Source organism: Salminus brasiliensis, chromosome 5 (assembly GCF_030463535.1).
Source record: "Salminus brasiliensis chromosome 5, fSalBra1.hap2, whole genome shotgun sequence".
Taxonomy (NCBI): domain Eukaryota; kingdom Metazoa; phylum Chordata; class Actinopteri; order Characiformes; family Bryconidae; genus Salminus; species Salminus brasiliensis.
Window position 1 is genome coordinate 8414173 of NC_132882.1, and position 144179 is coordinate 8558351.

At 42.0% G+C, this 144179-nt stretch overlaps 3 protein-coding genes across 4 annotated transcripts; 2 read left to right on the forward strand and 1 right to left on the reverse strand.

Annotated features, from left to right (window-relative positions):
- The first annotated feature begins 11484 nt into the window (after positions 1-11484).
- Positions 11485-97356, forward strand: ccny (cyclin Y). 2 transcript variants are annotated; one of them, XM_072679345.1, is made up of 11 exons: positions 11485-12099; positions 61721-61795; positions 62475-62495; positions 66489-66523; positions 68434-68537; positions 70419-70454; positions 71574-71631; positions 72488-72607; positions 82439-82605; positions 86494-86656; positions 91068-97356. In XM_072679345.1, the coding sequence occupies exons 1-11, from the start codon at positions 11946-11948 to the stop codon at positions 91182-91184; spliced, it is 1050 nt and encodes a 349-aa protein (XP_072535446.1). In that variant the 5' UTR covers positions 11485-11945; the 3' UTR covers positions 91185-97356. The 2 variants fall into 2 exon arrangements, with proteins under 2 accessions (XP_072535446.1, XP_072535447.1); XM_072679346.1 differs by lacking the exon at positions 62475-62495.
- Positions 97357-103157: 5801 nt separating this feature from the next.
- gjd4 (gap junction protein delta 4) lies at positions 103158-104844 on the forward strand. Its single transcript, XM_072678695.1, has 2 exons — positions 103158-103221; positions 103652-104844. Exons 1-2 carry the CDS (start codon positions 103158-103160, stop codon positions 104842-104844), a joined length of 1257 nt encoding a protein of 418 aa, XP_072534796.1.
- A 13056-nt stretch (positions 104845-117900) lies between these two features.
- Positions 117901-120727, reverse strand: fzd8a (frizzled class receptor 8a). The gene has a single exon (XM_072678696.1). The coding sequence runs from the start codon at positions 120146-120148 to the stop codon at positions 118394-118396; it is 1755 nt and encodes a 584-aa protein (XP_072534797.1). The 5' UTR covers positions 120149-120727; the 3' UTR covers positions 117901-118393.
- Positions 120728-144179: the final 23452 nt, after the last annotated feature.

Here is a 144179-nt window from a genome sequence, read left to right on the forward strand (position 1 = left end):
AACGCACATCTGAAATGTTCACTACATGTGCTGATAAGAATTCAGCATAAATAAATGGATATGTGGACGGAACAAGAACCAAACCTATCTATAAAAACTCTCAGGATTTGACCTGAGCAGTGTGGTAAACATCCAAGGTGCTTTACAAATACAAAGGACTTTGGGGACCTCATTGGGAATCTGCAAACGAGGACCACAACAATGTAAGTGCCCCCACTGGGACAGAGCTGTGGTTGAGATTTTAGAGCCTCGATGAGCTATGATTACCCATACACCCCTTCTCTGCATCTCTACACAGATACATTTAGGTGCATCTTCACAGAAATAGAAATCAGCCCTGAAATGCAGAGTGCCACTTCACACCTGTCCCACCCAGCAGCTTCCAGCGCAGGCTGGGGGAATGGCATTTACCTGTATACCCAGCCATGTTCAGGCTATTAAGAGGAAAAGCAAACAGCAGCTTGATAAGGAAGTGGGATTTATAAGCGAAGCTGAGCAGAAAGGCACATAGACCTGAACATGCATGAATTATCCAAAGCCGCTCAGATGCAACGGGTCAATAATCGCCGATTGTTCAGCAGACCGGCCACCACTCCAAGACCACACGTGCTGCTGGTGGAATAGAAAAAACAGAAAGGTAGAAATGAACATCCTGGGTTCAGTCGGAGAGAGAAACTGGGCCATGCGTTGAGAGAAGCCAATATAATCTCCACTCTGGAGGTCAGATGTTAATGAAATTCCCCAGTTTGGTTAAATACTCATTTATGTAATATACTGAAGCCCACACCTCCGCCCATAAATCACAGTGATTTAATAAAGGTAAGAATAATGATGAGACATCCGCCGAGGGCATTTACTCACACAGCTCATCATAGTTTAATAGTTAGAGTGTAAAACAGGAAAATGCCAGCCCTCGTTTGGATGGAAATGCATCAGAGATAATTAGGCTAAGCAGTGTGGCCAGGCTCCATCAGACTTCCAACCCCCCCTCCAGCTTATTATTTTCCTCCTTTGATTTTCAGGGGTTTCTGAGTTTCTGTCATCTGACTTGAACTGAAAGCTGTATGTAAGGAAATTGACATATAGCAGGTAATCTTAGAAGCAAACGGGAAAAGAACAACAGCCTGATAATACTTTCACGGAAATGTACGATGCCAGTCACAATATGTCCAAATGTTTGTGGACATCCCATCTAATGGACGCATTCAGCTACTTTAAGCTGCACCCGTTGCTGACTCAGATGTGCAAATACAGACACACAGCTTATCTAGTCTCTGTGGATAAGCACTGCCAATAGAATACAATAGACTTTCAATTGGCATCATGCCTAATGCCAGGCGTGGGCTGGAGGGGTATAAGACCCCACAGCATTGAGGTGTAGAGCAGTGGAACTACAGAATGATAGTTAGATGCTGTTCAATACCTTTGGGATGAGTTGGAGAGTTTGGGATGAGGTGGAGTGGTGATCATCCAACATCCTCATCTCACTAATGGTCTTGTCTCTGAAAGTCCCTTTATAAAAAAACAATAAATGGCAGGTGTCCCAATACTTGTGTCCAAATAGTGTACCTTAAATTAGCATTGTTTAAAAGGGCCTGCTCATTATTTTTCTCAAGAAATGACCAATGAGACAATGAGAATCAAGTGATGGAGTGGGCTGAGGAGCGAAGGACGTCAAGTGATCTCATGGACCATGCAGTCTCCAGATTTAAACCACTTTGAGAGACTGTGGGACTGTTTTGGGAAAGGGCAAGAGAAATACATCTGTCCAAATAAAACATCTGTTCAGTACACGTTCCTCATTTTTCAGGAGATGTTTCTGAGAAGGTTAGATGCATGATAATAAGAGATAAGTCAAAAGAAAATAAGAATAAAACTGGAGCTCAAAAATGGCTTAAAGATACAGAGAAAAATGAGACACTGAAGAACCGAAGTGAAAGGACCAACACTTTCGTTTCTCTGAGAGACGCACTTCAGATCTAAGAACATCTACAGCTGTCTGTGCAAATCCTTCCACTGTGAGAGGACGACTTGGGGACACTGTGGGTCTGAAGGGATGTGGAGTTGATCATATTGAACCAAGAATCAGCATCTGTTCTCAGAACAATGGACTAACCACTGCAGAGTCCAGACCTCAACATCACTGAATGTGTTGAAATGACTGAGATGGTGAGAACGCTCAAACTTTGGAGATGTGGAAACATCTCCCTGCAGGTTTCACAGACGTGAGTGAGAAGTGTTCTAAGAAGACTGGAAGCTGTAATGAAGGTAAAGATGGAGTCACTCTGAAACGTCTGATTTAGTTGTCGAGTTATCGAGAGAGAGATAAAGGATGGGTGGTGTTTGACTTTTGCACAATGCTGAACATCACTCAGAATAACGGTTCATCTTACCTACTGGGTGCCTCTTCAATTAGGTGCTAAGATTTAATTAGGGTGGCACGGTGGCACCGCAGGTAGTTCATGTGTAGCACAGCTTGAGGGGCCTGAGATTTTGGGTTTGCTTCTTGCTCCAGTCACTCCTCTCTGTGAGGAGTCTGGTATGTTCAGTAAAATTTCACTTAGAGATTAGGGTAAGGTTAGGGTTAGGATTTAGGGTTAATATAAGGGTAAGGTTAGGGATATAATTTAGCGTTAATATAAGGGTAAGGTTAGGGTTAGGATTTAGGGTTAATATAAGGGTAAGGTTAGGGATAGGATTTAGGGTTAATATAAGGGTAAGGTTAGGATTAGGATTTAGGGTTAATATAAGGGTAAGGTTAGGGTTAGGATTTAGGGTTAATATAAGGGTAAAGTTTGGGTTAGGATTTAGGGTTAATATAAGGGTAAAGTTAGGGATAGGATTTAGGGTTAATATAAGGGTAAGGTTAGGGATAGGATTTAGGGTTAATATAAGGGTAAGGTTAGGGATAGGATTTAGCGTTAATATAAGGGTAAGGTTAGGGTTAGGATTTAGGGTTAATATAAGGGTAAGGTTATTATATATAATATTTTAAATATTTATTTATATTTATTTTCCATAAAATATTACAGTAAGGATATAAACAGTAATGATGCTGAATAAATTGACTAAAATTTTCTAGATTTCATAAAATCTCACTGTCATGTCTTCTGTCATGGCTGCTACATGCTCCCCTGTCTTCCCCGTCTACGTTTTGTCAGTAAATAATAAATGTAATACCTAAGCTATTTATGCTATAATAATGTATAAACTTTATGTATATACAATGTATAACCCCCCCCCCCCTTATTATAGAGTAATAACCTCTAAAGGTGTGTAGGCTGTTGCAGCTGTTACTGTTTAGGAGGCTGAATAAAGAGAAGCACACCTGCTCACTGGACAAGCAGACACCGGTCAGATTTTACTGCAGTCACGTCCAAAAATCAAATATACAGTGATTGTATCTCCAATGAGCAACATACAAAAGATGCCCTCCTCTCTCTGCACCTAGATGCAGTCACTGGAAAGCACAGAGCACAACAGACCTAGGACTTGTGCGGCCTTTAAAAGGCAAGAATTCCTTACTTCATACTGCCCCCAACAGGCCGACAATGAGCACTACAAGCTTAAGGGCACCTCAGCATCCTTGACTACTTCTCTGAAGTCTATTCTGTTTTTTAGGGCAGTGAACACGGCTGTCTGTGAACGGTGTGGTCAGGACAGAGCAGATTTTATTGTGTTTGGCTTCTGAGTTCGTGACCTCTCTTCTAAGACGTGACAAAGTAAAATCATCGGGCAGGAGCGGCAAAGAATGAAGCAAGCCATCACTCCGTCCCAACAAGGCACTGCAGCCAGCGAACCAAATCATACGTCAGCTGCAAATGCCACGGCAGCAGTTGCCATGACCTGCCATAATGTTTAATTCTTCATGACATTTTCCAGCTATTCACTGCAATTCACTTAGATATGCAAATGCAAGGCCGCTAATCTGATTTCCACAAATGTCATTCAAGATTTGAATGGGGACCGAAAAGATGTGTTCTGTCCTTTCCACTACAGAAGAAAGAAAGAAAAAAACTCAACAAGAAAGGAGAAGAAACCTGTATTGGTTAGATAAGGGTGAAGAGTGTTTGGGACACCGGAGGCTTATCTAACGCGAAACTGAAATGTTGCGATGCTATACGCTCTACACTATAGCACTGCCACCCCCATGCTGCCTTAACTTTTGTAACCCTTGGACATACCCGTGTCCTTCAACTCACTTTGATCGAACTTAAGGAATCTAATAAACGAAGTCCTGATCTGTGTCTAATGTCTTATACGGGTTACATCTTAATTAAATTCCTTATCAGCATCTACTTCTTCAACCAACCAGGTAATGAAGCCGATCACTATCAGCATATTATTATTGATGATGACCCTGTAATGACCTGGTTATCGTGAGTAAATAAGATCTTGCTTCAATTACAGTTAATTGAAGTTAAAGATTATTATTCATAATGAATTAAAATGCAGTCACTTCATTTGACTGACAAACCATAATATAACCACGTCGGCACTGCACAGTATTGTCAACTAAAGCAGCAGCAACAACGAGAAAAGCACGGTTTCTGAAGGAAATACAGAACGCTCCCACTTCCCACCTCCACTAGGATGAAACTAGGTTTTTGCTAGGTGGTTGCTATGGTGTTGCAAGGTGGTTGCTAAGACAGTACAACCATATTCACCATTTGTGTCGGACAGATGGAATTTAACCTATCCCTGCACCCAAAACACACACACACACTCACACACACTAGTGATCTAACACACACAGTGACAGCAAGCACATGTGCCCGGGGCTCTGCCATTGCTGCAGAGAGGGTGAAGGGCCTTGCTTAAGGGCCCAGCAGTGGCAGCTTGCCAAGCACGGGTATCGAACCCACTACCCTGTGAAGCACTTTTGTAAGTCGCTCTGGAGAAGAGCGTCTGCTAACTGCTGTAAATGTAATTGTAATGTAAATGCCTTTTTGATGCTCAGGCAGCTGCATTGTATACAGGTGAGGGGACATGAGGTGAAGTGTGTCACAATTCAACACAGTCTAAACTTTTCTATGCCCTGAATGCTCATGCCTTAGGGCTTAAAGCGAGAACTGGGACAGAGCCATTAAGGAGCCAGACAGCAGTGGTTTCTAAGCAGCGGCTGGGGGAGGGCTTTGGAGCGGGACATGAATGCTTGTTTGGAAATGACAGAAATGTCTATTCATATATAGAAACAGCATGTGTAACTTAATTTAAACTAAATGTAAATGAGTTAGTTCTGATTAATTACATGAATTTAATTATTTCGATTTAAATTAAACAAGCTCTGACAGGCATGGGTGTTTGGGGGTGGGGGGGGCTGCATCCACCAATCCATTTTAATTTCTTTTCAATCCCTTTGCTCTGTAAATGCTCAGCTGCACTGAAAATGAGGGTCACCCTCAATGTATTTCCAAGTGAAAATAAAGGTTGATTGATTGGTTGGTTAAAACCTGTCGTAGTATAATCAGACAGTCCGTCTAGGTCACTGTGCAGCGTAAAAGGTGATATTGCCATCAGACCAGAGAATAAAACAATCACACAGAGTCACCAATCATTTCTTTTAATTGTCTGACGTCAGACGCTTAAACTAACACTTGTGCTTGTCAATCAATTATTCAACCATCACTGCCAAAAACGACCTTCCTGCCCTTTCTTGGCCATCTGATGGGCCCTGGGCTTCCTACACACTTGGATACCCTACAGCTCCATTGTACAGGGTGTCTAATCAGTACCCTCATATCTCCTACATAGTGAGCTTTACATTCCCTTCCGACTGACCGCTCTCAGACCCTGTGGCGTTGAACCACCCTTTAACCTGCTGAAAACCCGGCAGGGTCCACTTCACAGGGAAGAGCATTACCTTCCTGATTATCAACTTGGACTGAACAGAAGATGAATCAAATGTCAGAATTAGAATCTGGTGGATGACCAATGGCATTTAACATACACTATACGGACAAAAGTATTGGGACACCTGCTCATTCACTGTTTCTTCTGAAATCAAAGGTATTAAAAAGCTTCTCCTGCTTTCGTTGGAGTAACTGTCTCTGCTGTCCAGGGAAGAAGGCACTGCTTTTTGGAGCACTGCTGTGAGGATTTGGGCGCCAAGTAAGTTAGTGAGGTCAGGATGTTGGATGTTCAACTCCTCAACTCATCCCAAAAGTACTGGATGAAGCATTAACTATCAGTCCAGCTCCACAGCTCATTGCTGGGGAGCTTTATACCCCTCTAATCCACGCCTGGCATTGGGTATGGTTGTCTATTCTAGTAGAGATGATGTGTTTGTGCATTTGCACATCTTTGTCAGCAATGGGTGCAATTTAAAGTAGCTGAATGTATGCATTAGAAGGGAGAATATGAGGAGTTTCATTAAAAACACATTATTATATAACACATACAGTGGAGTTGGACTGCGGGTAATGGTGTGGACCTGACTATCTGGGGCCCTTCTTAAATGGGAGACCTCTAATAGGCTCAGAAATGAAACTAATACTTTCCAATGTTCATACTTGTTATGAATGTTATCAAAATATTAGATAAGTGTCTTCCATGACACTTCTGCTTCTCTGCCTGTGTTGTTCCTCAACATCGAGGTTGTTATCTGGTTAGTTGTGAGATATGGTGACCAAACCCAACCCAATGTTGTTGGAGTTAAGTAAAGTTGGTGTTAAGTAAGCAAAATTCACTGTCTGTCTAAAGTTGCAGCTTAATGTTAACCCAATACTGTTGATTTTAGGTAAAGTTTGTGTAAAGTAGCCAAAGGTCACTGTCTGTCCAATGATGTTGACCTAATGATGTTGGTTTTTGACAGGTACCCCAAGTTATTTTGGGGGTATCCTCAACCCCAGTTTTTATTGTCAACTAAAATTCTACGCCTGTCCCATGTTAGAGTCTAAGTCCCAGAACGATACTACACAAACGTGCTTCTCTCTCTCTCTCTCTCTCTCTCTCTCTCTCTCTCTCTCTCTCTCTCACGCCCCCACCCTGAGTACTGAGTGTTTAACCACCACAGTAACGTGAGAATGCATGCTGAGTTTGTACAGCAGGGCCGTGCATTTGCAAACTGACACACTTACCTTATTGATTATCAACAGTGTAACCCTTAAATGCACACCAACCAACCATATTTCATAAAGAAATCAAACATCAAATACCTTATATTAGGTAGTGGCACGGTGGTGCTGCAGGAAGTGCGTGTGTTGCACAGCTCCAGGGGCCTGGGATTTCCGCTTAAGCCCCACTCTGCTCGCCGTCTGTGAGACGTGTGGTATGTTCTCTCTCATGCGGGTTTCCTCCGGTACTCTGGTTTCCTCCTGCCTCCCAAAAATGCACACAGCTGGTGAACTGGCCTTGCTAAATTGCCCCTAGGTCTGAAAGTGTTAGTGAATGGGTGTGTATGGTACCTTGTGATGGACTTATGCTCAGCCCAGGGGGTATTTCTGCCTTGCATCCAATGATTTTGGGTAGGCTATGGAACTGCCGTGACCCTTACCAGGAAGACGTGGATAAGAAGATGGATGGATGGTTATATGGGCAAATCTGACTACAATGTCCTTTGTCTTCTCTTCTCTGCCTATTGCTGGCAAATTGTAAAGTATAATTATGCAACTTTCCTCTTGAAAATGAAGTAACATTAGGTGTCAGCTGGTCCATTAAGTATTAAGGCCTTGGAGAAGCAGTGGACGGCTGAGACCAATAACATTTTATGTTCTTGCTGTTAAAGCCTCTGGGCTCAATGAGGTGAAAATAACTACTAGTGAAGATGATTCAGACCTGGCACAGGTACAACTGCCCTTTTATGTCACCAGAGTGCACTGTTTCTTGTTCACCACCAGAGGGCAGTCCTGTGTTGGCTGTGGATGTGGATGGACCATGGCCAAAGTGATGGGATCACCTCTTAGTACATGATCTAAAATAAAAGCTCAAGCTTTGTTTACATGGAGAAATCTCTAATCTCAGATTATCTCAGATTATGCAGTGCAGGCAGTCTCTTCACTGACTGGCTAGGATTTCAATACCAGGTTAAGCAGTAGGGTAAACCCAGCTGTCAATCATTTGTGACAGTTGTAATCACTTGTTGAGGGAGCATGATACAGTATTTTAGCTGAGAGAGGGATGTACCGACCTAAAGACCATACCTAGACTGCAGAGGAAAACGTCTAGGAATGCACTGTGGGTTTCGGCCAAACCCTGTGTATGGTTCTTGACTGCAGGCGTTCTTTAACAAATGCCAATAACCAGGCTAGAAGGAGTCACCCCAGCCATGCGACAGCACTGGCAATCTGTGCTAGCAAAGCATGGACCTATTTGTAGGTATTTATTCCAATTGAAGCAAATTTGTGACCACTGGCCATGTTGATGCCCTTGTAGAGAAAGGTCAGATGTCTTAATGGAGCTCACCTCTTCCACTGAAGCTCACGTCGAGATGGATCTGATCGGCTCTCTATAAAAAAACCCTTCTATCTAGCACTGAAATGGATTATGTCGATAGGACCATTGCGTTTACTAAAGTGGTGGTCCCCAACCCTGGTCTTTGAGGCCTACTATCTGGCACAAACCCTCTTCAACTTAGTACAAACTGAACTCAGTAAGAGTTGTTCTGATATCTGCTGTTGACCAGGAGAGGATCAGTCTTGGTTCCTCTCAGTGATTTCTTCTCATGCTCTTTGGATGCTTCTACCTTTTGTTTCTACCTGATTGCTCTCCAAAGTCTTCCTCCTGAATTTCTGGTGCTTCTCCTTTTGAGTCTTAGTTGCTCTCAAAAGTGACTTTCCCATGCTCTTTTTAGTGTTTCTACTTTCAAGGTTGGGTTGCTCTCAGACTACCTTCCTCATACTCTTTGAGTGTTTCTTCTTTTGAGGCTTGGTTGCTCTCAGAGTGTCTTCCTCATGTCTTCCTCAAAGAACTGTGGTTCTTTGCTTTGCTTGGATCGAGTAAAAGTGTAAAAGTATTGGACCTGGCTTGGACCCAGAATTCTGTAAAGCTGCCTTATTACAATACCCACTGTAAAAGTACCACACAAACACTGGATAACTCCTCACTTGTGTGTGAACGCTGCTGCAGCACCTGGCATGTAGCTCTGGAGACCCTTGGAGCGTTTGGAGGACTAATAATGCCTCATGACAAAGCAGATGCTCATTAGATGGCACACTACAGAGCGGTCTCACCATCCTTCTCTGCCACTGCAGATACGCCTCCAGCCAACAGTGTCATCAGGGACCCCCCTGGCCTTCAGCTCAGCATGAGACTCTGTTATGATTAGCAGCTGTAAGGAACGCAAGTCATACTCTGTGAGTTTAGAGCCATCTCAGTTAGAAAAGCTTCATAATAAATGATACTTTTAAAGATGAATCCTGTTAAATGCCTTAGTGCAGGGGTTCCAATCCCAGTCCTGGGGACTCCCACACTATGCACATATTTGTGTGCTTTGTCTACAACACCTGAACCAACTAATTAACAACCCCCTTGTGTGCTGAGTGTGTAGAGGAACTAAAAGAATGTGCAGAGCATTAGGAATGACTTTGGGATACCCCTGCCCTTGAGGTTTAAAAACACTCTCTTGCCAGAAAATAGGACTTTTATGCTGCAAAGTTTCACTTCTAAACTATTGTTCACATGAACATGCTGAGATACTATCATTTTGGTCATGGGTTGACCAGAGATAGTTTAGATATGTAGAGCAGCTCTGGTTTTAAGAGTTCCCACTACACTACCACACTGTAACCCCATGCTGAATGGCGTTTTGCTGATGCTCTAATCCAGAGTGACTTACATTTGAATCATGTTACACAGGTAGGAGAATGTAGGGTTAGGAGTCTTGCCCAAGGACCCTAATTGGTGTGGTGTCTCAGCCAGGGAATCTAACCCTAGGTGGGCAGTGTTGTGACCCACCAGCTCGCAACACACTACATTACATGTATGGCATTCAGCTGATCCTAGCTTGGTGACTTGGCTTTCCCAGGGACCTTTATTGTTTATTGGTGTAGGGTGATCTACTTGACTATCTCTGAAATCTGAGACCTACTCTGCCAATGGGGTGGTAGTGTTGTTACCCACTACGCTACAACCGTTTCATTTGTTTCTACAGCAGTTTTAGTGTGTTGGTCTGAGCACATTCACAGCTTTGGGTAAAGATTACATGGCGGCCCTTTCTTACTCACTGTGCTATCTTAAGTATCGAGGGCCTGAAAATAAAACAGTGCAGACAAACACCAAAGACATGATGCCGATGTCGGTGGCCACTTTACAAGAGGAAGAAAAAAACTTCTTAACTTTAATTGGAAATCAATAAAAAATCATGTCTATCCGGTCATTTTGGAGCTTTTATATTTCTATGTCAAAAAGTGAAATGCAGCTAAAATAGAGAAGGTAGCAAGGGTTTGGCCTAGTAGTGACAATACGCAATGCATCCTGTGGATGTCGTCAGTAATTTAAGAACATTAAATGAGTGCAGGGCTCATTATACAGTACAGTAAGTCTTGTTTCCTTACGTTTTCTGCAGTGTGGCAAGCTTTAATAATAAAAACAACCATCATAAATCATTTCTACTCAGTTTTGATAGTGGAGGTAGTGCAACATTGGCAGGCCAAGCTTACAGCAGTATGTATAGAAGGAATTACCCTTTTTTATATTTTAATAAAATATATCAGAATCAGAATCAGAATCTCTTTATTTCACCAAGTATGTTACCCATACAAGGAATTTGTCTTGGTGAGAGCAACACGTATGACAAGTAACAAAGAAACACAGAACACAGTCTTAAACTAAAGGAAAATGACACTAAACAATAAATAGGGTAGGGGATAAATTAAAAAAAGTAGAAAGTACTAAAGGTAATAAAGGTAATAAAGAGCTGAAAAATATATTTACAGAAAAGAAAAGAACATCTGTACAGGTGTGCAAATAGTCATAGTGCATAGTCATAGTCATATAAACCTTCATGTCTCAATACTAAAACTACTATTAGTAAATCAATATTATTTTTATTAATAATATTTAATTTACTGAATGTGCTTTTTAATACATACCCCATGTACTGTAATAGCATGCAACATGGACTGTGCAGTTCCCAAGCTTAGAGTAAACCTGAAAATGGAGATCAGCTCTCATCTGACATCTTTTATGAGATTTACCCATCTTAAATCAACTAGAATGAGCATAAGAGGTAGTTTTATTAGAGTAAATCAAACAAAAGGTGGATTGCCTACACACCATTAACATAGATGTATGGATATCTAGCTCTAAACCTCATGCACACAGATTAAAAAAAAAAAAAAAGCTAGTAAAAGTAATTTATTAGTTCAGATAAGGGTCAGATCAAATATAACATGGGCAGGATATAAAAGGGGATTGTAAAATCCACAAACATGAAAAGTAAAGCAGGAATCTGTGTAGCCAAGATCGTCCCCACCCACCAAACCCACCCACCCACTCGCAGCGGAACCTTTCTTCCTCTAGCCGTTGCTGTGTTGCAGGCATCGAGGCTCGGCTATGTAGTGACAGCTGCAGCAGCGGCAGCGGTACGATGTCGCCCTGGTGGTCCTAAATGTCCCATTTTTTGTAATTAAAGCTCTTTAAAATGCGTTTTTAGCCCGCCTTTAGTGGGCATTGGCTTTCGGTGGGGTTAGGAAGGCGCGGTTAACTGTGTTTTGTCGGTGTGTGTAGCTCCGGAGGCTCCGGGTGTTTCCTTCACCTTTTATTTATTTTTATTTTTATAACATTTTGAAAACATGGCCCTCCGTGACGCCGAACCTCGAAACACGAGCGGCTGAGGGTGTGTAGACGACCGGGTAGTGTCTTTGCCTGTCCTCGCCCCGTCCGTAGATAGCTAGAGATACCTCACTTGGGTGGGTGGCTACAGCCAGAGAGAGAGAGAGAGAGAGGGAGGGAGAGAGAGGTTAGGTTTGTACTGCTGGCCTCCGCGCAGTGCCCCCAAACACACCATGGGCAACACGACCTCCTGCTGCGTGTCCTCCAGCCCGAAGCTCCGGAGAAATGCTCACTCCAGGCTGGAGCCGTACCGCCCAGAGCCCGAGCTCAGCCGCGAGGACACGGGCTGCAACCTCCAGCACATCAGCGACCGGGAGAACATCGACGGTAGGTGCTTCGTGGTGGGGCCTTGGTGGGGTTGTGACCCCATAGTGTGCCGTACGTTGCTTAGATGGCGCATCAGAGGAGGGCTCGGTTGGTTGGTGGTGCTCTGCCCCCAGCTTGAGTAGATTGTATAGTGTATAGTGTATAGTGTGTGTGTGTGTGTGTGTGTGTGGTTGTAGTATATCTAGCATGTCTCCGGCAACAACAACAACAGGCACAGTACCAAGGGTAGGTGGTTGTGGGGTCGTGACCCCATACTGTGCCATACGTTGCTTAGATGGCGCATCAGAGGAGAGCTCGGTTGGTTGGTGGTGCTCTGCCCCCAGCTTGAGTAGATTGTATACTGTATAGTGAGTGTGTGTGTGTGTGTGTGTGTGTGTGTGTGTGTGTGGTTGTAGTATATCTAGCATGTCTCCGGCAACAACAACAACAGGCACAGTACCAAGGGTAGGTGGTTGTGGGGTCGTGACCCCATACTGTGCCATACGTTGCTTAGATGGCGCATCAGAGGAGGGCTCGGTTGGTTGGTGGTGCTCTGCCCCCAGCTTGAGTAGATTGTATAGTGTGTGTGTGTGTGTGTGTGTGTGTGGTTGTAGTGTATCTAGCATGTCTCCGGCAACAACAGGCACAGTACCAAGGGTAGGTGGTTGTGGGATCGTGACCCCATACTGTGCCATACGTTGCTTAGATGGCGCATCAGAGGAGGGCTTGGTTGGTTGGTGGTGCTCTGCCCCCAGCTTGAGTAGATTGTACACTGTATAGTGTGTGTGTGTGTGTGTGTGTGTGTGTGTGTGTGTGTGTGTGGTTGTAGTATATCTAGCATGTCTCCGGCAACAACAACAACAGGCACAGTACCAAGGGTAGGTGGTTGTGGGGTTGTGACCCCATACTGTGCCGTACGTTGCTTAGATGGTGCATCAGAGGAGAGCTCGGTTGGTTGGTGGTGCTCTGCCCCCAGCTTGAGTAGATTGTATACTGTATAGCGTGTGTGTGTGTGTGTGTGTGTGTGTGTGTGTAGTTGTAGTATATCTAGCATGTCTCCGGCAACAACAACAACAGGCACAGTACCAAGGGTAGGTGGTTGTGGGGTTTTGACCCTGTACTATGTTGCTGCAATGGGTAGTTTGTGATGGTGAGTTGGCCTTGATGCCACATTTGAAACATGGAAAATATTATGACCGGTAGTTATGCCCTACGAGATGGTTAGTTGGCCTTGGTGGGGTTGTGACCCCAGACTTTGATGCATGTAGTTTAAAAGGCACACCACAAGTGGGTTGGTTTGTGGTGCTGTGACTGCAGGTAAGCTGTGCTTGATGCAGCCTAAATTGCCTTCAAGACACAGCAGCAGTGATGGGATGTTCATTGTGCCTGACCCCAGCACAAGTATGTGGCAAGGGAGAGATATATGCAGTGTTGTGGGGTTGTGACCCCAGAGTGTGTTGCATGTTGTGTCGATGGCCCATCAGAGTGTGGAGGCTTGAATAGCCTGCGAACTGTGTCAAAATATATATATATATATATATATATATATAGTTAACATATAGATGTTAAACACCAAGCGACCTGCAGTCTAGATGGTACATTAGCAAAAGGCACTGTATCAAGGGTAGGTGGTTGTGGGGTTGTGACCCCAGGCTGTGGTGCTATGACCAAAGCTTAAGTTGCTTAAATACTCTAAATGTTGTTTGCGTATAGTTATCATATAGCAATTGTCAGTGTCGATGGTACATTAACAGGATTGCGAAGGTAGGTGGTTGTGGGGTTGTGACCCCAGATTAAGTCTGTTTGATGTAGCCTAAATATTCTAAATGGGTGATGAGCAGTGACTGGTGGTTCATGGTACCATGGCCACAGCAGAAGTATCTTGCATAGCAAGAAATGTATATATGGCTCAAGCAGACTAGCTGGCATATTAGCAACATGGGAATATCACGGGTTGTTATGGGGTTGTGACCACATAGACTGTATTGAATGTAGCTTAGATGTTGTCATCATCAGGAGAGGGGTGATTCGTGGTGCTATGATTCTAGCTTGAGTAGCAACAGGGAAATTGAGGATTGTGGGGTTGTGACCCCAGATATAATGTGTTGGATGCAGCCTGCACTTTTAAAAATATAAGATCCTTGAGGGCCTTTTGGAGGTTTGCAGATTGAAAAAGCTGTGGAGGAAGGTTCCTCGAAGGTTCCTTAACAGTATAGAAGGCACATCAACAGAGATGAGTGGATTGCGGTGTTAAAATAGCCTCAAAGGCACATTAGAGACTGGAAAAAAATATATACTGACAGCAGATAGTTCTCATGCCCTAAATAACCTAGATGGCATATATACAAGGATTAAATCAATGGTGGTGACCTTGGTGGTGTTGTGACCCCAGACTGTGCTGCATGTAGTTGATATGGCACATCAGGGATGAGGTGGTTTGAGGTGCTGTTACTCCAGTCTGAATAGCCAAACGTTACCGTGTCCCAAGCCATCAGCAAACTCGATGGTGTATTTTTCAAGGTGGTAGGTGGTTATGGGGTTGTGACCTCAGAATTACTGTGATCGATGCAGCCTAAGTAGCCTAGAAGGCACATCAATGGTGATGGGTGGTTCATGGTGTTACGACTCGTGATCGAGCAGATAAGTGGTTTGTGATGCCATTGCCCCAGCCTGAGTGGCCTTGATGGCATATCAGCAATATGGAGAAATTCAGGAGTTGTGTTGTAATATACTCTATGTCCAAAAGTTTGTGGACACCCTTTCTAATAAATGCATTCATTGCATTCACCAATTTAAGCTGCAGCAAGTGCAGACACAGATGTAAGATCGTCCAACATCCTGACATCACTAATGCTCTTGCTGCTGAATGCAATCAAATCCTCACAGCATTGTTTAAAATCTAGTAGAAACCCTTCTTCCCTGGACAGTAGAGAGACAGTTACTCCAGCATTAACAGGATAAACTCTTTTTAAAACCTTTTGATTTCAGAGCAAACTATGAATGAGCAGGTGTCCCAATACTTTTGTCCATATACTGTAACAGAGTAATTATGTTGGATGCATAGGCCTAAACGATCTTGGCAGCACATCAGAAACGGGGAGCATGTTGATGATGGGTAGTTCTTGGTGCTGTAATTCCAATTTTGATAATCAGATACATCTAGAATATCGACTGTTGGTGGTTTATGCTGCCATGTCCCTAGCCTAGGTTGCCTCGACATTAGTGGCAGGAATATTCTCAGTTTTGGAGGCCATGTAGTTTAAGCTGCTTTTTAAGCACAAGCTTACATTTGAGAGAACATTCTTACAGCCTAGCCTAGAGTGTCTGAAAGCCCGTGAGACGAGGGCAGGAGCAGTTGCCGTGGCTGTTCTGCTGAAATCAGACTGGTGTTATCAGATATTAGACACTGAGATTGTAAGCATATTAATTCAGTTCACGTCTGTGAGTATATTTGAGCTGGAGTTAATCATTGACAGCATGCAACATTGCTTCCTTTATTTGCATACCTTTTATACTCTGGACAAAAGTATTGGGACACCTGCACATTCACCGTTCCTTACTAAACCTTAGGGTATTAAAAATTAAAAATTGTCCTGCTTTTGTTGGAGTAACTGTCTCTACTGTCCAGAGAAGAAGGCTTGCTACTAGATTTTGGAGAAGTATTGCTTTGTGTCTTTGATTTCATTCACCTCCCCAACTCATCCCAGAAGTATTGAACACCAACCATCACTCCAGAGAGCACAGTTTCACTCCTCCACAGCTCAATGCTTGAGAGAGGGGGGGGGTTATTCTTCATAGTGGCAACAGGTTCATGTTGATCTGCTCTATTGGCAGGACCTCTTTACAGGGACTAGACAAGACCTCTGTATGAGCAATGGGTGCATCTTCAAATAGCTGAATGCATTCATTAAAAGGGGTGTCCACAAACATTTGGAGCATAATTAGGCCCGTGCATCTTCACAAAGGCATATTCTTTCTTTTTGGGTGAGGAACCTGCTTGAGTGTAATTAGTGTCACCAGCTTTCATCTCTGATCTTCTGCTAGTCTGAGGTGGCTTGACATGTATACATGTTTATTCATGATCTACATCATCTTAACAGATAATGAAGAAGTACACAGTTGTTTATTTGAACCCCTCCACTATGTGTGTGTGTGTGTGTGTGTGTGTGTGTGTGTGTTTTCCCCTTCTCTGAAGTCTCTGAAGATTTGTGGGTGGCAGCACTAATCTGCAGTGCAGGCTTAATACGGTTAGCAGGCCAGGCATCTGTTGAGAGTGTTTCAGCAGCTCTGGGTTCAGCCGTGCCCTTCCGCAGCAGTTTAGCATGTGAGGGGGTCGTGTGAGAGCAGACAGGGATGAGCTGCGCTGATCCCGAAAAGAGGAAGTTGAGCCCAGCCCATCCTGCTGCTCCTCACTGACACCTTTTTTTGTATAAGCCTAGGCTGTGCTCACTATGGAGGAGTATAAATGTATTTTTTAATAATTCTTTTTGTTTATATGCAGGATATATCATTTTTTTGAGTGGATTTCTGTGCTGTAATCTGTTCTACAGTGAGGGTTGATGTTATGTACTCAAAACATGCTTTATATGTAATAGAATTGAGTAGAGTAGATATGTGTGGAGTATTGCAAGCTGTTTGATGTACACCGATCAGCCATAACATTAGTACCACTGACGGATGAAGTGAAAAATTTGATTATCTTCATCCGCAGTGGCTTCATCTGTCAAGGGCCAGTAAGTAAGCAGTCAGTTCTTGAAGGTGATGTGTCAGAGCCAACCAGTGATGGGTCAGAACATCTCCAAAACTTCTGCCGGATATTGTGGGGTTTTATTCTGGTATGGTCAGTACCTGCCAAAAATGCTTCTAGAAAGGATAACCGGTCAACCAGCTCCTGTGGTCCCTGGACGGCCAGTCTCACAACTTACGGGACTTAAAGGATCTGCTGCTAATGTCTTGGTGCCAGATACCACAGGACACCTTGGCTGATCCCTTGTAAAGTCCATGTTGTGAATGATCAGATTTATGCCGTGATGTAGTTGAACAAGTCCATGTCAGGTCAAGTCATGTGTATGGCCTAAACGGTCTTGGCAGCACATCAGAATAATAGATAATCGACTACATCTAGAATATCGATTGTTGGTGGTTGACGGTGCCATGTTCCTAGCCTAGGTAGCCTCGACGTGAGTGACAGGAATATTCTTAGTGAGACGTGGGCAGGAGCAGTTGCTGTGATCCATAGTAATATGTTGATGTAGTTTAACAAGTCCATTTACAACCCTGTTATTTTGCCTGAATGAAACATGTTTATTGGGGGATGATTGGTGGGGATCTCTCTCTTGATTGGCTGGTTTAAGCCCCTGCAACAACTCACAGGCATAGCAAAGCTTTATTTGAGCACTTTCTAAGTCAGTGTTGCAGGATGCATGTTGTTGTGCGGTTAGCTGGCTGAAGAGATGGTAGATAGGTTATCTTTCTAGTTAGCTTTAATCTGAGCTTCGACTAGCAAGATTATGCTTCCCTACCTGCACATGTTTCTGCATTGTGGCAATTTACATTTTTTCATTGCTCTGAAACTTTTTAAATGTGCAGCTACTCAAGCAATAAATCCTGCTCTTTCAAGCTTGTTAGATCTTATTTGGGATAATATTGAGAAATACAACCTATAAAAAATGTAACACTATAAATATTAGGATTTCTAGCCGTCTATCGAGTATGTATTGGTATCAGTACTCTGTATCGGCAGATACTTGAAAATCTGGTATTGGCGTCGGAAAGGTAAAAGTGGTATCGGTGCATCCCTAGCAGCAGTAGTTGTTGTAATAGTAGTAATAATGCCATTAATAATAATAATATCAATACAATACATTGCCAATCTTGTCTTCACATATCCCAGCTCATAAAGCCAGGGTCAGTCATGCTACAGCTTGATTGGTGGGGATCTCTCTTTTTTTGATTGGCTGGTTTAAGTCCATGCAACAGTTTACAGGAACGCATAGCATAGCTTTACTTAAACACTTTCTAATTCAGTGTTGCAGGATACATGTTGTTGTGCAGTTAGATGGCTGAAGAGATGGTAGCTAGGTTATCTTTTAGCCTAGCACGGATACTTGCTCGCTTTTTAGTTCCCCTTCTGATGTGTGGTTAGCCCAAATCTGAGGTAGTCCAGTTTCTTTCCCATTGGGTGGAAATTGGGTAAAAGCCTGTCTGCTGGGGATTTAGCCTAGCACGTATACGGAGTTTGAGCTCCCCTTACGCAGACACAGGAGAAGCTGAAGTCCTGAGGCCTAGTTCACGTAGCATCCCTTATTCCCATAACCAGCAGAGTCTGGAGGTGGTGAGCTGCTCTCCAGTATCGACAACACCACATTCTCCTGAAGTTGCACTCACGTTTTACCATTTCGCCAGCTTCGACTAGGGCTGGTGGTCCTGGGGCAGCTCAAAATTGACTCTGTGTCTGCCCAGCTTTATGACTTCATGACTTGTCATGTTGTCCTGAGGCCCCTGTAATAGACACGTTTGCTATATACACGTTTTTGGATGACCCTGGCTGATGTGGTCTATAATATACATCAGAATACTGATCTACTGTTTATAGTGAAGGACCTGTATATGAATATGACCCAGCAAATTATATTGCACATTATAACCCTGCATGTATTCTCAAAATGATCATTTTTTAGGAGAGAAAACCATTTGAATTTGGCAGTTTGTCGTAATCAGCTTGAGAAAAGGTGCTTAGTGTTTATTTTTAGCTGATGCAGGAAAGTACAAACCCAGAAGGACCTAAAAACTGGGTCAGTGTGGCAGTTTATCAGGCAGAAGTGTAACTACATTTCTGTCTAATCACAGTATTTTGACATTCTGATTAATTTCATATCAACGTGAAATGCTTATTACAGCCAGTCTGCTGGCTCTCATTCTCGGTCTGTTCACTGAGATGTCCGCTGCCTGTCTAGCTCTATTTTATGTTATCTTGGCCTTAACTTAACTAAAGGCGTACTCCAGTGCAGCTCCTGTACTGTACAAAGCTGCAGTGTTGGCTCAGTCAGAGAGTGTGTACATTTCCAGTTTCTCCTTCAGCTTCTGGGAGGTACAGCTAATCATTGCCATTTACAGAAGTGCGTTCAAATACATGTTATATGCTTTATGCTCAAACAGACATCAGAGTCTGTATAATATTTTCTAAATATCATCAGGTAATATTTGGTGTTAATAAAGTTAATAAGGGCTTCTTACATATCTGACACAGCTTGTCTTGATTGGACAGTTTTGCGTTGATTGGACAGTAAATGCATTACTGGACTGTTTACTGTAGTAGTTAATGTTGCACTTATACGGTAATGGCGTTGATACTGGCACGTACACACAGTATCGTATAGGCAATAGAGAGCGCCGATACCATGAAGCTTACTGATGGCCTACATTTTATTATTATTATTTATTTTATTTTTTTTTTATATATTTTTGGCATAATTTGTTATGAAACCAAACGTTTCAACAACCAGTAAAAGCCAGTAATAATTAGTTACTACCATTAAACAGATATTTACAGACATTTTATTTTTACAGACAGGAATTTTTACATTTTAGCACTTGTTTCCAAGTTAAGTTTAAAAAGTTGGTATCTTTTTTTTTTCATTGCTCTGAAATGTGAATTTTAAACACCAGTTAAAAGCTGTTTGGTTGAATTACATTTTTTTCATTGCTACAATATTGAGAAATACAATCTATAAAAAGTTGAACATTATAAATATCAGGATTTCTAGCCGTCTATAGGGTATGTTTTGGTATCAGTACTCTGTATCAGCAAAAAATCTGGTATTGGTATCGGAAAGGTAAAAGTGGTATTGGTGCACCCCTAGCATTAGTTGTTGTAATAGTAGTAATAATGCCATTAATAATAATAATAATAATAACAATAATAATACAATACAATGACATTCTTGTCTTCACATATCCCAGCTTATAAAGCCAGGGTCAGTCAATTTAAGGGCCTTGCTAAAGTGCCCAACAGCATGAACCGTTTAGACCCTTTTAACGTCCGGTCACTTCAGTTGGCTAGTATCTGCATTGCATCCTGGTAAGATTTTAGTCACGTGCGTTTACGGTAATCGAAGGCGAAGTTAGCCGGTATAGTCAGACTGAAATCCGAGGGGCAGAGTATGCAAATTCACACGCTGCTCTGCAGCTAGTTCTGGTGTTTTGGTTGTACTGGGAGAAGCTTTCCAAGCCACCTTGTGATCAACAGCCCAGCACTGTAACCACTGAGCCACCAAATAACCATGAAAACCACTTAATAAACACATCACTATTTTAACTACTGTTATTGTCTTCACTCTTTGCAATACAAGTAAATGACCTCTGCTCTCATTGGCTGTCTTGTGTTGAGCCTCATTCATAAAGCAGTCTGGGCTGAAACACTCCTTATAACTTCAGTGTGACTGGGCTCAGTATATGTGCTGTAGGCTGCATACGCAGATATATGGAAACTGTTTGGCCTGAAAAGTATTTGGACTGTTTATAGCAAGTGCTGCCTTAAAGTCCTGACAGGAATCTTGGGTTTACAGTATGACCACTGCAAAATAGGCCCACGCTGCAGACCCCAAACCTTCAGAGACGCTCCCCATTGTGGAGCTTACTGTTTACGTTTGTACTTGCACAATGTACTTTACACATGCACCTCTACTCACACAACTTGCAAATGCGTCATCAAATAAATATGTATTTATTTATTTAATTAATAATATTATTATTATACCTGTTCTGCACATGAAAAACTTGTCAGAACTGTTAAAAAGCCGATCCATTAAAAAAGCCAGATCCTGATCCACTGGAAAACATTTCCCATATTAATTCTAAAGTATAAAGAGAATCATAAGGTTTGATTGTTGTGATTAATAAATGGCAGATGATGTAGTTGTTAAGTCTGAAGCTTCTCATCATGGGACATCTGAACCTTTTCAGGATGCTCAGTACACACACTCTGATTGAGCAGTGCATTGGAAGAGTCATTTTAGACTCCATAAAGAACCATGCTTGCAAAAAAAGAGAACCGTGAGGAACCTTTACTGAGTTTGTAAAGAACCTTTGCATATTTTTCTTAAACCGTTAGAAGGTTCTTCTCACACATCTTACAAACGCGGTTCTTTTATGGTGTCGCTCAAAGAACCCTTTGTAGCACATTTTATTTTTAAGAGCACAATGAATTTGCATATTAATAGCTTCATTTGCATATTGTAGCCTTTTGAGGTCAGTATTGTGATATTGATTGATAAATGATATATTGTGCAGCCCTGGTGTGAAGAGGGGAGAGCGAGTATGTTTGTTTAAGAAAGAGAGTGAATGAGTTAGATATGTAGGGCAGGGCTAATTCAGTAAGTGTGTGTGTGTGTGTGTGTGTGTGTGTGTATGTGTGTGTGTGTGTGTGTGTGTGTGTGTGTGTGTTTGTGTTCAGGGCCAGTCCGTACCAGGCTGTTGCGAAGGAAGCAGCCCAGTGCTCTGAACCAGGCCTGATTAACACCAGGCAGTGTTCGCCACCCCTCAGCCGCAGCTGTGGAAAGCCCACTTAGAGGACAGAGAGTCTCCCTAATGAAGGCTCTCTTCTGCTTATTACTCCGAGCTCTTCACTCACAAATGTAATGACCATGCTTCTTGCTTTTGCTTTTCAGCATCACTTTGTTGAATAACTGGATTCCATTAGCATTGTCTGTAATGTACTGCTGTTCTAAATTACAGCTACAGACACTTCAGATATTGCTCAGTGCTGTCTTTCACTTTTCACTTCATTGAGTTTTTCTTTCTCCAAATGGACCTGCAAATTACTTAAAGGCAGGCACTTAAAGTAATACTCCCTGTCCCTATCCTTCAGTCGTATGGTTCATTAAGCATCTGCCCACTGGATTCTGTCTTGTGGGTTTAAGGCAACAGTTCTTCTATTCTTTTTCTTTTTTTTTTTTTTTAAGCAGAAGGAAATACACCACAGGGATCACACGGATGCCTGTCTTGCAATCCTATGGTCAGTTCCCTTCAAAAGTGAAAGTCTTAGTCTTGCAGACCTCCACTTGTCTTCCAGCGTTCCGGTTGGGGAACTGTGGAAATGGCTACCTGAAAACGCTCCTCTTTTTCAAAGCACCACAATTACTGCTTATGCTAACTAGCTGTGTTACAGGCCAGAGTGATCCTTTAAGTTACTGGGCCGGAGTCTCGGGCCGGAGTCTCGGGCCGGAGTCTCGGGCCGGAGTCTTGGCCTCTAAATCTACTACATTGCTGAAATTTGTGGTGAGAATGCAGCAATGGTTTTGTTCTGATGGCTTTTTAATGAAGGTCGTAGCTATATGTGCAGGTATGGCTGCACAGTAGAACAGTGCACCACCATTCCAGAGTCTGATAAACCTTCCTGACTTCCAAACTTTTGCAGCCAAACCCGGGTTTTGGTTTGACTTTCTACAATCTTACGGTCGGTTCTGAAGTTCTTTTGCTGTCAAACTTGGGTTTTGGTTTGATGAGGAACTGAGGAAACCTTAATTATTGCTCATGCTAACTCACTAACTGTATTACAAGTTCTTGACTGGAAGGTTTTTGTTGATTGGCTTCATATTGAAGAACTGAATTTTGTGGTGAGGACGCAGGAGACTTTTTGTCCTGATGACTCTTCCATTAAGGTCCTATGTGTGCAGGTATTGCTGCACAGTAGAACAGTGCACCACCACTCCAGGGTCTGATAAACCTTTTGCAGCCAAACCTGGGTTTTGGTTCGACTTTCTACAATCTTACTGTCGGTTCTCTTGGTGTTCTAAAGCGCAACATGTCCTCCACCATTCCTTGAAATGAACCACATTTGTATTTGTATTGCTCATGCAAACTGACTGTATGTTGCAGATGCATCAGGAGAGAGGAATTCGTCTAAAAGATTAATGCTAAATCTAAATGTCTGTGGACAGTAGGACCAGAGTAGGAGCCGATGATGAGCTCTGTTCCTGGTCAGACGGTGCCAGATAATAGAGCTCTATGTTGTAGTGTAGCCTGCAGGATGTGATCTCCACGGTCATGAGACACAGCTCTCCTGATCTTAACACATCATCCTTCTTCTCGTCTCTCTCTTTTGGAGCGTTAGTGGGAGAAACTGAGCATATACAGTGCCATGCAAAAGTTTGGACTCCACTCGATATAAAATATCTGTTGCTGTGAACTGTGAGTGAGTAGAGGATGACCAGTGAGCCAGATGATTTCCACAGTAGTAGAGAGTGCACCACCACCATGCTTGACATGCTGCCACAGTAGTGCTACAGTGCAGTGGCCGCTGCAGTCCTGATTGTGTAGTTTACATGTTGCATGTAGGTCCAAAAGTATTTGGACACCCTGTACGATTAGTGATTTCAAGCAGTGCCCACTGTAGTGCTCAAACCGCTAGTATAAGTCCTTCCAGAAGGGGAACATTTTCTATGAATACCCTTTTTTCTATGATTTCAGTAGAAATGCTGGATGTAGTGTGCAGATAATGGCCACAGGTGTTGAGGGCTAATGGTGACCCATCATGTTAAATGGGAGGGGAAGAAATCTGCAGTGTGGAGATTCAGTTATGGTGTAAATGGGAACGTTATTAGGGCTGTTAAAACACTGCTCTCACAACTCGGAGACTCTAATGGACACTTAGGTGGTGTGGTGAGTGTGTGATAAGGGGAAAATATGCTTAACCGATTAAAAAAAAATTGTCTCAGACAGGCTCGTGTGTATGTGTGGATGTATTTTCCGTCGAGCAGTAATAGACCAGCCGATCATTTCCCCAACCTTCAGCCTGCTGAGTAAACTCCAGCAACCTGGCTATTCGTCACACATGGATTCCAGTGTGACTGCGGCATGATTCTGGGGTGTGTGTGCGCCTTGAGGCTGCGTATGACTGTGTGTGGTCTAAACGTGTGACCAGTAGGAAGTCAACCATGAGGCCGCTGACTGGTGACCGGGGAACGACCGATATGTCAGCTGAACGATATTCATGTCTCTCAGATTTATCAGCATCAGTGAAAGGGCGCTTTTCCACTGCATGGTACCTTCACCACTCTGCTCTACGCTACTCTCCATTAGGCAGAATTGGTGCAAACTAAAAAATATCATCATAATATCTGCATTGACCAAATATTTCCATATTAGTGCATCCTTATTTAAAATAAAGAAGAAAAATAAGACCTAAAAGTGTAACAGGAGTCTGATTCATGATTAGACCGTATTAAAAATATGTAAAAATACTAGATCACGATTTTTAAAGACTTTTATCACGATACACAATATTTATCACAGACTAAAACCATCAGAGGTGACAGATTCATATTAACTACTATTCAGAGACTCTCCTGTACTGAATACAGTGATTTATACTCAACATCTGCTGCTCTTCATCTAATTAAACCAGTCTAATCACACTGTTAGTAATGAGACCTGCAGCTGATCTGTGTTTATTAAGCTCTAACGGTCTCCTCCATGTGCTTAGAAAAGCATATTGTTATCATGATAACCAAAAAAATCACGAGACTATAAAATATCGTCATACTGCCCAGCTCTAGGTTGGGCCCGATCAGTCTGTCCTTTTATCCAGCTGTTTATCCATCCAGGTAGTCAGGCAGTCCGCTAACCCCCCACATTAGCCTTATTTCAAGCCCTCTTGCTCCTGCAAATCCTCCTGAGTGTTTTTCTCCTCTCCCCAGGCTCTTCTCCTCCCCTCCTGAAAAAAAGAAGAGAATGTGTGTAGCAAGGATGGAGATAAATAGACCAAAGCACCGCTTCAGCATCCACTTCCCCCTGCTATCAGCTTGTAACACTGGCTGGTGTCGGCTTCAGACCAAGGCTAAATTTAGCGGACAGTATGGTCCAGAAAATACTGTTACGGAAAGCTTCTCCTGGTGTCTTGATGTGACGATGGCTACGGTGGTGCCTGTGTGTGTTTTGTGTGTAGGTGTATGTCTCACACGGTGCAGGGGTGTGAGCAGGCCTGGAGAGTAATGGTGGTGTTAAAGCTTGGGGAATTAGCTGAAATGTAGATTCAGGCTGTTAACCACACGTGGAGCGAGTTAGTGGGTGAGAGAAGACAGTGAGCTGGTAGCGGAGGATCGTAGTCCGTACAGTTAGAGGACGTTATTTAGAGGATTAACCAGACTGGTGGTGTAGAAGTATGGGTTTATGTAGGGCATGGATAAATGTGTGTGTATAGGTCTGGTTAGTAGGGTAATTGGTGTAGAACTATTTGATTGATTAGGGGATTGATAAAGCTGGGTTTGGGTCTGGTTAACAGGACAGGTGGTGTAGAAGTATGGGTTTATTTAGGGGATTGATAAAGCTGGGTTTAGGTCTGGTTAACAGGACAGGTGGTGTAGAAGTATGGGTTTATTTAGGGGATTGATAAAGCTGGGTTTAGGTCTGGTTAACAGGACAGGTGGTGTAGAAGTATGGGTTTATTTAGGGGATTGATAAAGCTGGGTTTAGGTCTGGTTAACAGGACAGGTGGTGTAGAAGTATGGGTTTATTTAGGGGATTGATAAAGCCGGGTTTAGGTCTGGTTAACAGGACAGGTGGTATTGAACTAAGGGTTTTTTAGGGGATTGATGAAGCTGGGTTTAGGCTTAATTAGCAGGGCAGGTGGTATTAGGCAAAGGGTTAATTAGGGGATTGATAAAGCCGGGTTTAGGTCTGGTTAACAGGACAGGTGGTATTGAACTAAGGGTTTTTTAGGGGATTGATGAAGCTGGGTTTAGGCTTAATTAGCAGGGCAGGTGGTATTAAACTGTAGGATGTTTTAGTGGATTTATAAAACTTTTCAAGTCTAGTTAGTAGCACAGTTAGTATGAAACATATTATTTAAAAGATTAGCAAAGCTGGGCATTTGGTATTAACTGCTGGATGATTTGGGGTTAATAAAGTTTTGTTTAGGCTGGTTAGCAGCACACTTGATCCAGAGCTGTGTGATATTTAGGGGATTAGCAAAGCAGTGTTTAAGACCAGTTAGCAATACAGTGTTTGGAGGAATATGGGGTTATTTAGGGGATTGATAAAGATGGGTTCAGTCCTGGTTAGCAAGACATTTGGTATAGAACTGTGGGATGGTGTTAATAAAGGGTTAATAAGGGGATGGATCAAGAGGGTTTAGACTGGGTTAGCAGGACAGTTGGAATTGAACTGTGATACTTTAGGGGATTAATAAATCAGTTAGCAAGGAATATGTGGGAACATGGGATTATTGGGGCATTGATAAAGCTGGGATTAGACCTGGTTAGCAGTATGGTTTGTATTGAACTGTGGGATGATTTAGGGGGTTAATAAAGATGGGTTTAGCTCTGTTTAAGAGTTAAGACTTTTTATATATGTCAGTCTTGAATGAAATCACTTTTCCCCCTTTCAGAGCCTGTACACAACAGGTGTACACGAGCAGAATGCTGCTGACAAAGTGAAGTGGTTTAGCTCTTATTATGGGCTGGTTGTAGAATAAAGCCCAGGGCGCTCTGACCTAACCTATTGTTTGCGTTTAGCTTTGGAGTGCTCGGAAAACACTGTGATTTGTTTCTTCTTCTTTTTGGCCTTCAAATTTCAGGTCAAATGAACTATTGTGAATAGGGAAGGACATTGTAAAGACTTTCCAGCAGTCACAGGACATCACAGGAGTGGCACTCAGATTCATTGAAAAGTTCCTGGTGCCTTTACCATCTTGCATGTAGTCTCAAACTCTAACTCAAGACCTACAGATTCAGCAGTGCTGAACAAATACTAGCGCTGGGTTGATACGAGCATCTGGCTTAAGAGGTTGTTGTCGTCATGTTCTTTAAACTCAGCAACACCCTAAAGTAACAAAAGCCCAAGCCGAGGTCAAAGACTATAATAGAGCCGTGTGTGAGAGAGTAACACGGAAGGCCGCTGACCCATGCAGCTGGCTCCTTTAGCTGTAGACAAAGCTCAGCAGAAAGCAGGGTGTATCACTGAAAACATGCCCACGCTTGATATTTGATAAGGATATAGAGGCTGTAGGAAATGTCTTGCAGGATGTTCGTTGTTCCCCTAGTTCTGTGTGTGTGTGTGTGTGTGTGTGTGTGTGTGTGTGTGTGTGTGTGTGTGTGTTAGAGAAAATAGGCAGCTTAAGTCTGAATTAAAATTTTTTGTCTGATTTGACGACAAAAAGCCACATGAGTGGCCCCGGGTGGTCCAGCGGACCATGATCAGAGGATCGCTGGTTCGAATCCCGGTCATCCCGAGGCCCAAAGTGAGCACAATTGGCCTTGCTCTCCCTCACATCGCGTCTGCAGGCTGGTGCGTTGGGGCTGGGTATGCAGTGCTTTCCTCGAGGCGCGTTGGTTGGCCTGCAACGTTGGTTCTGTGGCATTTTGGAGACATGAGTGGCTTGACTGCGCATGCGTCTGAGGGGGCTTGTGTTGGTGACTGGGGGCATCGCATGCCATGGGTAGGAAGATAAGGTACGGGTAATTGGCAGTCCAAATTGGGGAGTGTGTGTGTGTATGTATATATATATATATATATATATATATATGTGTATATATATATATATATATATATGTATATATATATGTATATATATATATATATATATATATATATATATATATAAATTAATAAAAAGCCACATGAAATCTAACTTTTGTAAACTAAGTAGCCCATGTCCGATATCAAGCACTATTTTGCCTGCCCATCCCAAGAGCGGGCACTCACCGGTGTCATTACTGAGGCATCCAATGTGGACCTGCAGTCCAACAGGACAAATCAGACTTGACCTGTGAGTTCGAAATGTGAACCCTGCCCCTCTTCATTTACAGAGGACTCCAGTGTTCATGCTGCGTGTAGGCTTAAGAATCCAGTGCCAGTGGCTCTCTTTCCTTTTCTATATTTACGACGCTCTCAGGCTTTGATGTTTATCCTTCCTTTCTTTGTGCTTATTTTAGAAGCTCAATGCTTCCCTTCTGATATTCACACACACACACACACACACACACAAAGACTTGTCTGGGTTCTTTTGGAGTGTCGTGTAAGTAGGTCTGCAGAGAGTCTGAGTGAAATGTAGTTTTATAAATACGCTGGATCAGTATATTCAGCACTGATGCTGACCCCCCTCTGATGTGGCTGATTTCTTAGTCATAGCAGTTATGAAATTGTTACATGAAACATATTAATATTAATAAAACCTCACAAACAGCATAGCTGCACTAAAAAAGAACATGTTTCACTGTTTCCATTTTTGTTCTGCAACTATAAAGCGTGAATGGCTTAAAGCAGTTTTATGCGAGAATTAGTATTTCTTGCTCCTGGGCTCCCCCTACAGTTGAAAAGTGGTATTCGTGCTTTTAGCCACCACTCTGAAAGGAGGCAATTAAAGGTAAATTAATTGTCATGTAATTGATATAAATATTTATATAATTTTAAAAACTGATGAAACAACACTAGCATATTGTAAATCGTTGTAGTGGGGAGAATAGCATCTCTATCATGCAGAGTAATATTCTGTAATATCACTCTATGGCTTCTTTACCTTTCTGTGACGGTTCTGTATTTCTCAGCTTGCCCTGAAATGCGGGAAACTGCTTCCTTGAGTGGTGTCTCAAATCACAAACTCTATAACTCAACTGTAAGGAGAGCCCAGGAGCTCTGTCTGTCTGTCTGTCTGTTTGTCTGTCTGGCTAGCTAGCTAATATTTCATGTGTGTATATATATATATATATATATATATATATATACACACACATATATACATACAGATGTACACACATACATATATACACATATATACATATATATGTGTGTGTGTGTGTGTGTGTGTGTGTGTATATATATATATATATATATATATATATATATATATATATATAAAACACAGGTTTACATTTCTTGTGTTGAAGTTTTTTTCACATGCGTTTGCTGCCTAGCATTACTTCAAAAAGGTACCTTAAGAAGAACGTCCAACTCCCAAGACAAAACTTCAGCTCCGTTACACATATGGCGCGTTGTGATGTTTCCACATTGTTGAGTCGGGAAACTGTATTTAACTACTTTCATGCTAACGTTTATTTACTATTCATTCATTTGTAATGTTATTAGTATTTCTTTTAAGCAATGGACAGTTTTTTATGGACAGTTGGCTTTTCTTGCTGCTGGGCTCCCCCTACAGAAAGGAAGTGTAACCCGCTCGTTGAGCCATCGCAAAAGGATCCCATTTTCTGGACGAGGCGGTAGAGTAATATTACAGGACATTACAGTAATATGACTCTGGTTATAAAGCATTACGTAGTTCTTGCAAGCATAAGCCTGCCCGATTCACCAGCGTAGCAGCATAGTGCGGTTAGCAGTGTACCGAGCCCGGAGTAGCAACAACAGTTCTCCCTGTTGCAGTCAGTGCAGCATCAGCATGATTTATTTAAAGGAGGGAAATACCGCATACTGCTGCTTTAAAGAGGTTGAAAGATGGGCAGGCTCGGGGAAGGTCAGAGGAGTGCACCATAAAAATGTCAGGGAGGGGAAATGGGTTGTAAAACGACAGGAGGGAACCCCAGACTGGATAGAGCTGGTGTTGCGGACGTTGGGAGTTTTACACTGATTTAAGGTCAGTTTATGATGATTGTAGTTCGGCTGTAGGCAGGAGAGGAAAACTTGGCACTGAACCAGACAAAAGCACAAACCTCCGAGAACCTCAGTTATTCATCATGGCCCAGCAGTTTTCCTTAGGGTGATCTTTCACTTTACAGTGTTTCAGTTCCTCCTGTGAGAGTTTAGCTGTACACCCTTAATGAGCCATTTTTAGTGTCTCTGGGCCTAATCAGTTGACCAGCACGCCTTAACTCTCGGGGGTTAATCTAGGGCGTAAGAATGTGCAACAAAAGCCTGAAAGAGTATACATTATATGGACAAAAGTATTGGGACACCTGCTCATTTATTGTTTCTTCTGAAATCAATGGATTACAAATGCACTGTCTCTTCTGTTCAGGGAAGAAGGCTTTTTACTAGATTTTGGAGGAGGGTTTCTAAGAGGATTTGATTGCATTCAGCAGCGAGAGCGTTAGTGAGGTCAGGATGTTGAATGATCATCAACCCACCTCATCCCCAACTCCATAACTCATCCCAAAAGTATTGGATGTAGCACCAACCAACCATCATTCCAGAGAACACAGTTCTTCCACTGCACCACAGCTCAATGCTGGAGGGCTTTATACCCCTCTAGCCCACGCCTGGCATTAGGCAGCATGGTGCCAGTAGGTTCATGTTTATCTCATCTGCTCCAGAGAGTCCTATTCTATTGACAGTACTTCTCTATAGACACTAGACAAGCTGTGTGTGTGCATTTGCACATCTCGGTCAGCAATGGATGCAACTTAAGTAGCTGAATGCATTCGTAAGAAGAGGTGTCCACAAACATTTGGCATTTGACACATGCATATATCAAACACATCCTACATACAAGGCAGAATTCAAGTGGATCTTGAAAGCATGCAGCCAGGCCCCTCGGGCTAACCCCTCTAACATGTATAGCTGCTGGGTTTTGTGAAGAGCTTAACACTGTGGCCTATAACTCAATCAGATCTTTGAACTCTGAAGGGCCTGGAGAATCCGATCTTTTATGTCCAGCCCTAAGGTAAGCAACTGATATGAAGCCGGTATCAGATGTCTGGCTGTTCTCACAGTTCCTCCTCTGGTGTTTGCCCATGTGAGGATGTCCTGAAGGCACGCACACATGACCTGTTAAGCGAATACCTAATTTCTCACCACGTATCTCCTCATTTTTAGCATACTCATCCTCAGGAGATGTGTCCGATTCGCTCCGCTGGACAGAGAGCTCTGAAAACCGAGCGAGTGAGCGAGCAAATCACTGCCGACTCATTAGCGATTATCTGAAAGGCCTTTGTGTTGGCGGAGTTCACCCCTCCTGTAGCTACATTAAAGCCCTACTAAAAGCTCTCGCTCACTTTAGCTGCAGCAGAGGGGCAAACGCAGCGTAGCGCAGGGCAGGGCGGGGATAGGAGGCGTCTAAATGGACAAAGACACAGCTGTGTGTACTCCTGGCCCTCGGACAGGCCATTGTAAACATTGGCCATGTGAGCTGAGCTGATTCAACACTGGCTTTGCTGCCTGCTCTAAGGGTCTTATTCTTATTTAAGGGTCTTATGAAACACTAGGGCCCGACCAGTATGAGAATTTCCTCACTGAGACATGCCTGCTAAAAATGTTGTAAACACTGGGTTCATTTGCAACATGTTAGCCTTATCTGTTGACCATTCCAGCCGCGTGCATCTGTGAACTGAAATGTCAGCTGGGCTTTAACGGACCCCTCGGCCCACGTTTCAGAGTCTGTGGTTTAGAGGGCAGGTTTGAAAGGAACATATTGTTCTAGGTCCGAAGATATAGTTCAGATTAGAGCTGTGCTTTAATTCATTCTGAGGCTATTAATCAAATTTAGGCTCACGTAATTTGATGTCATGGTGGTGAATCCAGTGAATCATGGGTGTGTTGTGAATGTGAACTGATTGGATTAACCACTGTTCAGGGTAGTGCTGCAAATAAACCCAGGTTTACTTTGGGTTGTAATTGAGCAGCTCTGTCGTTCAGATTGATGCGCTGTGTTTCATTGATTTTGATCTGAGAGTGTGGGCCATCATTACACAAGTGGATAGGCTTTAACTATATAACTAGGGATGCACCGATACCACTTTTTCCTTACCGATACCAGCCAATACTTGATAGATTGGTATAAATCCTGATGCTCTTAAAAAAGAACAGCATGTACTGGTTGAGGAACTGCACAAGTTTCAGAGCTATGAAACGATGGAAATCACAAAGTCACAATGAAGTTAGCAACTGGTGTTTAAAATTCACATTTTACTTGAACCAAAAACACCACATGAAAGAAAAAGTGCCAAAAGTTCCATTAAATGTCTGTTTAATGGTAATAACTATTAATGACTGGCTGTTTACTGGCTGTTTAAATGTTTGGATTCATAAGGATGCAAACCAAAATACAGTATCGGGATCTGTGCAACACTGTTTATTACACATCAGCATGGGGGTATTAAGGTGTTAAAGGCTGTGATGTGGCAATGCAGACTGCTTAAGCGTTGGATGATTGTTTAACTGTGGAGAAAGCCATGCAGGTCTGAGTTCTCTATGGCGTAGAACTGCACACTAGACATACGGTATAATAGACTACCAAGTAGGTGTAGAGTAGAGCTCGGCAGTATGACTGCTCAGTATGAGGAGGAGACTGTTAGTGCTTAATAAACACTCCTTTAATGCACATTTTATTACGAACAGTGTAATTAGACTGGTTTAATTAGATGAAGAGCAGTAGATGTTGAGTATAAATCACTGTATTCAGTAAAGGAGAGGATCTGAATAGTATTTTATAAGAATCTGTCGCTACTGATGTTTTTAGTCTTTATTTATGTATCTTGATAAATATCGTGAATCGCAAAAAAATGTCTTTCAGTATCGCAATGTAGTGTTTTTACCATGTCGCCCAGCCCTAGTGTAGAGGTGATAAATATGGTACACCATAATACGTGAAGAAATATTCACAATATGCATCATGATATTTTGTACATACCGCTGAAATGTGCCAGTGGTGCCAGATTTCAAGACCTGCTGTCAAAACTCTGTGATTTTTGCTGCACTAGTTAATCCAGTTAAATCCGATTAATTACCCTCTTTATAATAAACATTACATAACATGCAGTTGTTCAGTTTTTTTTTTTAACCTCTTAAACCCTAGCTTTACTTGTCAGTTATTAATTTCATCGCAGAAAACATTGTGAATTATTTGATAGCTGTTTAGTGTGGCATATTTAGTGGAGTCCCACAGGGTTCTATTTTAGGGTCTGTGAAGTTGTTGTTAATTCTGACAGTTGTGCAGTTTTGAGAGAGAATAAATGAAGAGTGGGCCTAGCTACAAAATGTAAAGCATTAAGGACTGGTTACTTTAATACTGTGTTTTGTTTCTACAGGAATGTTGAAGTGCATGCTGTTTTTTTACTGAGGAAGGGAGTGGAGTGTTTAGCAGGAGGATGTGTGTACATATTTTTCAAAATCCTTATCTTATTAAGCTGAAGTGTATCGTCTGGTTTGGCTGGTACGTACAACTGTGAGTCATCTATGTGTCCTCTGTGTATTTCAGAATAAAAGTCCTGAGACCAGATACTACTAATAAATCCATAACAATACGTGCACCTTTACCTTTACAAATAAATAAGGAAGGTAGATATTTTTAGTGTGCTACTGTAAAGTTATCATAAAAAAATATATACCTAAATCATTGTCTAATTAATCTAATTAATACAAATAATCATCAAAATGATAGCATTTTCATCCTAAAAACTGTCAAAAGTATCAAATTTAAGATGTGAATAGAAGTCTATAGAAGGTGAAGGGGTGTGAAGGGGTGTGAAATAAATGTTTGATCAAAACATGGTGAAATGAATGCAAATATCTAAATTCTGTTAAAATGAGCATGTTTGAGTAGCCTAGGATCTCCCGAAAAGAACATCTGGCATGTGTGACTGTCTCCTATAAATACTTCCTAATTTTTAGATGATAAAGATATGTCCAGCCATCAAAACTCCTCGCAAAATTGCCAAATAACAAAAGAGTCAAATAACAGAAGATAAGACTGTAGTAGCTAAAGGATTTAGCTGACGTTAGCTCGCTCCTATTACAGAGGCGGGACGATGCAGTGTTTGGAGTCTTGCCCAAGGTCTCTTATTGGTGTTGGCGGCACAGTCAGACCAGGAATCGAACACCAGTCTCCCACATGGGTCTCCCTCATTGGTTTTATTTTTTCATTTTTTTTTATGGTATCGCAATTTGTGTCGAGAATGGAAGAATGTTTCGTGGTATTGGTACACGCCATCAAATTTATGGAATGGTGACATGACGTAAATATTAGTGTTAGTTTTACTCGTACATCAACGCCCTGACCACGAGAAATACTGATGCAGTCAAGACCCAGAGCTCATTCACAGCATATTTCCCTATTGCTGTTTAGAACACGGCCCTCACAGGGGGGCTGCTATTCTTTTTATTTGTGTGTGTGTGTGTGTGTGTGTGTGTGTGTGTGTGTGTGTGTGTGTGTGTGTGTGTGTGTGTGTGTGTGAGGATGAAAAGCAGGCGGCTGCATTAAAGGCCCCTCAGGCCGTTCTGCAGGCTCCATTGTTGACAGGGTGTGGGAGTCAGAACCTCCTTCTTTACAGAGGAGCATAAATATCAGAGTCTGTTCATTACAGCACGACAAAAAAGAGAACGAGAGGGAATGAGAGACCAGCCCAGACAGCAACCAGCTGACAAAATCCCCCCCGAGCCTCCCGCTCGCCCTTTTTATCTGCTCATTTCTCAGTGTTGCTCGTTCTCCTGCTCTCAGATGCACTTTCACTTTTTCACATTTCACGTTTCGCTCTTTTTTGCCCTCAGTTTTACTTTTCTTTTTTTGTTCGCTCTCTCTCTCTCTCTCTCTCTCTCTCTCTCTCTCTCTCTCTCTCTCTCTCTCTCTCTCTTCCTTTCTTGAAATGTCCTGCTCTTCTTCTTCTTCTTCTTCTTCTTTTTTTTTTTTTGGTCACACCACCATTCCCCCTTGTCTACCACCACTATGGAAACCCACCCTGGCTCTGCGTTTTTCTACTTAGTCAATCAGTCTAATCTTCAGGACCCTCGGAGAAGGATCGCCCTCCTGACAGTGGCTCTACGCTGCCCCACCAGTTCCTGCCCCACCTCGCAGGCCCACCTCGCAGCCCCAGGTCTTAATCTAATATTGTAATTAACTTAATAACTTTCTGGTGCACGTCATCCATCTACCCACACACACAGCTCTGAGAGTATGGGAGTAATGGAATAAGCCCTGATCTATAAAAAGAGCTTTTCCTGCAGCCGTCCTTTCTGTGGAAATTACATTAGCCTGAATTCACTCCTCTCCAAGCAGAGAGGCGAGCCGAAGAGCTGGGCACTCCCGCAGGAAGCCATTCCCATGACATCACCTCAGCCGAGATATATAAAACACTGAGCTGAGGGGTTTCCTAGACTGCCTCACTGATAACAGCTCAGCGCAGTCCTCAGGAAACCGCACTCTGCACACTGTTGTGTTTTCACTACTTTGCACTCTTTAAAATTAAGGTGTGAAACGGAAAACTTGCAGGCTAACTTTGGCCTGTTTAGCAGGATATTTAATTATTTTAGGAACCATTTTTAAAATGAGGTTTAGGAACTTCCACATAAAGATAGGTAATGGAAAGGTTCTACACCACTGAAATGGTATTTGCCGAACCACACATTTGAGCCAAGACCTATTAGAAACATGTAGACTTGCACCAGTTATCCTACAGTGTTGCCTACTGTTGATGGCCAGTTATGGAAGAAATCCATATTGATGTAAGTTTTACGTATTTACATTTACATTTATGGCATCTTACCCAGAGCGACATACAAGGTTATTCATATTACAGAGAAGGGCCAATGTAGTGTTAGGAGTCTGGCCCAAGGACTCTTATTGGTGTAGCGCAGCATAATCACCCAGACCGGGAATCAAACCCCAGTCTCCCACATGGTGTTGTAGCTAAGTAACAGGTAGTGGTGTTATCTGTTGCGCCACACCAACCACACATTAATAGTATTAATAGAATGAGTCAATCTGAGTTTTCCAAAAAAACATTTTCTCATCTCGGGCATAAAATCCTTATTAATATGATCCATTTTATTCAGACAGGGGGGCCATATTTCCAGTTGGGGGGTGGAAATGTTCATCTTAAAATGGCCACAGTGTGGTCCAGTTAAAGTTGCTGACCTAAAACACATGTAGGGCTGGGCGATTATGGTAAAAATACTATATCACGTTATTAAAAGACTTATGATGATACACAATACAACACTACATATCACAGTATATGGAATCAAGGAGTCTGATCCTTAAAAACTACTAGATGCTTAAAAACTTCAGATCCTCTCCCGTACTGAGTACAGTGATTATTATTCAACTCGCCTGCTGCTCTTCTTCTATTTAAACCAGTCTAATGACACTGTTGGTGATGAAGGCTTCATCTGATCAGTGTTTATTAAGCATTAAGAATACCCTTGATAAGTTTAGAAAAGCATATTATCACGATAACAGAATTTATCACAATACGATAAAATAGCATCATATTGCCCAGCTCTTCACACATGTCTATTTAAAATATTAATGCATTAATTTTACATTAGTATTTTGCACTAATGGTGTATATAAAAAGTGTTATAAAATGAAATAAATGTATTTAGTGTGACGGGGTGGTTGGGTGAAGCTTGGCGGCCCTGTTTAACATGAAAAGGCAAAAAAATAAGCAAAGTAAAAGAACATCAGAACTGGCTTTTGTTTTTACCTGACTGCTCCAAAGGCTTATATGTAGGTAAAGGTGCATGTATTTGTCACTGTACAGCGAAATGTGTCCTCCGCATTTAACCCATCTGTGGCAGTAAACACACACACACACACTAGTGAACTAGGGGCAGTGAGTACACACACACCCAGAGCGGTGGGCAGCCAACTCCAGCGCCCGGGGAATACATTTCAGGACAGGGCTCGTCTGGGATTTGAACCCGGGACCTCTCGCACCCTAAGCAAGAATCATACCCCTAGACTAACGAGTTAAAGCAACATACATTATTTATAAACAAAACAAGCTAGTGTGATGGGGTGGTAGGATAGAGTTAGGGATATATATATATATAAAATATTTATATATACTTTTTTTATCCAAAAAATAAGGTTTTTATTTTGAATAAATATCAAACTATTATATAAAAACTGGCACGTATATAATCCTGAAAATAATAAAGGTTTCTCAAAACAATAGCATTTATTTATTTATTAGTTTTTTTATTATTATTTGAGTGAATGAATGAATGAATGAATGAAAAAACTTGTATAGCACCTTGATGCCAGTGTCATGTTGATCAATACAGACTTGTCAAATGATTAAAAATAGTATGTTACTCTTTAAGAAATAGTATTTTCTAAGATACTCTCTCATGCCTTCAAGTACACCTGCATTAATAGGTCTAAGCTTGGGAACAACACTTATTGCTTTATTGAATTAGCAGCAGTTTTAAAAATGTGCCTCCGAGGAAGCAAAGCTAGCCCTCATCCCCCCCAGCGCAGGTAGCGTGTTTTGTCTGGGGGAATGGGCCCCCAGCTACTGGGTGGAATGGGCCACAGCCTTGTAGCTTCAACGCAGACCTCAGGAAACGAACACCAGGCATGCCTTAGCTGATAAACCAACATTACGGTTTCCACTACACTCCCTCTCTAATGTCAGAGAGCGCTTGTATTGACGGTGTATCCTCCTCAGTATATTGTGGGCTGTTGCCTGCGGCTCTGTGTAATCATAGCTGTGTTTCCAGAAGACTGGCTTGAGCTCTGTTCTGTTCTCCTTCGTGCAGGAACCCTTACAGGTGTCAGGGTAATTACTGCAGTCTCCAGCAGTGCTGGCTGTTCTCCGAGGAGCCTGTGGGCAGAGCTCGACAGCCTCCAGCAGTCTCCTAGTCAGCATTTACTATATGGCTGGTCAGGCGTGAGTAGTAGTGCTCAGGGTGAAGATGTTTAAAGGGTCATTTCTCCTCTACATTTCTGCAGAAGTAAACGGTTATGGTGTAAATAAAGTCATTCAGAGTCATTTCATGTGAAAATGAAAAACCTGGACCTGAGGCCTGTTCACCAAACGTATCCATTTTGGTGCTGTTTCCAACCAAAACCAGAAAAGTGGGCTATGAAAGTGCATTTCCTGAAAGAAGTGTACCCCCGCCCCCTTTTCCAGGCAGTTGCCACACAGTTAAGGTTAAGGTTCTTCTTAAAAGCACCGTAAGAGATTCCTCCACAGTCTCTAATTAAAGAACACCCAAAGGTTCCTCAAGGATCTTGTATTTCTAACAGTTCAGGCTATATGGTCAGTATGGTGAAGCCAAGTGGTTGCTGTGGTGTTTAGTGCTTAGTGCTTGCTAAGGCATCGCTAGGCAATTATACTATACCATACTGTTACTAAAGCATTGCTAACTGGGTCCTATGATGTTGGAAGGTGGTAGCTATGGTATTGCTATAGTGTAGTGGTGCTCAATAGTTGCTTGGGCATTTACTATGGACTTACAGCTGGTAGCTCGGGTGTTGCCAAGTAGTTGCTGTTCTGGGTGTTACTATTGTATTTGCATTATCATAAGATAAGAACTTTGGTGCACAGATTGTTGCACACCTTTTATTCCTGGAGTTGAAACGGTGTCTACCTCATGAACTGTGGGACGAGTTGCTTTCCTGTGTGTGAGAAATCAGGCAGGTGGTGCAGTGCTTGGCACAGATGGCCTCTCAGTGAGCCACTCCTCTTTCGGGCCTCCTGCAGCTCCTCTAACGTACAGTAGTGGTGGAGCTGTTTATTGGGAAAATGAAATAAAGAAAATGAAATTAATTGATATAATTTGTATTTTTTAAACTAAATGTAATGAAGAAACTAGTATAAAAATAATACTAATAAAAAATAATAATATAATATGTAATAATATGTATAATATGTATAAAATCTGATTTAAAAAAGTTTGCTTTTATTCCAGTCAGAACAGCGCTGCCATCTAGTGTTCAGGGTTTGAACACAACACAAAATGAACCACTGACACCAATCATCACATGCAAACTATTAATTAAAAATCAATAGTATCAACCAGTATCATAAAACTTAATATGATATTTTGAGATATCCATAATTTCTTACACAGGGAAGTGCTGTGTTAGAGCTCCCAATCTTATACTGATGCACTCACAAACGTCCTCTTCATATTATTATTATTATTATTATTATTTGTTATTGTTATTATTATTTTGGTAGTATGGGGTGGTATAAATCCACCCCAGCATTGAGCTGTACATCAGTGGAGCTGTCTTCTCAGGAATCCTGGTGGAGTCGGGGGAGATCCCTAAACTTCGGCAGACTGCATGGTTGGGAGGGGAGGGGTTGTACACCTGTGGCAAGTAGTGAAGTACTTGAATTAAATGATTTAGAGGTGTGTCCTAATACTTTTGTCGATTATAGTGTGTCTGCCGTTACTAACGTGACTCCGATGTTGTTGTTTTGTATCCGTAGTTACAAGGTTTGCTATGGCAGTAGTGAGGTGGTACCACTTATAGGTGCAGTATGTTTAACACTGTGTACTCAATGCTTTTCTCTCCTCATAGACATCATCGCTCAGTCTGATCTTGTCAGAAGTTCTGCAGTTGTACTTTCCCACTTGCAGGGCTGCACGTTCTCTTGTTTGGAGAGCAAAGTGTGATGAATTGAATGGTGTAGTTGTGTAGACTGTGGTACCAGACGACTGCTCTAGGCTCGTGTTCTCTTAATACGACATTATTGCATTTAGCATGTACTACCATCCCGTGCTCTGTTTCTGCTTGTGCGGTGATCGTAAAAGGCTGGTGTGTGTGTGTGTGTGTGTGTGTGTGTGTGTGTGTGTGTGTGTGTGTGTGTGTGCGCGCGCTCACGCCTTGCTTTGAAGCCTCTGCTCAAGCCAGCTGAACCTTTTCATGCCTGCGTTGCCTAGCTACAGTGAGTGGCATGGGAGCAGAATGCTGGAGTTCAGGGAAACCTCCTCTGTTCTCTATGCTGCTCTGGAGCATACACACATGGGCACAGACACACACACACACACACACACACACACACACACACACACACACACACACACAAGGTGCTTGACCTTTGACCCCTAGCCACCATGATACACCATCCCCACTAGAATGATGATACGCTACTGTCCAGGTGCACCTTTTGTGCACACACACACACACACACACACACACACACACACACACACACATAGGCCAGTGATAGACCCATTTATTACTGTTCTGCCAATCACCACAAATATACACCCCTAAAATTATGCTTTTTGAATTGGATGCTATAGAAGAGCCATTTTAGTTCCATAACGAACGATTCTTCACCAATTCTTCACTCTTCAAGGGCATCTAGGGCTGGATTAAACTCTACATATTATTTACAGACAGTACACACAATATACACAGAGCAGTAGTATACACCGTATACATGGACTTTACAAGTATTCCTATACAGTGTGCTTTACAGTGTATTCACAGAATAGCAGTTTGCACCGCAGCACAGCAGTGTACACGTTTAAATTAAAGCCATGTTGAGACCACAGAAAGCCGCAGTAGATCACATCTGACTAGGGTGGAGGATTTCAGATACATTTCCAGTAAATTACTGGTATCTTCCCATGTTCCAGGTTTTGCTCGGGAACTTTGGAAATAATCCAAAATGTAAACTTTCCATAGAAATTTTGGGAACTTTGGGAATTTATGGGACTTTATTGGAATTAATAGGGAATATTGGGTTGACAATTATATAATATAATATTGGATATTGACAGTTATTTGCAAGCAGAACTTAATAAATAATTATTTCTTAATTGAACAATCAAAAGTTCAATCAAAAAACAATCAAAAGAACGCAGCTCCTAGCCTTTGATAACTAGTCTCAAATGAAATTGCTCATTAAGCTTGTCTGATCTACCAGATAGAAGCCGTGGGATTCCACTTTGATTTAATAGCTGCTTAAATGTTTCAGTGCTATTACCGTCAATAAAAATATGAACCTCGATCAAAATATTACCAGACTTCAGGCAGTCATTTGGTCCGAATGTGTGCTTTCAGTAGTGGTGAGTGTCTGGTTTCTAGAAATCATCTGGACATGTGTTGTACATGTGATGGATGAATGAACAGTGAATGCAGGGGGTGTGGTCTCAGTAGCCCTAGTGTGTAATGTGCCATGTGCCTGGGCTTGAGGAGCAGCTTTGCTATTCTGCTATTCTAACTGTTTTGATATCATATCAGATTTTGTTAGCCATGCTTTTATGCTTCAGAATATTTTTACCAACTATATGTAAGTTTCTCACCTTTAGCTTTGAATATTCCTGTTTTATTCCCATTAATTTCCGTTAATTCCCATGGGAAATTTCCCAACTTTGAAAATTCCTTGAATTTTGCAACCTTACATGTGGAACCATGTGATTTACACATTTTAATAATCTTGTGCTTGCATGCTGACAGTGTGGGTAGATCGTCCCACTGTTGTCTTAGTAGTAGTGTTGGACATTTGTATCCATTGATATGCTGGATAAGTTATGGCATAATGCCAAAACAGGACTAAAATTAATCATAATTGCAATGAATTTGGGTTACAGTTAATGTATTGTGATTCTTTTTATTTATTTTTATTTTTTTATTTTTTTTTAATCCTCAAATTTTAGGACTACCCTGTACACTATATGGACAAAAGTATTGGGACACCTGCTCATTCATTGTTTCTTCAGAAATCAAGAGTGTTATTTAAATAAGAGATCCTGCTTTTGTTGGAGTAACCGTCTCTACTGTGCAGCGAAGAAGGATTTCTACTAGATTTTGGAGGAGTATTAGTGTGACGATTTGATTGCATTCAGTGGCAAGCGTGTTCGTGATGTCAGAATGTTTAATGATCACCCCACCTCATCCCCAACTCCCCAGTTCGTCCCAAAAGTACTGGATGGAGCACCAATCATCATTACAGAGAACACAGTTTTCCACTGCTCCACAGCTCAATGCTGGAGGGCTTTATAACCCTTTAGCCCCCTTGCCTGGCATTAGGCATGGTGGCAATAGGTTGACGTCCGTTTGCAGCAACGTCCTTTTGTAATGTATGATTTTGGGCCTAACATGACCATGTTATGTATGGAGTATGTATACAGTGAAGCATCAGTCCGAGCCACCTGTGTCAGCACTGGGCGCAACTTACAGTACACTGTATGGACAAAAGTATTGGGACACTTGCTCATTCCTTATTCCTTTAAAAATCAATATTAAAAAGAGTTTTGTAGAAGCAACTGTAGAAGAAGGAAGATCTTCTACTAGATGTTGAAGGAGCATTGCTGTGAGCATCTGGTTGCATTCCATGACTAGAGCGTTAGTGAGGTCAGGAGGTTGGATGATCACCACCCCACCTCATCATGCCCAACTCCTCAACTCATCCCAAAAGTACTGGATGGAACACAGATCCACTGCTCCACAGCTCCTCAATGTGGAGCAGGGGGTCCTATTCTACTGGCAATAATTCTCTATATGGACTAGATGAGCTGTGTGTGAGCATTTGCCCATCTGTGTCAGCAATGGGTGCAAACTAAAGTAGCTGAATGCATTCATTAGGAGAGGTGTCCACAAACATTTGGACACATAGTGTATATCAGTCTATACACTGGTCTTGATGATGGATTCTAGTGTCCCAGGGCACCTCCCAGGTGGGAGAATGTAGTTAGGGGTGTAATGTGGTGTGTTTGCCCTGCTGGGGAATCGAAGGTGTTACCAAGGCGGTGTTACCCACTGCGCTACACCAACCACCTAAGAAGCATCTAAGTACAAAGAGGAGTGTTCTGTGGTAGAGCGAGCATCACACTGAACACTCTCTCTCTACCAGTTCAGATGATTCCAGCTCTAAGGTGCTTTTAGGAAACCGGACCTACGCCCTGTCTGCGCCCCTTATCAGGGCCTAATTGCCTGTTTAACATGCAGACCTGTTACTCATTACTGCGGTGCCCCTCGGCTCCGTGCAGAAGCTGCAGAGCTGAAACTCGCTCAGATGAAGCTCTGCAGTGGGTTTGGGCTTTCATCATCTCACACAGAGAGAGAGAGCGAGCGAGAGAGCGGGGTGGTTATGAGGGACTGAGACTCGGCCTGGTGCTTCTCTGCTTTATCAGCCGTTGCCATGGTGCTGCTGCCGTGGCGATGGGAAGAACCGGGCGACACAGTGACGGAGCAGAGCAGAGGCCTGACGGGCTAATTACTGCTATCCATCCTGTACAAAGTAGCTGTGACTCTCTCCCTCCCTCTCTCTCTCTCTCTCTCTCTCTCTCTCTCTCTCTGTCTCTCTCTCTCCCCTTTCTCCTTTACTGTTTGTTAACTTTACTATTTCTATTATTTATTATACACCTCTCTCTTTCTCTCTTACTCTCTCTCTCTCATGCCCTCGCTTTATCTTTCTCACTTGTGCTATTTAACTCTCTCTCTCTCTCTCTCTCTCTCTCTCTCTCTCTCTCACTCACTCTCTCTCATGCTCTCACTTTATCTCTCTCTTCCTCTTTCTTCTTTTGTGCTCCCTCTCACCATCTCTCTCTCTCCTGTGCTCTCTCCATCTCTCTCTTTTTCTCTCTCGCGCTCTATCTGTCTTTCTTTTGTGCGCTCTCTCTCTCTCTCTCTCTCTCTCTCTCTCTCTCGTACGCTCTCTCGCGCGCTGTCTCTTTTTCTACCTATTCCTCTCTTAGGCTCATTTTCTCTGTCTCGCCGTTGAAGCTCTCGCTGTCTCGCATTCTCTTTCACACTGTCTCACACTCACACTTTTTTTCTTCCTCTTGTGATGTCGTTTAACTATTTTTCTATATCGCACTGTCTCTCTTGTGCTGTTTCACCCTCTCTCTCTCTCTCTCTCTCTCACTGTTCAGAGGAATGTTTAATGCTAAGTTCTGCTAGTGATAAAACTACAGAAGGAAAAAATTGAGCTCTCAAACTTCAAAAAATGAGATACTCATATGACCCCACCCCCCACCGTCTCTCTCTCTCTCTCTCTCTCTCTCTCTCTCTCTCTCTCTCTCTCTCTCTCTGCGTGTTCCTGTGTGATGGAGTCAATGGCATTAAGCTCTGGCGCTCTCCTCCATCAGGCTGTGTTGGTATTTGAAACACAATGGACTTTCCTTCCCCTCTCTGGCTGTGCGTCAGCGCCGCTCACAATGCACCCCTGTGATTTATTTACTCTTGTGTAAGACTACAGGAGGTGAGCAGGGGAGGCGGCCGCTACACAGGAAAGCTGAGAAAACAGATGACCACAGACTCGCCTACTTCTCTCTCTCTCTCTCTCTGTGTGTGTGTGTGTGTGTGTGTGTGTGTGTGTGTGTGTGTGTGTGTGTGTGTGTGTGTACACTCGTGAGAGAATGAGGGGGACACTAGCATGACTTACATTCTCAAATACAGCTATTGGACACATTTCTTCGGTTCATGCCGATGTTTGCGTCACACAATCCCTGCAGATTTTCCAGGAGCACATCCATGCTGTGTATCTCCCGTTCCACCGCATTCCAGAGGCGCTCGGTTGGATTCAGATCTGGTGATTGGGAAGAACCCGCACTGAAGAACACTGAACTCATTGTCATGTTCATGAAACCCCTTTGAGATGATTTTACTTTGCGAGATGGTGCATCATCATGCTGGAAGTAGCCCTTAGAAGATGGTCAGCTGTGGCATGAAGGGAGGCACATGGTCAGCAATGATTCTCAGATATTCTGTAGCATTAGTTATTATGTGGATTGGTATTAACAACCCCCAATAAAGTGATCTAGAAAACCTTCCTCACACCATTACACCCATCACACCTCCACCTCCACCAGACTCTCCAATCTGTGAGCCTCATCAGAAATCGAGATTCATCAGACCAGGCCTCAGCTTTCTGTTCTTGACTGACAGACGTGGAGCCTGACGTGGTCTTCTGCTGTTGTAGCTCATCAACCTCAAGGTTGGAGGTGGTGTTGTGCAATCTGAGATCCTGTTCTGCTCACCACAGACTAACAGAGTGGTTATCTGAGCTACTGTAGCCTTTCTGTCAGCTCCAACAGTCTGTCTTTCCACTGTTAACCTCTCTCATCAGAATCACAAATACAGAACAGTATGGGGGGAAAGAGGCAGCTGTGTGTGTATATGTGTGAAAGAGGCACAAAAGTGTGCACACACACACACACACACACACACACACACATATATACATAAATATACGCTGAGGATCTTTGATTGCTCTACCGACCAAAACTGTTGGACAGGGGTTCCAGAATGCATGCTAGTGGTTATCTGTTGTGGTCGGTCAGTGTGTACAGGTGTCTGATGGTTAATGTGAACATTACCAGCGTCTGCATGATTGTCTGAGGTTAGAGGGGCAGTGGTGGCTCGGTGGTCAGAGCTCGGCAAGCTGCCACTGTAGGGTCCTTGAGCAAGGCCCTTCACCCTCTTTGCTCCCTGGGCGCCGTAACAATGGCTGCCCACCGCTCCGGGCATGTATGCTCACTGCCCACTGTGTGTGTTCACTGCATGGACGGGATAAAAGCAGAAGCTAAATTCCATCTGTGTCACAAAAAAAATGTCACAAATGGTGGATATGGTTGGTGTGTGTGTGTGTGTGTGTGTGTGTGTGTGTGTGTGTGTGTGTGTGTGTGTGTGTGCGCGCGCATAGTATTTATGCAATTCCTTTGAATAATTAACAGCACAACATGCATCCAAAAAGAGGATGTGACCTCTTCCCTGCACAGGAAGTGCTCTCAGATCTGTCAGCATTCACAGGAAAAGTGAGTAATGCTCAGGAGTGTGTGTGTGTGTGTGTGTGTGTGTGTGTGTGTGTGTGTGTGTGTGTGTGTGTGTGAGCTGATGTCAGGCCACAGATGGTTCATTAGCCCTTGTTAATGATCCTACGTGTCTTTCAAATCATTGGCGTTGCCACCGCCAATCAGGTCTGCCTGTGCTTTGAGCCCACCCACAGTGAGTAAATAGAGGCGGAGAATACTTTCTACTGTTCCAGACTGGTCAGTATGCTGACCACTTCCTCCACCTCTATTAGAAAATCTACATGATTTCTGACACTTTTACGTTTGTTAGAAAATGCAGTTTTCTGAATCCTGCAGCCGGACTGTTACTCCTGTAGTATGGTGTGTTTGCCCGACCCAGAAATTGAACCCTGGTCTGCCACAGGAAGGGCCGTGTTACCCACTAGGCTTCACACTGACACCGCAATAAATCTGAAACAATGTCCTTGTGCCATAACGAGTCTGTTTGTTGTTACTTAGCACAGCGCAGTTCCAGTCAGATGTGAGATAAATGAGTTTGGAGAATGTTAGGACCTGCTTGTGACCCATACTGCCCTATATGTCAAACATGGTGGAGGTAGTGTTGTGGCATGGGCATGTGTGGAACTGGATTCTCCTGATTCTAATGATATGACTTTGGACAGCAGTGGTTGATAGACCTGTTGCAGTAGTTGTATCATTGTGCTGGTGGCAATATGTTGTCCGAGAAAAAAAATTGTGGTAAATTATTTTAGTAATTTTAAGTTTAATTTCGCTTATATAATAGTAATAAATAGCACAATAATGCATAATAATGCACCTTTTTGAAGAGTAATAACATATACTTATGAATTATAGTAATTTAAAAGTTTAATTATCCTAAAATAATAAAACATAAATGAAATAAACCCACAGTTTTTAAACTGAGTCGTATACCTTAATGGTCTCTCCTCTCTAAGTGAGCACAATGGACAATACCACGGTCAGCAAAAATGGTTGAGGTCATATCCATATACTGTACGATGAGTCAATAACGGAATTGTCATGACGGGCCCAGTGGTTGTCAGATTTTTCCCTTTTTTCTCCCAATTTTTGTTCTGCAATTTAACCCACCCATTCAACCTCCCCCACCCCCCCGCCCCAAGCAGTGCTCCCTATCCTATCACTGTATCTCCACTAAGACAGAGTGTAGTTGGAGCGGGTCCCGGGGGAACAGTTCAGCGCCGTGCGACTGGTGCAGTGAGTAAACGGTGATTAGCTTCTGACTGCAGATCACCCTGTAATGCTGCAGTGTTTACCGAGGCCTGCTGGGAGACTACCTTTACCGCTTCAACGGCGAGTGTCAGTGAGAGAGGACGAGAGACTATGATCTATTGCTCAGTTATGCTTTTTATAGCTAATCCAAACACCATTTAAGGCCAGTGAGTGTTGGGGCGGAGTGTTGACGGAGCTTAATGACCAAATGTAGTCTCTCAGCGAGTCTTCTATAAACACCATTAATAATATACTGTACTGCACTGTGGACACTGTACTAATGAACACTGCTGCTGCGGTGATGATGATGATGATGATGATGATGATTATGATTATGATGATGATGATGATGATGATGATGACGACCCTCATTTTCCCCAACATTTCTGTTGGGAGAGACAGAGGGGTAAAGATAAAGAGAGCGAGAGAGATGGAGATGAAGAGAGAGAGGGAGGGGGAGCGAGCGTCAGCCTGTGTGATTGTGCTGGCTAGCAGAGCTTTATTAGCTCCATTAGAGGACATTTCAAAGGGTTCTGTCCCTGCTGAGCAGCAGCAGCAGAGGGAAGCAGGCCTGTTGTTGGTTTAAAAGCTCAGTCTGTAACAGCCCTGCCGTCTCGCTCCCATAGAGCACAGCGACTGTAGAGCATAATGACCTCAAAAAAAAAAAAAAAAAAAGAAAACCCAGCTCAGCAAGTCTTTCCTCAATACTGTGAGCAATATCAGTGTACGGCATTTCTCACTTAGCTGAAAACTCTACTATAGCCACTGAAATCCGTACAGCCATGTGAAAAATAAATAAGTAATGGGACACCCCCCTGGAAAAATCCTGCTATCCTTGCTAGGACGCCCTGACCTGGCCACATTGGCGGCAGTTTTAGATGTTCTGAGATCTTTTTTGGAGAAGTGTTGCCAAAAGAATAGGACTTGTTGTTTATCTTGCTTTTGTTGGAGTAACTCTCTCTATATGGTCCAGGGAAGAAGGCTTTCTACCAGATTCTGGAGCTTTGCTGTGAGGATTCGATGGCATGCCGTGACTAGATCGTTTGTGTGGTGAGGATGTTGGATGATCATCTCCCCATCTCCCTCATCCCATCCCAGTGGTCATCCCAACTCTTATTATCCAGCTATGGCAAGATAAATACAGTACCCATATTTTGACTGGCTCAAGCCAGTCTTTGGCCAGTGTGCTATTCTTTGCATACTGTTATCACTGATAATGTACCAGTTCTTACATCCCAAAATCAGTGCAGATAAATTGTCAATTCACAGTGCATTTCTGCACCCTAAATCCTCTCTTTATTATTGCAGACAGAGACGAAGTGGTAGAGGTTAAGAGAGCGAGCGCGAGTGTCTCGATGTGCGGGCCGGAGTTGCTTTATTAGATCCATTAGATAATATTTCAAAGCTGAGCAGAAACTGAGGGGGAAACAAGCCTGTTATTGGTTTGAAAGCTCCTTCTGTACCAGCCCTGCCATCTCTCACCCCCCTATAGAGCGCAGTGTCACTGAGACTAATAATACTACTGTAGCAATTATACACAGAGTAGCGAGGCATTCAGATGATAATTAAACTAATAAAGAACCAAACAAGTTTCTTTTCATTTCATTTCCTTCTGAAATTTCACTCTCAGTCATTTTCAATATGAGCTCATCGGGCTCAGGCCGAGGCAGTGCTTGCGTGGTACGTACCTAATCTACCATTACGCTAATGAACACATGGATTTCTCATCTAATTACATGCTGAGGGTGAAGCAGCATCATCAGAATGCATTCAGGCAGGAGCGGTTCAAGCAGGCTGTAAACATCCAGAACAAATAATACCTGCAAACGAGCATGTTTTCTCAGAAACCAGGGAATTGCAACATTCTGCAGATGTTGATGCTTTTCCTTTTGTATGAACTACAGGGCTTTTATCCTTCCTGCGTTCGATGTCCCAGTCCGATCCAGTGGATTTGGATCAGGGCCGATCCAGGCCTGTTTTACTAGCCTTGAGTATTAGCTACAATAAATGGACACAAGTATTGGGACACCGCATTCATTTTTTCTTCTGAAATCAAGAGTACAAAAAAAGTGTTGACCATGCTTTTGTTTCATAGCATTGCTGTGAGGATTTGATTGCACTCAGCGACTAGTGAGGTCAGGATGTTGAGAATTTCCCCACTGTGGGACTAATAAAGGATTATCTTATCTTATCTTATCAGGAAGATTACCACCCCACCTCTGACCCAACTTCAGCCCCCAGTTTATCCCATCCCAGAAATATTGAATGAAGCACCATCATTCCAGAGAACACTGTAGTTCCAGTGCTCCACAGCTCAGTGTTGGGGGCCTTTATATACCCCTCTAGCCCACGCCTGCCATTAGGCATGGTGTCAAAATGTTCATCTGTTCCAGAGAGTCCTATTCTATTGGCAGTATGTCTTGACAAGATGTGTGTATATATGTGTGTATATATGTATGTGTGTATGTATGTATGTATGTGTGAGACATCCCTCGTTTGCAGTGTGCGTGTGTAACGCAGGGTTACTGTCCAGAACTCTTGTAGTACTCGGGGAGGGTAAAAGGTGACCCGGTGTGTGAGGAGATCTGCAGAGCGCTGGACTTCCTCTGTCTTTCTCCTGCTGCGAACAAAAGCAGCAGCTTCTCCTTTTCACCTCCTCCACTAAAAAGCCAGTCTGAGGACTTGTCATGCCCGGCTGCTTTACCTCGGCTTTGATGGAGCGCTAGGGAGTGCCTTTGGTTCTCTGGCTGACTGGGTGCTGTACTTGGATCAGCATTCTTACACACACACACACACACACTCGCACACATACAGTCTTTTTGATGTGTGCTTCCTCTGAGCTTTGGTCCCACGTGTGTGTGTGTGTGTGCGCGTGCATGTGCATGTGTTTGTGTAGGAATGTGTGCATCTGTGTGTGCGTCGGGCTGATGATTCAATCTAAAGAAGTTGCCCACGGCTAGCAGCAATCCATGTGGGTTAGCTGTGTTGAGCCTGTGTCTGGGTGCAAGGGACACACACACACACACATACACACACACACACACACGCACATCCAGTCCCTCCAGTGGTCTTGCACTCTGGGGTTTGCGTCATACCTTTTTTCTGTGAAGCACTGGAATGAACAGCAACGCACAGTACTGTAAGTTGCCAGTTTATTAGAAACACCTACACTCACATTACACTGCGCAGATGTTTTAGGCACCTAAGCACCTTATTGAAAACCCTTAGCCTCAGCAATAAGAGAGTGTTTACTGTAGAAGCTCCAGATCTCATCAGAACAGATGCAGGTGAACATAAATCCAGTAAAAAGGAGAAACAAGAGCTTCTCAATCTGAAGAAAGAAAGTAGTGAGATCTTGTCGGTGAGCTAGTCTGAAGAACAGAGCTTGGTTCCTCCAGGTTTCTCCTGGATGCCCCCCAGTCCAGCCAGCACAGCGTGGAGGATGTGTTCAACTCCATCAGCAGCAGCAGCAGCAGCAGCAGCAGCTCACCTGATTTACCATCATTCAGCCCTGATTTACCACCAAACCAGATCTGAGGAGAACTCTAAATAACACTAGACTCCATGAGAGAGGAGAACTTTGGAGATGTTCTAATGATGAACACAGTGATGGAGAACCACCACCACTTTCTGTAGGAATGATATTAGTGTTTATTCGGTTTATTCTGGAGTGATGGTGGAGTTCCCATAACTCCATTGATCACACCACTTACACTGAGTGCTGTATGGTGCAAGAAACATCTTGAGGAACGTGCGCAAAACTGTTGTAGTTGATGGAAATCCTGTTAATGCCAAGCACAGCCGAACTGGTGAGGGATCTGCTCTGTACTGGCCACTTTACTAGAATCCCAACGTGTTGCTTCTCTACTCTGCTGGTGTACAATTAAAGACAGTGGCCTGCACATCTGTTGCTACAGGTTTTGTAGTGGTCATCCTCTAGACCTTCATCAGTGTTCAGTTTTTGACCACAAAGCTGCTCTTGGCTGAAGATTTTTGCTTGGTGGACCACACCTACTTCTAGCCTTCTATCCAAATAACATCGGGTCAGCAGTGGTTTAATCATGGGACTCGCCTCCGATTTGCTAGCATTTCCATTTCCTTTTGTGGAGATGTGTAAATACTGTCTATGTGTTATCTGTCGCATTGTCATTGTTTATGTGATGACCACCCCTGTAGTAGATACTTGGTCCACTCCAGGCTGAAGAGGGAGGAGCGTGCGGCTTTAAAGGGCTGTGTGGAAGGCAGTAAGGGGGTTCAGCTTGTTCTTCACGTCCTCTTTAAACCACACCATCACCACCACAGCAGCATTGTGGAACATTTCTATCTAAAAAAAATAGCTTTAAAATCATGGTGATTCTCCACCCCGCATTCCTACAGCAGTTATCAACAAAGGATCTCTCTGTCTAATCGCAAGAACTTTCAGTGAGTGCTCTGAAGAAGCTGACAGACAGAAAATGCTGTGCTTTCTAGCAGTTCTGAGAAATGACAGCAGTTTGCAAGGCTGTATCTTCAGCTGCATCACATGGATGTATCAAGCACTCAGTTCTCTCTCAAACTGCCCTATATGCAGCTGTACAGTCACCATCTGATATTTCGTCTCTCAACACTAAGCCTAAACCTAATCAAAAATTGTTATTTCTGTTCTAGATAATCATCCTGTTCTAGCTAGGGATGTGAATTAGATTAGATTGGATTAGATTCAGAGTGCAGGTACAGAGCCAATGAAATGTAGCCATCATCCAGCCAGAAGTGCAAAATACAGTGTTCTTTACATACAGTGAGTCCAAGAAGTATTTGATCCCTTGCTGATTTTCTTCGTTGGCCCACTAATAAAGACATGATCATTCTATACTTTTAATGGTAGATGTATTCTTACATGGAGAGACAGAATATTAAAAAGAAAATCCAGAAAATAAATCTAAGGAATATATATTAATTGATTTGTATTTCATGGAGTGAAATAAGTATTTGATCCCTTAGTATTCATTAGCAGTTCTGGCTTTTACAGACCAGTTAGACACTCCCAATCAACTTGTTACCTGACCTGAAGCCACCTGTTCTCACTAATCACTTGTGTGAAAAACACCTGTCCACAGAATCAGACAGATCACACAGATTTCAAGTCTCCAACATGGGTAAAACCAAAGAGCTGTCACAGGACCTCAGAGTCAGAATTGTTGACCTTCACAAAGCTGGAATGGGCTACAAAAAGATTAGTAAGGTGTTGGATGTGAAAGTAACAACTATTGGTGCAATTATCAGAAAGTTTAAAGAGTATAACATGACAATCAACAGACCTCGGCCCGGTGCTCCAAAGAAGATTTCGCCTCGTGGGGTGGCAATGATGCTGAGAACAGTCAGAAATCGTCCTGCAACCACTCGGCAGGAGTTAGCAAATGACCTGAAGGCAGCTGGGACCACAGTTTGCAAGGAAACAATTGGCAACACTTTGCGCAACAATGGATTCACATCCTGCAGTGCCCGAAAGGTACCCCTGCTGAAGAGAGCACATGTGGAGGCGCGCCTCAAGTATGCCAATGATCATTTGAAAGATGAACCAAGTTATTGGGAGAAGGTTTTGTGGTCAGACGAGACCAAAATTGAACTTTTTGGCCTCAACTCCACCCGCCATGTGTGGAGGAAGAAAAATGCTGCCTATGACCCCAAGAACACTGTGCCCACCGTCAAGCATGGAGGTGGAAGCATAATGTTTTGGGGGTGTTTCTCTGCCAAGGGTACAGGGCTACTTCACCGCATCACTGGGAAGATGGATGGAGCCATGTACCGCACAATCCTGAGGGACAACCTCCTCCCCTCTGCCAGGGATCTGAAAATGGGCCGTGGTTGGGTCTTCCAACATGATAACGACCCTAAACATACAGCAAAGGCAACAAAGGATTGGCTCAAGAAAAATCACATTAAGGTCATGGAGTGGCCCAGCCAGTCGCCAGACCTCAATCCGATCGAAAATCTATGGAGGGAGCTGAAGGTCAGAGTTGCCAAGCGACAGCCCACCAACCTTCATGATTTAGAGAGGATCTGCAAAGAAGAGTGGGCCAAAATTCCCCCTGGTGTGTGTGCTAAACTTGTGGTTAACTACAACAAACGTCTCACCGCTGTGCTTGCAAACAAAGGCTTTGCCACTAAGTATTGAGTGTGTTTGGCAAGAGGGATCAAATACTTATTTTCCTCATTGAAATACAAATTAATTAAAATATATTCTTTAAAATTATATTCTGGATTTTTGTCTTGATATTCTGTCTCTCCATGTTAGAATATATCTACCATTAAAAGTGCAGAAGGATAGTGTCTTTATTAGTGGGCAAACAAAGAAAATCAGCAAGGGATCAAATACTTCTTGGACTCACTGTATACATGGATGGGTTTGGTAGATTGGGCCTCTTTTCCAACTGCCACGGGTACGGCATTGCTATGCAGCTGACATGCTTGGTGGAAACCACCAGGTCCCACCCAGAGAGAGCACAGCCAATTGTCTCTCTGGGGCTCTGGTCGCTAATGGCAAAGCAGCATGGCTCAGGATTGGGCCACTGTGGTAACACATTAGACAGCTAAGCCATTCTGAGCCAATTTGTAGTGTGGGTGTTTTTTTTTAATTTATTTTCTATTATTATTATTAATTGGCAAGAATTTGGCCATAATATATATTATTATTATAATTTTCTTTTAATCACATTTTAGAAAAACTTTCTATAGTTTATAACACACCACAATATGAATAAAATTTGAAGAAAATAGACGTTTTCTTTTTATCCAATATGAACAGTAGAATCAGAAAAAAGAGCACAACGCTGCCCTCTAGTGCTCAGTGTTTAGACACAACTCAACGTGAATCACTGTCCACCATCTTTACATGTAAATTATTGATTAATAATCAATACGATATTCATGAGAATCGATACAGTATTGCAAAAACAATTATAAACAAATATTGCAATACTTTTGATATAAGATAAGATACTATTCCTAATCCTTTATTAGTCCCACAGTGGGGAAAGTCTTAGTGTCACAGCAGCAAGGAAACTCAGATGCAAAAACGTGGATAAATTACCTCTATATACACAATATAAATAATAGAAGGAAAAAAGCAATAACAATATTATTTACAGATAGATTATTTACAGATAATTGCAATATTGATTAATATTTTTCTTACACCCCTGATCAGTTCATGGTTTTAGGATCTGTTGGCGTATTGGCCCAGAAGTTCTTGCATAGAATGATATTTGTAAAATAATCTCTGAAACAAAAGTGGAGATCAAACGAGGTCTACTTTGGGAACCCCAGGTTTAATCTGAAGGTGTTCTCAACCCGTTCTACTCTGCTATTCCCTTTTGTATATTTAAAAGCATGTACAACATGGTGTAAGCCTTGGTTTCTAGGTCAGTATTAAACCTTTTGTAGGTGCAGAACTGTTATTATCTACAGAGATTAGTTACTGTGTGCTCATCATGCATGGTTCACTTAATCCAGAACCAATCCTTCCTTGCAGCCCAGGAATGGCTAATGCAGAAAGAAGTAGGGCAAGGGCAGGTAAGTGTGGGAGCAAAAAATGACTTAATCCAGGTAGCAGCACTAACCCCTCAGACACAGTGTGCCAGGCTGGGCTCGTACACACTCTGCTGGAGAGGAATCATGCATAGAAAGCCCTTCTTAACCTTCTGAGCCTCGCTTCTACCATGTACCTTCGCTCCTCTGTTCTCAATTTAGAAAACCTTCTGCTCTGGACTGGCCCGAAGGGTACGAGTAAAACCAGCAGAATCCGGTCTCATCAGGCATTAAATACCGTAGTCTTTAGAGCAGTGCTCACAAACCCTGCCTCTGGAGATGTACATTCTTGCAGACTTCAGCTCCATCCATAATCCACCCACCTGATATATGTAATGATGGCCTTCAGAAGTCATTGAGAGACACCAGTGCAGTGTGCAGTATGGAGTGTGTACTGTATATGGCAGCGTGTGCCTAATATTAGCATGCATTACACCATATTTACCATCATGTAAAGCAGTGATTTCCCAACCCTGGTCCTGGAGGACCCCCTTCCCTGCACTTTTTAGTGGTTTCCAGCTCAGGGTGGGCTTGTTAATTAGCTGACTAGCTGGATCAAGTGTGTCAGGAGCAGGGTAAGCACAAAAATGTGCAGGGCTGGAAGCCCCCCAGGACCAGGGTTGGAAACCACTATTCGTGTACACTTTGTAGCACCTTCATTTTAAAGGGTGTAGTGATTGTAGGGCATGTTCACGTAAACACTGAGCGAGAGATCCGGGAGCAGAAGCTGGAGCAGAAGTAAGCTGGAACTCAGAAGTGTTTTCCTGCCCAGAGCTGGTCAGCGGCAGAAAACTGGACCTTCCCTGGAGCTCCCACACTGTGCTCTTATGACCTCTACTAAACACAGCGCTGAGGGTCACGGAGTGCAGGGGAGATGCCGCAGGAGCCTCTCGCTGATGGAGTGAGACACTCAGCCAAAAACTCAGAGCAGATACAGTAGAGGCACACAGTCCCCTCTCTCTCACTCTCTTGTGCTCTATCTCGGGCTCTCTCGCTCTCTTGCTCTCGTTTGCGCTCTCTCTCCCTCCCCCTGGTCATCAATCTGGGCCATTCTTGGACAGCAGCATGTGCCTCTGAGTAGAACTGCAAGAGAGAGAGTGTGTGTGTGTGTGTGTGTGTGTGTGTGTGTGTGTGTGTGTGTGTGTGTGTGTGTGTGTGTGTATACAGTGATGACAGCTGTTGGCAGTGGTGCCAGGGCAGTGCTGTACCCCAGGGCAGCTAAAAGCCTGAGGCCCAATGAACCGTTCCCACATCAGGACACAGCTGGCAGAGCAGAGATTCAGGTCAGGGATGCTGATTGGACCTAAGTGATTAAACAGACTTCAGATTGAACCAGAACTCTATCAGTGTAGAGTCTGGGCTTGTTGTGATTTTGACCTACTGTGTTGTTTTATGCTTTACACAGTCATATCAGAACATTATGACCACCTACCTAATAGTGGGAATGACCTGACTGGCATGGACTGGCTGTATTAGGTGAGGGAATATAGAGGTGTTCATTATAGAGGGTAGCTGCTCCACAGTGGAGTGTCGATTGCTCTGTACCACTCACCGGAGTCGTCATTCCCCTCTGGCATGAATGGCCCGTGGGGCACCACTGTTATGCTGTTGGGAGACACTCAACGCGTGAGAAGTTCATTCTCGGTACACCTTCACTACAAGTTTCAAAGATGCTACCACCCTCCTCCCTTTTGGACATCAGTCAGATCACCTCCTTTGCTCATGGCGAGCATTTTGCAGTCTGCTACAGCCGCGTGTGCTCGTGCATTTTGTTGCTGTCCAATGAAAAACATGCATCTACAAATGGTGATTTTACAGAAAAAGGCAAAACTCTGAATGGAAGTCAAGGTAATGAGAGAGGTAATTTAAATAATTTCTATTGGTCTATTCATCCAGTTATCTACACAGTGTACGATGTAAATAAAAACGGACAAAAATGGATAGACACGTTTTTCATTAGACAGCAGTTCCAAACCAGGGGTTGGTCATAATATTCTGATATGGCTGTGACAGTGGGCAATGGGTGGTGGCATCGTGGAAACCGCTAACTTAGTGGGATATTCTAGAGCTGCCACAGTGAACCTGTGAACGTCCTCACACAAAATCTCCAAAATGTGGACTTTACGGGAGAAGATAACAACCTTCATTTTGGAGCATTTCTATTTGTCCATTCGTCATGGAATCACTTGCCAGATTCCGATTGTATATATCGAAAAGTGGAAAACTGCTAAAAATGGAGATACAAGGTTTTACGTGACCATATTCAGGCTCATCAAGAAATTGGCACACTGCCAACTAATCAAATATCATTTGTTGATCAGGTTTAATTGAGTAATAATGGTGGCTGCAGTTCAGTCAGATGAGCTTTCCACATTTGTGGCTCTCGGGTCGTTTCATTTCGAAGCGTGATCCCGACACACACACACACACACACACACACACAGAGTTTAATAATTGTGTATTACCACGACTCTGTCTGGCATTTGAGTGACCCCTTAATACATCCCCCGTTGAAGCAGGGAGTAAACACACTTGAGCATCTCCAGCACTTTAATCCACATCTCTGCTCTGCATTAGCACAGCGGAACCTGCTCCGATCGTAAACACAGAGAAGGAAAAGTCGAGCAGTTTACACTCCGCACTCATTAAGAGGAAGCTAGAGCTGAGCATGGCGGGTGTAGCTCTGACTGTTTAAATACACTGTGTGTTTAGCACTCTTAACCTGTTATACATGTGGTGTTAGAAGAAATCCTGTTACTCCTTATTTATTAATTTATTTATTTATTATTTAAATTACCTTTTGGAAAGTCCAAATCACAAATGGACCGGCAGCAGTGGTCTAAAGCCAGTACATGAAACCCTGGAAGTGTAGAGCTGTTATTCAGTTATTACCCTCAATAATTAGGTGCAGTACTGCAGATCCGGAACACACACACACACACACACACACACATATATATATATATATATATATATATATATATATATATATATATATTTCTCCCAAAAAAAAAAAAAAAATGAATGAGCAGGTGTCCCAACACTTTTGTCCATGTGTGTGTGGGGGGGATTACGTGCGATATTTTACTACTTCTATACCAACAATACTGCGATATTACAAATCTTTGTTGCATGCAGCCCTTGTTTACAAATCTCTCTCTCTCTCTCTCTCTCTCTCTCTCTCTCTCTCTCTCTCTCTCTCTCTCTCTCTCTCTCTGCCCTTTCCTTAGTCTGTCTTTTCCCTCCTACATGGATTCGAGCTCCATCTTTTATTCATCACTCTCTCACTCGCTCTCCACCTCCTCTCCTGTGCCGTGTTCTCCTCAGTGGAGAGATCTCGCGCTCTTTTGAGCCTTGAGTGGCTCTCCCACACAAAAAGACGCTGCTTCAAAAGACCTTCAGCACAATGGCCTGGCCTCTCTCTCCTGCTCTCAGCCATTCTGCTTCAGCGTCTCCCACGCCTCATCATGACTGTCATTTCATTAACAAAGCGCATTAACCCCACTGCTACGCACACACACACACACACACACACACACACACACACACACACACACACACACACACTGTGTGCACTGGGTGAAGGTTGGGATAGACAACTTGACCAGTAATGATTGTTAGTATTAATGGTGGGAATCACTGTAGGCTTCAGGACTGACTCTTTCCGTGTTACTGTGACATATTGCAGTGTGTTGGGCATTGCTGCTTTTTGTTTTAGTGTGAATTACGATCTGAGGAAAATTGATCGTATTGATCATATATGTCATATATATATATATATATGATCTTTTTCAGTTTAGATGCAAAGTAGAATAGTTAAGCTGAGAAAACGAACAATATTCAAAAAGTCCCTGTTACCAGTGTAGCCAGTGCATATTCTGTTATTCCATATTATTAGTAGTAGTAGTAGCAGTAGTAGGAGTAGGTGGTGGTAGTAGTATGAGTAATTTGAGGTTTTGGTGGTAGTAATAGTTGTTAAAGGTGGTGTTAGTAGTAGGAAAACGAGGTGGTGGACGTATTTGGTTGTGGTGGTAATAGTTGTTGGAGGTGATGTGAAGGTTGTAGTTGTTGTAGGTGGTGGTGCTGGTGGTAGTAGTAATAGTAGTTGTTGGAGGTTGTGGTGGTGGTGGTAGTAGTAATAGTAGTTGTTGGAGGTTGTGGTGGTGGTGGTGGTGGTAGTTGTAGTAGTAGTTGTTGGAGGTGATGGTGGTGGTGGTGGTGGTAGTTGTTGAAGGTGTTGGTAGTAATAGTAGTTGTTGGTTTTGGTGGTTGTTGGTGGTGGTGGTAGTTGTAGTAGTAGTTGTTGGAGGTGATGGTGATGGTGGTGGTGGTGGTGGTAGTTGTTGAAGGTGATGGTAGTAATAGTAGTTGTTTGTGGTGGTTGTTGGTGGTGGAGGTAGTTGTAGTAGTAGTTGTTGGAGGTGATGGTGGTGGTGGTGGTAGTTGATGAAGGTGATGGTAGTAATAGTAGTTGTTGTTTGTGGTGGTTGTTGTTGGAGGTGATGGTAGTAATAGTAGTAGTTGGTGGTGGTGGTAGTTGTAGTAGTAGTTGTTGGAGGTGATGGTGGTGGTGGTGGTGGTAGTTGTTGAAGGTGATGGTAGTAATAGTAGTTGTTGGTTGTGGTGGTTGTTGGTGGTGGTGGTAGTTGTAGTAGTAGTTGTTGGAGATGATGGTAGTAATGGTAGTTGTTGTTGTTGGTGGTGGTAGTTGGTGGTGGTGGTGGTGGTGGTGGTAGTAGTAGTTGTTGGTAGTGGTGGTAGTAATGGGAGGTGGTGGCTGGTGTGTGTGTGTGTGTGTGTGTGTGTGTGTGTGTGTGTGTGTGTGTGTGTGTGTGTGTGTGTGTGTGTGTTGGGTGTGTGTGTGTGTGTGTGTTGTGTGTGGTTTAAAGGCGGAGGCCTTCGTTATGAGTAGTAAACACAGCTGCAGCCACTGCTTAGCGCTAACCGTGTTCCTGCAGAGCTTTCTAAAGGAAAAGCCTGCGTTTCCTCCGTTTCCACGCTGCTTCTCTCTTCGAGGCGTGCCTCCATCCTTTCCCTTCCTGTCCTGAGCGGATGACATCATGGTTCTGTGGGTGCACAGTGGGTGTGGGTGCAGGGTGAAGAAATCGCGGAGATTACACAATCAGTGCACACAATTGAGTCCTTCACTGAGCAGCTGCCTATCAGAGCTTTCAGCAGAATGATGAAGCTGTTCCAGAGTTCCCTTCAGACCCGCGGTCCGAAACGTGCCGAGACACCAGAGCAGTTTTTAATGCTTTTAACAGAAACGAGCACGAGCTCATCTGTCAGTGTGACCAGACTGTTGCAGCCTGCGTGGACTAACTCGGTTCTGTCATGCACATATCCGTGACCGTAGTAGCTGTAACGGTGCTCCCTTGGGCCCACAGATTTTATACCCCTGTGCTGACCTCACCCCTAGCTCTCACAATCACACTGCCGGGCGTTTAAACCAGCTTTGGGTCAAACAGGTTTAAAGCTGTGCTTTTAACAGCAGGTTCAGATTCAGTATTTGGGCAAAACATACCCAATACATCAGCATATAACTATTATGTAATATGAATGATATGATATTATATCATTATAATATGTTAATCAAACCTGTGCTGGTGCTTTTCTTTCTTAATTAAATAATTTACAGCAGGAAAGTGACGACATGTTTTAATGCTTTTGACAAACAATATTTAGTATTATTATTCATAAACAATAAATGAAATGATCATGTCATTAGAGACCGTAAGCTTCTGCTGAAGACATGCGCCACCCAGTGTGCATACTGTGTAACTACACTTTAGCTAGAGGCAACGCTCTGACCACAGCTCTCCATTTCTTGCTCTAATTCCATAATGGCTCTCCTCACCTCATAACTCTGCATCTAGTCCAATAAGTCAGTGCTTTGGCTCCCGGTTGACCAGTGCTTTCCTACGTTTCTCTCAAAAACAATCAGTGTGGTTCTGGCCACAGATATCTGAGAGACTTGTTCAGATATTTCTCATGGTACTGTGTGTTATTTCCATTACTACTCCTGTTATATTTAATAGGTCTCTGGCAGCAGTTTCAGAGGCTTTGTCTTTGTCCCCTTTACTTCATTAAAATCTGCCCTCAGACTAGTTTGGGTGTTGCTTGTCTATGGAATTGAAGCTTTCGCTGTGCTTCTGTGTTTTCTGTCAGTGTGAAACGGAAGTGTGTACTTTCTGCAGTTCAGCAGTGGACCAACATGTGGGGTGCAGTCTTTTACAGAGGAGTCGAGACACTTACTGCAAGGGGGAACAAGATCCATTTTAAAAACCTTGATCTCAGACCACAAGAAATGACAAATAAGCAAGTCTCCACAAACCTTAAGGTAGATTTGAGGGAGAGAGGAATGGTTGGTGAGAGGGATGGTTAGAGAGAGGGAGGGATGGTTGAAGGGATGGATGGAGGCGTGGTTGGATAGAGAGATGGAGGACATGTCGGCTATTGATAAACAAAGGAAACTTTAGTTGCAGGAGAAGTGTAAGAACAAGAATGGTGGGATAGATGATTGGATGGATGGGTGGATGACTGGATGGAGGGGTGGTTGGAGGGATGGTTTAAGGTATGGTTGGATAGAGAGATGGAGGACACGTAGACTATTGATAAACAAAGGAAACGTTAGTTGCAGGAGAAGTATAGGAACAGGAATGGTGGGATAGATGTTTGGATGGATGGATGACTGGATGGAGGAATGGTTGGATGGATGACTGGTTGGAGAGATGCATCGAGGTGGATGGTGGATTGAATGGATAGATAGACGAATGTATGGTGGGTTTGATGAAGGAAGGAATAGATGAAGGGTTAAATAGAAGGACGGTGTGGATGGATGGATGGAATGTTGGATGAAGAGTTGCATGGATGGTGGGTTCGATGGGGGGGTGGGCTGGATGAAGGGTTGGGTGAAGGGGGAGTTGGTGGGTTGGATAGATGAATGAATGACTGGTTGAATGGAGGGAAGTATGCTAGGGTGAATGGTTAGATGGATTGAAGGGGGGATGGATGAAGGGTTGAATAGATAGATGGGTGAATGGTGGGTTGGGCGGACTTTATAGATCATCAGTGGGAGCTGTAGACGCAGGACTCGCGTATGAACATCGTAAAAACACAATTATATTTATGCTTGTGGATTTTAGCAGATTTTGTAGAGATGTTAATCATGTTAGAGAGATAGGGAAATGTCGGTACCAAGAATATATATTGTTGTAGTTTACACGGTTCCAAGGTCAGATCTGAAGTTCAGCACAGTGGACTGTAGAGCACTGGGTTCTTCGGCTACAACACTCGTCCAGCAATTGAAAAATGTTCAATCAAAATGAAATGTGAAAAATGAAAAATGAGTTGCTGTATTTCATTACGAACATCTGTTCCTGTTCGTAAGTATATGTGTAATTCTTAATTCTAATCTCTAATCTTCTCTCTTTCTCAGAGCTGAACATGGAGTACAACCCATCTGACCACCCGCGGGCCAGCACGATCTTCCTCAGCAAGTCCCAGACAGACGGTGAGAGAGCGACGTCCACCAGCGTGCTGCGTTATACGAGCTAGACGACTTTAATTAAAAACAAAAGCGTGGGTCTGACGCCAGGACGTTGCCTTTAATTTCATCCAAATGAACGAGAAGACAGAATCACAGATGGCCTTGCTGCACTGAGACCAAATGAGAGTGAGAGGAAGAATGAAAGAGAATCAGTCAGTCTGCACTTTTGAATAATAGTTTCATTCAGCGCACTGCCTCAGGGTAGACTTCACTTTGTGAACCAGCCTTTGTACCCTGTTTAAGATGATGTTGGTGATGAAGCTAATTCTCTGCTATCCAGGCCATCTCAGCCCTAATTGCCAGTGTATCTTTTTGTCCTTTTGTAACTGAGCTAAGGAAGTGTAGTCATGCTGTATGACGTTATTCTGAACAGATATCGGTGAATGTACATGACTGGAGTGGCTAGGGCTGCACAATGCCATATCATTTGTTAATTGATAGAGCGTTGGAGGGCAGCTCTAGTGGTAGCTTTACACATGGAAAGCCTCATGAGTTTCCTAGTTTGCTCTAACGTTGCTAAACTCCAGAGGCCAGGATGGACGTTTTTATGAATTGTTTTAAGCATAGCATGGCCAGTGGTCGCTTTAACCCTGTTATTAAGAGCTTATTCAGTTACGAATCCACTGCATTTCTTGTCTTTCAGTTGTTCCTCCCAACAAGAAAGGTATGTTGACGCTGGGTTTGTCAAGGAGCCTCGTAGTGTGTGTTTAGGCCTGTGCTGTGTGTAGCAGACATAGCTGCGCTTTGCATTAGCAGAGATGTCCGTAACTGCGTTCTGTTTCAAGCAGTCTTATGTCATCAGTCATGATTCCTCGATCAGTGCTGGGGTGCAGGTTTGTGTACCACATAGGCTCTGATGTTCACGATGCTTTTTCAAAGCCTTAAGCTTTGAAAAGGGTACCTATATAGAGCCACTGCACCAAATGGGTTATTTTCATGTGATTACAGGTTAAGTACAGAGGAGTTATGTATGTTGACATAAGAGCCTGTCCTGTACGTGTGTGTGTGTGTGTGTACGCTGCAGCTGTCTGTGGCAGTGTCACTCATACTGGCTTAAATCAGTAGCCCCAGCTGGAGGCAGAAATAGCTCATGCATGCTGCTATAAGTGTTATTTGTGCCCAGTCAGACCGACCTTGTTTAAGCTGAGATTTGTGTTATAAACAGAATGGCAGTGGGTTGAAACATTGGTCATTGTATGTGTGTGTGTATGTGTGTGTTTGGTTGAAAGTGTGTATGGCCGCGTTAGACCGAAGAGAATCGTTGAGCCGTATGTCTGAGCCGCATACGTCTTGTTCTTGTCCTGCTTCAACACATATACACACATACCTTCACAAAAATACACACATCAGCACGTCAGGGGTCATATTCACATGCCCAGTATGCATTATATACAGCGTTTGGCCTCTTCATTAGTACCACCTCATTTTTTCTACACTCATTGTTCATTCAATCGGTTCCACTTCCCGTATAGCAGCGCTGCACAGTTCTCTAATTACAGACAACCAGAGAAACACATGGACTGTAGTCTATTATTATAGAAGTACAGATATAGAGTTATAGAGTGCTCCTATGTGGAAAGTGGAGCTGATATAATGGTGTAGAAACAAGAGGGTGGTATTAATAAAGTGGCCGGTCGGTGTAAAAACAAGTGAAAAGCAACAACAATGGAGATGCAAGGTTTCTATGTGTCACTGAAGATATCTAGTAATCAAGTGTTATTACTATGTATAGATTAATATCCTATCAGACATGCCAGCAAAACTTTAAAAATAATAATTCATTTACAAAAAAGAAGGAAAATGTAAAAGTAAAATAAAAAGTCAATATGATGCGAAATAAAAAAGGAAAATAAAATATTTGATTTTCCGCCAAACAAAAACACCATGACCATATAACTTAAATAAAACCAAGTCGGTGTAAAAACAAGTGAAAAACAACAACAATGGAGATGCAAGGTTTTTATGCGTGAGTGAAGATATCTAGTAATAATGTCTTACTATGTATATATTTGCATTTTTTTGCAAAAGCCTTAAACACCTAAAGCATAAAAAAAATATCTTAATACGTTAGAAGAACACAGATTTTTTTTTTTTTCCAGATTTGTCTCCTTGGTTCTCCCAGGCATTGTATAGATCCACCTGCAGCATCGGATATCTCTTAATAAATATATAAAGCTCATGCTCTGATTAACTAGTCCAAGTACTGAATGATGTCCACAAATAAGAAGAGCTCTGGAAATGGACGCTCAAAAAATCACTAATATTTGTATTATTATTTGCTACACAGGTCCCATATTTATTATATACATACAGTGAGAAATTAAATAAAGGAGAAAAGCAGCAGAAAGTGTCTCAGAGAGGTGTTGGTAGGGATGTCTGATACCAGAAATAGTAAAAAAAAAAAAAAAAGATAGTAGTAGTATATATCACTGAAGATTTAAATAGAACTTAATAAATAAATAAATGGAATTCAAAATTAAGACTCATTTGAAAATTTCTACACTTTGGTTAATAAAGTATGATCTTCTCTTAAAGTAATAAATTTTAAAACATTTTTTAAAAACAAAACAAAATTGTGCTAAAATATCAGGCAAGTATTTCTGCTGCAGTGCCCAGCAGCAGTGTAAAACATGAAAAGAAATATGCAAATAGCCAGGATGTAATAAATAGAAACAAAATATTAATATTCCAAAAAAATAAACAATACTGTGTTCTCATAACCATAAAGCGCAGCTAGCGATTATTAATGTCAGTAACAGCTGTGTTTTCACCGCCAAACAGAACCGATCAAAATGTAACATTTGGCTAAAGACCAAATATTGAATACTGATACTGATATATATAATGTCTTACTATGTGTATATATATATATATATATAATTCTGCCACCATTGCATAAATGAAATAGCCTTTTAAAGGAAAAAACTAGTTTAAACCTACAATTTAAAAATATTGAACACTGAACATTTTTAATATCCTATCAGACATGCCAGCAAAACTTAAAAATAATAATAAAAAATAATACATTTACAAAAAAAGAAGGAAATATTAAAAGTAAAATTAAAAAGTCAACATGATTTAAAATAAAAAAGTTTAATGGCTGACACGTTTGCTGCAATACAAAAACATGGCTGTGGTTTGATCGCAATCATTAAAATCATTATTGTTCGGTATGAAGTTTGGTTGAAGAACATGTTGTAGATCCTTATTTGGGTACATTAGAAAACAAGTACCGTCAGTTCTCCTGACATCACTAGGTGTTGGTCCACCACAAACCCCTAGAACAGCTTCAGTGAACCTTTGTGTAGATTCTGCAAGCCTATGAAACTGTGTTGGAGTCCCATTCTTCTAAAAGATGTTCCCTCAGCTGGTGTTTTGAGGGTGGTGGTGGAGAGTGCTGTCCAACACATCCGCCCAGAATCTCCTGTTTGTGTTAAACCAACCAAGGTTTTGTCAAGGGAAGCTTTTCTAGACCTGTGAAGGATTTTTCACACTTGTACATCTCCATTACAAACCTGGTTCTTTATGGAAGAGATGTGTGGAAGTGTGAAGAACGTTTTACAAGTCTAAAGAACCTTCAGATGAGGTTCCAAAAGAGCTTCTTCTACAGCTTCACTCAAAGAACCATTTATATAAATATATATTTGATTTATTTTTTTTATGTTGGCAAAAACGTCAGAGTGTAAAGTCTGGGCAGCTTTGTAGGTCCTGCAACATTGCACATTATCCTGTTTATCTCTGGATATTCTACAACATCAGGACATTTGGGCCAGAAAATATACAAAATTAAACATACACACACACACACACACACACACATACACACACACACACGCCAACAGCAGCCTTGTCAGAAAACCTGCCCTTTCATTTTCTGCTTCCCCCTCATCAGCATAATGCCTAAGTGGCATGCCAGACTTTACAGAGCTGCTTTGAGTCGAGGCAGCCGCCTCCAGCGCCAGCACGCTGATCTAACACTGACGCTGGCGTCTCTTTATGAATGAAAAACTCTGCTCCGTTCCTCTCATGGTTTTAACACTATCAGAGTGATATCTGCTCCATATTCTCCATGCTAATGGGGTTTATGTTTGAATAAAAAGCCTCTGAGATTTCTGTACACAAAAGCCTAAACCCACATGAATAAAATATCAGTGTCGGAATGAATTTCCTGAGGCAAACAAATGGAGAGGGGCTTTATTAAGCTGTTCAGCTCACTGAGACTTTGCAAACACAGCAGTTCATATGACTCAAATCTAAGCAGACACGGCCTCGCTAACCGTTTAATAAATTCTGATCTCTGCTCTGTGGCTTTTGTCTAGCGATTGCTGCTTCCAGACGCTTTATATTCAAATGGCTAACTCTGTTCATTTGTGTCACATTTTCCATCAAATAACTGTCTGTGCTTTCTCAGCCAGCTCTGCTTGCTGTATGTGTGTGTGTGTGTGTGTGTGTGTAGAAACAGTGCTATAAATGAGTCTGTGTGATGGGAATTTTCACTTTGCTGAACACTCTGCAGAAGCTAAGTGGAGATTTTCTGTCTCCTGTGTTCCGTTACTGTGTTTCTCTGCTGCCACATTTGCCTCTCATTTCCTCAGCTAATTGTATGACCTGACGCTCACAGTGATGTGTGTTACTAACGTCAGTTTTCTCTTTTCAGTTCGGGAAAAGCGGAAAAGTCTGTACGTCAACCACGTAAGTATCACCTACCTCATTACGCGTCCTCCGAACCCGACACATCTGACACACATCTCACGCCGTTGGTGTGAATTAGCCTTCGTTTCTCACAGAACTGGAACTTTAGAACGTGCTGGAGCTTAGGGCTTCATGTGCTTGTCAGTAACAGGGCTGCAAATGTCACAGCATTTTGTAATCTATTGACTTCACTGCTTGTCTGTGGCTGTTTTTGAATTTACACTGCTGGTCCTGATTTGCATGTTGTTCACTTTTAAATGCATCAGATCATCCAGCTAATTTTAATCTAAGCTTTGTCTAACCTGGTGTATCTAATGCAAATATAACTTCAGCTGGGAAAGTGCTTACAAAAGCCTTTTGTGCTGTTTTGTTTACTTACTTTGTTTTACTTACCATTATTAATAAAGTAAATAAATATATATATATATATATATGAAGACAATATGAGTAAATACACAATGCAGCCTTTAAACGATCATTAAAGGATTATTTAGCATTAACAATCTTAATGTACACTTTTCAGAACAACGTACAATCGCACACTGGGCTTCACTGTATACAACTTACAGAGCATACAGTGAATAAAGCAGTAACATTAAAGAAAGTGTTGCAGAATAGTGTTAAACTTAAAACTACATACTTAACAAAAGTAAGTCTTCACTCCTTAATGAGGTTTTTTGGATTGCCAGCAAATCTGAAATTAATGACCCATTCCTGAACATACAAGTGCTTCAAATGTTGAGAGATGCCATAGAAGAACCACTGTTGGTCATATAAAGAATCGTGTTTGTAATGTGGATCTGACTATGTGAAAGCTTAAAATTGGTAAGGAACCTTTAGATCAGGTTATGTGAAGTTCTTTAGACGTTTAAAAGGTTCTTCACACTCATACTTCACGTCTCTGTGAAAACATTTGTTCTTTATGGGTCCAAAAGTGGTTCTCTTCTCTATGGCATCAAAACATCAAAGAACCATCAAAGAACTTTATTCTTAAGAGTGTAGCTGGACAATACAAAGATTTCAGATTTTTGTTTTCATAAACAATAAGAGTGGAAATGATGAAAATGGTGAAGAACCTTTAAATTGACTTCCTTAAATCTTCTTATAAGGATTCTGCACTGGGAGTGGGTGGTAAAATAGTAAAATAAAAAAATTAGGACTGTATTTTAAAGTTAAGATGCGTCTGATGTGTCAAATTTCTGTGTGTATCTAGTACATGGCCAAATATGCACACTTAAGTTAACCACAGCCCTGGTCAGCACCGGATAGCAAAATAACAGCAAAAGCTTGAAATGAGGAAATGACTAATGGATATCGTTGTGAAAAAATAATAAATATAAATATAAGCCTGATGCTGCATAGAAACTAAATCCTTTGAGAGACAGCTAAGAGTGCCAACATCAAATACGGTGTGCTCACGGCTTCCTAAGGTATATGAGGCGGAGCCTTCATGTACCCATACTAGCACGGCCTCACCCTCCTCAGCTGCAGCCCTCGCTTTCATACACAGTGTATGAGATAAAGTACATGGAAGATTTCTGTATCTTCGAGATCATGAGTCTCTCTCTCTCTCTCCCTCCTGGTCTGCCTGCTGGCTGTGTTCTGTGGCTGACTTTGGAGTGTGTGAGCGTGTGCTGCATGACCAAACTCCTGACACATAGCCGGCCTCTGTGTTCATGGATGCACTGCGGTGACCACTCTGTGTGTCTGTCTGCCTCTGTGGAGTAAACACAGAACAGTACAGGCTACAGGTGGCCTACTTTCAGCATTGCTGTTCAGGTTGTGTGTGTGTGTGTGTGTGTGTGTGTGTGTGTGTGTGTGTGTGTGTGTGTGTGTGTGTGTGTGTGTGTGTACACACACATTAAAGAAGTGAAGTGTAACAGAAGCTTTTGTGTGTGTGTTTGTTTCAGCAACACCCGTCTGGTCCGATGAGACGCAAGTACAGCTCCTGCTCGACCATCTTCCTAGACGACAGCACAGTCAGCCAGCCCAACCTCAAGTACACCATTAAATGGTAAATACACCATCCTACTAAATAGCAGATTTGACTGGAAATGTAATTAAACTGACAATAAACTGAAGTAGGTGTGGCAGGTTAGTCAGAACCACTGACGAGCTCAACCAAAATACAGCTGTGGTCTGAGGCTTACATACACTCATCATAGACATGAAGGTAAGGCCAAAATTAGACTTCCAGTGATATCTTTTTGGGGGAAAAAATGATTTGGTGCACAAGTTTTCATTTTCGAATAATAAACACTGTCCAAATTATACATGCATCACTGTCCCTTTAGCAAGTTGCACCTTGACCAGACTTTTGGTAGCCATCAAAAAGCTTCTTGCAGAATTCTGGTTGGATATTTGACCACTCTGAGAGGCAGAAATCAGCTAAATTTGTTGATTTGTTGACCCAAGTTTTAAACACAGTCCACCTATTTTGCTAGGGTTGAAGTTAGCACCTTGGACAGGCCATTTTACAAGCCAACTGTGGCAGTTGTGTCCAGGTTTTCTAAAATATATACACTTAAATGTCTCTTTGCACTTTGACCAGACTTTTGGTAGCCATCAAAAAGCTTCTTGCAGAATTCTGGTTGGATATTTGATTACTCAGAGAGGCAGAAATCAGACCCTGGAACTTTTAAACACAGTACACATTTTTGATAGGGTTGAGGGCAGCACCTTTGGTAAGCCATTTCAAAAGCCAACTATGGCAGTTGTGTCCAGGTTTTCTGAAATGAGCGCTGCCAAAATTATACATACATTACTCTAAGAATTTTGATTAAATGTCACTTTAGCAAGTTGCACCTTGAGACTTTTGGTAGTTCTAGATGGATATTTGATTACATCAGCTAAATTTGTTGATTTCCTGAAACGGACCCAACTTTTAAACACAGTTCACATAATTTTGATAGGGTTGAGGTCAGCACCTTGGGTAGGCCATTGCCACAATTATACATGCATCACTCCTGTAATTTAGATTAAATGTCCCTTTAGCAAGTTGCACCTTGATCAGACTTTTGGTAGCCATCAAAAAGCTTCTTTCAGAATTCTGTTGTGTCCAAGTTTCAAATTTCTAGCTGATGGTCTGAGGTTATGATGAAGAGATAGAATATGTTGCTACCACCATCATGCTTAACAGTTGCTACAATGTTCTTGGTATTGAATGCTTTACCTTTACTCATCCAAACATTTTAGTCTAGTCTGGCCATGAAATCTTTCAGACAGAAGGCTTTTTCTTGGGTTCTTGGGTTGTTCCTCACCATCTGAACCAATTTCCTCTCTGCTGAGGGTGACAGTTTAGCCGTCCTTCCAGGCTTTGATGTTCTTGGAATCTGCAGTGGTGTAGAAAGGGTCCAAGAGACTTTCCTGCCTTGAACCTTTCTCACTATACTGTGAGTTGGTCAATCCAGTGAGTGCTGTCAAAGTAGTCAGTCATGATCACTAGCAGGAAGTGAAGAGGCATTGGCAAATTGAGACATTTTGGAACATTTAGCACCATTGAATTAATAATCTAAGTGGATGTCTGTATATTAAGGACCCTATATATAGAAGTTTGACCCGGTGTTGATTACAGAAATCCCCAAAATGAAAACCTGGGCACTGAATTGATTCACGTCAATGGTGAGTGACAGTACCGCAACAGCACAGTAGTTGACAACCATTGCTTTATTATAAAGCAATGTCTTCTATGTAAATGCCACTGATGTTACTGTGGTGAACTGTCAGGTGTGAATTCCTCCCTCGATCTGTGTGTTATTGATTAAACCCACACAGAGTTGTATCATAAATACCATAATTGAACAAGCTGCTCTCCTAGTCCATCTCTGTGCTGTTTAAAATGCCTTCCATTCGTGTTCTGTATAGTGTTCATTGATTATCTTCTTTCTGTTTGCAGTGTTGCTCTTGCAATCTACTACCACATAAAGAACAGGTATGAGTTCATGTCTTTTCCAGCATGCTTTCATCGTTAGCCAGTCACTTACCAACAGCAGGCAGTATGTACAGCACCTCACTAGTGTATAATAGGCAGCATGAATGGCTGTGTTGATGCTGTTCTTTTAAATAAGCTCATGGGTAAGGGCAGTGGCTCAGTAGCATGGGTCAGACTTCAAAGCCCAGTGTTGGTCCTTCAAATAGCCCTGGATCCAGAATCCTAAATGCCAAATGCTTTGGACCTGGAGCTTGTGCGCTCTGGACACAGCGGGTGATTGCCCCCTTGATCAAAGAGACTTAAGGGTGGTTGGGGAAATTTACTGGACATCTGGGGACTCGTTCTGGTGTGTTTTGTATACTGCATAAGAGCAAGCTTAAAACTCTGAGTACCCCTCAGATTGGGATCTAACATTAAAATTAGCCATAACATCAAAACCTCTGAAAGATTACATATAAAACTGTGATTATCTGATTACGCTGCACCTGTAGAGGTGGGATATACACATTAAGCAGCAAGTAAGTAGCCGGTTCTTGAAGCTAATGTGTTGGAAGCTGGAAAAATGAGCAAGCAAAAGAATGACAAGGGCCAAAAACGTCCAAAACATCAGGCAGGTCTTGTGGGGTCTATACCTATCAAAAGTACACCTAAGGCTCTTTTGTACTCATGGAGGCTTCCCCTTAAAACATAGAGGACTTAAAGAATCTACTGCTAACGTCTTGGTGGCAGATACCTCCAGATGTTTCAGAGATCTTGTAGAGTTTGTGCCTCCACAGGCCAGAGCTGTATTTGTGGGACAAGGGGGACCTACACAATGTTACAGCTGATCAGTGTATGGTGTGAGGTGTTAGCCTTAGGCAAAAGTTGGTAGGGTACTTCCCACCTTTGCTCCTCTTACACAAAGGCTTGCTCTGGTGGCGAGCAGGCCACACCGAAGGTTGATTTTTCATCTGGACTAGATTGGGGGGGGGGTGCTACCGTTCTAAAACGTACTGGATCTTCTGAGCAACCCAGATGCGGGGGTCTTGAAATACTAGGTCCAATTTGGCATAACAAAAAAAAAAAACATAATTTCCTGGTTGGAATAAACAATTATATTTTTCTCTTTTACCATTTCAGAGACGTGGATGGTCGAACGCTGTTAGACATTTTTGATGAAAAGCTTCATCCTCTGTCGGTAAGTCACCCTCTGCTGTCCTGTGCGGCTCATTTGCACAGATTAGGGATAGAAATAAAATTTGCAGATCATTGTTGTGATATTAATGTTCCACAGTACTGATGCCGCAGAAGTCAATTTGCAATATGCAAATGAGCCCTCCATCCAGTCATCAGAATGTTTTATTGTGAACCTCCTGACTAATCACCGATAATGTATATGAATGAATCAAGGGATGAATTCTCATGATCCAACAAACAACAAGCAAATCATTTTAATCACAAAAAATAATGAAGGCCACTAATTAACATAACATGCATCTCACAAAGTGTTCATCTGTGTGTAGTACAGTACAACACATACAGTTCTGTGCAAAAGTTGTAGGCAGAATAAACACTAAACATTCCTACAGAAAGTGGTGGTGGTTCTCCATCACTGTGTTCATAATTAGAACATCTCCAAAGTTCTCCTCATGGAGTCTAGTGTTATTTAGAGTTCTCCTCAGATCAACACCTGGTTTGGAGGTAAATCAGGGCTTAATGATGGTAAATCAGGTGAGCTGCTGCTGCTGCTGCTGCTGATGGAGTTGAACACATCCTCCACGCTGTGCTGGCTGGACTGGGGGGCATCCAGGAGAAACCTGGAGGAACCGAGCTCTGTTCTTCAGACTAGCTCACCGACAAGATCTCACTACTTTCTTAAGAATGAGAAGCTCTTGTTTCTCCTTTTTACTGGATTTATGTTCACCTGCATCTGAGATCTGGAGCTTTTACAGTAAAAACTTTCCTATTGCTGAGAGAGATGCTTCTAGGTGGCTAAAACCTGCACAGTACTGTATATTAATCATTTGCGCTATTTGTTCTTTGTCTCTTGGCAGAAATCAGAGGTGCCGGCGGATTATGATAAACATGATCCGGAGCAGAAGCAGATCTACCGGTTTGTCCGTACCCTCTTCAGTGCCGCTCAGCTAACTGCGGAGTGTGCCATCGTGACACTGGTAAGTCATAGTTAATGCAATATGGGGAATTTTTCACTGATGATTTAAACAGAGAATTAAATGTTTAGGTGTTTGGTGTGATGTGCTTGTTTAGCTTCAGGTTAAGGTTGGTGTGGTTGTAGTCCGGGATTCTCTCATTCAGGCCTCTATGTTGATGGCGAAGGCATGATGCTACTGATATTAGAGATATTGGAGTTGACCGACTCTTCAGTTTGCTGCACACTCTGCGTGGATGGTCTTCTATAACAATTCTCATTTATATATATATTTTAAGCAAGGCATGTTTGGATCTGTTGCTTGCTGTAAATCAAAGGTGTTCATTTCCTGGAGTCCAAACAGTTTCCTGCTCAGACACCCCTTTTCTCAGATGTATTGCACAAATTGATATTTTTGGCTCCAAGGCTTTCCCCTACAGTCAGGAAGTGTAATTCACCATTTGGGCCACTGCTGAGGAACATGCACTACAAGCTGAGAGATACACAACCCTCACGTAATGTGAAAGAAGCATGTAGACTAAGGCGGTAGAGTCATTTTACAATATTTTACACTATGACGGGAACATGGACGCTGTGTTACGCTGTTTTGCCCAGGGATCTTGTGCAGCTCCACCAAAGTTATATAGTGCAGTTAGCAGCGTTCCAGCCCAGAGTGGCAATGCTAGAGACGCAGTTCTCTCTATTACAGTTGTGGAGCATCAACATGAGTGTAAAGCTGATATTTTAAGCTAAAATGCTACATATTGCTAACACTTATTTGCAAGGGTTAAGGAGTGTTTTGGGGTAAAACAACAGCAAGACCAATATCAAATTATATAATAACTCCTAGTCCCCATGATTGACAAATTCAAATGACGAGTTTCAAATGTAAAATATGTAAAAAAAAAATATATATATATATATATATATTTCTGCATTAAGAGACAAGCGGAAGACAAGCTTTTCTGTCCTGGCACCAAAGTGGTGGAACGAGCTTCCCCTGGGTGTCCGAACGACCGAGTCGCTCGCTGTCCTCAAACCCAGACTGAAGACCCACCTCTTCAGAGAGTACTTGGACGAATAGTTCTATGGTCACCTTATTGTCTTGTGTTTAGTAATGTCTAAGCTTGGAGGTATCTTTGAATTATTAGTCTATGCTAACTAGCTATGGTTTCTTTCTTGGGTAAATAGCAAAGCACTTTGTAAGTCGCTCTGGATAAGAGCTTCTGCTAAATGCCATAAATGTAATGTAATGTAATGCATTAAAAAGATAAAGAAAATTAGAAGACAATCGCTCAACAGGTAAATACGTTCACATAAACCAAAAGATAGAACTGACACAGACTTGGTCCAGACTTTAAACAGTGCTGGACATCAGCCCTCCAAGAACACACCTGCATATCTTCTTATGACTGCATACAAAAAATGCACCCTCTGATATATGCACTTTTAGACTATCCACTTTACAGCTGTTTTCCTGCACTTGGACTAAGTGTGGTCTGAAATGCATTTCCAAGCCAAATCCCCATTGGCATTGCAGCATAGTCGAGAACTGGGCTTAATCCATGTTTGAGAGAATCCCAGTCTTTTGGGTTTTACCAACCATGAGGTGGCTTATAGTGTCATAGTCCTAATGGGATGTGAATTTCATTTGTTTATGCATTCCTGCTAATCATGAAAGGCCTTCTCTTATCTGCCACTACTAATATCACCATCATTACTCTCATTACTCTGACCATCACTGCCATACTACACCATGATTATTATATTATAATATCATGTCTTGTCATGTCTGTGACTTTTATCAATAATTTATAAATAGTTCTGATCAGAGGAGGACGGGTCGGGTCGCCCTTGTGAGTCTTGGTTCCTCCCAAGGTTTCTTCCTCCAGCTCTGAGGGAGTTTTTCCCCTTGCAATTGTCGCTTTTGGCTGTTTACTGGGGGGTCTTAGATTTTCATGTCTTCTTATGTTGTTGATTTCTTGTCTTTTTACTGTTTGCTGATTCTTTAAAGCTGCTTTGGGACAACGGCAGTTGTAAAAAGTGCAATACAAATACATTTAATTTCATTTCATTTGAAAGGCTCCAGCACCAGCCTGTCAGACCCAGAGTTGATGGACATTACATAGTAGTCACTTTTTTATAAATGGGTAAAGGTGCAAAGCAGCTGTCCTTATCAGATGGCAGTGGGCTTTGTGGTCAGAAAAACAAGCTTGTTTTAGCCTGTCGTCTGTTTTTAAACTTCCGGTCAGAGAGACAACCACAAACCCAGATCAGCTTCTCTTTATATCTGAGCTCCCTGAGATTACTGAAAAGACCACAGCTGTAGGGTGTTTGCTTATATGTGTGGTTGCCATGCTCAGGTTCAGGCAGGTGATTCTTTTTTTCTGATTTACCTTTCTTGCTATAATGTTATAATGAGATTACTGTGACATTTAGTGCAAGGTGGTTTGTATTCACCCTGCGCCTCCAAATAATCATCCAGTTATTACATCTTTTACTGTGTCCTTCAACACTATAATGACTAGAACTTGTAATAAACTGCCAGAGCACTTTATCATTTACACTGACCCTGGCTGTGGCCTGACCTTGCTTTAAGAACAGCCTCAATTCTCGATGGCATGAATTCCACAAGATGTTGGAGATGCAGCTGTGAGATTCTTGTTAATGTTTGCAGGATTGCGTCACAAAATTCCTGCAGGTTCTTCAGGAGCACTTTCATGCTGCTAATCTCCCGTTCTACCACATCCCAAAGGTGCCCTATGGGATTGACATCTGGTGACTGGGAAGACCAGTTTGAAACCAGTTTGAGAGGATTTTGCTTTGTGGCGTGTAATTTAGTTTAATCATCATGTTGGAAGTAGCCATTTGAAGATGGTAAAGCAACAGTACTCATAGTATGTGGCATCCAAGCCATGATTGATTGGTATTAACAGACCCATAACACCCATCCTACCACCTCCTCCACCAGCCTGCACTGATTGGGTCCATGGACTCTATCTGTTGGCACCAAATTCTGACCCTACCATCCATGTCCCTCAGCAGACATCAAGATTTATCAGAGCAGGTTACATTTCGACAGCCTTCAACTGAGCCTGTGCCCACAGTAGAACCTGACGTGGTCTTTTGCTGTAGCCAGTAGGTTGGACATGTCATCGTGATTGTACAGAGTGGTTATCTGAGCTACTGTAGCCTTTCTCAGCTCCAAGCAGTCTGGCCATCCTTTTTTATTTTCTATATGATACCAACATGAGAGAAATCCTGAAAATCAGGATACCAGTAGATCTAAAGGTTTAAAGGTTCTTCACGCTCACCTCACATCTCTTTTACAGACGTGGTTCTTTATGGAGTCAAAAGTGGTTCTTCTGTGGCATCGCTCAGAGAACGTTTCTGAACCCTCATTTTTAGAAGTGTAGTTATAGGCCTAATTACTGACGTTTGTAGTGCTGCACGGTCATGTGGACAGATGCATACACTGACTTCAAGGTTTTACGGCCTTTAATATTATAAGTGGATACAGACATCACTACTCATTATGCAAATATTTGTTTTTGACATGTGCCTTACACATATTGGCAAGCTTACTTTCCACTGAGAGGCTTTTTTAAATACTTTCATTTTATGCATGTTCTGTCTATTATGTTGAAAAAAGTCCAGGAAGATACTCGGAAGATAAGTCTGGGACCCTTAACAAGAAATACAAATTTCCCTGGTGAAGTGAAGACTTCTCAGGGGCTCAGGTGGTGGCTCAGCGGTTAGAACTCTGGACTATTGATGACAGGGTTGTGGGTTCGATTCCTGGTCTTTGGCAAGCTGCCACTGTTGGGCCCTTGAGCAAGGCCCTTCACCTTCTCTGCTCCCCGGGCACTGGAGCTGGCCGCTGTCCACTGCTCTGGGTGTGTGTGTGCTGACGGCCCCTCGTTCACTAGTGTGTGTGTGTGTATGTGAGTGCGTTCACTACCACAGATGGATAAAATGCAGAGCACACATTTTGCTGTACATAGTACAGTGACAGATACATGCACCTTTACCCTTACTAATTTAAGTTGATTAAAAAATGCTGTACTTCTAGCTGTTGTATTAATCACATGAGCTGCTAAAATCCTCAAACATACAGGTAAGTTTTCTTAGTGTCTGTGTTTGAGAAATCAAAGAAAACAAATGATGTTTTAATGCTGGGCGTCATGCTTTCTTGTTATTAGTGGGCCTTGAAGCGGAAAAGATTGAGAACCCTCCCCTAAATAATTGTATAGCGCTTGGGAATGTGTAACCCACACTTACCCAATTAATAGCTAGAATCTGTTTCAGGTCATTTCAGTCTAATTTAATTAAACTGTCCGAAAATAATGAATAAATAATACATAGTACTTCAGAGTTTGTACCTCCAAACCAACACTTGCCCAATTAATAACTAGAACTAGAGAGCCTTTAACACACACACATACATACACACCACACCTGTCACATCACCAGTACGCCTTATCATACAGCAAGTCACATTGCTTTCACAGAATCTACTGTAGCACTATAATGACAGTGTGAGAGTGAGCATAGCATGGCGCTTTCTTTGCAAAAGAAAGTTATCAGCAGCGACTTAAACACACACACCGAGCAAAATGTGCTCGGACAGAAGATTGCATTCAGTTCAGAGTTCTGAATAACCATATTAAAACTGAAACACTAGAGCTTTGTAATTCAATGAGAGTCATGAGGCTGTGTTTTGCGCACTCGGCCGACATCAAATGGCATACAAGTTACCCATTAGCTTGGTAATGGTCCAGGCTAGAATGCTAAAGCAGTCGAGGATAATTTAATTCTATTCGTCTGTCTTGGGTTGTTAAGGTTGTTCAAACATGACATCATGTCAGAGTAGGAGAGAGTGGACAGTGTGACCATGCTTACACCAGAATACACTCTCAATACACTTTTCTGAGCAGTTGTTCTTTACATTGTGTTGCAGTTTGATGATAAATGGGCCACTTTTCACCAATTTCTTATTTTATCACTGTTTTTGTCATAGACCATTTTAAATGTGAGACATCTGTACTGATGGCCCATTTTCTCCAGGAATTTGCATTAGATGTTTAGATTAGAAGAATATTTGCTTATAATAAATTGCTTGATGAGTGTACTGTATGTGTGCAACTCACCAAGTAATTGTGTGATTGTTGGAGCCAGATGGGCTGGTTTGAGTATTTCGAGCAATTCTGATGTCCTGGGATTTTCAGCACATCAGTGTCTAGAGTTCTTCAGAAAGGTGCAACGAAGGAAACGCATCCAGTGAGTGGCAGAGGTTCTGCAGACAGAAACATCTTGTTGATGAGCGATATCAACAGAGAAAGGCCAGACTGGTTCAAGCTGATGGGAAGGCTACAGAACCTCTAGTTCTGGCCACATCCAGCATGAGGATGCAAAATCTCCTAAAGCAAACGTCATCTTAAACTGGTTTCGTGAGCATCTTTGGATTTTACTTGAAGGGGAGATTTGCAATATAAAAAATCACCAGCAATTGCATAAAGCAATCATGTCGACATGGGCCAGAATCCGGAAGGAATGTTTCCAATGTCTCCAGGTCATGAAGAACTGAGGCTGTTTTAAGAGCGAAAGGAGACCCGACCAGTATTAGAATAGTGTTCCTAATAAACTGCTCTTTTTAAGGCTTTCCAGTTTAGTCAGTAAATTCCAGTGAAGTATTTTGGAATCACTGAAGGTTATGCATGGTTGTTTGGCATTTTCAGCCCTCAAATCATCAGCAGTTTCTTTGACGGCCAATATCAGTGATATTGACAGCCCGGATCTCAGCAAGGCTCTATGCTAAAGTGCAGTCTTCTCTGTAGCGTAAATGCTGCGTATGCTCAGAGGAATGGCTTGTCCTGGTGACGGATGGAATCAAAAGACAAGGCCAGCCCACAGACACAGAGGGAGCACCTATCTGTTAAGCCCTGTTTGGGTTATGGAAGCCTCTTCTTCCATGTTAGACGTGTGTCCGCTAAATGCCGTATCTCAGTATGTCATGTCTGAGCGGTACTTACTCTCATAACGATCTCGCTAAGCAGCCACGCATCGCCTTCCGTTTAACCTGTCAGAGCCGCTATCGACCCATTGCACAAAGAGACTTATTTTGTCAGCAGCGCTTTCGGAGAATGTTGTTCCACAAGAATTCACAACTGATGTGAAATAGAGGTTTGTCAGAACCTGATAGCCCTCCGCGTCGGGCCTGATAGGAATCGATACGTGCTTAGTGCGGCTCAGTCGAGTGAGAAAGCAAACAAACACATCCCAGGGCTTTGATCTTTGCGTCCAATTCGCCCTGGTCACGATTTGGCTTCCTGTTGATGAGCTGTCTGCAGGCTTTCTGTTTGTTATTTATCACACCCACTTCAATTTGTGGGCGGCGAGTCTGTGTGCAAAACGGCACCCCCTAGAGTTCAGCCCCAACAGCACACAATGAGCTCCCCTCGGACGGCAAGCGCACTTCGTCACACACACACACGGGCGTCAATTATGACCGCCCACAGGCGACCCCCACACACCTGCACAACTCCACTGACAGTTGGGGAATGGATTGATCGTAATTAGAGAAGGAGCATTTGGCACCGGCTGCATCACAGAGAGGGAAGCTGGGGCTCTGATTGGTTTAGTCTCTTAAGAGCAATGCAGAAAGCCTCTCGTTGCCTCTGTGGGTGGCCGAGGGGATGTGGGGTGTATGTTTTTTTCAGAAACGCAGACAGAAACACTCAGATAATCAAGGTTAAGGAAATATGTCTTTGACATGTGATGGTGATAACAGGAGCGCAGTGTAATCCTGCAGTTTAGACAAACGTGTCCCTTCTGCCAGAGCCGTCCGTTGTTCGTTTAGACCGGTTAAAACAGAGTTCGGAGGAAAGTGGTCAGGTGCACACTATTTTTAACCTGACTGTAATTTTACTGCAGTTTAAGCATCCCAGTTACTGAACATGCTGAGCTTCTGCCATCATTATGCAGTGTGTTTTCTCCGAGTTACTCATGTGCATGACAGTCATGCTGCTCCTCCAGATGAGCTCGGTTTTACACACTTTAAAGTGTAAGAAAAAAAAAAAAGTGTAAGTGCTGTGCATATTTCTGACTTTTTGGGTCATGCACAACCCTCTACTGCATTTCTGTATTTCAGTAAAGTGGGAAGTGCAAACCTTTATTAAGCCGGCTAATTTTTATTTTTATTAACCACCTATTTCTATTAGATTTAAATCTACCTCACATCTCCGAAATGGACAACTTTGCAGGAGAAGGAAAACCCCTGCTGAACGTTCAATATAAAATCTTTTCACTTGCTTCAGCCCCTTCAGACTAGAACTTGGTAGGAACACCTTTATCTGCAAAAACAGATCTGATTGTTTTGGGGTGACGAAAGTAATGGGACACCTGCTCATTTATTGTTTTTTCTGAAATCAAGTAATTTTGGTGCATTCCTATTGGTCCATTCATCTTGCCATTTAGACAGAATGTAAAGTATATAAATGAAAAAGAATAAATGTCAGAATCCAAATGAAAAACAGCAAAAAAGAAGATGAGGGTTTTTGCGTGACAGCAGAAAATTGCATTCATGGAGGCTGCACATCACTCAGTATCACTAATGTAAATATTCAGCCCAGTGGGGGTTCATTCCAGCCCCCCTCTGTATAGAAGCATATTGTTCTGCATGCATGCCTTTTTCCACAAAGCTGCCATTGTTCATATCGGTCTCTCTGTGCACTGATTATTTTTAATGAATTCTAACCAACCTACAATATATGTCCTAATGTTTGTGGACACCCCTTCTAATGAATGCTTTCAGCTACTTTAAGTTGCACTTATTGCTGCCACAGATGTCCAAGTGCGCACACACACAGTTTGTATAGCCCCTGTACAGAAATATTGCCAATAGAATAGGACACTCTAGAGCAGATGAACATGAACCTAATGGCACTATGCTGCCTAATGCCAGACGTGGACTGGAGGGGTATAAAACCCCCTAGTAGCATTGAGCTGTGGAGCAGTGGAAGAACTGTGTTCTCTGGAATGATGGATGGTTGGTGCTCTATTCAGTACTTTTGGGATGAGTTGAGGAGTTTGGGATGATCATCCAAAATTCTGACCTTACTAACCTGACCTCACAGCAGTGCTCCAAAATCTAGTAGACCTCCATCACTGGAAGGGAGTCACTTCAACAACAGCAGGATAAACTCTTCCTCATGAGTGTTTTTTAATACCCTTCATTTTGAAAGATACAGTGAATGAGCAGGTGTCCCAATACTTTTGTCCATGTAGTGTAGCTGCAGTCTAGCTATCTATCTTGGTTTACAATAAAATATTGTCTGAAAGAAGCTGTGTGTCAAACCAGTTGGATAACCTTTGAGAGTGGGTGGGGGGGTAAAACTTTTGTAGGACTCTGTATTTGAATGCTGGGCCCTCTGTGTGTTGGCTCCTGGGGCAACCTCTTTCAGGGTAGTCGCTGTCCTGGATAGTTTTGACACACTTCACCTATCTTAACCATCCAAGCTGGTGGAAGAAGGGCAGAAGAGAGGGGTCAGTGCTGCTCTGTATGTTCTTCACCTCGGACTAAATTGGCCTTCAGGGTTTGGTACTGTAGCTGTAAGCAGTTATATTGAGTCGGAGAGAAGCTGCAGATAGACATGGAACATTTATGAGGCTGCCCTTAGAAACCGAGCCTTATTATTTTCTCCCACTGCTGTCTCTGCTGAGAGAGAAACCAGGTTCCTTAAGACTAAGAAGAAGGTTATTCTAATAATGTGTTTTGGGTTTGTGTCTGAGACCTGGTCAATTTGTGCCTGTAATTATCTGAATCTGTACTAATTAATGACTGTGAATTGTCTCCTCTCCTGGCAGTGGGTGTGAAATTGTGGGAAATGCGTCAGTGTTCAACCCTGTGTTCATATTCCGTTACGGTTTCCCGAACAAGAGCTTTCTCAAACAGGACAAGCCAGTGCAACTATAAGTTAACATCCACTGAAGAAGAGCCTCCTGACCGTTATGTAAGCCCAGTGTCCATCTGAGGTGGGGATAGGTCAGTTTCCCAGAGAAGAGAAATGCAAGAATCGATGCAAGAATTTGGCATCCTGTATTGAGTGTGAAATTCTATTGGCAGTAGATCGTCATTTCATACGCCCTGACTGTGTCTCTCGCAGCAGAAGAAGTCAAGCAAAAGAAGTCAGTGTAAAATTGGTTAGTGATCAGTGTCACGTTTTTGGGACAGGAATGAGTTGGGTCAGGTATGTATGTGTGTGTTTGCTTGTGTGTGTGTTTATTTGACCCGCATACCCACTGACCTTATGCATTCAGCTATGCGAACACACTTAGCCAGGCATCCAGTGAACCCTAGAATGCCTTTGGGCTTTAAATTTAGAGTCAGTGCTGAAATACACAAACCACTAGAACACACACATACTGTGCAAAAGCTTTAGCCAACTGTAAGAGCTGCTGATCTCCTCAGTAAAACACTGATATTAGAATAAACACTAATAACATCACTCCATCACTGTGTTCATCATTAGAACATCTCCAAAGTTCTCCTCATGGAGTCTAGTATTATTTAGAGTTCTCCTCATATCAACCCCTGGTTTGGTGGTAAATCAGGGCTTAATGATGGTAAATCAGGTGAGCTGCTGCTGCTGCTGCTGCTGATGGAGTTGAACACATCCTCCACGCTGTGCTGGCTGGACTGGGGGGCGTCCAGGAGAAACCTAGAGGAACCAAGCTCTGTTCTTCAGACTAGCTCACCGACAAGATCTCACTACTTTCTTAAAGATGAGAAATTCTTGCTCCTTTTAATAATGCATCCACCCCCTCTCTCCTCCCTCCCTCCTTCTTTCTCTCTCAGGTGTATTTAGAGAGGCTGTTAACCTATGCTGAGATCGACATATGTCCCGCTAACTGGAAGAGAATCGTACTGGGGGCTATCTTACTGGCGTCTAAAGTGTGGGATGACCAGGCCGTGTGGAATGTGGACTACTGTCAGATCCTCAAAGACATCACCGTGGAGGACATGTAAGTGACCTAGTGTGTGTGTTGTGGGTGGTCTGGGCATCTGTGTTTGTGTTTGAGTGTTTATTTTGTGTGTGTGTGTGTGTGTGTGTGTGTGTGTGTGTGTGTGTCTGTGTTTAATGGGTTCCCCTCAATCACATTAGTTTATCCAGTGATTGCTGCTGTATAGACTTCTACAAACCAATCTCTAGATGTATTTAGTCAGTCAAGTTTAGATTAGTGTAGTTGGCTTGGCTTGTCATTCAGTTGCCTCACAGAAGATTGTATATATGCCTCTTACTGTAAGATGATCAATACTTCATGCATACATGACTGAATTAATAAGGACCTGTGGGATGTTGTAATTCCCACACATTTATAAGTCATTAAAGCCACAACAGATCTTTGCTGTTGTGTTGGTGTATGATATGATTGCTAATCCCTAACCTGAAGCATACTGCGAGCTACAGCAGAGGAGCTTTAAATGTAAATGGATCAAATTTAATGGATGCAAATGGATACAAATCTAAAGGAATTCGTTTTTTCAGCATTTGAATGCCAACATTTTTGTTTAATGTGAAAATTAATCCTATTTTGACGGTTAAAGTTAGGCATTATTGCAGAAATATTAATATATAGAACTGGGATCTCTGAAATGATGGTTGGTGGAGCTCCATACAGTACTTTTAGGATGAGTTGTGGAGTTGGGGGTGATGAGGTGGGTGGCGATCATCCAACATCCTGACCTTACTAATGCTCTTGTCGCTGAATGCAATCAATTCCTCACAGTGTATTATGAGCTACTACAGAGGTAGCTTTAACATGTATAACAAATGTGTGTGTCCACTTTTGTATTGAAAAATAATCACATAATTTTTCAATTAAGTTTTTGCGAGAATATCAGTATTTAGAATGGAGACAATTGTGTGTATTTATGTAAATTATACAAAAATATGTTTATTTTATTTTATATTTTTTCTAATATAAATGAAAAAAAATGTATTTTATGTATATATGTGTGTGTATGTGTACATAAAATATTTAATGTATATATTCTTTATATATTATTATTTTTTATTTATTTATTGCTTCAAAAAGCTCAAACTATTTATACATCTAGATTTTTACTGCACAATCAGGCCCCGTATTGGTTTAAGTAATTTGACAGCTCACAGTAGCTGAATGAATGTATTCGTCGAATGTATTCTGGCGTCCAGACATTTGGACCTTTAGTGTAGCATCATATTGCCCATCCCATAAATAATTGACATCTATCAGCATTTCAAGGACTTGGCCTATATATAAACACACTTCCCTGACATGTGCTTTATCCTGCTCACTAAAAAGCCTTCTGACATCTGAATGCAGTGATGAGTAACCAGTCTTCATCAGTGTCCTTTCAGATCAGAGTATCAGTGATTGATATTTATGGCACCTCTAAATATTCCGACTGTAAAAAGGTCGGACAGCAGAGGCATAACTGCGCTTAAACGGCGTGATAGTAGCGTGTGGAAAAGAGCAGTGTGGCACACGTGGGAACTGTAACCGAATGAAAGCTGAGCCTCCGAGCGTGATGCATCCACTGACCTCTGACCCCTCCTGAGTACACGGTTATTTTAAAGGCCAGACGGCGTGCTGCTCCAGCCACGGGTCCAGTAACTGAGGAAACATTGAACGAATGCATTAGATTCTCCTCAGAGACAGAGGAGGAAGAGAGGAGGTCTGTAAAAAAAAAAAAAGTGTGTGTGTGTGTGTGTGTGTCAGAGCCTTCACTGCTAGCTATATTTAGCTCGTCTGTTGCTGCATTTGAATGTTGTTGTGGGTGGAAGGCAAGGCCGGCGTTTCTCAAGCAGCGCATTAACTGTGTGAATTTCTAATTAGTGATTTTAAAAAGGCCCGTCTGAGAGTGGGTGGGTTTGATTCAGTCCGTATATAAAAATGTTTTCCACTGCTGTGGTGCGGACGAGGGCATTCATCTGCTGTTTGTTTTCATTACATTCAGCAGAAGCTGGTGTGCTGTAGGAAACAGGTTGAGGAAAGCTTACACAGTAAATTTCATTGAATGTAATTAGTTTAATTAAATACGTTCAATAAACCCTGCTCCCTTCACAACAGCCCTCATTTAAGTGTCTTTCAGAGAGTTAGTGTGCCTAGAAAGGGGTGTGTTTTGGGGGTTGTGCTGTGAAAAGAGAGATTCTTCACCCAGTGGAGAGATAGTTTGGTGTGTTTTGCAGACGGTAAGATGTAAACTTAGGTATATTATTATTTTCGCTGAAACAATATTTTCATGATCCAAATTCAGTTACAAAGTATCACATGTGAGTGTTAAAAACCTTACCCTGTAGTTTTCCCAGATAGAAATATCATAAGCATACGAAATCCAACTGGATTAGTTTCTAATGTCACTTAATAATTTATAACAACAACTATATTTTTGTACAGATGGCATATACATATACAGTACCCTCTATAAATATTGAGCATAAAAATTCTTTATTCTTCATATTTTGCAAAATTAACCAACATCTGACATTTCTTTTTGTCTTATTGTAAAAAAAAAAGGTTCATAACAATGATGTATTCATTTTAATTATAGTTTATTAATGATTAATTAATGGATTCTTGTTATTTATTATTATCTGATAATCTTTTGTTAATACAAAATAGTAGCTATAAATATATTACCGTCATTATTATTAATTTATTTGTGTTGTTGTTGTTGTTCCTATTATTATTATTTGATTATATAGTATTATTATTATTATTAATATTATTATTATTATTATTTAATCATTTTGGTGACCTCCCCAAGATAACTGCCGTGGGTCATTTTCCTATAATGCTTAATAAGACTGCAGATAACATGGATGCTTTAATGGATGAAATTTGCCATGTCCGTCCCAGTCCTCTGACCTAAACCTTTCTGTAGGGTTTAGGTCAGAGGACTGGGATGGACATGGCAAAATTCATCCATAAAGGCATCCATGTTATCTGCAGGCAAAACCTTGGTTCTGTGGTTAGGTAACCATTTGTTGGGATGAATTTGAGGTATACTTTGGTTTGATATGCTACTGGTGCCTGATGGAGTCCATGACATGTACCCAAACAAGTGGTCTAGAGCCCCACATCACATATCCACCAATACACTTCACAGTGGGGTTGAGGTGCTTTTTTGATACTTTTCCTTACGGCTGTCTTCGTGTCTAAACCAAGCCTCACCTCCAGTGTTCTTCTTTTGTTTTGGCTTTCTTTTGGTAATCGTCCCAAACCACTCGTGGTTATGTAGGTGTCGTCTGATTGTAGATGAGGAGACGATCTGACCCCAGCGTTGATGCTTTGAGATTTTCTTTTACCCTCTCTACCCATCCTCCTCACTGTGCATGGGGTCAGCTTGGACATATGTTCTCTTCCAGGCCGATTCTTAGCATTTCACATTACACTGTAACAACTTAATTATCGTCCAGATGGTGGAAATGGGCATTTTCAGCTGCTTGTCTTTTGTCTGGCGCATTGGCACCCTTCCTCTGGACACGCTCATGTATATTGCTTTTTACTAGAAAGCAGATCTCATATCATAATCTTTCCGAGTGGCATTCAGAGTATGTATGTGTGTAGTTAGTGTAAGGGCTATAATTAAGTGCTGTCTTTTCTGTTGTGTACACTCCGAATTATTGCACAGATGAATCACATATATAAAGGCAAAGTAATTAAAGAAAAATTAAGGAAAAAAAGGATCATTTTTGTTACATTTGGCTAAAATTATCGCAATATTCAAAAATATCAGTTATATATGAGTGTTTATATTTCTGAACAGTTCTCTGTTATTCGGCTTTTTGATGTATAAATAAAATAAGCCCTTCTGATTCTCTCTCTCTTTTGCTCGGTCTTTATCTCTCTCTGTCTCTGTTTTAGGAACGAGTTGGAAAGGCAGTTTTTGGAGCTGCTGCAGTTTAACATCAATGTGCCATCGAGTGTGTACGCCAAGTACTACTTTGACCTGCGCTCGCTGTCCGAGGCCAACAACCTCAGCTTTCCTCTGGAGCCTCTGAGCAGGGAGAAGGCCCAGAAACTAGAGGTGAGTGTTTAAACATTGTTATACTTAGAAAACACTGTAAGGAGGTTTGAGACTAAGCTAAGCTAAAGTTAAGCTAAACTACTGCTTCCAAACACTTTTGAAAACACTTGTAAACGAAGACAAAAAAGCTCCAAGTTGTTTTGGCTCTGATAAGCTGGAAAAAGCCTCCTCTGGTGGAGTTATGTCTTTTCCAGTAAGGCGTTCGGCTCCTGTAAGGGGCTGTGTCAGGTTCGTTGGATGGAGTTGTAGATGTACCTAATTTTCTCCCAAATTAGCAAGGCCAATCAACCCAATTAATCCCTCGTTCATTTGAATTCCCCAACACTAGGAGGGTGAAGACTACCAATGCCTCCTCCGGCACATGTGAAGTCAGCAGTCGCCTCTTTTCAAACTGCCGCTGATGCAGCATCGCTAGGTAGCCAGTGTAATTGGAGGAACGCGCTGCACCCTATCTCTGATACAACAGTTAACAGACACCTGTGCTGACCAACATCATGCTAGGAGTGCCGCCCCTGAGAGAGCAAGACTAGGACAACTTGTTGGGCTTTATTAGACAAGCACAACAGCAGGCAATCAGTACAAAATCCGCAGGTCAGAAGAGTAGATCCTGGATCTGGAAACAGCTCATTAGTCGCTGTCGATGCCAGTGGAACAGAGAGTACAGTTGTTTTGGAGGCTGCAATTACAGATCTACCACTGTACACAACATGAATGGATTCATTAAACCTGTCCTGCAGTCTAATGATGTTTTAACTTGCGAAACTTTCAGTAAGCACTAAGAAATTCTGTACACACACAGTCCTGTTTACATTACATAAACATTACATTTACATTGACTGCATTTACCAGACGCTCTTCTCCAGAGCGACTTACAAAGGTGCTTCACTGTTTACTCAGAAAATATCATAGGTAGTTTGTATCAGCTAGACTCCAAAAGATACCTCTAAGCTTAGATACTACTAAATACAGAAGTTTGGAGATCACAATACTCAGAGGTGGGTCTTCAGTCTGCAATTTAAGACAGCGAGCGACTCTGCTGTTCAGACACCCAGAGGAAGTTCGCACCACCACTACGGTGCCAGAACAGAAAAAAGTCTGGACGCTCGTCTTCTGTGGATCTTAAAGGATGGGGGGTCGAGCCGAGCCGTACTTGAAGCTGGAAGGGCTCTTAGTGCAGGTCGGCTTTTGACCATTGCCATCAAGTACGGAGGGGCTGGTCCAGTCTTGGCTTTGTAGACCAGAGTCAGGGGTTTGAATCTGAATCGGGCAGCAGTTATAATCAAAAATAATTGTTTAAAGATCAGCGTGGACCAGAATGCCTTTGGTAAACACCACCTAGATGTTAGTTAGACTGCATAGAATACATGTTTCTTGTTTACTGTGATCTTCCATGAGTATAGCACAGACTTTCGTCTGCAGATTAGCATGCAGATACTTCAGGTTGACTAAGGTGAAAACGGGTGTGGTCCATTGTCCTGGAGACAGGTGCTTGAGGTGGTTTTTAACTAAGCATTATGGGAGTTGGAGTTTTTACAGGGCTGACAAGCCAGGCTTTGCCTAATACACCTGCCTTGTTGAGCATTACGAGCGATCAGGTCCGTATATCAGTCTCTGCCGTCCTATGATATACTATACGTCCAGAAGTTTGTAGACACCTGCTCCTCCAGAGTTGCTTTTGAAATCAAGAGTAATAACTCAGCCTCTAATCTTCTGCAAAAGTCTTACACTATATTTTGAACATGGATGTGAGGATTTGCTGGTATTTGGCCATAGAGAGCATTAATGAGGTCAGGTACTGATAATGATGATACCACTCAGTGGTATTGGCTGGAACTGTATTGGCACTTTAGAGAGGTCAGTTTCACTGCTCCAAAGCCCAGTACTGCGGGGATTTATACCCCTCTATCTACCAGGTGGCATTAGGCATGGTGGCTATAGACTCATAGAGGCATGGCTAGTGCCATCCAGTGCACTCTATAAATTGGCTAGGTGATTAAATGAGCTGTGCATGCTCAACTAAATGCCTGTGTCAGTAAAGCGTGCACTGTAAAGTAGCTAAACTCGCTCATTAAAAAAGCAGTGTCTAGATACTGTTGTACGTATGGTGTGTCTAGTGTAGTTGTACAGATCCTGTTGCAGTTTTAGAGAGACTTTCACTCTTTAGCTTCCAGCCCAGGAGTTTACACTGCTCTACAGAAGAGATTTTCAGCTCAGAACATCCCTCCGATCCGCCTGAGGCATGCCGCAAGCATTTCCTGTCTTTTAAGCTGCGATTAACCTAAGAAACATGCTCTGTACGATGGAGGATGTCTGTTATGGTCTGTGAAGTGGATGAATACTGGTACCGAGCCATAGTGGGTCAGGGAAACGAAGCAATTATGCATCCAGCCTTTATCCAGCTGCTGTTCTGGTGGAGCAGGCTGCTAATGATGCTGCTCGTGTGTTTGTGTGTATGGTCAGGGCTGATGCTGGTGGGTGGATGAGTGCGTGCGTGAGTGAGTGAGTGGGTGGGTGGATGGATCAGTCAGTGGTTGCCCTCTGATCTGATTCTGACTGTTTAAGTTTCATGCTGTAATTGGACAAGGCACAGCTCAGGTTCAACAGAAGCTCACTATGTCCGTCCTGCCCGCAGACAGCAGCTCCAAATCAACAACAGACTTCTTCTGTCTGCACTTAAGTGCCATCAAAGTTTTTTATATTTATATTCAAATTAAAATTTGACTGCCAAGCCCCTCCCACCTTGTCTCTCTTTGTCTTTCTCTCGCAGGCTCTCTCAAGGTTTGGTATATTTTAACACATGATTATTTTTACCTGATGCTAAAGTTTTTAACATTATAATGAAATCCATTGTTTTAATATCAGGGACAATTGGGGAGCAAACAGTCATTGCTTTCACAGAACCTTTCATTTTCAGAATTGCAACTTTACAGGAGAAGGAAAAAAAACTTTTAGTGCAAGTCAATGTAAAAAATATTAAGTGATTTGGAGCATTTCGGTTGGTTCATTCGTCATGAATTTTGTACAGAACAAACACCAGTTTAAAATCATGTCTAAAAAGTAAAAAAAAAAAAAATTGGGTACAAGGATTTTGTGTGTCAACACCGAAATTATACTAATATATATATATATATATATATATATATATATATATATATATATATATATATATATAGATATACATATATAGATATAGATATATAGATATGTGTGTGTGAGTGTGAAACAAGAGGTGTAGTCCATTATCCTGAGAGAGAGAGAGAGAATAATTTTTTTATGATTTTTATTTTTGCAGCTGAAAAAACTTCATTAACTCAACAAAAACTAATACTTGCATATCAGAAATAGTCAGATTTACTCCCTTGTTTTGATCCTATATGAATTTGCAGTGTCTGCAGTTTTTATGGTCCACTGCTAATATTTCTCGAGTAAATGGCCTCAGTAATAGTAATCCTGTTGCAGTTCCCCTCACACCATTTTTATGTTTTTGGCTTAACTAACAGGTCTTTTTTTATTTAATCTCTCTCTTGTTAACACAAAGCTATTCTATTTTATGTACATGAATGAATTATTTTAGTTTAAGTATTGAAAAAGTATTATATTTAGATACTTTGTGCAATTCCTCACTGTATTGTAAGGGCAGAACCCTGCTAATAGACCTGGCCATGCACAATGTTATTGTACCTGTTGTGTTGGGCTGAGAAGTGACATCAGACCAGCTTCACCAGTGATTTGTCTTTTTCATGATTGTTGAATATGCATAGAATTGTGTGTGTAAATGAGGCTGCTGTATTTGAGTTGAACTTGTTTACTTAAAATTTAGTACTGCTGTCCAAATCTGTGTGGACACCCCCTGTAATGAATGCATTTAGCTACTTTAAGTTGCACCATTGCTGACACAGATGTGCAAATGCGTGCACATGCACACACACACACGGCTTGTTTAGTCTCTGTAGAGAAGTATTGCCAGTAGAGTAGGAGACTCTGGAGCAGATGACCATAAACCTATTGGCACCACGTTTAAAGCCAGATGTGGACTAGAGGGGTATAGCATTGAGCTGTGGAGCAGTGGAAAAACTGTGTTCAGTGGAATGATGGTTGGTGCTCTGTCTAATACCTTTGGAATGAGTTGGGGAGTTGGGGATGATGAGGTGGGCTGGTGATCATCCAACATCCTGACCTCACTAACACTGTAGAAGCTGAATGCAATCACATCCTCACAGCAGTGCTCCTTCAAAATATAATAGAAAGCTTTCCCTGGACTGTGGCCTTTCCTGGAGAGTTCCTGCATTTAGATTTTAGATTTCAGAAGAAACAATAATTAAAGGTGTCCCAATACTTTTGTCCATATAGTATAGTATATATTAAATAATATATTAAATAATCTTTCTCTCTCTGCCTCTCTCACACACAGGCTATCTCCAGGCTCTGCGACGACAAGTATAAGGACTTGAGAAAAGCAGCAAAGAAGCGGTCGGTGAGTGCGGACAATCTGACAGTGGTGCGGTGGTCTCCCGCCATCATTTCCTAACAGCAGAGGTGGCTGGTGAACTGTGGCGCGACAGACAGAGACTGTCCACGAAAAGCCTCTTCTTCCTGGGAGGACAAAACGTCTGCTCAGAGCCCCACCCCACCTATGGGTGGGGCTTTTCACTTTCCACACGTGTCTTTGTTGTTCTGACGGCTGCTGTAAATACAAGACACCAGGACAGGAGATCTGTTGAACCTGTGGCAGAGAGAGAGGGTGGAGAGCACTGCTGGTTCATTTCAGCAGCAGATGGACCCCCGAAGCATCGCCTCACACGAGGAAGAGCATTCCAGCACCTCTCAGTGTGTCTTACGCGATTGGCGTTCTGGATTAGGAAGCATTCTGAAACTTATTTTGTATGATTTACACATTCCTTCCTTTTGTTTCCAAGTCTGTTGATTTCCGTACAGTCAGTCTTCTCTGAAGCACAATAGCATCTGACCTGACAGCAGCTGTAACGGCCCAAAACCACACACTCTTGCAGCCTCCAGCTGTTCGTCTGTACAGTCTCTCCAAAGGCACTTCTCTTGTTTTTCGAGCCAAAAGGCTAAGATGTGATCAGAGTGCAACATCACCACTTTGGCTACCCGTGCTGTCATGTTTCTGCTTCTAATCTTGGTTGATTGTACACCACACTCTTGAAAATGAAGGTGCTTCAAAGGGTTCTTTAAACGATGCCATAGGAGAACCACTTTTGGCTCCATAAAGTAGTCTTTTTGTAAAAGACATGTGAGTGTGAAGAACCTTAACATCTATTTGTATTAACCCTGAAAAAGTTCTTCACAGATATACTCTCTGGACAAAAGTATTGGGACACATGCTCATTCATTGTTTCTTCAGAAATCAAGAGTATTCAAAATAAATGTTCATCCTGCTTTTGTTGACGTAAGCATTCTCTACTGTCCAGGAAAGGCTTTAGTGAGCTTCAGTGAGGGCAGGATGTCGGAAGGATGATCACCACCCCACCTTATCCCAAAGGTATTGGATGGACCGCCAACCATCATTCCAGAGAACACGGCCCCAATGCTCCACAGCTCAGTGCTGGGGGACCTTATACCCCTATAGTCCATGCCTGGCATTAGGCAGCATGGTGCCAATAGGTTCATGTTCATCTACTTCAGAAAGTCTTATTCTTTTGGCAGTACTACAGACTGTACAGTACTACAGGCAATAGTACAGAGACTAGGCAAGCTATGCATGTGTGAGTGCATTTGCACATCTGTGTCGACAGTGGGTGCAACTTAAAGTAGCTGAATGCATTCATTAGACGGTGTGTCCACAAACATTCGGACATACAGTCTACATCTAAAGTGGTTCTTTATGGTATCAAACCTGGTTCTTCTATGGTGTCGCTCAAAGAACCCTTTGAAGCTCCTTTATTTCTAAGAGTGTAGTTGGCATTTCTAAGGTAACTAGCCTACTAGCATCCGTTTCATGAAAAAATATTAGTTTATGATCTTGGTCAGTAATTGGAAGCTCATGTAAACATGCTGTTCATGCAGTGTTAGCTGGTGTGCTGCGCTATGAGGAATGAGAGAAATGAAGAACCTGGATTTTTAAATAGAATTAAGGAATTAAGGAACCCACAGAGGCATTTGAACATCATGACTACTTTAACACTTGTGAGGAGGCTTCCTGTCCTGTTTAGAAGTTTATAAAGCCACACACTAGCAAGAAGTCCAGGAAACCCCACGCTTAGAGAGAAAGAGCGTTCTGCAGTGAGGTCAAGGGAACCTGAGTCCAGAGTTGCAGAGAGATTGAGTAAAAATGGAGGGAGAGATTTTCATCATGGTTGGACATCGTGTAGCACAGCCTCCATGTGCTCTTCTATTTTTAATGCTATGTTATGTAGGCTTCTCTCCTCGTCACGATTTGGGACAAAGAAACATACGCTTGACCTCTCATGCTGAGCCACTCGTGTGTCCACTGCATCACAGAAAGATAGAAGCTTGCGTTCGAAAGCATATTAAAGCTCGAAGTCTGATCTGAATCACACTACCATTGAAATGTTTGGAATAATCCCTCGGAAGTCTGGAATCCTTGCTTCCAAAAAAAACAGTTTTTGGAAGATACATGTGTTAGATTATATTTCAGCAAATATTTTGAGAAAAATTAAATTACATATTTTGTTGAATTTCGAAGTGAAAAGCAGTACATCCTCTATAAGCAACACATTCTGCACCTTTTATAAGTACTGTATATTTGCTGTTGGAACATAAATTGAAAACAATGTTGTATTGCGTCACTGTCGCACAACAACTTTGCGTCTTCATTTTTCGCTTTTTCTCCTTTTGACATAATGTGACAGAAGTTGTTTACATTTTGTCCAAATTTTAATTTCATTCCAATAGAAATGCTCCAGAATGACTTGGAATAAAATCTTTTTACATTGACTTTTATTGAAAGTTTTTCCTTCTCTTGTAAAGTGCACATTTTGTGTTTTTTTTTTGAGACAGTGACATACACTTATAAATATAAATATATATACAGCTCTGGAAAAAGTAAGAGACCACTTACTTTTTTGCTTTTTAAATTTGCATCTACGTGTATGGCATGGGAGTTTATTCCAGGCATGTCATTAAACAAAGCTGAGTTAGCTGAATTTGCAGACTATGAATGGCATAAAGTCGCCAAACAGAATGGAGGGACTAGTGGAGAGCCTGCCAAGACATGAGAGCTGTGATTGGCAGTCAAGGTTATTTAATCATAGTGATTTCTGAATGCTCTCAAAGTTCAAGTGTTAGCACTGTGTTGTTTAAATCTGAATAATAACTTATTTAATAACTTCTTCATTATAATTATTATAATCATTTATTTGCATTATTTGAGCAGCTGTTTTTGAGCAGTTGTCATTTCTGCAAATAAATGCTCTACATAGTAATATTTTTATTTGGAATTTGGGGAAATGTCCATGGTTTATGAAATACAACGCAAATCTTAATTTCCCTAAACACAATGCGTATAATTATTAGAAAACAGAGAAACTGATCATGTAGGGTGGTCTCTTCATTTTTGTCCGGAGCTGTATAGCAAATGAATTTAAATTTGTAGAGGAATGCAATATTTAAGTTGGTTTCTTGTAGAGGATCTGATCATGTATTTTCACTTTTGAAAATGAAGAGCTGGGAAATGCAGACTTTTGCATGACTGTATTATGATCCCACTACTTCTCTACAGCTTCAGTTCATGTTTTATAGGAAACTGTGCAGAAAATGAAGATATAGAGATTAGATGTGTCCAGAATTAGGGCCACAGCTACAGATGTTAAAATTGATGATTGGTGATCCCAAAGGAAAATCCCCCAAAACGTACTACAAATATTTGATTATTGTAATTAATTGGTCATGTACTGTACATTCCCAAAGTATCTTGAAATACTCAGCAGTTCAGTCTGCACTGTAGACGTTATTAAATCGCATAACTGTTGTTAATGTAATGCTTAATTCCAAACATTTGAATGGTAGTGTGAATTGTGAGTGGTTGCTGGCAAAATGTGTTGCCAATATTTCCTTTTAAATCAAATGTATACATAAAAAAGGAGTTCAAATTATTTTTGAGTACTGAAGTTTATATGACATTGGCCTGTTCATGCTCCACCCACAAGTTTGCACAAGCATTAAAAAGCTCTAATGAAAATATTCTTCAAAACTGTAGTGCAGATTTCCCCAAATTCTGCAGTTTTTTTTTCATGGCTGCAGTGTTTGCAGAGGGATTTTATGTAAAATTGTACTTTGACCTGGATTGTTTTAGAAGATAATAATAATAAAAATAATAATAATTATTATTATTATTATTATTATTATTATTATTTACAATAATAGCAGTTGTGCCACCGTGTGAACTGTATCTCTGCAGTACTACTAATGCTCTAAGTGTGAGTTCTGAGTACTTCAGCTTCAGTAGGATTTGTATGATCATTCTGTAAAAACCTGCCCAATATAGCAGCATTTTTTTCTTTCTTTCTTTCTATTAAAGAGTGTATCAGTGGGTGGAGCATGGCTGGATCATTTGGTATGATATACTACCGTCAAGTTTGGTGTGTGGCTTACAGTGGCTTGTTGGTCTTCTGTAGTAGCGTAGCATTAGTAACTGGACTTGTATGGAGAGTTGAAGAAGAGTTTGATGCAATATCCACTGCCATTTATTCCACCTGGTGCCTGGCTTTAGTTGCTAGAAACATGGCCTTAGATTCCAGTTCTGTAAAACCACACGTTTTCTCCACCACACTCGTAACAAACATACCTTAAGGAGCTGAGTGCAGCGTTTTAAGTTCTGAATCCTGAATCTGTACGACATTATAACATTTGATTGCTGATCTTCCATTTGAATCGTGCTTGGAGAAGTGAGACGCCTGATGTTGGCGTCATTTTGGAAGTATTTATTTAATAATCTACATCAGCACGTGAGAGACTGGTCATTTGTATTCTCTTCTGTGGGAAACTACAACCTTCTTGCTCGGAAAAGCATTAAAAATAAAGAGAAAAGAAATTCTAACTTTTTGAAAGTGAGTTTTGTACAGTGTATATACTGTGTTCAGAATGATCATAGTTTAAATATGTTGAGATATTTATGAGTGATCAGTATTCACGTTCAATCATCTCTGATTCATGGGGGGGCAAGGTGGGTAGAGGAATCTGGGGGTGAAGTAAAAAGATGCGGAGTTGGAAATAAGTCATGATAATTAGTGATTTGAGTTTTATTAGGAAGAGTTTTGGGATCAGAAAGTGTCAGAAATTGCTTTTTGAGAGCGATCGTTCTTAAAGTGTCTGCGAGAGTCTGTTCTTTTGCTTTTGGCCAATTTGTACTGTCATTATTTGTGTTCAACTCCACAAGTCAGGCCAATCTCAGCATGCTTGCCATGAGCCATGCCGGTGAAAGCAAACCCGCAGCGGTGGGTTCACGTTAATGGAGCCTGATCTGTCAGTTTGGGGGCAGAAGCACTGCTTTGTCATCCTTTGACTTACATTGATCATAAAATAAAACATTTAAAAAAGCAATTCCAGAGACTTTTCTTTGTCAGCGAGGACAAAATCCATTTCTCTTATTGTCACCATTGATTTAAAAACTATGTCATGTGTTCTTACATGTATTCGTACGTGGACTGTGGTTTGGCCTTTTCTGTGGTGCATGCGTCTGGAGCCTGCACTAGCAATCAGTAAATATGAACACATTGAGTGATGATGATGAACCTTGCTGCAAACAACATGCTGCATAGTTAAACGCCATGTAGACTCTAGATTCCGGAAGATGCCCAGTCTGCTAACTTAGTGTGAACTGGAGGTGTGTGTGTGGAAAAGGACTGGGTTTGAGTGGACTCGATGGTGAGGGTCATGGTGATGGCGCTGTGCTTTTAAAGGCCCTCTGCACTTTGTGTTGGGTTGGATTGTGTTGAGAACAGATCTTGGGAGTTGGTCGGGTGGAGAAGTATTCAAAGATTGTATTATTCTATTTATTGTATGCGAGCAAGGGTGTAAGGTCACGACCTGGCGTTCGGAGGCCGGAGTGACTTCAGGAGGCAGTGAGCTGGTGAGGGTTGTGTTAGCCTTGCACTGAACTCTACCTCTGCATAGAGTTTTCTGTTATTTTTCTTAAATGTCCCCCCCCTACTCTCTCTCCCCCTGTAATCTTCTTCCCGTCTCTCTCGTCCCTCTTTCCCCCCGATTTATTTATCTACGCTTTTTCGTTCCAACTTCTAGGATTTATAGACTCGACTCTCGGTGTCTTTCTACTCTTGGTGGTCTCCTGTGCTAACTAAAGAAAATTGGAAAAACTGCTGTAGTTTTTTTTTTTATTATTATTTCTCTGTTTTATGTTTATTGGTCGTATGTATCTTATAACTCTGTTATTGTCGTCGCTCTTGTTTTTGTTTTTGTTTTTTATTATTATTATATATTTTTTTCCTTCTTCTGAAGGTCAGCCCTCAGTATGTGCCCGCTGTGTGCCAAGCGCTGAGCCCTGTGTTCCCGCTCGGATCTTTCAGTTCACTGTAATTTTAATTTTTTCTGTTTAGCAAAGTGAACCCAGCTCCCGCGGCCATCGCGCCGTGCCTGGAGGCTCGAAAGGCCGCATGCAGTTTCTTACTCTCTGAACCTATGATTTTAACCAGTGCTCCCAGTTCAAAAAGCAATGTTTAGAAACTGGCACAAGAAATAAACTTTGAAAAGTTGCAATAAAAGCGTCCTGGTTGCTTGAGTCTGCTTTCGTGGCTGGCGGGCTGAGTGGTTGGTTGTTTATTGATTTGGACCGATCTGCCATATTATTAACACCCTTGTTTCTACACACTGTAGTCCATCTGTGTCTCTGTCATACTCTGTTAGCCTCCTTTCACCCCGTTTTCTCTTCAGTGGTCAGGACCCCACAGCGCTGCTGGTACGAGTGGATCAGACACAGCAGCACTCGGACTTGCTCGGACTTGAAACAAGAGCAGTGCCATGTTAGCTTTGTGATCAGTCAGGGGTATGTTAACATAAACCTGACCCACTTTTAGGACCACCCATTCCACATAGAGAGGAGAGCAATACTGGTAAAGTACAGCAGGCGTTTATCTTTCCTAGTCTAGTAGTCTAGTACTCAAGACATACTTTACATTTTTATTGGGGGCCCTGAGGAGCCAGATTCTCTTCAATTTATTTGAAAGAAAACTCCAATCTAAAGTCTAAATGACCATTAATTTAATGTTCCATTAAACCAACATAATGCTGATGCTAAATAAAAACCACTGACCATCCACTTAGATGGCTCTCTTAGCGAGCCATTTCACACGACACCTTCACAAGCCAAATATCCTAAAATACTCCTGAAACACATAGCACTGTCTGAGTACAGGCCCAAGGCCTAGATTACAGCCTTAACACTTCTAAATGTGTCCTTTACGAAGCATGCCAGGTCAGTGGGTCTAGCATTAACGCTCGCTGACCAACCTTGAGTGTGCCTTCAGCTAGAGGCCAGGCGCTGACCAGCTGGCCTGACAATTGAGTTAGAGGCTGACATGAAATGATGAAACGGCGGAAAGTGAGGTTTAGACAGAAACCTTTTTTTGGGCCATGATTTGACCAACAGACTGATCCACTCGTACCACCAGCACAACACACACTACTAACACACTCGCCACCACCATGTCAGTCAGTGTCACTGCAGTGCTGAGAATGACCAACATGAAATGATGAAACGGTAGAAAGTCATATTTATGTTCTAGGTATCAGACTTATAAGCTAGACTATATGTCCAAGTGTCTAAGTGCACCCATTGCTGACATAGACTGTCCAGGGAACAAGGCTACTAGATATATATACTAGATATATTATACAAATCTACTAGATTTGTATAATATAAAATGCTTTCATGGGGTATACTATTTTTTCACACGACTGTATATCAGTCTTTCTTAATATTTAATGTTCTAATGGACAAGTCTGCTTATTAGCATTGCTCAGACGCACCATTCGCTCTGTGGTTTGCATAAACGACTGGAATCACTGGCAGGCTTCATGTGGATCAATATGCTTTCCAAGCCGGTGATTGAAGATCTAATGAAGGCTTTTAGGCCTTAGGATGTAACGTACAGACCAGGATTTAATGCTCACAGTTCTCCTTTTACTTCTTTTCTAAATGATCTTCAGTCTGCTGCCAGCTCCACACCCCCACCCACACACACACAAACACACACACTCATTCAGTATGAATCTAATTCAGCCAGCTCCCCTGCAGCCCTGCAGTGATTTGTTACACGCCACGACACACTTCCAGTGTGAGACAGGTGAGTGTAATAGTTAATAAACCGGTCCCCCTGACAGCTGTTTCATTTGGTAAACCTTTCTCACTAATGAATGAGTAAACACTTTTCTTTTTCCTTTAATGAACAATTGCTGGCACAAAGACTGAGAAGAAAATGACCCATCGCTGCTCCAAGCTTTTACAATGGTGGGCAATACCAGAGGTGTAGTCTGAATGCAGGTGATGTATGAGGTATATGCACTCTAGGAAACCACTAGGGTTTGTGTGCAATTCACTACAAGCACACATGGGATTACTGTATTTGACTGGTATTACCATTGAGGATGTGAACTATTGAGAAACATTGGAAAAAAATGAATTCGCACTGTGCCTAGTTGCTTATCGAACCTGTGCCTAGTAGCTCATCTCATTGCACAGAAGCTATGAGAAACCAACACTCAAAGAGAACCTCCCTAAGAGCATGAGGGGAAAAAACTCCCTAATGAAGCAAGACTGAAAGGTTGAACCTTTCAACGAGCATGAGGTAGAATCACAGAGAGGAACCACTCAAAAGGGGAAGCTTTTTTCCAGTTGAGTGGTAAACATAGCCTCAGTTGCTAATCGAACATAAACAGTATTTGCATATGTTGCATATTCCTGTAATACATTAAAAGCTAAACTGTTATGCAAGGTCTTGGCAGTGATATGGTAGTTTGGATTTGCCTGTCTTACCAGCATATGAGCAGTTCCCGTCATATTTTCCTGGTCTTCCAAATCTCATGTTGACCTCCACAGTTCCCCTGAACTGCCCTGAACACCTTCACCATCTAGGTCCTGTCTACATCCGGATCTTTCAAAGAATAACTCACATTATGTAAATGAAATTGATTTCTTTTGTAACTTTTCAATGTTAAATTATGCTTGTAAACCTAGCTCTCATTTTGTCATTATGGAGAGGCATTTGGGCCTCCTGTCCACACAAGAATGCCTTTTGTGATTAATGAAAACTGAGCTTTTCATAGTGGACATTTAAAAAAACTCTGTTGTCATGTATTAATAAAACATGCTTCAGGCTAAATCTCAAAAACATTACTATATAGTGAACTACGTAAGTCACACTACAACGTATACATGCACATACTAGATTTACTAGTACTAGATTTCAGATTTCGACAAATGAATAAATGTAAATTCTGTTCTATTACAGGTATATAATCTACTTAAATTTAGAATAATTTCAGAATATTAAACCTGAGTTTTCATTTACATTTATGGCATTTAACTGACCCTCTTATCCCGAGCGACTTACAAGGTTACTCGTGTTACAGAGGCGGGTCAATGTAGTGTTAGGAGTCTTGCCCAAGGACTCTTATTGGTGGAGCACAGTAACGTCAACGAGACCGGGAATCGACCCCAGTCTCCCACATGGTATGGTAGCTCAGTAGCAGCCATAACACCACATGTCTCTCTTTATTAGCTACCGTTGCCCCATTCAGGGCTAGCATGCTCCTACAGGTGTTTCGTCTCTGTGTGGATGGAAATATGTTTAAAACTAGAAGGAGAATCCGCTTTTTTAAAAATATCCAGATATTTGATGACAGGGCCTAGGATGATGCTCATTCATCCACTAGAAAATATGTTTTCAGACAAATTTACTGAATAAATGTTGTCATATTGTCGCCACATGAAACCTATATTTAATACTGAAGCAAACGATAAAGATAAAATTAATTTTGGAAGCTTTTCCTTAAAAGAAATTTATCACGATTAGGAAATTGTGAGCCAGTAACAGTGAAGATTAGCATGAATCCGATCTGTCTGATCAAGATATATTCTGAAGTAATTCTTAGTGTATTCTTAATACGTCACTTTTTATATACTGTGCCAGAATACAGAATACATTTGGAAAAATCCAAGTGTTCTGCCCAACTCTGCACATTTTCTCTGCAGATGAGTTTACATGAATGTAGTAATTGCTTGTGAGAATGATGAGAGATAAGCTCTGACAACGAGCATCCCACCCCTCCCCACCCCCACTCCTTTCCTAACACGAATGCATCTGATCCAGTCAATCCAGGACATCTAAAGAAGTGAATTAGCTGGAGCAGGTGCACCAGAGTGTGCTTGTAACTAGATTCCACAAGAAGGTACAGGAGATCTCCAAGACCAAGACTGGAGACCACTGACGAAGCTTTCCTCGCCACACTGCTGGTTACAGTGTAATCACGTCTTCAGATCAGACAACACCACCAGGCAGTGCCAGGCTCTTTTTCTATCTGCATGCAGGGGCCCATAGCTCAACTGAAAGCTCTCCTGGGTTTTCCAAAATATCTGCACTGAGTCCCTCTAATGCTGGCTCGGTGCACTCCATGCATCGCCACTCAATTACGCCACCAAGCACAAGCGTTATTGCCCTGCATCTGCTGGTGGTCATGCACAGAAGGCTCCATTCATAAGCGAATGGGATCCAGTCAAACTCCTGTCTGTCCAGATGCCCCGCTCCCTGAGGTCATTTAGAACGGGTTAAAGGCTTTTAGAGATTTCCACTGCGCTCTTCTCTGAGCCACCGGCATCCAGTCATGCCAAATGTCATAAGGACTGAATTAAAATGAGGGACATTTTCATCAATATGCTGCTGCTGGACATTGCATCACGCAGGAAAAGCCTACAGACGGGCTAAATGAAGTGCAGTGCAGTACAGTACAGGCATACAGACCGTAAACTGTAAATGACATTGAAATGTTTGTCACAGCTTAACATTACAATGTTGCTAAACCAAGGACCTAATAGACTTTAGGAGCACACACTACACATGTATTATTGTTTAATAGTTAAAAATTACTTGGAATTATTTTTTTTTAATTAAGTATACCGTCACTGTCACAAAAAACCTTGTATCTCCATTTTTATAGGTTTTTACCTTTTGAATTTAAAACAGGTTGTTCTTTACATTGCATCCAAATGGCATGATAAATGGACCAATAGAAATGCTCCAAAATGACTTGGAATTCAATCTTTTTACATTACGTTTTTGAAGATAAGAAGATTCTCCATTGGTCTATTTCTATTGACCCATTTATTGTGAAATTCTGCTACAATGTAAAGACTGCCAGATTCAAATGATGTCAAAAATGACATTTGTTTGTATTTTTTAAATTAAGCTAAAAAAACTAATAATACAGTTAAGGTTTTGGAGTTTTTGTATGACAAGAATGAATCAAAGAATGTATCAAATATAAGCATCAAAAACATGAAAATACACACAGATACACAAAAGCAGAAAAAAAATTGAGCCACTTTGACAAGAACCAAACTGTGAGGCTTGGTTCTCCAACATCTCCAAAACACAGGCAGGTCTTGTGGGGTTGTTCTGGTATACAGTGGTCAATGTCTACCAAAAGTGCTCCAAGAAAGGACAACTGTGAACTGACGACAGGGTCATTTATGTGTACATACAGGACATACAGGTGACAGATACCACAGGACACCTTTAGAGGTCTTGTGGAGTCCAGGCCTTGAATGGTCAGATCTTCTGTGGTGGCACAAGGGGGACCTACTCAGAATTTGGCTTTCTTAGTCTTAGACTCTGCTAATTATTTTGGACTCCTTCAAAACCTCTTCTTTTTCTTCTTACTTTTATAGTTTAGGTTCCTACTGGTTATTTGAAAGCTGTAAAGTTGTGCAGAGCTTAAGATTTTTTCTTTTATCAAATTAGTTTAATGATATTGAGAGCACTGATTTCTGTTTTGTAATCATCTATTTCTTAAAAAAGACTCCAAAAAACATGTCCTCCATGGCCCTGATATCAAGATGAGAAGTTAATGTTTGTGATTGAGGGCTAATCCTGATGCTGGGTGTTCTCCTGTAAGGACAAACACAGTCCAAGCATCTCAGCAATGCCTGAGCACCGACGTGCCTTTGGTGGGTAAGAATAGCCTGTCACAATGGAGCTCATGTCTCTCGTCTTCTGTTGTCTGAGAACAGTTGTCGTCCTGGACAGAGCAGAAGTGTGAGAGAGAGAGAGAGGGAGGTAAGACAGGAAGCAGCGGCAGGAGCTGTGTGCAAGACACTAGGCTAGGCCCATCCAGCTAGCGTTCCCTGCTGGGATTCTGGATAACTTTAATGGGATCGGTTTCAGTTCCACAGTAGGGACTAAATGTGATTCTGACGGACTTTCTGGGACTCCCACCTGGAGTAAGAGTAATATATAGGTTCCTTGTGGTAGGCTGGCTCTTTTTTTGGGGGGAGCCTTGATCTGAAGTCATGAAGAGGCAGGGCACCTCAGAGGTCATCTTCATCGCACTCAATTACAACATCACCATTGTGGGTAAGTGGTTCCTGATGTCCATTGCTGACTCGCATGGCCACGTCACTTTCGTGTAAATTTGTATAGCAGGTATGGACTAACTCATGGTCCTTACTGAAGCCTTCAGATGAATACAGATGGATACTAACTCTGGCATGCAAGAGGTTAAGTTCATTTGATATAGCAAAAATAAAATGATGGCACACTAAAAATGGAAAGTCTTCCAATTACCCAACCCATGCATTTTATACAAGGATTTCCTTTAGAACCTTTATATGATGATCTTCACATCCACACATCTCACCTACAAAAGAAGGCTCCATTGACAAGCATCCAGTGATCAAATATAGCTCCTCTATGGCTTTTCACAAACATCCTTTTTGGTACCTTCCCTATTGTAGCGCTAAAACATGCTTATCATAGCTTAATTCTTCATTTGTTTGTTTTTTAGGAAAGGTATGGCTGGTCCTGATGGTCTTCCTACGTATACTGGTCTTGTTCTTTGCTGGCTATCCCCTCTACCAGGACGAGCAGGACAGATTTGTGTGTAACACTATCCAGCCTGGCTGCACCAATGTGTGCTATGATATATTTGCTCCCTTGTCCTTGTTCCGCTTCTGGCTGGTCCAACTTACCTCAATTTGCCTACCGTACATTATGTTTGTCGTCTATGTGATCCACAAAGTTACATCCAAACTGCCGTTTTACTCTGAAGCTTCTGAGAAGATGACGCTTGGATCTCTCTATAAGATCTACCAGGAAGCTTTGCCTGAAGCATCTCTGTCAAAGCCCACGGTGAAGTCTGAGGTTGGAAGACTGCATCGTTTCACAGGGGCCTACATCTTCCAACTTTTGACCCGGATCTTTCTGGAGGCTGGTTTCGGGGCTGCCCATTACTACCTGTTTGGCTTCTACATTCCCCAGCGGTTCATGTGCCTGCAGACTCCATGCACCATCATGGTGGACTGCTACATATCCAGACCCACCGAGAAAACCATCATGCTGAATTTCATGCTGGGGGCGTCCGCCTTGTCTCTCCTGCTCAACATCATTGACCTGATCTGTGCTGTCAAGCGCTCAGTGAGGCAGAAGAGCAAGAAGAGGATGCTGGTGAAGAAGATGTATGAGGAAGAGAGGTACTTTGTTTCAGGAAATGGAGGCACAAGCTGTGGCGGCCCTGGACCTCAGGACCTGCTGGGTAGTGGAAGCTTTAGGAAAAGAATCAGCAAGAGCTCTGCAGAGGATGGAGCTTCTTTGCAAATGGATGGTGAATCTCACCCACCTACGCCTTGTGGAGGAACCCCTCTTGGCATCAACCTTGGGAAACCCGGCTCTCTGAATGGCAACAGTGGTTACGCAGTTCCGCAGGACGCAGGGCTGGAACGGGAAGGCAGTGAGGTGGCACTGTGTCCCGCTGAGCCTTTGGGCACTCCCAGGTCTATTAGGGTCAGCAAGCGCAGTCGCCTCAAACCGCCCCCGCCACCTCGAAGGGACAGACCTGCAAGCGCAGGGCCACTGGACCTCACAGAAGCAACCGCGGTTTGTACAAGGAGGGTGGGGCAATACACACTCGAGATGAACACAGGAAGTCACCTGCTGTCCAGTGGTGGAGACGGACAGGAGAAGAAATCCGAGTGGGTGTGAAAGTTCAGAGAACACTGTGAAACCTCCTTTATGTGCCTTTATGTGCAGCGATATGCATTGACATAAAGTATCAGTCAAAAGTTTGGACACATCTCGTTGAATGTGTGCTGATCATCGTCTTCAAAACATGTGCCTCAAATGTCAGGGTGACCATCTATTTGTGTACAGAAAAGAGGACACTGGGGACACATGGGGATCCACCGTAGTTAGGATGTTGTGGCTGGGGGGCTTGAAGTAGGCCTAAGTTGTAGGAACGTGGCAGTGTGTGTGTATGTGTGAGGGTGGAAAGCTCTGCAGCTACAGTCTGTTAATGTACATTAATGTACACACATTTACTCATTTTGCAAAACCAATTAATAGCCTTAATGGCCTTTATAACCAAATTATCTCCTCCCAGTTTAACCTACAAATTAGGCCTGCTTGAAACCCCTCCCCAGCCACAACATCCTAACTACTGTGGATACCTGTGTGTCCCCAGTGTCCCGTTTTTAAAAACAAAAATATATATCTATATATATATTTATCATATATATATATATGATCATCAGCACACATTTAACCAGGTGTGTCCAAACTTTTGACTGGTACTCTACTCTAGGACTTGTGATTGTAATTATTACAGCTGATTTCGAAGGCAGGATACTGACCATACCAGTTTGTGTTTTGGGGACTCTGGTTTTCTGCAGGTGATGAAATATTGCTAATTTTGACATTTTGATCCATATCTGAAGCAGCTCTCACTTTTTCTTTTTATAAATAAACCTATTCTCTTTTAGCATATCTTTGTGCAACAGTAGCTCTGGATTAGTGGCTCCCAATCCTGTGCTACAAACCTGTCGTAGTATTCCTTTTTTGGGTTTGTGTCTGCTGATGCTGTCTTGTGTGTTTTTCCTGATTTGACAGTGTGCAATCTTATTACTGACCACTAGGAGTCTTTCAATTGCTTTCCATTATAAAAGAGCTTGACCAGGACAGTGTTCAAGGCTCATTCCTTTGAAAATGACCTTTGTTTTTCTCCTGTTTTTCATTTGTATGTTTCAGGTTAAGTGGGTTTGAGTTCGCTATACACCAAACAGCCATAACATAAGTACCACCTCCTTGTATCTATACCCATTGCCCATTATATCAGCTCCACTTCCCATAGGAGCACTGTGTAGTTCTATAACTCCCGACTGTATCCATCTGTTTCTCTGCATACTCTGTTAGCCTCCTTTCACCCTGTTCTTCAGAACCACCAATAGTGTGTGTTGCACTTGTATGAGTGAATCAGACACAGCAGTGCTGCTGGAGTGTTTAAACACCTCAGCGTCACTGCTAGACTGAGAACAGTCCACCAACCAGAAATATCCAGCCTACAGCATCCTGTGGGCAGCAGCGTCTTGTGAGCACCGATAAACGACTAGTGGACGACCAACACAAACTGTGCAGCAACAGATGCAGAGCTTCTGTCTCTGACTTTACATCTACAAGGTGGAGTAACTAGGCAGGAGTGTGTAATAGAGTGGACTGTGAGTGGACAGACACATTGTTTAAACACTCCAGCAGCACTGCTGCCTCTGATTCACTTGTAACACACACCAACACACTTGCCATCATGTCAGTGTCACTGCAGTGCTGAGAATGACCCACCACCCAAATACTACCTGCTCTGTGGTGGTCAGTCCTGTGGGGTCCTGACTATTGATGGAAAGGAGGGTGGTATTAATGCTATGGCTGTTATTCTGGCATATGCTCACTCCTGACGTTGTATTTCCTCCCCTGATGTGCAATAAATTCATACAACCATACAGTGTCAGGTGTTTGGTCTTGCAGAGGGTCTGAAGAGAGAAACCACTCTCACCATTTTCTGTTACAGCCTGACCCCTGACCCAGGTCGTAACACCCGCCCTGCACATTTGGGTGTTTTGTGGTCTAACTCTGTGTTTCTCAGCCCTGGTCCTGAAGGCACCCTGCCCAGCATATTTGATTCCCTCCCCTTCTCCAACCAAACAGCTCATTAACAAGCCCTTTCACAGCTGCAGGGGGTGGTGTGTGTGTGTGGTGGTGTGTGTGTGTGGTGGTGGGGGGGGGTTAGGCAGGCCAGGGTGCCCCCAGGAAACACTGCTCTAACTCATCTACTTCAGCTTGGGTGTGTTTAATCAAGTACACATTAAATAAATAAATAAATAAATAATGTATCTTTTTATTATTTATTCCTTCACCATCTGAACACAGCTTTGCATGATCAGCTGACCAGTAGAAATGACCCTGAATGACTTGGAAGAAAGTCCCTTTGCCATTTTGCAGATTTGCATTACCATGGGTTCAAGCTGCTGCCCTAAACGTGCTCCAAAAGAAGCCGAGGGCAAACGCACTGACCTGAGCTTGCTCAAATGGACCAGGATCAGTCAGAAGAGGTTGCTTTAGCTGGATCCTGACGTCACTGCAGCATACCACCCACCACAGCCTTGACCTTCCCCGTCCACCTGTTGCTTCTGTTTGTATTAACGCTCCCAGCCTTTGTCTAAGTCAATGCAGAGGCCCTCGGCCTCTCTGGACTTGTTGAGGGCTTCAGGAATGAGAGGTTGTTCTAAAATCAGGTTTGTTGAATCCAGAGGGGTCTTCAAGGTTGTTCTGTCCCTATGGAGTCACTGGCCGACCTGCAGTCCAGCTGAGGTGAAGGTCTTCCCATTTCAACTCCAAACATTAACAGAGCAGCTTAAAATGCTAACAGATGTAAACTGAACCAGGAATGCTTTACTGGGCAGTGTATAGGTTTAGGTGGATTTAAATAGATGAAATTGATTGATTTTAATATGCATAGAAAAGTGTTAGAGTGTCTCAGTACACGTCTGGACTGACGTAAATCTAGATGGTCTCTTAGTAAAATATTTAATTAAATAAAAAGTACTATGTATTTTTAGTTTTACATATTTGATCTATTTTGTATTTGGAGTACAGAAGAATTTTCTATCAAAAGTAAAAGTACTTTGAGTTATTTTAGTAATTATGCTACATAAACAAGTTAACAATTACATGAGTGACAGCAGACACATAAAAATAGGTGTTTAGGTAGGTGTAGGTGTAGGTGTCCAAATACTTTTGTCCATATAGTGTACTTGTACTTTTTCACCAGGAGTATTTCTGCTTTTACCCCCAGCTAATGCACAGCATGTTTGCCAGTGTTAAATCGATGCTTTTGGTGTTCAATGAACAGTGTGAGTGTAAATATCTAATCCTTATAGTGTCCAACACAGGAAATTTGCTGTGTAACGCCTCTAGGATAAAAATAACATCATCATATGACAATTCAGTGAAAAGTTTTTATTCCATTTTACTCATTTTGGAGCATTTCTATTGGTCCAATCATCATTAAACTGTATCACAATGTAAAAATATGAAAGTAATAATAAGTAATAAATTGTACTTATTAAAACAGATAGGTCACACTGTTAAGTTACATGTATGCTCAGTGTAAAATGTGGTTTATGGTGCAGTTTTCTCATTTATTAATGTGCAAAACATAGTTTCTCTGTCTAGAGTTGTAATTAACTAAGGAATAAAATGTGCTCAAAGATATACAACATTCAGGTAGTGATAAATGTGGGCTATAAATGGTGGGAGATAGTGTGACAGATCAAAAATGCACATTAAACCCTTAAATAACGAAACGACTCAGAGCACATGAAAGTTCTTAGTAAAAGTTCTTAAGGTAGCACGGTGTGCAGGGAAAGAAAGTTAGAAGGGTCTAATTAGCATAATCAAATGTGAATTATGCTAAAGGGACCCTGTCAGCCTTTCTTCATTATTAGCAACCTTAGCATTTTTGAGGTGAGGTATTTCATTAAGGGACCACTGGGCTTTTCCAGCCTGTTAAAGCAGTCAGCTCTCTGCTTTGCAAAGCAATTAAGAGTCAAAGCCGGGATACATATTTATGGAGGCGGTTTGTCACAATACATTCAAGGACCCAGCAGGCTTTGAGGCTGGAACTTTAGAACATATACAAACACTTAAAATAGCGCTCCAGTGATCCAGTGAAACACGAGAGTGTGATGACGCCCGCCTCACACCAACCTCTGCGCGAGCATTTCATCTCCACAGCCAAACGAGCTGCAGACTGTGACCTGAGGCCTCTGCTCCAATCCCTCCTGTACTTCCAGTAGTAGTGGCGTGTCGCAGGAAGACCGAAGCGGCCTCTCCGATTCTGCTTTCGCACCCCTGCAGGGTCTTTTTCTTCGCGTCTTTTTTGACACCAGCCTATGTCCTTGGAACCACGTCAAACCGTTTGTGGACGAGGGATTCCTGACAAGTTCGGCTTTGATCCGAGAAAGATTGATGGCGCTTCAGTGACATATAAGAGCCTCCTCAATTGGCTCGTTACTCTGCTCCTTTTCAAATATCTTGATCAGATCACTATTATCTGTAGATGTGGAACACTACACCTTCGCCAGCTTACTGGCATGGCTTCGTTTCACCTCAGCCATCAGCGGTGCAGAGCGTGGCTTTGATACCAGATCCAGGCGGCTCACAGCAGACAACGGTCCACTAACAATAGAACTCTGAACACTAAAGAAAGACGAGTTACTTGATTAATGTGACTCTGGATTAAGCCATGCCGCTTTGCCATCAGCAACCGGAGGCTGAGAGGGCATAATTGGCCGTGCTCTCTCTGGTTAAGTAGATGACGGTCTTGCCCCTCATCACTCTAAAACTGATGTTGGCTAGCACAGGCATCTGTTAACTGAAGTGGCTATTCCTCCTATTACAAGTGAATGAAGCATCACAATGATTTCCCATCCATACATGATGGAAAGGTACATGCAGGGCACTGTACACCAAAAAAGAAAGAAAATTATTTGTTCAGATGTAACCATTGTTCAGTCGTTTCCTATAGGTTAGAGAAGCACCCCTCTGACTGGAAGGGCATCGTTTGAGCCCCTGAAATGACAGGAAACGACTGAAATCACCTTGAGTAAAGCACTTAACCCCCGAATACTCCCAGGGTACAGCAGCTAGGGCTGAACTCTCAGAACAATTTTATATGTGCAATGTGTGCAATTCCCATGAATCCCATGTTGAACATGGGGTAGGTGGATTCCAGGTGGTCATGGGCTCTGAGTAGGTCCATCTAGGCCCTATGTGCAGTGCACAACCCAGATAGGGCCCATGTTTAACACCTCCTGATCCCATCACTGACCATGGTGGGACCCTGGCAGGCATCCATGTGGGACTAACCTTGGAACCCATGGACAAATCTTTCTGGATCCCAGTTGGGCTACCCATACAGGCCCCACATGGGCATGCTATCAAGTTTACTGTCTACTATGTTATGTCCAAAGTATCAGGACACTTGTTGATGTATTGTTACTGCCACAATTAAGGGTATGAAAAAGAGCCTACCCTGCTTTTGTTGGAGTAACTGTCTCTACTGTCCAGGTAAGGGTTTCCACTAGATTTTGGAGCACTGCAGTGAGAATTTGATTGCATTCAGAACATTTGTGAGGTCAGGAGGTCAGCCAAACTCTGCTGGCAGGCTTAATACCTGTCTAGCCCACATCTGGTATGGTGCCAATAGGTTTATGTTCATGCTACAGAGCCCTATTTGCTATTGAGCCCTATTCTACTTCACATCTAGACAAGCAGTGTGTGTGTGTGTGTGTGCATTTGTACATCTGTGTCAGCAATGGGCACAACTTAAAGTAGCTGAATGCTTTTCTTAGAAGGGTCGTCCACAGACATTTGGACATACAGTGTATCTGTGAGGAAGCCATGCTTTCTTGTCTGTCTCCTCAAACATGACTGGGTGGGAGAGAAATAACTGGAGTGTCTTAGATTTCTTAGTGTTGGCATTCGAGTGTTGATGACAGAAGATGATTGTTTGAAGAGAAATTCTACTGAAGCTGCCGTTCGACTGTGTAACCCAGCACTGAGCCTACACAAATGATTCTGCCCCTCAAATCACACTTCAGTTCCTCCTCGTTTGTTTCACTAAATGGTTTTAAATACACAGCTGCACACTTGTCATTTTTTATACAGCCTACTGAAAGTTACTGGACGCACATCAAACTCAAGCGTGTGATGTGTAATGTGGTCTTGGTTGTGGAGTTTTAAATATTATAAAACAGTGCACTCTCACTGAGCACTCTGTAAGGAACACCTGCACACTTACTCACTCATGCACTCAAATGTCTATTTGGTCAACTGTGTGGCAGCAGTGCAATGCATGAAATCATACAGATACTGGTCAGCAGCTTCACACAAAGTTCACCTCATCCATCAGCTGATTTGTGAATTTCTAGAACTGTTGATTTCAGTGATTTTCAGCACAACAATCTCAAGAGTTACTCAGGATGGTCCAATAAAGAAAACACATCCCATAGGCGTCAGTTCTGCAGACGGAAACGATGAGCGAGGTCAGCAGAGAATGGTCCGACTGGTTGGGGCTGACAGAACGGCTACAGTAACTCAGATAGACACTCTGTACAACTGAGGTTAGCAGAAAAGCCTCCCAGAACGCACAACACCACGTCAAACCTTGAGGAGGATGGCCTACAACAGCCGAAGGCCGCGTCAGGTTCTACTTCTGTCAGCCAAGAACAGAAAGCTGAGGCTGCAGTGGACACAGGCTCCCCAAAACTGGACAGTTGAAGATTGGAGAAGTGTAGCCTGAACTGATGAATATGGATTTCTGCTGAGACACACAGATCTTTTGAGTGTATGGGTATTAGTATATAGGTACAGACTTTTTAAAGCATGCAGCCATAAAATTAGTACCACCTGACTAATATTGAATAGGTCCTCCTTGTGCTGCCACAGCAGATCTGATATGCCTTGCACCTTTGATGGTGTCCTGTGGTCTGACACCAAGATGTTTGCAGCAGATTCTTTAAGTTCTGTAAGTTGTGAGGTGGGGCCTCTATGGATCATATCAATGAGCCTAAAGTGCCCATGACTCTGTCACAGATTCAGATGTTGTACTTTTTTGAACCACTTTTGGTAGGTACTGATCACTGTATACCAGAAAACCCCGCAAGACCTGCCTGATGTTTTGGAGCTGTTCAGGCCTGGTCATCTAGCTATCCCATGTAGCTATCAATGTGCTTTACTTTGTGTGCTTGCCCATTTTTCTTTCTATATATATATAGTGTGTGTGTGTGTGTGTGTGTGTGTGTATGTGTGTGTGTGTATACACCGATAAAGAGACTGTCTATATTGCTGCTTTTTCAGTTACAATTCAGTGCAGGTTACTAACTGGAAGTGTGAACCTTTTGGATCCGATTGTAATACATCAATGCTGCCCTCTAGTGGCTCTGTTTAACAATGCACTCTTTTGGTATGGATCAGTGTTTAAGAAAAGCCCCAGTTCCAGTAACTCTGATCAAGCATGGTCCATCATTACTTTCATTGCTCTTTTCTTGCTAACATATCCATGTGGGGCCGGTGTGGGTAACCCAACTGGGAGCCAGAAGGTTTTGCCCTCGGGTTCCACATTGGTCCCACATATGGATGCCCAACAGGGTCAGTGATGGGACCAGGAGGGGTTAAACAGGGCCCCATCTGGGTTGTGCACTGCGTACAGGACCTAGATAGGACCTATGTGAGATTAAGTTGGGCTGTAACAACGAGGCCCATTTGGGAAGCTCTACTGGGTCCCAGTAAAAACTCATGTACAAACCCACTCAGAGCCCATGCCCACCTGGAACCCACCTATCCCACCTTCCACCCGTGTCAGCATTCGTTTGTTAAACAGTGTTTCCATCAAAATGTTGATTTACTAATCGCAACAAAAAAAATGGATAATAAAAATCCAACACTTTTATTCAACCACCATCCCACCTTACACCAACAGTACACTGGTAAAGTGGGCTAGAGGGGTATTAAGCCCCCCAGCATTGAGCTGTGGAGCAGTGGACCTGTGTTCTCTGGCTCCATCCAGTACTTTTGGGATGAGCTGGGGAGTTGGGGATGAGGTGGAGTGGTGATTATCCAGCATCCTGACCTCACTGATGCTCATGCTGCTGATTGCAATCTCTGTCTCACAGAAATGCTCCTCCAAAATCTAATAGAAAGTCATCCCTGGACAGCAGAGACAGCTACTGGATAAACTCTTTTTAATACCTTTGAGTTCAGAGGACACAACGAATGAGCAGGTGTCCCAATACTTTAGATTCATCTCATAAAGAGTTTGATAATTAGCTGATGAGCTGAATGAAGCGCATTGGGGTGGAGAACATCTGAAACCAGGCAGGGAAGAGGTTGTCCTGAAGTGGAAATGGAAACCACTGATAATGAACAGCTGTAAAAACCACAGAAACACTGAAAATCAGAACTTCCTTCCTGTGTCTGATCTGGTAACAGATGGAAACCGAATGCTAGTCAGCTTTGTCAATGGGGAAGATGAATGTGGTCATTTGGAGACAGCCAGTAGCAGGAGTAATCAACAGGAAGACAGAGCAGAACCTCTATCCCAGTGTCAGTCAGTGCTGGGGAGACAGAGACCTCTGGTGGTTTTTCGTCATGCTTTGCCAAATTCAGGATGTTTCTGGAAAGATCTGTGTCCACTATGGAAAAGCTGATCTGTGACCTGTGTTTAATGGTATTAAAAAAAAGACAGTAACTACAAATCATTTCAAAGTTGTTATTGTTTGTGATTATTTACTTGATCTTCGTAGATTCTTGTAAAAAGAACCTCATTAAGCCTCATTAAATGCTTCACTTCCACACAAGCCTGTGGACAGACGACTAGAGGAGCAACGGCTCAAACCAACCAAGGCCTTCTCACCCTGCCCTGCTGCTGAACTGCTGAAAATATTGATGGTTTTCTTCCTAATGGAAAAGTCAAGTCAAGTCAAATTTATTTGTATAGCATTTTACAAGTAATTACTACTATACTAAATACTAGTAATTAGTAAAAAACAGAGAAAAAAGAAATAACTTAAGAAGACATGAAGGATCAAAGACCCCAAGTGAGCAGCCAACGGTGACAGTGGCAAGGAAAAACTCCCTCAGAGCTGGAGGAAGAAACCTGGGGAGGAACCAAGACTCACAAGGGGGACCCGACCCGTCCTCCTCTGATCAGAACTATTTAAACATTATTGATAAAAGTTACTAAACCATCTATACTGTTAAACTGCTCTGATCATAATCATAATATAACAATCATGGTGTAAAGGTTGATTTAATGGTTGCCATTAAAATCTGTTAGTTCCCAATATGCTACCTAAACCGTGTCTAGAGTCAGTCTCAGGTCCAATATTAAGTTATTAGGTGTTTTTATGTTCCTATGATATTTTTAGACAGTTAGGAGTAAACATCTACTCCTAGCCCTGTTACAATTTACTTTTTACCACATTTTAAAAACATATTTTCATATTGATCAACACAGAACGGCGTATTACACACTACAGTGTATTACTCAGTAACTACACTTTACACAGTAATAGTAACACTTTCGGCTCACCGGTGGACCACATCCTGTTTGAAGGGTGAATGCAGTTGAAACACAGAACTGCTGCTGATGTTCGGGAGCGAAGCTGCATTTCTAGTAGAAACTGATTCTGTATTTTAACAGAAGGAATTCCTCTGGCTCAGAGATGCAGTTCTGTCTCAGTAACTCATTTCTTTTCTCACATTCCTTTGTCTCCAGCAATCAATCGAATAATGGAGAAAATAATCAGTAAATGAATCTATAATGAAAATACATTTCCAAAATAGTGGAAATTATTTATTTATTTTTTAAAAGGAAGACATTTTACATAAACTTCCATTAATACATGTTTAAAACCCCCCTATTTTAATTCTTTTAAGGGTCATAGGGTGTATAGTAATAATAATAATGATAATAATTATAAGAAGAAGAAGAACAACAGCAACTGGAGGAGAATAAAGAATTGTGAAAGGCTGTAATACTGTGACACTGTAAAACCAGGCTATTGTCTGAGACGGTTATCACACTGTTGAAATCTCACACCGTTTGCAGCCCTAGTTGGGGTGTATTTCCGACTTTTCCAGAGAATTATTTTCTTATTCACACAATTTGGAAGCTTTCATATAGAAAGCATCTTTCTACAAGGCCCCACAAAAGAGCTTAAAACAAGCACATTCAGTAGGGTCACCCCTCCCCCAAACACACCCCCACCCCACCACCAGAAAAAGACCCCCCCTTGTTACTCACCTAAAAAAGACGCTGGATCTAAGATTTCTCCAAATGTTTTATTGTCAAATTAAGTCCTCATGTGACATCCACTCTATTATTGACAAAAGTATTGGGACATCTGCTCATTCATTGTTTCTTCTGAAATCAAGGGTGTTATAAAAGGGTGTACCCCGCTTTCGTTGGAGTAACTGTCTCTACTGTCCAGAGAAAGCTTTCTACTTGTTTGTAAAGCATTGCTGTGAGGATTTGATTGCATGTTGGATGATCACCACCCCACCTCATCCCTAACTCATCCCAGAAGTACTGGATGGAGCACCAACATTCCAGAGAACACAGCCTGGTGCTGGGGGGCTGTATACCCCTCTAGCCCAGGCCTGGCATTAGGCATGGTGCCAACAGGGTCATGTTTATCTGCTCTTCTCTACGGGAACTAGACAAGCTTGGACGTCTGTTTCAGCAATTGGTGCAATTTAAAGCAGCCAAATGCTTTCATTAGAAGGGGTGTCCACAAACATATGGACATAGTGTAAATGTCACTGGAAGACAAATGTGATTTTTATTTTGACAAAAGACAAAGAATATTTACCAGCCAGTGAGAGATACTCTGCAGCAGTGTTTCTCAACCCTGGTCCTGGAGGCACCCTGTCCTGCACTGTTTATTGGTTCCCTGCTTTAACACACCCCCTGCATCTCTGAAAGGACTTGTTAATGAGCTGATTAGCTGATTTAGGTGTGTTGGGAGCAGATGAAGCACCACAGTGTGCAGGGCAGGCTGCCTCCAGGACCAGGGTTGAGCTTTGTCCTGTTGTAACTGTTGACATTGGCCTCTAGGTGGCAGTGTGAGTCCACTCATGGTTAGAGACCACAGTGGTCTGAGTAGAAACTTAAAAATGCAGGAAAACAGACTTGCATTAGTAAGTTTTGTGTAATATAAATATTAACAATTTATATGAAAAAGCACCCAGTCGGGCAAGCAAGCGAGGACATGCCTACTGCTAACATTTCCTCTACCTTTTCATTTCATTTTGCAGTAGGATGGAAAAGCAGGGGTAACAGAGTAAAACTTACCTCCCCATCCCCAAACAAGTCTCAAATACTCACCTGACGAGCAGAGCCTCAAACCTTCGACAAGATGCACATCAATGCCTAGTAATGTGGCCATTTTTCAAATGCATAAGGGCAGATATTACCAATAATACCAATCCTAACGGGGTAACGGAGAGCACTCTGAAGGCATTAGATAATGTTATTCATGTCAAGAGTCTGAGTATATTCATCAGGAATGCTGTGAATAAGCCTGGTTTTGCTCAACATGGTGGTGTTATGAGCCTAACTAACCAATCCGATCCGTTTTGAGGAGAATGCAGAGTGAAATTGGGCGTAAAATCAGACTGGGTGGATGAACGTTAGTGTAGATGTTAGTGGCCACCAAGAGTGAGGGGTTCCTAATATACTGTAAAACACTTATTACATTATTGTAGCTTAAAAATGGCTTTAAAAGAGTTTTCATTTTGTTTCCCTTTAATCCAAGTGTAGCTTTTCGGACAAGATATTTTGATTTCTTTGCTGTCCAGTCAAAAACAAGTATCTCCATTTTTGTCCGTTTTTAGGTTCCTCTATGGTTTGAACCCTGTAGCTGCTTCTGTATACTGTGTAAATATTTCTGATGAACGGACCAATAGAAATGTTCTAAATTACTTGGAATAAACTCTTATTTTACATTTTTTTGACTTCCAATCAGAGTTCAGAGCATTTTACAGAAGACTTTGCCTTCTCCTGTAAAGTCACTATTTTACACATACATGTTTTTCACTGGACAGTGACAATCTGTTGTCTGAAACTTTGCACTGGAGCTAGAAGTTGCACCGGCTAATGTAGTTAAAACTGCAGAGCTTCAGAAGCACATTTTGGACAGCGGTCATGTCTTGTCTATTCAGCTACAATTGGATTCGGGGTGAAAAGTGTGTAATATAAACTTTTCTGTGACCCATTGCTTCAAAACGCAGAGTTAACTGGAGCTCATACACAGTTCCAACATAAAGCAAGTAAACAACATGTGCTTTTCTTAGCTGAATAACACTGAAGAGTCAAAGCTGACTTGATAAAAGAGCAAAAGCTGTGCCACCAAAAACGCTAAAAACCTCCCTACTGCGTACCAAAAAAATTCAACCCCTTCCCTTCCCCTCCCCTGAGTGTGATCGGAACAGGCCCGCGTGAGACAAAACAAGAAAGGCAACTGTTTCATTTGCCATCAGGCAACATTTTCCAGAGAGGTTCTTTGTCTGGCTTTAATGCAGTTCTGTCAGGGCTCACAGAGAAGGTCCCTGGATGGGGGATTACTGTAAAGGGACCACCTGTAGGGGGCCATTCACTCTCTCTCACGTCTGAGACTAAAACTCCACCGTTAATAATATGGCTGAAGCTCGAATAAGACGTTTTTGATGGCGCTCTCAAATTAGACATTAGACAACTTGGTGCACTGGCAGCAGGGAGGAAGAAAAAACTTCTATCTACATGTCACCTTTATTGGAGACTTTAAAGGGAGATCAAAGTTTCCCATAGATGAAAAGAGCCCTGTTCCCTGCATTTAAACCCCATTCACTCGGCCCCTCTTGGAGTAAATTAAGTGAAGAGTGCAACAATTATGGAGATTCTCCAACTCAAGCTCCTCGCCTCTAATTACGGCCCCAGATAGCTAAGAGCTAAGAAAAGCTTCTCTTTACAAGGCCCCACAAAGGAGCCCAGAACAAGCACCTTCAATAGGGTCACCCCCCTCGGCTGAAGAGAAAAAAAGAGCCCCCTCGTTACTCACCTAGAGAAGAAGCTGAAGAAGAGCTTTAAGATTTCTCCAAATGTTTTATTGTCAAAATAAAAGTCATATTTGTCTTCAAGTGACATCTACACTATATACAAATTTACAATAATTTTATAAATCTTTTTTTTTACAGAATTTACAAAGTTTGTACACGACAATTGTATAAATACATTTTACAATAAAAAAATGAAAACAACCCGTAAAATATTTGGGCACTAAGACTTTTAAGGCTTATTCGAGACCATCTTTGATATTTTGATTGTTTAGACATTTCAAGCTGTCTTGCGCTACGTAAAAAGTGAAGCAACAGAAACTTTCCATTTGAAGGCTGGCTGAAGGACGGGGGGCAAGTGTCCAAGCTTCACTTAGGACAGTGTGGTGCCCCGATTCTCTCTAGGTGACACTGATTGCATGGCATGTCCATATCAATAGAATGGAAAGAAAATAATAATAATAATAATGACAGGTACCTTGTTTCTACCAGCCTTTCTTGCTGCTGGCCTAATGGAAACCATTAGCAGTCCATTTGTATGCTAATAAAGGGAAAAGCTGATGCACGGCCTCCTCCAGGCAGTCAGCAGTCCATTGTCTTTTTTTTTTCAGACCTGTGATAAGGGCATCTGTTTGGGGCAGGACACAGAGCTGGCTGTGCCTGAGCGCCATGTGAGCCCCGTGCTCACATCACTGTAAGTTGACCCGCTCGTGCCTTTGCTGCCCCAGCAGCAGCGTGTGCACAGGGCCCGCCAAGAGTCCAAAGTCTTGCCTGACCAAATCCAAACACCGGACGTGATGCCCACGGAGAGGCACATGAAGTACTTAAGCATGAAGACAGCATAGTCAGGCCTCCGGAGCTCGTGCTCCATCAGGCACGAGCAGTTGTGGCTTGTCTCCCAGCTCTGCCTGTTGTGCTGTTCGTAGAAGTAACATGCCACGATGATGGTGGCTGGCACTGTGTAGAGCACTGTGAAAATTCCGATCCGGATCATCAGCTTCTCCAGCTTGTCCGTTTTGGTGCCCCCTTGCTTGATGACGCTGCGGATCCTGAACAGGGACACGAAACCCGCCAGCAGGAACATGGTGCCGATGAACAAGTAGATGACCAGGGGTGCCAGAACGAATCCCCGCAGGTTGTCCAGGTTCTGGTTCCCCACGTAGCAGATCCCAGCCACCGGGTCCCCGTCCACGGAGCTGAGGGCCAAGACCGCAATGGACTTCATGCTTGGGATGAGCCAAGCAGCCAGGTGAAAGTACTGCGAGTAGCTGGCTATGGCCTCATTGCCCCACTTCATGCCAGCTGCAAGGAACCACGTGAGGGACAGGATCACCCACCAGATCGAGCTGGCCATGCCGAAGAAGTAGATCAGGAGAAAGACAACAGTGCAGAGCGCAGGGCCTGTCGTCTCGTAGTGCACATGCTCCACATCATACTCCCGACTGCATGCGACCTTTTCATGGCCCGCAATCAGTCTCACAATGTAGCCAATGGAAACAAACATGTAACAGGCAGAGAGGAAAATAATGGGCCTCTCGGGGTACTTAAACCTCTCCATGTCGATCAGAAAAGTGGCAACGGTCGCAAAAGTGGACACGAAGCACAGCACCGACCACAAGCCGATCCAGAAGGCTGTGAAAGTCCTCTCGTCCTGGGTGAAGTAGGGGTTGTGGCAGGGCATTGCGCAGTTGGGCATCTGACCGGTCTTTACCCGGTTGTACAGCGGATGTCTCTCGCTGTTCACCCGCACCATGGGTGCGCGACACTGGCAACCTGGGTCACAGGGGGAGCCCGGCTTGCGCTTGGTCTGGACGCCCGGGCGCCCATGCCCGTGCTTGGTCCTGTGAGGTGGAACAAGCGGCTTGCCCGGCCGCCCTGTAGGCTTGGAGAGCACCGGCGACGCAGTGGTGGAGTCCGTCCGGTTGTAGTCCATGCACAGGGTGTCCGGGTCACCCTGGACCGGCAGTGTGTCACAGCGCATGCGGTCTGGCCACGGGAAGCCGTACTGCCTCATGAGAGGAGCGCAGCCAGCCCGTGCCCGCTCACACACACTACGGCAGGGTGGCAGTGGCTTCTTGTAGTCCTCCAGGCAGATGGGGGTGTACATGCTGCAGAGGAAGAAGCGCAGGTCCGGCGAGCACTGGATCTCCACCAGTGGCCAGAACTGGTGCACCTCCAGGCCTGCCTCGTCCTGCGTGTCATGATTAAACTGGTTGGGCATGTACGTGTGGTTGTAGCCCACACCTTTGCACAGGGGCACAGCAATCTCCTGGCACGTGAGCTCCTTGGCTGTGGTGCCGCTGGAGCGCTGAAGGGCGCCCAGGGCCAGGAACAGGTAAATCCCCAACAGGTAGCACTCCATGCTCCAGCAAATCCTGCTCTGCACCTCTTAGTGACAATAGAGAGAGGGCTGCTGCTGCTGCTGCTGGAGGAGTCTACAGTCCACCAGTCCTTTCTGCTGTTATTGTAGGCTATTGTATTTGCGTGTTGCAAAAGCTTAAGTCCCATCAGATCTTCAGGCGCGATCCCATCTCGCTCCACGGAGTTGCAACCGATTTGCAAAACCGTGTACGCTCAGGCTACAGAGGAGGAGCGGTGAGGGGGAAAACGGACAGAAAAAAACACAGCCCCCTAGGCGTGTAGGCAAAATGGCTGAGGATATGCAGCCGTCTCGGAGCGCCGTCCACTTCCCCCTTATTCCTTTATTTCCGAGCGCGCTCCGCCGCGTCCTTCACCTCGGTCCTCCTGCGCCGAGTCCAGCGTGCGGTGGAGAAATGAAAGTTTACGCACAGAAGCAGAGCAAAAAGAGCAGATCCGCCGTCTGCATGCATGCGGCGAGCTGACAAAGCCCCTCTCTCGCTCTCATACAAATCCGCGCACCGAGTGGGACGCTTTGCCTATTTATGAGGACGGCTGCTAAGCCACGCCTCAGCGCAGGGCGCGCCAATCAGCGCGCAACGGGGCGGAGCTGCCGAGCTCAGCCAGTCGAGTTTCCTCAAGGTGTTCAGTTGCAGCAGCAGCAGACTGTAGTGTTTCTCTACGTAGGTTTCACATGTTACTGCAATTTCTCACGAGCAGAGGTTAATGCACGAGAAGGGGATGAGGGGCTTTATGGTCACACCTCCAAAAAAACGTTCATTTGCTGTTTGCACTGGATGCACGTGTGAAAAACTCTCTATATAACTATATTTTGCAATATTTATAGTCATTTGCATTGGACATATTATTGCTGCAGCTTATTAATTGCTGCATGACGCCTTTATTTATTGCACAAAGCAATAATAATAATGATAATGATAATAATATCTCTTAATACACTGCCCCACTTCATTATCACGAATCACCTAATTTGCTGTGAGTGGGAGCTTTCTGTCCGGGTGGTGCGTTCATTAGCACATGTTAAGTGGTCCCGCGAGGGGGGCTGGTGGTTGTCCTGCCTTGCAGCATGGGGTGTTTAGTTTTGTATTGATGTGCTGATGGGGGGCTTAAACGCTTGCATGGAACTCACGCAGGGGGGCGTAATGACGGGGTGGCCAAGAACAAGCAGAGAAGTTTGTTAACAGTGGCAGAGCAACAAGAAACCAACCACCCCCCATTCCACACTTTGTCCTCCCTGCACTAACAACTCATTATCACCGAGAGGAACTGGAAATACATCGTCTAGCACTGAGGCAGGACGAGCTGAGCTGTGGTACAGTCTGGAGGAGGCAGCTCTGGTGCTTGTTGGTGCTCCTCTGAGCCAATAACCTGCCTCTGGTTAATGTCGTATATGGTTGAATGTAATTAATATGGCTAAACTGTTCAACATTGCCACTATGTCATAGGCTAGAAGTAAACGTGCCATATAACAGAGGTGTATATGGTTAATGTACCATATTATAAATTTAATTATAGGTGATGTGCCATTAAATAGAGGTATATTTAGTTAATAGGCAATTTTACAGAGATAGATATAACAAATGTGGCGAATTACTAAGAAAAATATAGTCAATGTGGCATATTACAGAGATAAGTATAGTGAATGTGGCCAATTATTGAGAAAAATATAGGCAATGTGGCATTTCACAGAGATAAGTATAGTGAATGGTCCATATTTCAGAGAGAAATACAGTTAATGTTGCATGTTACAGAGGTAAATATAGTCAATGTAGGATTTTACAGAGGTATATAAAGTCAACATGGCATATTACAGAGATAAATATAGTCAATGAGCCATGTTACAGATGTAAATATAGTGAACATGGTGAATTACTGAGAAAAATAAAGTCAATTTGGCATATTACAGAGGCACGTGTAGTGAATGTACCCTATTTCAGAGGGAAATATAGTGAACATGCCACGTTACTGAGATAAATATAGTCAATGTAGCATTTTACAGAGGTATATAAAGTCAACATGGCATATTACATAGATAAATATAGTCAATGAGCCATGTTACAGATGTAAATATGGTGAACATGCCACGTTGCAGAGGTAAATATAGTGAATGTGGTGAATTACTGAGAAAAATATAGTCAATGTGCCATGTTACAGACAAAAGTATAGTGAATGTACCCTATTTCAGAGGGAAATACAGCTAATGTTGCATGTTACAGAGGTACATATTGTTAATGTGCCATATGACAGAGGTAAATAGGATCAGTGTGGCATGTTACAGAGGTTTATATAGTTACTATACCTATATTACAGAGATATATACAGGCAGTGTGCCATTTAACAGAAGATAATGTAATTAAAATGTCATAATACAGAGTTAAACATAGTTAAATACCATGTTAAAGGTACATGTAGTTAAAATGTCATGCTGCATAGGTGTACATAAATAGTTAAGATATCATATTACAGAGTTACCGTAGTTGAATGACATTAAAGAGTTAAAATAATTGACTAAAACGTGCTTTAAGTGTTGATGATAAAACGATTGCACATGATCCTGTTTCATCAAATCAGAGGTGTTCACCAAAACACCTGAGCTATAACCTAGCAAATGTGTTAGTCTACCATATTTCCTTTAAATGTAAACAACTGCCACATTTTCTTTATTCTTTAATAGGATCCCCATTAACTTCCACTTCTACAGCCGGTATTTCACATCAACAATCATACAATAACAACACACAGATAAAAGACAATTCATTTAAAAGACTTTTTGGACTCATTGATCTACTTTTTGTGCTCATTTTCCCACTCTTTCATGGTTTAAAGTGACAAAACATCAAAGAAATCTAAAAATGGCTTCGTCCTTCATCAATGAAGTTGAAAGTTCTTTTAATGTTCATCATCAGGTTGTAATAGGGTTGTAATACACATACATAAGTATGAGCAAAGGTTGGGGGGTAGGTGTCCCCTGTCCCCTCCCCCTCCCCTATTTCTCTTTTTTCCCCTTGAAAACTCAATGTATGTGGCCAGAGTGCATGAAATGATTATCTAATTTCCCTGAGCACAGGGAACAGGTGTGTAGTCTGAGGTCTCCGCTGAGTGTGGCAGATGAAAAAACGGCATCGCTTTCACTGATTATGCGTATTATTGGCAGAGCCCATATTGATTAACAGAGAGATAGACCCCACTCTAGTCTCCAGCAGTCGGAGCGTAACCTCTTCCCCCTCCCGCTGGAGGCCCACAGCAGGCCTGGCTTGGGTTACATGGTGCCCGGGCATTCCTCAGCACAAATGGAATTAGTGCATCTGTTCGAAAGTTAATTTTCAAATCGCCATTGAGTCACTCTATAGAAAGAGAAAAGACTGGTTGGGGCCAAGAGGGGGAAAAAGCTCCTCCTCAAGTATCAGTGTGTGCGAGAAGAAAAGTTTAGCTTAGCACCGTGGAGCCTTTCCTCTACGAGTACAAAACACTGAAATACTGTGTGCATCGACAACCTATGTACACCCTGGTTGTGTACCAGCTTTCATGACAGTATGAACAAAGGTGATGTTTCAGTTTCGGTAACGTTGGGGACACTCTAGGAAAAAAAGAAGCTCATTTAGTGGGTTTTCTCTGCTGGCGGGTCTTTTTTTAACCCCTGAGACAACCCAATGGGGTACCCTACCCTACAACTTGTGGGTAAAACACTAAAACAGTTGTGCTTCTAATGTGTAAACAATTGAAATGAGCCAATAATGCGAACCATAAATGTGTAATTAGAAAATGGTATTTGTCTTTGGTAACTACCATTACTATAACCCTAAGCCTAATCTAATGCTGTTGAACATGCTAATGGCACACTCGGCATGCCTGTGTGTTTGCCCATTAGCATGGTATGTATTCAAAGGGCAAACAGTGTGATTAGGTCTGATTATCTTTATAGGAATGGGCCACATATTAGCAATGTTTACATTTTATTAGCCGTCACAGTCAGGCTGTCGCCTCGTGCCGTGTGTATTGGTCCCCAATCACGACTAAGCTTAGCTTACACTCTGTGTTTGGATTAGGTGACTAACATTTTTTTATCAGTGTTGTAGAGAATAAGGAGAGGCAGAGACTGGCTTTGAAGGCAGAAGCACAGTTCACAGCTCAGCCAGACTTCATTTCTGTTTAGTTTAGTGGGGACGTGTGACATCGTTAAACAGAATTGTGTTTTAAAGTCAATTTTCTTTCAGGATGGTGAATAAACATGAAGACGTGATGAGGCAAGGGTTACTGCTGTCAGTCAAACCTACACAGGGAGAAAGAGGGGAGAGGGGTGAGAGAGAGAGAGAGACAGAGAGACATTAACGTGGTCTGCTTAGTGGGCAGGTAATGATTCACAGCGAGTTAGAGCTCTGGAGGTCTCGGCTCAAATTTATGGCTGACTCTGCAGTTATTGAGTGACAGAGAGCATGTGGAAATTGTTCCTCAGGCCTTTTCATCTTAAAACAATAGACCCAAGGTCAAACAGATACACTATTGTAAAAGAATAGATTGAGCTGTCTGTAGGATGACAGTTTCTGTTCGGGGGGCTTTTAGAGGGCGTAACGATTTTTACTGTCTTTCTATTTATACTATATACTAGTATGGCAAAGCTTAAGAGGTGTGTATTGTGTTTTAATGAAGGTAGACTATTGTATTTTGGCATAAACTGGAGTGCCACAAGGTCAAACAGATAGATTACTGTGTAAAAAATTCATGAAGCTGTCTGACAGTTTTATTCAGTGTACTCTGAATCACATTACCATCATTTCTAATGGGTCTGTCCTTAATGTCATATAATATTAAAAGCTAATCTAATCCTAATATGGCAAGAGCGAAGGTCTATTACATTAATGTTCACATTAATGTTGTAGACCTAAGGGGTTTTATATATATATATATATATTTATATATATATATATATATATATATATATATATATGTATCTATATAACTGAGGACTCACTGTAGTTGGGATATCTTGGCTGGGGGTATTTAACTAGAAGGAGATGAGATGCTGGAGTCATAAAGAATATTAAAGCTATTAATGGGTCTTTGCTAAACCAGTGAATGTGTATGTATTAATGTACATTAACATACTGTAGCTGCTGGTTTGAGAGGTATTTCCACCCTCTCTCACACACACACACACACACTGCCACAGTCCTACAATTTAGGACTACTTGAATCCCCCCAGCTACAACATTCTAACTACGGTTGATACCTGTATGTCTCCAGTGTCCTCTTTTTTGAAAACAAAAATATGGACATCCTACACACACACACACACACACACACACACACACACATATATATTAGCCCTTAGCCCAATTATTCATTTTATTATTGGTATAACATATAATTATTGGTATATTTATTGGTATTATTGGTATAACATTTAAGTCAGTAACTACTGTGAATTACTTGTTAACTACAATGAAACTACATTACTGAGGAATTCCATATTAATTGAAAGTAATGATTGGGAATAACTGGGCAGGAAGCTTTTTTCATCTGGGCCTTTCATCTTAAAACAATTCCCCAAAGATCAAACAGAGAACTGGGTTGTCTGTAGCATTCAGGGTGCTCTTAGAACATGTTAATATTGTTACTCTCTTTATATATATTATAAACTACTGTGCGTAAAGTTAAGTTAAGCTGTATTTATTGTGTTTTTACTCATAGTGTAGTACTTTGATTTATATCAAATTAAGGCAGGTTCCTATTACATGTTAAACCTACACTATTCAGCTATTAATATTTAAAAAATATTATCCAGTGTCTACTGTAAATGATTTATTAACTACTAGTGTAAGCATCTTGAATGGGAAATTGGTAAGATATCTACTAACTCTAATTATGAGATTGATATAAGAATACTACGAAGATCTGGATCTGGCATATTGTTTTACATTGTCATTCTAACAATGTAGGCAAAGTAGGTCTCTGTAAAATGAAAACACTCTTTTATCTTGACAAAAACAAACCAAATATGTGAACTATGATCATTACATGTAATGGTTGAATAAAATGAATAGAAATATGTTGAATAATGTTCTAACCCTCATATTAAATACAGTATTTTTCACTCACTATAATTGTATGCAGAGTAATGGCTTAAAAATGTGTACCCATTGCCAATAAACATGAGAGTGATTGTGATTAACCAAGCATAAGTAGAGCTGGACTCTTTCAGACACTGAGGGGTGCTAGGTCAGTGCGTGCCTTGACCACAGGTCTTAAGTCAATTAGCAAGTCTGTGCCAAGAAACGAGGGCTGTATTTAGGGTGTGTTGATTTGCTCTGTTTGTTTTTTGACTTTGCACAAGCCCACTTCTCTCCATCGAGAGAGACAGAGAGACAGAAAATGGGTAGAGGGGGTGGTGGGGACACCCCAACCCCCCACCCTAAACCCATCTGTGAGTGTTTGCTTTGGGCTTGGCTGCTAATCACTGTCAGGTGGGGCTGGATCTCCCTCCATGCTCCCCCCGAGGTGGTGGAGCGAGCACCCTCGCCAGGCCCTCACCTCCGCCTCATTACCTTGACAAACAGGGCCGGCCCTTCCAATCAGTCTGCCGCTGAGAGCCTACAGGACAACACATACACCCCCAGGCCCACCGAGTGTGTTTACTCCCAGCTAGCAGGTTGCAGAGCACATAGCCCTGCCACCGCAGGCCAGTGGAGCCTAAATATGACGTCATTACGGGAGAAACAAGGTGAAGAGCTTGAGTCAACACCAAGAACTGCCATGGGACTGAATGTGGGCTACAGCACAAAAAAGATCCACTATTCAGTGGTTGTGTTCTTTTTCTTTATAAACCTCTGTTTGTGAATTAACTGACAAATCCCTTTAAAGGTTTAATAAATCTGTATTAATTAAAGGTTTGGCTTAGAACTGTACATCCAAGCCAAGCCCCATTTATGAACCATTTATGGTAAAAAAGTGTAGCCTAGTCAACGAAAACTAAGCCTTTGGCCAGTTTCACACATACTGCCTCTGCGTGATAGAAGTGACAGTGTGACAGTTACAAGTCTGGAGCAGTACAGTGGGAATACACACCCGCTTTTAACCAACTTCTATAAACATCCTCATTTTCCAAATGTACAAATAGTCACAGAAGAAGAGTAGAAGGACTGCAGCTTTCTGGCTTGTGGTTCAACACTCCTTTTCAGGCCTGTAGATCTATAAAAAATATTTAAAGGTATTTCAAGGTTTTTATTTTGCTCTTGGTTCATTTTTGTGGCTCATTCCACTTCAAATCAAGTCAAGTCAAATCAAGTGGGTTTTATTGTCATTTCAACTACATACAGAGTACACAGTGAAACAAAACGTTCCACCAGGACCGTGGTGCAACATAGACACAGTGCATATAGAACACAAGTGCAACACAAACAAGTGCGGACAGACAACACAACACAGTACAGACAGAGAGTAATAAATACTTGGGGGTAGTGTGCAAATTATGCAATGTGTAATAAATATTGAGTCCAGTGAGGTAGTAAAGTTATTAGTGCAAATGCTTTGTGCAAAAATGCTTCCCATTTTATCCTGGGGTAAATGGTTGGAGAGAGAGAGAGAGAGTGCATGTAACAGAAAAGACATCAGGTCAGAAGTTGAGTTGAGTTGAGAAGTCTGATGGCTTGGGGGAAGAAGCTATTGCAGAGTCTGGTCGTGTTGGACCGGATGCTGCGGTACCTTCTTCCTGATGGCAGGAGGGAGAACAGTCTGTGTCTTACCCAGTCTTATGTCTTACCCACAGTTTGCTAGTTCGGACCATGCCCTCAGCATAGGAGTTCAGGCGGCTTCTGTTTGTAGTGGGAAGCCAGTCCCCCTCTCCGATAAGGAATGAGAGATGACAGAGTTAAAAAGGGAGGAGACGAGGTGGTAGAGAGTTGTGAAAACGTGAAGGTAGGGATGGAATAATAGGTTGTTAGATTGGGAGAAGGGGCTTCAAGCATGTTCCTCCTCCCAATGTTTTCACACACGTTTTCTTATTTTTTATTATCAGAAATAAGCTATAGAACTGTGACGATCAGGCCTAGACTTTCAGTTTGAATAGAACAAATATCTTAATGAGAATAGGCTAATAGGATTCCAATTTGTGGTCTTTTTTTGGATATTTGACCCCTGTAAATACAATCCTGCTTGGACCGCTGCTCAAACTCACAGCCAGTGACATTTCAACAACCTCTGGAAAGCCTAGAGTCGAGTAAATTGTCCCAACTTACTGTACAGATCTAGAAGATCCTACACATGGAGTGCTGCTTTTGGGACTGCCATGCTACTCATGCAGGCTGTGTGAACGCTCTGACTTGGTAACATTAGCACTAAAATAAAAAGAGAGGCAGCCACAGTTATTCATTTCTTTTTGCTGTTTAAAACATGCTGTTGGACTCGTGCTCGTGGTCATAAGAGATCCCAACAACAGTCATATTTCTAATAACTGGAAAGCTCATGCAAGAATAATGCTGGGATTTACAGCTACTGGTCAGTTTTTATTTACTGTATTTTTACATCTTTATCTCATGAACAATTTCCTCTACATACCCCAAAATAACTGTAGTTTCCAAACACTGGCAAGACTTGTGCCAAGCCAGTCTAAATAAAATGTGGAGGACATGTGGATGGCTGATCAGGCAGGTTACAGAGGCAGTAGTTCTTATCTGCTCTGTACCTGCGCAGTGCTTTACACTTATCTCTAAACCACTGAACCTGAGGTTATTTCTACAACTCAGGCCACTGAAGCATGTTGCAATTATAATGTAAACAACGAAGACCATCACAGACGAGCACTGTACTGGTACTAACACACTCTTAAAAAGGGTTCTTTGAGTGATTCTATAGAAGAACCACTTTTGGTTGAACTTTGAAAAAAGAGTCTAAAGAACTTTAAAGGTCTAAAGATCCTTCACTTGATGTAGAGGTTCTTTACCAGATCTTTACCAATTCTTTACTAAAGGTACTTTACCAACTGCCCTTGGTTCCATAAAGAATGTTTGAAAAGATGATTTGTGAATGTGAGGAACCTTGTGAAGGACCTTCAAACCTTTAAAAGTTCTTTACATTCAAAGATTGTCTTTGACCCCTTATGGAACCAAGGGTGATTCTTCTATGGATTCTCTCAAAGATCCCTTTAATGTAAATGTCCCTGTAAATGTACCCTGAAACGTCACGGTTTTCAGGTCCAATCATGTACCTTGTAGGGTCTATTAGGAGTCACATCCAAGTGAAAACATTTGTATCTATAAAAGTAAAGTTTAGTATTTATTAAAAGAATCAATAATAGAATATATAATCAAAATCTCATTTTACAGCACATTTCTGATGCTATAAACTAGAACGTCTTACATTTGAATCATTTTACACTAGTAATGTTAGGAGTCTTGCCCAAGGAGTCTTATTGGTGTAGAGTGGTGTGCTTGCCCAGGCAGGGAATTGAACCCTAGTATGCCATGGTGAAAACAGGGCTATTACCTACCTGGTATCACACCGGAAATGGAGCTCTTTTATTTAAAGACTGCACCGGCCGAAACATAGTCATTTGTATGTTTTTGTTGCCATGCACCCCCAGGTTTTTATTGCCAAAAAGCATCATTGCAACCGAGTGCAATGGCGACATCTCCGGAGGGTGGAGACTGACACACAGGTCGGTGTTGGCTGGATACCAAATGAAGGGTTTTTAGGTAAAAGGGTAAAAACAAAGGTGTTGATTACAGCGGGGTTAGTGGGTAGACGGTTGATTTCTTAAAGAGAATGACCCTTTTCCCCCTTCCTTCCTTATACAGTTGCCTATTCTTCAGTTTATTGGACAGCTAGCTTTAGCCATGCCTGCTAGCTTCTCGTCGCTCTGAGGCGTAAGTATTATGACTGTGCGTTTAGATGTGATGTTTGACGACACTTATGATGAGCGGTTGAGTGGTGCAGAGATGCAAACAGACTGACTTGTCACCGTTAAAACATGTTAACTCTTGTAGCTGAAGCTAGTGGACTACATTTCCCACAATGCTGAGTAGCCCCAGGCTTCGGCATGCAGTTTTTCAAGACGCCTTTGCTGTTGCTGGGGATAGCGAGTTAAACGCAGCGTACGCTTGTGCTCGTTTATGTGAGCCGGTGTGTTCTTTTAGTAGCATGGTGATGTTCTAGGCGTGCTACCAGGTTGGTTGTTACCCACAATGCTTCATCAAAACTTCCTACCAGCTTCCTAACTGTATTTTTTGTGAACACCAGCTATTCTATACTGAAGAAATCAGTAGAAATTGCCCAAATGAGTTCATTACTTTGAAGTTAAGGGCCTTGTAGGAATGGGAATATTGGGAATGGGAATGCTGAAAGGCGAATGGAAGAAAGTTGCTCCCAGCTCATTAACTCACCAGATTTGGAGACAGATGGATACTGTCAGAGTAATAACTCTGAAAAACACAGTCAATTGTAGCACAATGACTGTGTGTGTATGTGCTGATAGAGAGGATTTCCAGTCTATAGCTGCACGCTCAAATTTCCTGATGAGTTCAGGGCTGCTTTTAACTCAAAGGACAGAAATCGGAGACTGCAGTCAGGTTTATCACAGGCTGTGCGCTACACTGTCCATCTTGTTCACTGGCTATCAGTCCTTTTAAAGAGCGTGCACATATCTACTACATCTACACGCAGTAATCTGAGATGAACCTTGATTGACAGCTGGAGTTCGGATCCAGTCTTGGACCTGTTTCAGCCCATTAATCCTTAGAAGTCTGAATTATTGGTAGAGATCATAAAAGCTGGGTGTATTTTAAGATGAACTGCTCCTTGTTTTTCATACATGCTGAATGTGTGTCTGTACGTATTCGAGGAATTACAGTATTCTCTGTTGTTAATGTTATGAGTACAGTCATGTTAGTAATCTGTATTAAGCTATATGTATTTTTTTTGCTGATAAATGAAATTTAATTACCTTTAATTACCTAAATTTAATTACCATCATTGGAAATACGGCGGCACATGTAGTGTGTGCGCCCCAAAGCTTCAAGGGCCTGGGGTTGTGGGTTCCATCTTTTTCTTCCCTTTCCGACAACAACAGCAACCACTTAGCAACCATCTAGGACACCATATTAGCCTCTAAGCGACACAATAACAACCACCTTGGATAACATAGCAAAAACCTAGCAACATCATAGCAGCCACCTGTGATAACATAGCAACTTCCTAGCAACATCATAGCAACCACCTATCTACCACTTATCAACACTGCATCAACCAGCTAGCAACATCATATGAACCATATAGCAACACCATAACAACCACCCATGATACCCATGATCAACCACCTAGCAACATTATAGCAACCACTTGTAATAACATAGCAACTACCTAGCAACATCATAGGAACCACATACCAACCACTTGGCAACAACATAGCAACCACCTAGCATGACCATAGCAACCACCTATACACCACTTATCAACACTGCATCAACCAGCTAGCAACATCATAGCACCCACTATGCAAAACCCTACCAAACACCTGTGATATCATAGCAACCACCTAGCAACATCATAGCAACCACCTAGCAACATCATAGCAACCATCTGTAATAACATATCAACCACCTAGCAACATCATAGGAACCACATATCAACCACCTGGCCACCACCTAGCAAGAATATAGCAACCACCTATCCACCACTTATCAACACTGGATCAACCAGCTAGCAACATCATAGCAACCACTTAGCAACACAATAACATCCACCTGTGATGTCACAGCAACTGCCTAGCAACATCATAGCAACCACCTGTAAAAACATATCAACCACCTAGCAACATCATAGGAACCACATATCAACCACCTGGCAACCACCTAGCAAGACCATAGCAACCACCTATCCACCACTTATCAACACTGCATCGACCAGCTAGCAACATCATAGCAACCACTTAGCAACACAATAACATCCACCTGTGATGTCATAGCGACTACCTAGCAACATCATAGGAACCACATATTAACCACTTAGCAACAGCATAGCAACCACCTGGCAACACCAAAGGAACCACCTATCCAACACTTCATCAATCAGCTAGTAACATCATATTAACCACATAGCAACCATAGCAACTAATCTAGCAAAATAATAGCAATCAGCTATCTACACCCTCAGAACCACATAGCAACAGTCTAGCAACTGACTGGTAGTGGGAACCATTCCGCCTTTCTAGTTCTAGTTTATCATTATTAAGCTAGCTAGCTTGCTTTTAATTGGCATAAGCCCACCCTGACCGCTTTCTCTGTGTTGAGCCATGTAGATAAGTAACTCACGGGTCGTAACACTGTCACATGGCAAAGAAACTGTGTGTAAATGCAACCTAGGTTATGGGATATTTCACACTCTAAAAAATAAAGGTGCTACAAAAAGTTTTTTTGAGGAAATCCATAGAAGAACCTCTTCTGCTTCCATAATGAACCATTTTTGTAATAGAGATGAGACCATTCATTTGATAAAGAGCCTTTGCATAAAGAGAAAGGTTTTGGGGGTCTTTTAAGGTTTCTTCACACTCACACATCTCTATTACAAATATGATTCTTTATGGAACCATGAGTGTCTCCTCTGTGGCATCTCTCAAACAACCATTTGTAGCACCTTTATTTTATAAGAGTGCAAACTGTTTATACACCAGTCGAACTGATGACTTCTCTGATGCCATCAGAAATTACAGCGTTACCAAATCTTTTCATTTCTGCAGCCCTACATCAGCAATGTTAAACAGTCTTCCATACTATACTATCTATACTATACCATATATACTATACATACCTTGAGTGGAATTGATTGACTCAGCTAATTTGACAGTTTTCACTTGTCTTATGCTCTCTGCATTACACACCAATACTGTCACTATCATCAAATCTAATATACTCTATTACCTAGCTAAAAAAGACACTTAGCACTTACTAAAATTGGCCATAACAAAGTCCAGAGTACTGGTCACTGGATTATTTAAGCCTAGAAAGTTTATATCTGTGCATTCCTAGAAACAGCAATCCCAGAATTCCAGTACCTGTCTGTCAGTCAAGCCCTCTGTGCTTACTTCTGACAGCGGTAAGGTCCAGCTACCTCTCTATATTCCCTTGCCCCCCCCCCCTCTCTCTCTTGCTCTCTGTTTCTTCACTCCCTGTCCAACTCTTATCCTCCTTCTCTCTCTATTTCCCTCTCACTCTCACTCTGCCTCTCTCTCTCTCCCTGTGTGTGTGTATGTGTGTGTGTGTGAGTGTGTGTGTGTGTGGACTATTGAACAGATGGTGTGGTGCCTAGCTGACCTGTGGAATGATGATGACTGAGACAGGGATGGAGAGAGAGAGAGAGAGAGAGAGAGAGAGAGAGAGAGAGAGAGAAAACACACGAACGAAAGAGAGAGAGAGAGAGAGAGAGAGAGAGGGAGAGAGAGAGAGAGAGAGATGGAGCAGCAACAGGCAGAGGCAGAGGGATGGAAACATCCGGAAAGCCCTGAGCAGATGTCTAATAAGCCGACCTTGTGGAGGTGCAGCACATGTGGGGGGCGTTCGCTTTTTCTGCTCTTGCTTTATTTCGCTCTGTCAAAACGGCTTCCTCTCTCTCTCTTTCTCGCTCACTCGCTCCGTAGGCAGGCACCTCCAGCGAATCCACCCTGGGCCCATCTAATGCTCATTAGCACGAGGATTAAGACATGTTTATTTATACTCAAAAAAAGAGTGAGTGGGTAAACAGGGGGTTATTTATTAATTTACCCTTCACACTGAGTGCTGCTGACAGACTGGAGAGGGGGAATTGACGCCGTGTTTGAAGTGTGTGTCTCAGCAGCTGCGGAGAGAGATGAGGTGCGGGGCGAGCGTGGGGTGACATGTGGACGACCTTACCCACAATGCACTGCTCTACAGCGAGATCATCCTATCACATCTCCTGGATGAGGCACACTGGTGACCACATTCAGGAACCTGGTTTAGGCTTTTTCTTTGTTTTGGAAGTGTGTGTGCGTGTATTGGTGTGTGTGTGGGTTTGTGTTTGTGTTTGTGTTTGTTTGTGTGTGTGTGTGTGTGTGTGTGTGTGTGTGTGCAACCTCCTCACCTCCCCCCACCACCTCCTCTCAGAGTGCCATGCCAGTTGATGGTTCTGGCACTGTTTGAATTAAACATGCGCTGGATAATGCCGAGCACAACCGCCTAAGCGGTTTGGATATGTGAACAGCACAGCGCCAATCACCCAATCACCACCACAGGGACTTGGAGAACATCTGCCAGGGGAGTGAAAGCTGTCTAACTCTAACTCTGCTCTAATTGAGGCTATTGCAGCTATTGGCAGGTGACCAATCCATGCCTGGCCCACTAGGATGGTAGTGGTACGATCGGGACGTCATGGATTGGGGTATGCTGTGATACGGGAATACAGTCAAAAAGATTAGGACACCCCATTAAATATTTACTTCTTCATCAGGAAATATGGACAATTTAATATTTCATATAACTTCAAACAACATCTATAGATAAAGGGGGTGCAATTGCATTACATTTGCAAAACAATATCACATTTCTACTGAGGAATTTCTACTTGTCCATCTCTGGCCATGTTGTCCGGCTGTTTTAACTGTTCCTGGCTTGCATATGATTTTTAGCGAGCAGTGGAACAGCTGATTGCTTCAAGGTCTTTTTTTAACATCCCTTTCCAGACTCATCTGGATCTTTCTCCTTCTTTCTGAAGGCTTCAGAGAGCTCTTTGGATCTGGCCCTAGTGATCTTCACCACTCATTTCAGCAATCAAGAGCAAACCAGGCGAAATGTCCTCCAGAGCACTCTCTAACCAGCTGATGTGCTGCACCTGATTATTACGTTACACATTTGCCATAGTGATTATGAAGACCAAATGTCCAGATATTTAACAAAGATTTCAACAATGACAAAGGTTTTCTTGGGGTGTATTGTTTTTTTCACATGACTATACACAGTCTTTGGTAAGTGGTTTATAAAGTACCCATGTGGTCCAAACCATGGTGTGAACCGAACCGTGGCATTTGTGTACTGTTACACCGCTACTGCCCATTAATGTGTTCTTTTGTAGCCTGGCATGAAGGGTAGAGGGATACAAAGAGTGCTGAAGCATCCCCTGAAAGTCCCTCAGCACTTTGCAGTGTGGATTATGCATTAGGAATCAGGCCTACGAGGAACGGAAGGTGTTCAAGTGTGGAATGTTTATTGCTGCTTATTGCTTTTCTTGGCCTTTGAACGTCAGCAGCAGTGATAACACATGACCTTCACTCCAGGTTAATCTGCCACCATAGACAACACCTTTACAATACTGGGAACAGTTATGACAGAAATAATGAGCTGCAGTGCTGTCATGAAAACATTCACACGCTGCTATCCAATGAGAACACTTAAATGATTCATCTCTGAAGTAGCAATGTTGACCCACAGACACACACACAAGCGTGATATAATTCAGTAGTCAGTAATTCTCACTTCTGTCAAAAGTGCTAAATCTGAACTTTCAGTCAATATCACATTTGTGTTTATAGGTTATATGGACTAAAGTTTTGGGACACCAGCTCATTCATAATATATTTAAAAAAAAAAACAGAGTTTATCCTGCTTTTGTTGGAGTAACTGTCTCTACTGTCCAGGGAAGAACCTGTAAGTAGCAATGAGGTCAAATAACATCTAATTAAAAAAAGCTATGCTTAAATGTAGCCTACATAAAGTTTATATAGGCAATATATGGACAATAAAGACATGTAGCTTGTACTCCAGTGCAAGATATATAGAAACTGTATGTGTGTGTGTGTGTGTGTCGCGTCCGCTGTAAATGTGTTTCATCTGGTGCGAAATTGGCTACACAGGTAATGGTATTGTGTGTATTCATATAATGTATAAATCTTCAGATTTCAGAGATTTGAGATGGATGATATGTGCTCTGCTTTGTTCAGCCTTCATCAGGCTCTATAGCACACACACACACACACACACACACACACACACAGACACCAGATAAAAGCAGGTCGTGTTCTACCCCTCACCCCATGTTGTAAATTTGACAAATGATAATTGGGCCAATCACATTTGCATAACGGCGTGAGGCGTTGATGTACAGTGGTGTGAGTGTGTGTGTGTGTGTGTGGTAAAATGATGTTAGTAGATGACAGGGGCCTCCTCTGTGGGAGGCATCGCTTTAATATGGCATGATTGCATCAAGTCAAGGGAGGTGATGCAATAAAAGTCTCTCTCTAAATACTAGCCCTTATCTAGCAGAGATATGCCGAGAGGATTATGTGGGTAAGTGACACCATTTAGATGGATATCTACATGTGGGCCGGGTTCAGGAGGTGTGGCCAAGGATCAGGTGTGAAGCAATGTGTGACCTTGTTAGCAATTGCAGCTACCTATTGACTTTACGCAAGTCACAGTGTGTGAGTGGTGGGTTTGCTATTGCAGTGTGTTGTTTGAACCATTAAAACCAGTAAGAGGTGAAACATTGTCTGTTTTAGTGTGTTAACCTACTGTTCTCATTTACTAACACACTATAAATGCTGGGTTAGACACAACACAGTGGGTCCCAGCACTGAGCCACTCTGGGTTAATATGAGTTATATGAGTAAAATAACATGACAGAATATATCGGGCTAATTGGACCCAGTCATATGTTGTTTTACCTGATTTGGACTTAAGGTTTTCTCATTATTATTATTTATATATTATTTCCCCCTTAATTTTCCTAATAAAATACAATATACTTACTTACTTCTGAATAACTACATAACAACTTACCAATGATGACAAACTGCTCAATAAAAAATATTAATATTTAAGCTTTTTATCAGCTTTCTGTAGATATGTTAGCCTGTTCCTAAACTGCAAAGTAGGGTGACCATATTTTGGAAACACACAGGTGTTGTGGTTAGGATGTTGTGGCTGAGGGGCTTCAAGTAGGCCTAAGTTTTAGGACCGTGACAATGTGTGCTTATGAGGCAAGAGGGAGTTACTTATCTCTAAAATCCTGCAGCTACATTAGTGTACATTAATACATAAAACTATTCATAGCTGGCCATATGGCCAAATCATCTCCTTTTACTTTTACCACCCTGTTACATTATACATTTGACTTTCATGGCAATGTAATAAATAGATAAGCAGGTAAATAAGCAGGCAAAGTCAAACTGATTTGTGTTTAGGCATTTTTAGGCTGAGGTCAATCAGCTGTGGTGGAAAGCAATTCGACCAATGGTTGTGTTAGATGCATGTACAGGTAGACCAATAGTGGTGTTTAGGAGCCGAGAGTTGCGTTTAAAGCTTTTAAAGAGTTGTTTATTATTATTATTATTATTATTATTATTATTATAGAAATAAGATAAGATACGATAATCCTTTATTAGTCCCACAGTGGGGAAATTCACAATCCTGGGCTGGATGTATTTTTCACATCTTCAAAAAAGGACATGTCTGGAAAAAAGAGGATGTATGGTATAGTATAATGTAGAGTATAATGTTAGCCAACTAATCTACAATAAAAGCATTACACTGATAACATTAATGTTTACTTAAATTCAAATGCCAAAAAATATTATTTAGCTATAAATCTAGTTAAAAATGACAGAATCAATGACACTTCAGAGAAACAGCAGAAACAAGCATTATGGGTAGCTATCAGTTCTATCTCCCAACCAAAAAAAATAAAATACAGATTTAAAAATACCTATGTTTGTTGGTTTCACTCTATAATACGCAGGGGAATGTGTATATAAGCCTTGTAATTTAATTTACCTCAGTATCAGTTGAATAATATTCACACCAGAAAAGTGTAAGAACTGATTACTTCTTTTGTTGCTCTCTTCCACATCTCAGACACCTTTCTGCAGTCTACCACGTTAAAACAGACCTCATGATGTTCTCCAGAACTTTCAATAGTTGCTCAAAGCTCATCTGATCTTCCCTTTACTCCTAAATTCGCCCATCAGAAATGCATTATTTCTCTTTATACAGATAAAATACATTTTCCTTTGGGTAATTTTCCAGACAATGACTCAAGAAACCAACCAGCTCAAACCAGTCTTTGGGCAGGAAAGGATACCCTGCTAGTTTTTAGAGGGCATAATTTTTCAAAGCTGTTTTTGAATTTGGTTTAATATGTTAATTGCATAGCATGATAGCATGATGTAACAAAGTCTAAAATTCTATAAAATATAAAATATAAATATAAAATATAAAATATATTTTAATATATAAAAATATAAAATATAAAAATATAAAATTACATTTTATTAGCATATATATGAAGAGGAATATGTTTTGCGTTTAAATCATAATTTTTTATTACTCCAATTTAAAAATAAGAAGCATTTTCTTAGCAATGGAAGTTGTTTTTCTGAATGCGTGCTTAGATAAACAAAAAAGTGCATCCAACACTAAGGGCAGCATGGAGCTCCTTGTATGAAGTTTTAGTAAACAGTAAGACACAGAAAGCTTCATTTCTTCATGCTGAACTATTTTACTATGGACTATTATTGGATTCTTGGCCAGGTTTTAATGAGTTAAAGGGCACAAAACACAAAGACTTGCAGACGATACGTTAGGTAACATAAGGTTAAATAATTATATAAATATTTGCCTTCACCTTTTATTCATCTGTGACACAACCTCATTTTTTGTCCAAACCCTGTGTTTCACTTACTATTTCGAAAGCTGCAATTGCACACAGCGATGAGTGTGTCATTAATGGACCAATAAAGGTCTTATTGGTGCTGTCAATCATATCATGTCTCCAGTGCCCATGGCCAGGACAAATAAAACATATTCTTAGTTCCTGGCTTCTCAGGATCCTAGTTTTTAATTTGTGTGCTGCACCTATGATTAAGTAACGTTGGGCAATCTGTACTGTTCTCCGCCAGTGTCAACACAGCCACTGGCACAGAGGGCATAGACCAGCACTGGTCATGATGGAGTATAACTACTCATTATTTTAAGCGATGGTTTGACTACAAAGTACATTATATATGATTTATGAACGTCATCATGCCTGAAATAACATCAGTACTGTTAATTTTATAGAGATCACAGGGAACTCAATTACATGAGTTAGATGAAATGTGAACACTGGTTCTGGGCACTACTGCTGTGTGCAAGGCACTGATCTATGAACAGAAAACGGACACTGAGGATTTCACACTCTCTCTGGTTTGGACATCCACAGACTACAAAAGTCTGAGAACAGATGTCTATCTATATGTAATATAACCATGTGCATTACGTATTGTAATTATGTAAGTATGTAATAAAGTATGTAATGCAAAAACCTTTGCTTAAACTATTTTTGCTGTGTAAGACAAATATTATACTGGGACTCATATTTCCCATATGTATTATGTCTGATAATTTCTTTTACACAGCAAAAATAGAAGGTTTTTGCATGACAGTGATGATCTGTAAGGGCCTTTTGGTACAAATTATGCTCATTAATATGTTTTAATATTATACATGTGTAAGTATTCAAGGGTAATAAGAATTTCCCAATCATTATAATGTCATTTATCGCAATAGACAATTTCACCTCTACAGCTTCCAGGATGAATACATTTTGCACACGAAATTTAGCAACAAGTTCAACTTTGGTGAATTTTGATGAACAAATTTGGGTCCATAACCAACAGCTCTGCTGCTCTGGCTGCACTGACCTCTTAAAAGTTGACCTCTTAAAAGCTTCTGAATTGCTAAGCTAGCTTCACGGAAAGTGCAGCTCCACACAGAGATCCATCCCTGGCAATTCTACACTGTTATCCTATATTAAGACAATATTAAGACATCTGATATAATTATTTACATTTTTAGTTTTGATGGTTGGCCAGTTAGCTAATGTTAGCATGCTAACAGACTTTTGGCGACTAGGCCTCTGGTTCCACCCCAACACTATCTGCAAATGTCTGTATGTCTGTATATATATATATATATATATATATATATATATATATATATATATATATATACAGTCAGTCCAGTCTGCATATATGATTGTACCAATAGAAATGGTCCCTAATCTTTTACCCTCACTTCCATTGAAAGTTAAGGAGTTTTTTTTTCTTCCTCTAGTTCTGTTTCCCGTAAAGTAAAAATTGTGTTGACCGTGACATTGCTGGTCAGCCCTGTTTTTCTGTGGTTTTCAGGCTATTGTTCCTGAAAATGTACAAAAACCACACACACACACACCTACACACTCTGTCCACCTGTGCTCACAGCGGCTTAGCATGACAGCACTACATGTTAAGCCGTCACTCTGCCAATAGACACCTGATTGACACAGAACACATTAGATCCACCTAGGGCCCCCTGGCCTAGTGTGTGTGTGTGTGTGTGTGTCTGTGTGTGTGTGTGTGCATGTGTGTGAGAGAAAGGGAGAGAGCAGCTGAAACCCGAGGATGGCCAAATCCAGGTTGGAATGGCTGCCGGCACTGACCTGCACTAGAGGGGGTCATGGAGAAACAAAGAGCATTCAGGTAGCGCCTCAGACTGTCTCCCAGCCTGATAAGACAGGGCCAAGAGGCTAATGTACAAGAGTTTGCATTGTTAGTACTGAGGACAAAGATGAATGGGGCGGTGGGGGCTTTTTTCCCCCTTTTTGGACACTGAAAAAAAGGAGTGACGAGGCCAGACTGACAGGAGAGTAAACACTCTAAATCCAGCACACATTCCAGAAATTTCTAGCAGTGTTGAAAAGTGCCATACACCACTGTAATAATCCTCTTTGTGGCGGCTAAGCTAAGGCTAATTCATGTCCCATTCATAACAGTCTACAACTCACAACCCTGCCTTTGAGCAGCATTAGCATATTTCATATTTTCGGGAGAAATGTAGCATATCTTACACCTGCTCCACTAACCCCATCCCTATTGAGTGGTTGTAATGTTATATATATTGTATATAATGTATAATGTTTGTTTTTTTGTTTTGTTTTTTTGCAGAGAGCTCATTATTATAGTGCTGGGATTGGGCGGCCACAGGCCTATATGTCTTTCCCAGCTAATGGACTCAGTAAGTCTGAGATAAATGCCTGCATGTGGGGGGGGTGGGGGGATTTCCTTGCGGAAGTCGGTTTGTTTTTGTCAGTGTAATCCTAGATGAAAACTACGTGCAGTGATTCATAGAAAGTAAATCCTGTTGCATACAAGCAGGTTCAGTTACTGTGGCAATAAGGGCAGGTTGTCTTACCTAAAGGAGACGAGGCCTTCAGAGCTTTCTGTCACTCAATATGTAGATTTGTTGTTTGTTGAGCCTCTTGTCATCAACTTGTGATTTTGCCTTCTTTGCAGTAGTGTAATTATACTCCAGGAGAGTAGAGCCAGTGGATACAGACTTTGTTAAAGGGGAACTCTATTAATTTCTCAAAATTTCTGCATTATAGTGAAACAAATGCATGAAGACACTCAGGTAGATGTAATGTGAAATGTACTGTTCTAGAGTCATTCAGACTTGGTAAAAGTGCTGGTTATAGGACTGGTCTGGAAGCTCTATGGCATACCTTAAATGTTGTGTTTTTTTGACAAGGTGCACCAACGCTAATGACCCAGTTAAACCTTTCTGCAGGTTCTTGGCAGTCATATGGGGGTTTTCATTTGCCAGTATATGAATTGTTTTCTTGACCTCCACAATTTCCCAATTAACCATCATCCTTCATTGTTTTAACCATAAACTAAAAACGCTTGGTTATCTACTTATAACCTTCAGATAGATTATGGGCATTAGTTACTGTTGTTTTTCAGAATGAGTATTGGGACAAGGTTTGAATAGTGAGAGGTTAAAGGTCATAACATTAGTACCAGTCTAGTGAGTAGGCCCCGCTTTTACTGCCACAACAGATCTGAGCATTTAAGACATGGACTCCATGAGATCTCTGAAGGTGTCCTGTGGTATCTGGCATCAAGATGTTAGCAGCAGTCCTGTGAGTTGTGAGGTGGGGCCTCCATGAGCGTCCCTGATCCTTAGATGCCCTGTTTGCTGGTTCTGCGGTTGTCCTTCCTTGGACGTTTGGTAGGTAATGACCACTGCTGATGTTTTGGAGATGCTCTGACCCAGTCGTCTAACAGTATAGTCCATAACAGTTTAGTTCTCAGTCAAAGTGTCTCAGATTCTTACACTTGCCAATTGTCCTGCTTTTAGCACATCACCTTCAAGAACTGACTGTTCACTTGCTGCCTAATATATCTCCCCCTTGACAGATCAAGGTCTTTCACTTCACTTCAACCATAACTAATGTTATGGCTGATCATGTATAATAAAGCCACAAATGAAGTCTATAGTGACCACAAATCATATTTTGAGGCATCAAGATATATTGAGGCCACAAGGTAAAATACAGAGCCCACAAGCTGATATGTTGAGGCCGCAACATAATATTCTGAGGCCATGAGATAACATTTTAGGGCCGCAAGGCAATATACTGAGGCATCAAGGTAATATATTGAGGCCACAAGATGATTCAGTGAGGCCACAGGATAAAATATTGGGGCCACAAGGTTATAATTTTAGGCAACGAGATAATATATATTTAGGCCACATCATAACATATTGAAGCCACAAGATAATATATTGATATAGTACTGGCGGACTGACACATGCAGGGCATCATAAGGCAAAATAGTTCAGAAATAAACAAACTAAGTAACCAAAACTAAACAACATTTTGTCATTATCAGCATATAAAACCCAGGAGACACATGTAGGTTCAGTCGTGGTTATGAAGAGTAGATACCATGGCTATATTTCTGTAATTCTGTCCTGGTTCCTATCACCACCACTGTAAAGAAGTTAGAGTCAGTAAGTTTCTCTACAATTAACCATTTCACATCAAACCACTCTGTATTATGCTCTCCTTATTGACTTGTGTTTAGTAGTGTCTTAGAGCTTAGAGGTATCTTTAAATTTTACTCTATTCAAACTAGCTGAGGTTATTCTCGAGTGAACAGTGAAGCACTTTCGTAAGTCACTCTGGATAAGAGCGTCTGCTCACTGCCGTAAATGTAGATGTAATGTAAATGAATGACTTTGTTAACTACAATATCTAGAAACTTTGAAAATCAAAGAATTTCCCCTTTAAATCAACATAAAACAATGAATTATTAATTAAGGCTGACATATTTTAAAATACTAAGTCTTTATTTTATTGCACAAATAATTCTCAAATCTCAAGGACAAACAGACAGAGCATAGAAAGGTGCCATGGAAAATTAGATTAGGAACAAAAATAAACCATTTATACATCATCAAAGGCCAAATGGTAATCCAGTCTCATCATTCTGGTGAGGAATGTAACCCTCATTAAAATGATGAGGTTAGATAACAGTTGCTGGAAGTAGAACTGGCTCTTGCAATACCACTGCCCAGAGAGCAGCGCCAAGCAATCCAAGTTGTTGGCATGATCCCATATATGATGAACTGCATTCCCGCTTTATCTGACCACTGTTAGTGGACAACAAGAAGACAACAAGGCACTCTGCTTTTTGAGGACACGCTACAAAGTGTAAGAGGAGAATTCTGCTGGTCAAGCTGCTAGCATTTACCATAGAGGTAAAATCTTGTTTACCCATTAGAATTCATAGTTTTTAACAATGACAATAAAATAACATAGAATAAAACAATAAATAAAATATTGTCGCTCACTGAAAGCTGTTTTAAAACTGTAATGAAATAAAATATACTTAAAAAAATTTAATAGATGAATAAATCATCTACAGCAAACAAACTGAAATATAACATTTCTGTACTTTTAGATGATTTTATACCATTTATTTTGTGAATCTAATAAATGGAGGAAAAATAAACAGGGATGTTATTGAGCCATTACTTTACCACATGACCCTTTTTTGGAACATCTTAAATTAGGATTAAGCAAATGGTAATTGTGTTTTGAAATAGCAGGTAGGAACGTATTTTCACTCAAAAAAATCAACAACACATGTAGTTTGACTACTGTATTTCCCTTTTTCCTTAATAATACCATAGTTACTGTGATCCCTGTTAAATACT

Excerpts from the sequence above, each read along its gene's own strand:
- ccny (XM_072679345.1), top strand. The coding sequence starts at position 11,946 with ATGGGCAACACGACCTCCTGCTGCGTGTCCTCCAGCCCGAAGCTCCGG. Across the intron at positions 12,100-61,720 it reads CGACCGGGAGAACATCGACG|AGCTGAACATGGAGTACAAC; the intron begins GTAGGTGCTTCG and ends TCTCTTTCTCAG. Across the intron at positions 70,455-71,573 it reads TACTACCACATAAAGAACAG|AGACGTGGATGGTCGAACGC; the intron begins GTATGAGTTCAT and ends TTACCATTTCAG.
- gjd4 (XM_072678695.1), top strand. The coding sequence starts at position 103,158 with ATGAAGAGGCAGGGCACCTCAGAGGTCATCTTCATCGCACTCAATTAC. Across the intron at positions 103,222-103,651 it reads TTACAACATCACCATTGTGG|GAAAGGTATGGCTGGTCCTG; the intron begins GTAAGTGGTTCC and ends TTTGTTTTTTAG.
- fzd8a (XM_072678696.1), bottom strand. The coding sequence starts at position 120,148 with ATGGAGTGCTACCTGTTGGGGATTTACCTGTTCCTGGCCCTGGGCGCC.